The sequence below is a fragment of the Stegodyphus dumicola genome, chromosome 6 (assembly GCF_044657685.1).
Source record: "Stegodyphus dumicola isolate Sdum_Otavi_A_Nest chromosome 6, ASM4465768v1".
Taxonomy (NCBI): domain Eukaryota; kingdom Metazoa; phylum Arthropoda; class Arachnida; order Araneae; family Eresidae; genus Stegodyphus; species Stegodyphus dumicola.
Window position 1 is genome coordinate 165,767,455 of NC_140773.1, and position 144,179 is coordinate 165,911,633.

General features: G+C 31.7%; 1 protein-coding gene across 1 annotated transcript; it reads right to left on the bottom strand.

The window, feature by feature from the left end:
• Positions 1-19,082: 19,082 nt before the first annotated feature.
• LOC118187113 (uncharacterized) lies at positions 19,083-95,029 on the bottom strand. The gene is made up of 6 exons (XM_035357309.2): positions 94,660-95,029; positions 72,342-72,476; positions 70,010-70,225; positions 64,475-64,695; positions 42,378-42,573; positions 19,083-34,000 (listed from the first exon to the last, which is right to left on the bottom strand). Exons 1-6 carry the CDS (start codon positions 94,961-94,963, stop codon positions 32,994-32,996), a joined length of 2,079 nt encoding a protein of 692 aa, XP_035213200.1. The 5' UTR covers positions 94,964-95,029; the 3' UTR covers positions 19,083-32,993.
• Positions 95,030-144,179: the final 49,150 nt, after the last annotated feature.

Genomic DNA, 144,179 nt, shown 5'->3' on the forward strand with positions numbered 1-144,179 from the left:
GCTGAAGATTTCAAATTTTGATTTAAAATTTCAATATACTTGTACCGATCTATTATACTGTCAATAAAAACAAGATTACCAACTCCAGCGGACGACATACACCCCCATTCCATAACTCCTCCTCCACCATGTTTTACTGTTGGCACCAAGTTCTGTTTACGAAATTCTTCCCTGGGTTTTCTCCACACCAAGATTCTACCGTCAGAACCAAATATATTAAATTTACTCTCATCAGCAAATATAACTTCATTCCAGTAATCAGAATTCTTATTTATGTTGGATTTTGCGAAAGCCAGTCTGAGTTTTCTATTCTTTTCACTTACGAAGAATTTTTTCCTGGCTGCTCTACTGTGATATTCAGCAGTTCGAATTACTCTTCTAATAGTCTCAGGTTTAACAATTACTCCATATAATGCTTGTAAATCAGCAGCAACTTTAGGAGCACTCATTCTTGGGTTTTTTTTAATATTTCGAACGATAATTCGCTTTATTCCATTGGGTAGCTTTGATGGTCGGCCAGGTCTTCTTTTATCCTGAATCATATGATTCTTTTTATATCGTTTAATGATATTGTAAACTGTTGAATGACTCAAGTTAACTGTTTCAGGAGTTTCTCTAATAGATTTTCCACGTTCAATATGCAAATTAATAACTAATTTTCGAATTTCAGGCAAAGTTTCTTTTCGTTTAGCATTCATGGCTGCACAGAGCTAAAAAACACAAAAATTCCAAAACAAACTGGAGAGAAATACTGCAGACGATTTTATAAATTATTGCCAATTGCTTTTGAGTAAAAATAAAAACCCCAAAAAATATTTTTATTGTAGTACGTAGTAGTATCTAATGGTGTCCCATCACTTATGTGAACCATTTTTTGCTCCGTTTTAAACAATTGTATTGTTATTAAATTAATATTTTAATATTTTGAGAAAATGTATGTTATGTAATAATTGTTACTAAATTTAAGTATGAAACACATCCACAAAAAAATTTTACGTGTTTTTTTAATTTATTTTATTATAGTTTTCTTTTTATAAATCACAAGTGTCCCATCACTTTTGTGAGACACTGTATATATAAAATATATAAATTTTTACATTAATTCTCTTAGGAAGAATGTTTTAAGAAATAATTTTCTCTCGTGTTGTAGATTATAAAAAAAATCCTTAATGTAGAAATTATTAGGCTTAAAAACTCTAAATAATATGATTTAGATTGTTTGCACCCGATATAAGAATCGGGGCACTGGGAGGTACAGCTGCTAGAGTGGTTTATTTCTTTTTCATTTAATAAAAATCTTTTAATTCAAATATTTTCTTTGGACTTTGCTTGGAACTTTATTTATAGTTAAAATGTCTAGAAAATGAAAAGCTGTCTTCAGCTGAAACACATTTTGATGCAACTGATATTTTAAAAAATTTGGCAAGAATGCAAAATTTATAGAAGTGCAACAATCGAAAAATCTTAATTTTCTTGTCTCAGCACTGAAAACTAATGTAGAAGGAAATTAGGCGAAAAAACAAAAATTTAAAGGGAAATTTACTTCAAGGTAGGTGTTCAAAGAGAAAACACTTGGATGTGTACACTGCAAATAGCAGCAATGGAGTTTGTGCTAACGGAAAAGACAAAAACGATATCATTGCATATTAAAGTGATGAGCGACTGTCTTTCGACTGAACGGTTGTATAAATTTAAATTACTTTATAGAACACCATATCGTAAGATAAACGGAGCATTCCATGATTTCTCGTGTATACGTGCCAGTTTCCCTTAAAAAGTCCTTCACGAAGGCATCCCTCAGGCAGATAGCCCTCGAGGCTTTGCCGTAATTAAATAACCTAACAATGATTTCTCAGTCGAATTATTTGAAAATTCAGGAATTTATCCAGTAACGTATAAGGATATCATCTAAAGACGTTTTCCCTCTTGATGAAACCAGTCTTTCCTTTCATCTCATGCTTCTTCAAAATGTCTAGCCTCTAAAGACTGATGAAAGCTCTGACCAAATACTGATGAAATTGATTGAATTGGATTATTAAGTTACGGCAAAGCAGGGCTATCTGTCTAAAAGGAAGGATGCCTTCATGAAGAACTTTCTAAGCGAAACCAGCTCGTATACACGTTACACGTGAGAAAACCACGAAAACGCCCATGCAACTAGCCCGTTCACCGGAATTCAAACCCCGGAGCGAACTACCGGTGTTCAGCGACTTTACCGCTCGGTCGTTTATGGGCCCTTTTGAAATGGAAGGCGATAACTTTTTTTTTAAATTGTCAGAAATACCAAGATGTTTCGAAAAGTTGGATGCTTTTTAATATACTTGCAGAATGCCCGAAAAAAAAAGAGCAAGGCATTAATAAGAAAGAATAAATTTTTGCATAAAATTTAGTATTTTTTAAAATTTGATGATATTTGATTCTTGCGATTTCAAAAATAAAATATTGCACTAAAATATGAATAACATTTTAAGAAATTAAATGAAGAATGATAAAATTGTGCAAAGCAATGGGCACAATGTTAAAATTGTCTAAAGCAATGTATGTAACTCATCCTAAATTTAAATGTCGGATATACATCTCTCTTATTTATATATCTTTTCTGAACGGAACACTGAAAGGTGTGTTAACTGTGCTTAACTGTATTTTCTCTTTTAATATATGCAGTTCTCAAACGCATCGTAATCTGAGTCACAAAGTATTCTTCGGAAATAAACGCAATTCAAATAAATAAAATCAAATTCTGGAAAATTTATATTAATAAATATACGAATAGAAAATTTTAAAACAATTATCTGAAGAGACAATGTAACACAAACAATTAAAATAAAAGTAAAAATTTAAAAATTGCCTAAAATAATAACTATGACTAAAAAATATAGTATAAAGAAAACTGTTTGAAAAAAAAAATAAAATAAACGATGCACCTTTTATTTAAACTACGCAGTTCGAATGAGTAAATAGAAAATTTTAAAACAGTTATTAGAAAGAAAAAAATGCAACTTAAACAATTAAAATGAAATTCGAGAAAGAAAAAAAAAATATTTAAAATAATAAGTATAATTTACAATATAATACGAAGAACATTATTTGAAAGAACAATGGAACTGTTTTCCGGTCACGCACAAAGTAAAATAGGGAAAGGAAAATAGGTTGCCATGCATTCAGAAGTTCGCCAAATGAACTATTCTTAGAGCAAACTGAAGAAAAAAAAAAAAAAAAAAAAGCGCCAATATAAATTTTGAACTTCTCCGTAAATTTCGCACCACATATTACAAAATTTAATATTTAAGCATAATTTGAGCCGTAGAATCGAAATATGTAAAAAAATTTGTATGTTATTTCCGAAAAAGTCCGATTTTGTGTCAAAATACCTATGTTAGAATAGTGCTAGTATATAAATCAAATATACATCCTAAGGCGCACTTTCGAGACATGAAAAACGCAATTTGAATTTTGTCAATCGGCCCAGTAGAACGGGAGATATAGAACTGTCTCTCTCTCTTTTTTTTTTCCCCGCAATGTACTTTTTTTAATAAGTTTACATTGCAAAAATATTGACCCTGTTTTTTATTGGGAAGATAAAAAAGGCTAAGAACTTCAGTTGGCTAAAACATATTAGAATAAAAATGTAATGCGTAATATAGTTTTATTATAACACATTTATAAGGTGTTCAACCATACATAATGAATGAAGAGGCAATAAATGTTTAAAAAAAATGTTGTGTTTGAGAAGTTTTTGTTTTGTAGAGTGTAAATATTTCGATAGAATTTGAGCTATGGCAAAGTATACTAGGACTATCTGAAGTCCTCTTAGACTGTCCTTATATGCTTGCATTTCTTAAGTAAACTGATTTGTATCCACATATGTGACTAACATATTTAATAAATTTATATCAATACAGTTACAATTTTTGATTGCTAGTCAACATAGGATAACTCTAGATAATCCATTTATGCTTTATAATATTCCAGGCTACTAACAAGTAAGATATATTTTGTTAATATTTAATTTTACGCAAAAAAAAAAAAAAAAATTAATGTGAAAATTTATCGTTTTATATTTACATATGAAACTGAAAAATTTGGTTCTGAATATTTACCTTCTAAATGGCAGATACTTTGATCCAAAAATGACATTTGGGGCATTAGATGCCATTGCTGCTCTGCAGAATCTGTACTAGCACCACTTTTGCATTTTTTTTTTTTTTTTTTTTTTTTTTTCCCGGCTATATTGCTTACTCAGATTCTGCCACCAGTAAGTACTGTGAGTACGGTAAGTACTTCAAGTGTGAAATAAAGAAAAACATAAGTGAAATTTTAATTTAACCACTGTAATTAATGACTGTTTAATTATTAATATTTTATGCGAACAATTATACTAATATCATATGAGAATAAAAATTTATCCATACGAAAATTAAATATGGATTTTTGTATATTTCAGACTAAACATGAGAAATGAAGAAAATGTATTTTTGAAAATTCAGAATGAAAACTTGAATCAAATTTTTAATACTGTTAATCTTCACACTAACTACTTTTACTTTCTTGTTCTCATAAGCCTTTAGTAACATGTTGCAAAAAAGAAAAGCAAACTAATGTAAAGACAATAACTAAAAATATGTAATAATCTGAATTGCTATAACATGGGGAAATTATCAAATATTATATAATTGAAAAAGATTACTGCATATAATTTTCATAAAACAGTGTACATTTAGATATCATTTAAAGCAGTTAATAAACTTTAATGTTAAAAATCTATGTATTGAGCTTATTTAATTTTTTATAAAATTCAGATTTTCAGAAATGCTCTCAAATGCTATAGTATAAGATATGTCGACAAATGTTTACCGTGTAATTGTTATTAAACATATTCTATACTTAAACAATTGCATTAGTCGAAAGAGAACTAGAATTAAAGAGAGCACATTGCAATTATTCCCAGACATTGCAATCCGAAAGGGGCAAAAAAATTAAATAATAAATGGGATACATATTATTTCGGTGTAGCCTTTCGGCAACCAGCAGCCAAGCAACATCTTGTCCTCTTTTCATTCCGTATTCTTTTCATTACATATTATTCTTTTTATTCTATATTCTATTTCTTCTGTTATCTCATAAAATCGGATATTGTTGCATTTCTGCAATTAATATGCAGTCAGACGTACTCAAATCTTCCGCCATGTTTTTCGCATATAGCATCAACAAAAACCTTGTGGGTCTTTTTGTAAGTCTGTGACTGGCCAAAGCTTTCATCTCATAGGTTTTCAGAGTTAAAATTTTCCATTTTTTATTAGGTTTACGTCAATTCCCTTTCAAGATAAACCGCTCGACTTCAGTTACTTTTCTTGGGACCAAAGTTCCGCTAGTGTAAACGGACCATGGTCCTTTTTTCTTTCTAAATTTGTAAGTTTATGCGCGCATTTATAAATTTATTATTGGATTTTGGTGAACCAGCAGACAAAGGTGTAGATACTTCCTTTTACAAAACGTCACCTGCTATAAGATTCCGAGAGAGTATGTTTACCGTGTGAGACGATTCAAAGACGCCTATTCTATGATCACTGGATCTGTCTACAACTTGAGCGAACAATATTGACTCAAAAGAACCGGTATGGACAGCCATCACAACTTATCGGAGAAAGCCATTCTGTGGTCCTCAGTTGGAGGGCGGGTGGGTCCATTTAACTTTACTGGAAGGGGACAAGGCTTCAAGGAGCTTTAGACCAATCGCAGTACAGACGAGTGACGAAATTTATAGCGCGCGCTGGCTGAAGTTCTAAGAATATTCTCCCATTATTTCACTAACTCACACGCTGCATTTGTAGTTCGACAAAAAAATTGCACAAAACAGTATTATGACCAACACGCAGTAGAATATGCTGCTGTGTTATGTGAAAGAAAATCTCGTTTTTTAATGGGAAATTTAACGCAGGAATTTAGAGGTAAGAAATAAAGAGTGATATGGGATACCATGAAAGCAATGGTAAATAGATAAGAGTAAATGAATTAAGCTTACTTCAAATCCTTTTAGAAATAAACAATTTTAATTATTTAAATTTATAATATGATTAATTTGCATTACAATCTAATAGCAAACTAAGTTTTTTTTTTTTTTTTTTTTTTTCCCCATGTTTACATTAAAACTGTTTTCCCGCAATTTATTTTACAGTTACTATTCGAAAAATATTTCTTTAAATAAGAAATTAGAAAGAAAATATTTCTTTCTTAATATTTCTTCCCTTTTTTTATTTTCTTTTTCTATGAAAATTATTTCTTTCAGGAAAAGAAATAAAATTCATTCGCTATTACAGTATGGCCGATTGCTGCTGCATTCAATTATCACACACGCATCAAAATGCTTTATTTTAAATAATTTATTCTATAATTAACATGAAAGAAAATATTTTTTCAATATAAAATATATAACCAAAATTAAACTAATCTATCCTGTATGTGTGATTAATTCGTTTTGCAATTTTTGTCACACAATTACTAATACCTTTTTTTCAATATTACATTGCTGTTATTTTAATTTTGTATATAAGAACTGCTCAGTTTAAATATTCTTCCTTCTCAAAAGATTTTGTTCTTTGAAAATAATTAAAAGATAGTAATATTTTCACAATGGAAGTACTAAAGTAAAAATAATCAGTGTAGGTCTCCTGCAGTTCAAGTCCTTATCAAACCAGCGTTTCGACACATTTTAAATAGAAAACTAATAATAATCAATATCTCTTTTACAATATAAAAATGAGAATGCTATGAACAGTATTTTTATTTATTATTATTATTATTATTATTTTTTTTTAAGTTTGCAAAGGAACAATGATTTTTTAATACTATAATATGTTACAAAAGTACTAGTCCATGAACAAACCCTCAGTCTTATAGCATTGTTACTTTATAGCATAATACAATAATAATACAGTATAATTCTGCTAACAAGCCCACCAGCCGCCGAGCGGTAGAGTCGCTGAACGCAGGTAGTTTGGTCCACACACACACACCAAAAAAAAAAAAAAAAAAAAAAAAAAAAAAAAAAAAAAAAAAAAAAAACTGAAAGCTTTCAGATTTTATATTACTCCCAAAGGGCCATTTTTTTAACGTTTTGCGTGTTACCTTTATTTATTAAATATCATGTTTTTCGCACTTAAACCATAAAATTCAATTCAACAGCAATATCATATAATTTTAAAAAAGCATATTTTTAGAATTTCCGATACATAGTCTCGCGCGCTAGAGATGAAAGTGTTTTTTGCCATTGCTCGCTTTGAAATCGTTGGGTTTCTTAATCAAAAACTCATAAATGCTTTACAAAATATGATATATGAAATGGATAGTAATACAAATTCCCAGTTCCAAATTTGGGCCTCCAGATGCCTATATTAGGATGGAGGATTACGTTATTCAGAATTTCATGGCTCTAGGTACCGTTGTTTTATCACAGTGCGAGAAACATTCATACATTCTGCAGATTCCTCATTATTTAATTTCTTTAAATATAATAGAGTGCGATAATACTTGGTGGCAACGATTTGAAAAGTGAAACGCCATTTATCGTGAAACGCCACAAAATGGCAAAACGAAATTAATAGCCCCTCTGGGCTAAAACTTATTTTTAAAAGTATCACACTAGTAGTAGTACAACTACTGAAAAAAATATTATAAATCTATTTTATAGTTTTATAATTATTATTATTATTATTATTATTTAAAATTTTTATTTTAGTGTGAATTTCGCGTAATAATGAATGACATTTTTTGTGTTCACAGTATTATTCGTAAGGTATTCAACTGTTAGATTTTAAAGTAAACGTAATTCTTGCTGTACATAAATCGAGTAGAAGCTTATCGGATGTCTATATTTGTATTAAATGAAGAAGGTTTATGTGCTTGATAAACTTATTATCTTCTACATTTTTAAAGCGTACAATTACAATTTATATCTATAATTTCAGGAATAGTATAACCTTTCTTTCAGTAGAAATTGCGTTCTTTTTCTCTGAATGTGGCTCCAAATACTCTCTCAGTTCATCCCAAATTAAAATAACTATAAATTTTGGCAATCTGAAATACGCAATGAAAACATCTTTTGGCAGAGCAAAAGCATCAACATATTTTCTATAAATTCGCCATCGATTCAGAGATCTATGACGGTATTCTTCGTTTAAATATGAAAAAAATCAGCGGCGAAAACACATACAAAGCCATTGTCTACTTAGTACGTCAACTGGACAACCTTGATTGACGACGCGGCAACACTTTTTCACGCGCTTTCGACAACTTCCGTACTCAGAGAATATAGGATGTTGGGCAGACCTGTTTTTTACTAGCAGCGACATCTGGCGGCCCACAACTTGCTGTCGACTCTCGTAGCGTAGAATAACCGTCCTGCTGGGAAGGAAACTCCCGCTAATTTAGTTATTTGTATTCATCATCACTTTTGGAGATGGGACCAAGGAACTCCTGAAAGTGAGCTATGCAAAATTGTTGTAATTCACAGCTATAGGGGGGGGGAGGAAACACGTTTCTTTCTTTCTTTCTTTTTTTTTTTTTTTTTTAATTATTATATTAATATAGTTCTGACATGGTGGCAGAGAAAAGGGATAAAGAATCATCACATTGGGTGACACACATCATATGATGTTAAATTATTTGTCATTAAAGTATAGAGTTATTCTGATAATTTGAAATACTAATAAAGGTTATTTTTGCTTGGGCTTTGGAAATGTGCAAAAATTTTCAAATAATTTATTTAAACGTTATGTGTATTTACAGTTTTGATGCCGCCCAACCGGTATAGTGGCTAGCGTCGCTGACTGTCGTGCCGAAGGTCCGGGCTCGAATCCCGGAGAAGGCATGGATGTTTGTAAATGTATAGTGTCGGTGCGGCATGGTGGCACTCTAAATATGCGGCAAACCGAAAATCCTCTCGTGTGGTTTGGTGGAAGGGGAGAGGTGTGGGAGATCCTCGGATCTGTACCCCCAGGGTGCCCTCCATCAAAATTGGGGGCGGAACTTAGCCAAATAGCACTGCCATTTGTAAAGTGCTCAAAGCTGTTGCCAACGGCAGACGTAAAATCTTGCGCTACTTGCCACAAGGAATTTCGTGTTGTTGTATTTTTTATATGTAACGGATTTTTAAGAATAACTGGTTGCATTGGTGTATTTTTGTTATGGTAATTAACGCTGAGGACATTGTTTCTGTTGCTTTATATGTTACGCTTTTGTATTTCACTATGGCGTATTTAATGAAAGGGAGAAAAGCGATCTTGTACTTCAAACCGATGAATTAAAAGTTGATTTCACAAACGACTTAAAAATGGTTGAGCTTAAAAATATCCTCCTGGGAAGTAAGAACTATGAGGAAGAAGTAGGTAAAGAACTATTAACTTCAATCATAACCGAAAGAAAATTTGGAGTTAACCCAGAGAAGGTTATTGGGCCGAACACGAACGGATAGAATTAGAAAGATTAAAGCTTGAGGCGGAGAACCGAAATTTAAATTTTGAAGGTTAAGTGTATTTAGCAATAAATTCCAAAATTAAAAATTGCGGCGATACTGTTAAAACGATAAAATTGCTAACTCTCAAAGTTCCGACAAAACCAGAAGGTTGGAATTTTTTTTTCAACAGTTTAGAAGGTAACAGATAAAATAAAATCTAAAGTGATAATGTGTTTTATTAGGTGACAAGGCTGCATATCTTTTACCTTAGAGGAAGAACAATATGAGGATTATGAAGCATTGGAAACTATAGTGCTTTGGGAATATGAACCATCATCTTAGATTTATCTGGAAAATTTTAAATGGGCTAAGAGGGAACCGGAAGAAAATTTTACTACTATAAATTGAGGCGAGAGAGTGCTCTGGAAACTATCCACCAGTTAGTAGTTGCTGATAGATTAATGGAAACGCTCGACACGGAAACTGCTACTCATATTGGTATTAAGTAGGGAGAAGGTTGGGTGAAACTGAAGGATTTAGCGAGAGTGCGACATTTTCTTCCGCGACAGAGAAATCTTACACCAAATGTTAGGTAGTAAAAGTGTGAGAGTTGCTTCTTATTACTATTTTCTCATTTTAAAGTTTCAAAGATGTCAATATTCACACCAACAAATCAAATAAGGTTAATAAATGTTGATTGAATAAAAGAGGAAAGTGATTTGAAATTGCTCGTTACAAAAACAATGTCATGGAGAAATAACGATAATAAATAAATAAGATATTGATGAAGTTCTTTAAAACAAATGTGGTCTTCACAAATGTTTCAAAAGGACAGATAGCAAATGAAAAAAGATCTTATAAAATGATTTGACAAAGATATCAGACTGAAATATGTGAAGAGATTCTGTCTAAAGGAGAGTTTCAAATCTCTGAAAAAGAAACGTGTTTTATTCTTTTCAAAGCTGTGAATTACAACAAATTTGCGTAGGTAACTTTCAGGAATTCCTTAGTACCATCTCCAAAAGTGATATTTAATACAAATGACTAAATTAACGGGAATTTCCTTCCCTGGTTTGAATCATCTCACAAGGTAAACATATTCTGTCGTAATCTTATAGCCATGAGGCGTTTTGTAAAAGGAAATATCTGCCCCCTTGGCTTCAGGATCATCAAAACGCTACTCATTCCAAACTGCTGGGGATGGATTTTACTGGTCCTCTTATACTGAAAAATGGAAACAAAGCTTGGATATTAATATTGACACTCGCTGTGTTTAGAGCAGTGCATCTCGAATTTTTGGCATCTATATCCACAGAAATTTTTGTACTTGGACTGAGGCGATTCGTCTGTAAAAGTGGTCGCCCGTCAGTCATTTACTCAGATCACGAAACTAATTTTGTTAAACCGCAAAATCTATCGAAAAGTATTACTTTTGAGAAATTAAAAGCTGAGAGCAATTTATCTTATATTGAATGGAAATTTATTATTCCCTCTGCGTCATGGTTTGGCGATTTTGGGGAATGATTGATTGGAATCTTAAAAAGAATTTTAAGCAAAGTTTTGTGAAGGACATCACTCAGTTATGAGGTTGACAGGACTCTGTGACTATGAAAGTATTATAAACTCGGGTTCTTATGTTACAGATAATATTAAAGATCTTAATCCTATTACTCCTGACATGTTTTTGAAGAAAATTACGGAAACAGAAGTACCCGAAATAGACAGTATAGACCACCTTAAGTTGAATAAACGACACATTTATATTTGGAAAATTCGTCAAGACCTACGAACAGGATTTCGTGCAGAATATCTTTGTCAACTGAGACAATTAACTTTAAACGGTAAAAGTTCTTTGCAAAGTGGTGATGTTATAATCATCTGAACAGAAAACACAAAGCAAACGAACTGGCCTCTTGGAAGAGTTCTAGAAGTTTATCATAGAAAAGATGGAGTATTGCGAGTAGCAAGAATCAAAACTAAGTCTGGTGATTTAATTCGAGCTGTAAAAAAAAATTCGTCCATTAGAATTGACAGATTCCCATTTGGATGCAGCGACTGTTGAGAAGACTAAAGAGTCTAGCGATACCAAAACTTCACGTAGTGGACAATTAACACGCAAACCTTGCAGGTTCCATACTGAAAATGATGTTGAGTTCTGACAGATACCCAAACTCAAGATGGGGTTTGTCGAGAATAATCTCAGTGACTTTCGTTAACTTAAAAACCAGCACGCTGTATCTCAACCCCAGCCGAGGAAAAAATTCGATTCTGGTTCAGACTTTACGAGATTCGAGGAGAGATGGTGAGCTGGTGCCTTCGTACGGGAAGATTGTTTTCGTCTCGTTTGCTGCTCCTGCTACGGATTATCGTCTGCGTCGCTTCCCTCCTTTGGATGAGTCAGCACACACATGCCGTTCTACGTTTGGGTAACAGCTACTGTGCCTGCTTCTCGGCAAGTATTACTCTTTGGATCTCTCTATTGCGTGTTCTCTCCAAGCCGTGGCGTCTACTGCAGTCAGAGGTCTCGCGGGAAATTCAGTTGCAAGGCTATTGAAAAGTTTCGAGTCTTATAGTACAGTAGATTGCAACTTCTTTTACTCTTTATTTTTCCTTGCGTATGGGATCTTGTTCCGATGTCAGGTCGAATTTAGTTAGGGCCTGTGCTTGCGCATACAGCGAACATGGAGTATTTTGCTCTTTGACATGAGACTTCTGATCATTATTACATGCACTCTTTACCAGATCCTCAGTGCATTCACCTCCTCAGTCACAAGATAACTTTATCAAACAATGCTAGCTCAACCAGGAAAGTTGTTCTCGACACTGAAAATGCCATAAATCAAACAAATGTTCGACTCTCACCTGAAACAACCAAAGAACTATATCTGCTACTAGCAAAAGCCATCAACCAATTAAGAGAACAAGAAAACTGTCAAGCTACTGAAACTGTCAATGAACTGTTACAGAAGCAAATAAAGGAAATGAAACAATATTGTGAAGCTCATCAATCAAGAGGTGAATTCTGTAAGCAACGGATACGTCAGCTTAGAAAATCTTTAGATTGAGAGCAAAAATAACGAACCAAATCTTAAAACTAATAACAAATTTTAACTTGTCCAAGCCTATAATGACTCAATGAACTTAGTAAATACTGAAGACGACAAGCCACCCATTTCTAGTCAACCAACTATACGTGCCACCATTCCAAAAATTACAAAGAATAAATTCATTGAAAATAAAACTCAAAGTTCCACCCATAATAGTGGATTATATTGTCAAAGCCGACGAATTTCTTGCAAATTTAAGTAATCAAACTGTGAAACAGATAATAGGCACTCTTAAAGGAGACAGACGACAAACTGAACCCCCTGACGCTGACTTTCATCGCTTTGTTCGCAAAGAAGTAACGCATCTTAAAGGCCATACATTTCTTCTACCTGAAGAAAAAGTCGTAATCAGAGGCCTGCCAGTGATCATGAACCCCAACTATATTGTCCAAGAACTAACAAACCAAGGCTTTACTATTGATCATATCACAATAATGAGAAACAGAACGGAGAATAAACCAATGCCGCTTTTCTTACTTCATCTTCCTAAGACTGAAGAATCTAAAAACATTTATCACATCAGGCACACAAGATATATGAATGTCACTGCTGAAATCTTAAAACGGAGGCCTGGCCTACCGCAATGCTATCGTTGCCAGCACTACTTCCACAGCTAACTTTTATATTCTCGTGACTGAGTTTGCAAGCGTTGTGGTGGAAATCATGAACCTAAAAACTGCCCCAGTTGACAAAGATAAGCCTGATACTTGTTGACATTGCGGTGGCCCACATCCAGCTAACATCTCCCAGTGTCCAACTAGACCACAAAAAAGCAAACAGAAGTTCACCCAGCAATCCACCAAACAATATTCCTTGGAATGTACAAAACAACAACTTTCCACCTCTCAAAAAAGAATGGATTCTCCGAAGCCTGAGAATACTAATAACTCTAATCATAAGCTCCACTTTTCAGAACTATTTAATATTGGTTCATTAACAATATGGACTGTTATTATACAAGGCCTCAAAAGTATGAAGAAGAAAACCCCACCTATAGACAAAGTAAGTGCACTTCCAGACATTCCTGACAAAATTAGTAATTGCCTTTAACACACCACGCACTATTAATCTGAGAAACATTAAAATTCTTTCATGGAATGCTAACGGCCTATTCAGCAATAAAGAGGAATTTCGTGATCTTTTTAAACTCGAACTTGATGTAATTCTTATATAGGAAACACATTTGAAAGTTGCACTGAAACTGCTTTACGTAAACTATGCTACTTAGTGTGCGGATCGAGAAACTAGATGCGGTGGTGAGTCTTCACTTTTGTTAAAAGGAGCATTCAACATTAACTCAAACAAAATCTTTCTACCTCTTTTGAAAGCAATACGAGAAAAATTCAAATTCAGCACAAAAAAATTCATTATTTTTAATACCTATTATACCTCCCAATAATAATACCATCATTTCTGAAACTGAACAACTACTGGATTTTAACTCACCTGCTTTAATTGATAGGCGACTTCAACGCTAAGCATCAATGCTGGAATCAAGGAGCTAGCAATAGAAAAGGACGAGAAATTTTTAACATGATTCAAAATAAAAGTTATACCATTCATGCCGCTGATGAGCCTACGCATTACGGCTATATTAGTTCTATTACTGACTTTTTTTTCTATCGAACATCCTCTACTATAATTTCCAAATTTCCGTTATTCCAGCTCTCTCATCTGAAAATAATCCCATTTTTCTTGAAATCAGCGTAAATAGTTACTTACTCTCACTGGCCAGGAGTATTGGCGTCACATACAGGAAAAAATTCACAAAAGTAATTTCACATGCCATTCCTGGAAATCCCAACATCATCAGTGAAGACGATATTGACTCTGAAATCAAGACTTTTACCACCTGTATTCAACATGCTATCAATTTCTCTACCAACAAATTCATCAGCTCCCTTTTCTTCATCTTCCAGCCAACATAAAACAAAAAATCAAATGCAAAAATCGTATTAGGAAAAACTGGCAAATTACAAGAGATCCAAGACTCAAAACGCAATTGAACGCTCTTCAACGTGACATCATAAAAGACATAGTAACTTCAAGATGCAACGCTGGAAAAACTTCCTCAATTCTTTCGCAACAGATGATAATTTTCTTTTTGGCATTGCAAAGAAATTTAAGAAACCTTTTAAGCAAATTCCGACATTCCATGGCATCAACGGAATGGTTTATTCAGATGAAGACAAAGCCAACACCTTTGCTGATATACTAGAAGAAACTTTTACTCTCAATATTACTTCTTACGACAACAGTCATATCTCCAAAGTTTATTATACTCTTAATACCTTCCTTTGGTCCTTTGAACTTTACATTCCTCGCCACGCCTAAGATGGTTGCAGATTATATCAGCTCCTTAAAACCCAAAAAGCTCCAAGTGTTGATGGTATATCTACCAAAGCGCTGAAATACCTTCCTATTGACGCTATCACATGTCTTACTAGGATAATCAACTCTATCATCAAGTTCTCTTATTTTCCTAATATATGGAAACATGCCATTATCGTAGTCTTCCCAAAACCGCATAAAAATTCCATGTTTCCACAGAACTACTGTCCAAATAGCCTTTTTAGTCACCTGTCTAAAATAACTGAAAAAATTATTCTCATTTAAGTCAAATTATTCTACAGAGCTCCTACATTCCAGAACAGTTTGGCTTCCGTCATCTATATGCTACTAATCACCAGCTGCTTCGTGTCATCAACTATACTACTGACGGTTTCAATTGTAAATTCCCTACTGGAGCCATTCCTGGACATTGCGAAAGCTTTTGATATGCTATGGCACCGGAGACTTATCTACAAACTTATTAAGTGGAACGATATTCCTTATGACCCACAAATTATCATAGCTGTTTTCGCAGATGATACAGCAATTATGACTCAAACTTCAACAGTTACAATTGTCGGGCTCCTTCTTCAACATTACCTCAACCTTCTAGAAAATTGGCTCAATCTTTGGAAGATTGCAGTTAATATTGAAAAATCAAAAGCAATAATTTTTTGTAAAGGACAAAAAAATTTCACACCACCAAGACCTCTTCTGTTTGATGAAGAAATCGACTGGATTGACGAAGCTAAACACCTAAGAGTCATTCTGGATTTTTTTTTAAAAAAAAGTGGCTTTTCAGATACATCTCACGGAAGCTGTGCAAAAAATTAATATTAGGCTTGCAACTATGTGCCCACTTCTTTGCAGAAGAAATCATATGGCGACTTCAAAGAAACTCCTCTTATATATTCTTCGACCAGAATTACTCTATGCTAGTCCTGTCCTGGGCCACGCAGCCAAAACTCACCTTCAACATATCCAAGTTCTTCAAAACAAAGCGCACATTATCAACGCGCTTTAGTTCATTCCAAATTGGTATATCCACCGTATCATCCTAGCAACTGCATCAACTCTTTTAGATGTTCTCCATTTTCAAGAGAAAAACACAAATATCCATCTGACATTCTCCATCCTTAACATTTTTTACTCATACTGGCCTTAACAATTCATTGATTTGGACCTTCCACCAGACACTCACCTTCTTCGTCGACTGATGGCGGCCACTTAATACTTTCGTCCTATTTTGTCCACACTACTCATTGTTTTACTGATGGTCTTCACCAGATGCAAAGTGAAAGGAAGCACTGCTATCTGAAACTCTAATTCACAATATGTTCTTAGTAGTTAGTAGTAGGAGAGGTGAAGGACGCTCCCGTCGGAAGCGGCAAATGACAGATATGCAATCTATAAAAATGAAATCCTGTAAATAACAAATTTTGTAACCAGTTTATTAATGCGATATTTAAATATAATCAAAGAGTATGGACTCTTTATTATGTGGATTACTTATTTTGCTTCCAGTTAAACGTACGTGGCGAACAGTCACGCCCGGGAGAAAAGGTAGGTCCAGTTTATGATATTTCTATTAAATTGAAATAAAAGACCTATCTTTGAAGAATAACAAAAATTAAGAAATTATTGTTTTGTTAATTATATTTATATTCGCGTCATAAAAAAAGATAAAATAGTAGCTGAGTTTTAGATATGTTAAACTTAGAATTTAAATGCATTTTGTCCAAGAATCGCAAGAATTAATTTAGTTCTGTTATATGCTGTTCAAAATACACTGAAGGTAATTTTCCTATACCAAACTGACACATCCGATTTGTTCATTTTATACATATGTGCTAATTTCTCCGAGACCATAATTGTCGGGAGATTTCGTTTTATGTTATTTTATACCTTACTATATGCTCTATATTGTGGTTCATTAAATCTTACATAAAACTTTTTGAGTAATCGTTAGTTTTTTTTTTTTATTTTTCCTTAATTAATGATACCTAGTGTACAAAGGGTCTCTAATGAATTTAATTTGGGAACGCTGATAGAGACAATAGTTGTTGTTACAAAATCTTATCATTATCATTACATTTTATTTTTGGAGCAAGTAATAGTGTACATTTGTAAATGAAGTGTGTAGCAAAGCTACATAATATATTCCTTCCAAAGCACCATTTTTTAATTATTCAAACATTAATAACTTGTTGCAAAATATTATTAAGAATCAAAAATATTTTTAAATGTGTCAATTTGGCAAGGATTATGCTGTTGTATTGGAAAAGATAATTAAAAGATATGTAGAATAACTAGGCATTCTGGATTAGATTTTATCTAATATGAAAATATTAACACTAGAAAGAAATCTTTAATGTTATTCATTGAAGCTAAATTGAAAGAACGGTTAGCTTCGAAGAATCGGGAAATATTTATTTTCTTCCAAAGTGTGGCAAATTTGAAATTGTAATTAATCTCCACCATATAGTAATTATTTAAACTGTATTTAAACTTAAATGTTATCTCATTCGCGAAGGATACTCAAACATTATTTATATAAATGATTAAACTTATGAATTTAACAAATGCGGAACAGCCATAATGATTTCGCCAAAATACTACATATTAACAAAGACTACGCAGACTCCAATCACCTTGCACTGAAGCAGGGGATTCGAATATTGAAGAGAGCAACGTTGTTTAAAATGTTAACAGCCCTACGACAGCAGTATGATTTCTAACAGTCACTGACGACTTTTGCGCAGAGTGCCACCAAACTTAGTTAAAAAACGAGAAATTATCTTTTATTACCTGATGGCTCATCGACAAATGTCAGTAAAAGACTTCAGTGGCTGAGAAAGTGTTCGTTTTCTAGATAAGTAGTGTAATGGGTAGTAAGTAGATGGCCTAAAGTAAGTAGGTGATATATACTAGATAAGTAGGTGGCCTCTACACTTATATATGTCACATGTCAAATACAACGTTTAGAAAACTTTCACAGCAATTTATTCTGTAATAGTATCTGAAAGTGACCAGTATTTCATAGAAAAGGAGGAAATTAAGCATATTAATGGTATCATTTTCCTTATGGCAATCACCACTATGAAAGCGTGAAATTGCTTAAAGTTAAAAGTGCCTCTTTTCAGGAAGTTTCAGTAAGTTATTCCCAAGAACAGAAAAAAAAAAAAAAAAAAAAAAAAGGCAGGTAGGAGAATGTGACAAAATTTAAAGTGTGATTATTTCTTTTGATTTGTTACTTTTAAGTAAAACTGATTCAAGTATATATGATGTTATTGAAGTAACTGGAAAAAATAAATTTCATTACCATTCTTTTAATTTGACTGGGTCTTTTGCGGCTGCTGAAGTCTGCTAGCTGCTTAACCCATTTCCAGTCGCTCATTTTCATAACACAATCGGAAAAAAGAAATTTTGCAAGCAATTAATGTAAAGCTTAAATTCATACTGGTTGTGCATCAAATGTTCCCCCACCCTTCTCTCCAAACAGTCCACATTATTGCCAGATCAAACATTACGCTTCCAGTCTCATTACTTTACTTTGAGGTGGATCACACAAAGACAAGAAATTCACGTTGTGCTGTCCCCCACAGATCGTAGAGTTCAAGCTGTTAGAAGGTGTCAGACAACAGACCCTGACTTTGCAGAAGCATAATTCGTTCGGTTACGCTTTTACTTGACATTTCAAGAATCATAACTTCACCATCAGCTGATAAATTCAATTTTATCTTACAAACTACTATTAAAGTAATGGCATGGATTTGGATTTTAAATTTACATAAATCATTACATTTAAAAGTAGACTACAAATGATTAAAAGAATACAATAATTTTTACGATGGATAGGTGGTATAAAGACAAATCGAAGTTTATGCATCAGCAATTTTTAACAAACTGCAATATATTTAGTCATTCAAGAATCATAACTTCACCATCAGCTGATAAATTCAATTTTATCTTACAAACTACTATTAAAGTAATGGCATGGATTTGGATTTTAAATTTACATAAATCATTACATTTAAAAGTAGACTACAAATGATTAAAAGAATACAATAATTTTTACGATGGATAGGTGGTATAAAGACAAATCGAAGTTTATGCATCAGCAATTTTTAACAAACTGCAATATATTTAGTCATTTTCTGCACATGTGAATGCATAAAAACAATATTACGAAATATTTTTTTAAATATTTATTGTCTTTTTATATACTACACAATAATAAAGATAAATAATTTTATGATTTATTTCATAAATTGAAATTTACATATTTACAATTAGCTGAATATAAATATCTGACAATATACATACATTTTATACAATAAATGTATATAAGCCACTATATTAGCTTCATTCAGTTTTTAAAATCTTCTGGATCATGTCAGGCACCATATATATAAATATATATTAAAACACACACATAACTCTATTTTTCATACCTGTACATCTATCATAAAATTTTTCCACACTTAATCTTTTAAACACATACTTTCATAAAAACTGTTTAACTATACAGATGTTTTTAATGTATTATTTCTAAAAATTTTCATTAATAAATTTTGAAAGAAATATGAAGATGTAAAACAGTTGAATAATTTACTCAACAGATACAATAACAATCACTCGGAATAATGAAGAGATAAATTCTCAGTACAATTACAAAAAGATATTAGTAATTATAAAATTTAACCTTTCTTTCTTTCAAAGATCCTTTGCTTACTGTCAATTTTATTTTAAAGAAAGAAAGATATAATAATAGCACCATTATGAATACATTTCAGAATCATAAATTCCAGTATACAGGTTTCTTCAGATAATTTCTAACACTTGCAATAAAATAAGAAATCACAAAGTGCAAAAAAATTTAATTTTAGCAACAAATTTTTTGAAAAAATTAAAATACAAATTATATTTGTACAATACTTAAAATTAATTTAAATTAATTAATAAAATTTATATCAATTAGAAGTCATTAGATTAATTCCTTTTCAAAATTTTCAGAGAAAGTTTCAAAACACATTCATGCATATCTTACTAAATATAGTAATTTTATTAATTATAAATTTATTTCAAGTTATGTACTTCATATAATATTTAACAGACTTTGATATGATTGTCTACATTCTGAGTCAAGATAATTAAAAAAATTATGCACTCAAGCACCTATACAAAAAGAAACCATCTTCAAATGAAGATATACATCATAGAAATTACCTGAGATTCAAATTATTAACTTTGACTTTCCTTGATTTAAGGAAAAAAAAAAAAAAAAAAAAAAAAAAGTTCTAGCAGAATAAATAATTTGCTCTGATAATAGCACAAATACTTTTTTTTTTTTTTTTTTGCTAGTTACCAGTTGCTTTTGCAATACAATTTAATAGTTGGGGGGAAAAAAAAAATAAAAATAAAAAAAAAAAAAGGGATTCCTGTGCATTATAATTCAAAGAAATATCACACTTCACTTAAGTCGTTTTTGAAACATCAAGATTTTCATCTTAATGTGCAATGTTGCTCTAATTCAAATTATCAGCTAAATTTACAAACAGCTTCATTATTAAAGATTCTATGCAGGTGTATGAAAGGATTGGTTAGACAAAGTGGCACACATTAGAAAGCCAAGTCACAGCCACAACATAACAAGGTATCAACCATTTATGCTTTTTCTAATAGTTTATGAATTCCTAGAATCCTTCTAGGATAGTTTATAGCTACTGTTTTACATCATACCAAGATTTCAGAGGCTAAAAGCAATTTTCAAAAGAATTAACAGTGATAGTTTAGTGTTTCAATTTTATTAGTTCAGTTTTTATTTCTTTGAATATGCACTCCATCAAAAAACAAACTGATGAAACAGCATACACTGAATAATGTTGGAAATATTACTACAATTACTGAATCTGTTATTATGGTCTTCCAAAACATTAATAATTCATTCATTTTACTCAAATACAAATAAAAGCATAACATTTTTAGAAATTATCATGTTTCAAAAATGTTCATAATTTCATTAGTAACTCTGATCTTTCCTATCAGTTCTAAAGATTTCAATTTAATACCAATATTAACTTTAAATAGTGAATCACAGTGATATTCATTTTACAAAAGCTTGGAACTAATAGTTCTTTATTTGTTAAAATAATAAACTAAATCAGCAATTCACAAAATGTTTGAGATTAATTCTGCAAAGCTATCTCATTTTTAAATGGTATAACTATTTTGTCTTTAAGAATTCACATGAAAGATATATTTGAAACAGCTGCTTTGTAATCATGTTTAAGATTTTAATTGTTATCATTATTTTTTATTGGTATTTAGTCATAAACTGCCTAAAAGCTGCTAATGAATTATACAACTTCAAAATTTTCATGATAATGCAATATATTCTTCAAATGGTGTAATTAATTCTGAAAAATATTTATAATAATAATTTTTAATGAGTGGGGATCTCCAAAGAAATCGCATTCAAATAGCCCTAATAAACTACACATAAAGCACATCAATCAAAATAAACAGCTGAATTATGTCTGCTGATTCACTTATTTATTGATAAAAATCTTAAAATATTTCTCTTCTTTTTCTGAAACAACTATTTTGTAACATAAAAATTTTGGCTGTTAATTTTTTTTTACTTACTGTCTACTTCTCAATTATTAAATTATGTCCCCTTTTAAGCAGTACACATATCAGGCTTGGCAAAGACCTTGTTTAATTGAAATTGTTCCTGACATTTTAGTTATTAATCATATGAGCAAAGCAGAAACACATTATTTCAAACAGACTAAAAAGAGTGACTGGCTTTGGTAAAATGCTCTCAAAACTAGAATTATGATTAGAAATATTCATCCTTTTCTTCCTTGCACATTATAAGCATGTTTTAAACAAGATTTAACCATGGTAAAGCATATGAAAGCAATCTTCCTAAAGGATTAAGTTAAGCTATTTGAATATGGCAAAGCACATGAGGACTATCTACATAATGGGAGGAATGCCTTTGTGGAGGACCTTCTAACAGAAACTAAGTAGCATTCAAGCTACGCATAGGAAGAACCATGAAAACCAACCATATAATATAGGTACCTTATTAATTCTTAGACCAAATCCCAGTTAAACTCCTTTTATTCAGCAATATTAACAATTTGGCCAGTGGTTTGAGCCCTACAAGTAAAAGAGAGCTTTGTAGAGGCCAACAATTTAAGGAAAACTAGCTTATATTTATGCTCATCAAGTATGGTGCAGCCTCAGCATGCAGAACCTATTAAAAAGATAATAAATTAACCCACAAAAGTATTACTTAAATTTGAAGAACTACCCTTTACGACTTCTAAAAATAGAATCCACTATGTTAGCCTTTCATATTTTCTTCAGATTTTATGCACTGAGTTCAAAGACAACCTTGTATTATGGCAGATATACCTTTTAACTAAAAACAGCTACTCAATTAGTATAGTAGTTAGTGACACTGACTGCCATATCGATGGGAAGGGTTTGAATCCCTGAGAATGGATGTTTGTGGGCATATGGTATCTGTGTGGCAAAGGGGCATTCATAACCTGGCAAGCTGTACATCTTCTCAAGAGGCTGGCGGTGAGAAGAGAGGGGTGGGAGATCCTTGGACTACCTTAAGGTGTTCTCCTTCAAAACTGGGGCAAAACTGCACAGCTAGTGCCATGGAACTATACTTCATAATCATTTTTCATCATTTCTATCTGTAACTAAAAATATCAGCATTAATTGAAGAATATCTATTTGTTTCATGTTTTAAATTTTGTCTAACATGCTATCATGTCATACTGTTGTTCAGAAGTCTTCTATCAGTCAATGACATTTACTAAATTGCACCAGATGATTGTACACATTCAGCTGTTTAGAATTGATCAGAAAAGTAACTATGCATAAAACAAAACTGATATATTTGTACCTATTTTCATCCCTTAATACTGATTAACATATGAACAAATAAATCGGATTTAACAGCTTTAGTAAGAGATGAAACCAAATCAAATCTGTTCTTGTAAGTAAATACAGTATAGCAAACTTGGCATTCCATATAACTTGACAACGTTTTAGGAACTTTTTTAGGATATCACTAAGCTAAACAGAGCAAACATTGCATACAGTACATATAATTATTATTTATGCATATGTCTTTTCTGTTCTCTTCAAAGATTTGAATGTTCTTTTTCTGTAATTTTTGCCATTTTCGCACTGTGCCATTTATTTTTGGAACTGCCTAAATGTTACATATTTTGGGGAACTTTTGATATTCTGTGAGATGAAAAATGTCATTCAAAAAGAAAACAAACTAATGTGACAATGGAAATGAAACTAGATGCCTTAAAGAGATTAGACAAAGGGGGGAAGTGTAAACAAAATTACCATTGATTTATGTGTTGGACAAACTACTATAATAGGGTGGAAAAAGAAGAAGTCCAAAATTGAGTCTTGGTGTGAGAAAAGAACACATACGGATAGTTTAAAGGAAAGAAAAAGCATTGAATGGAGCAATGTTTAAAGACTGGTTTTATCAGCAGTTTGTTTGATTGATGGAAAAATTTTTTAAATAAAAAAAAAATCTACCAAGGAAGGCAATATTCATTCTAGACAATGCCTCATGCCATCCTGATGCAGAATAGTTATGAGATGGCGATATAAGAGCCTACTTCTCCCTCCTAACATAACTTCAGTGTGTCAGCTGATGAACCATGGCGTTTTTGAAAAATTGAAAAACAATACAGACGCAAACTTTTTTCATTCAAGAAACTAAAGGAAACAGACATGTTGGATGAATAGCTCATTCTTGGAAGGAAACTGAACAGAAAAGCCTCGTTCGTTTCTGGAGAAGGTTGCTGGACTATTCAGGAAACGAATTTCACGAAAGCAGAGATCAGATACAAAATTTTGAAATAGTTGACTTACTGAAGAAAATTCCACACTGCGAAGAAGCTAGTGATAGTGATGTTGAAGAATGGATGGGACAAGATGAAAATTGTGGAATTTTAGGAGATGCAGAAATAGTTGCAATCATGAAAGACAATGTAGATAAAAATGAAGATGAATTAGAAAATGAAGAGCCTGAAGACAACAGAAAAGCCAAAATGATGACCTATAGTAAAGGACTGAAGGAATGCTCTGCTACATGGTGCAAGGAGCATCTGATATGGACATTTTGTTCCTCTGTCGCCTATAGGTTGAAGTTGCACGATGAACAGAATGAGTGTGAGAGATAATCTACCATCAGACAATATTTTTCTACCAAGATAATAATTTTTCTCCAGTTTTGTATGTAAGTTTTTTTTACTCAATTATCTTAGGGTATTTGTTCTTTTTATGGCTCCTATTGTGCTAGAACTTCACATAAAAAAATCAATATTAATGTTATTGTATGCTGTACTTTTCCGTGTCCAATACTGTGCTACAAATGTCTTAATGTAATTTATAATTAAATATTAAGAGTTCTGAAAAACCCACCCCTTATTCCGTAAAACACGACTTTTTGGAAACTAGACAGCATCTCAGTCCACATTGTGTCGAGTTTGTGGGACTCTGCTATATTTGATTTTTCGCTTTTATTTAGTGATTTTTTTAATAACAACTTTCCTTTGGGGAAGATATTATTTTTTTTTCAGTTACTTTTAATGAAATTTCGGACTTAGAATTTTAAAATGTTGTTATTTTTAACAAATATTTGCTAGTTGACTAAAAAAGTAAAGATTAACTGCAATTCTTAACTTTGTAAGTTACTCTGAATTTACTGGCCAAGGCTAAAATATTTTGGAGGGAATTATTTTGTTGCTTTGATTTTTAATTTATGTACTTTTCTCATATGCACACATAACAATGTTCAGTCGGAGCTTTTCTAACCCAACTATACAACCAGATAAATTATACTATGATTCAGAGATGATGACATTGTATTAGCTTTCTATTTTTAAAATCAAAATGCAACAAAGAATTCTTGTACGATATCTATTACTTTTGCTAAAATCTACCGACATGTGCAACATCGACAAATTTAGGAACTGAACTACGCCAAATCCTTTTTTCTATTTCTGAAACAATATTACATTCACCATTTGTTTCCTGCCTATGGCTACAGGAAAAGAGGAGATGAATATTAAAACGGAATTGTTCCAAATTAGAAAAATCAACATATCCTAGCAGAATAAATTTAAAAAAAATTATTATTATTTACATAAATCATTTATTACATTAGAACAAGGGTATCAGTTACAAATATGTATGAGTTGTTATGGATTTTCCTTTTTTTAAAACATATACTAATCAACAAAAGTAAATGTAACTAAATGGTACAGACTAAATCAGGTAATGTACATTTAAAAAATGAAATTTAAAGCAACTGTATGACCTACGATTCTCGATAAAACATATATCATAAAAAGGTAAAAAATGCAATAAAATTTACATTTTATAAAAATTATTATTATTTTCTTCCCAATTTAATTGTCAATTAGAAAGGAAACTATAAAGTATTTTGTAGGAAAATTTTATCTACTAGTTAACAATTTGAGATAAGTACTCTGAGAAAATACAGTACTCCGAGAAAATACATCATGACAACATGTAGAACGTTTGTTTCATGAAAGTTGGAATATCAGAACATATCAGTAGTACGCATCAAAACTTTTCAAATCAGAGGTCAAAGAAATCTATCATAATTTTTAAGTAACTACAGTTACCTCATCCAAATATAATGTACTCCTCATAGAGCTTGGTAAAATAGCTTAATAATTTTATGGAATTTAATTTTTATTATGGATGTGCACTTTATTTTTAACAGATATTTTTTCTTAATAAGCCCTACAAAACTTAAAATGAATACATTATGTTTTTCAAAAATTATATTCAGAACCAAATAAGCACCTGAGATATAAAAATAAGAAAGCAGGAAAAAAATGTTATCTGGTCATAAAAAGTTACAAACAAAAACAGTCTGAAAGGTCCCAATGAACATTATACAGATTACTCCTGCATTTCTTTTCTAGTATCTAAACACATATCTCAAATGAATGACAATAAAAGAGGAATATTTTTTAACAATGCAATAATTATTTGTTAGTAATATTTAACTTGGCATTATTTTACAAATTTATTTGCCATTTAATGCTTTTATTTGTTAAAGCAGTTATATTTACTTAGCCAAAAATAAATAAGCCAGCTAAACATTAATTGATAAATTGGTGCTTAGAAAGTTTCAAGATACTCAAAATTTGTGAAGGTAAAATGTTTGCTCTCACCATAGTATCAGTTTACACTTGTTGTGTATCATTAAATGAGGCTAATGCCTGTCTAAAAGGCTTAAAAAAATTATTGTTAAGGGTCTAGTATACTTGTAGAATTCCACTCACACTTAGTTTAACTACTTGGTCTCTAAAGACTACAAGATCACTTTTTGTCTCATTTATGTAACTTAACCACCAACACAGAAGAACAGTTAAAAATAGTATTTCATCAAAACTTTAAACTTTAATAAATGCACCTCACAACCTGATCTCCACAGCTTACACGATTTCAGATAGCATAACATGATTTAAAATCCAAAAGCAATTTAATGTTGGAAATTTACAAGAGTAAAAGCTTAATGCTGGTTCAATCAAATTTGCACCCTTCAGGAGTTTACTTATTGCGAGTTCAGGGATAGCAAACCAGAGGCATCCTAGCCCTTCAATTGATCACCCTCTTGGTAAGACAGGGGTCATAATCCCAGAGCCCCAGTGTTCTTTCCTCTCTTCTTTCTCCCCTCTTTCTATTGTAGTTGTCCAGCTTTTACCTTACCTTTGTTGTTTTGTTTTATTCACCTACCTTTTTCTTCTACTTCTGTTTTGGTGCTTGTTTGTTACTTGTAAGCTGTGTATATTATTTTTGCTTTTTCTGCTGATATGGTCTACTGTCATGTTGGTGCTCTGAATTTTGCTTGCCGCAAGATTTTCAGTATTTTGGACCTTGCATGAACAAACTACAACCAACCAAATAAAATTTGTGTCAGCTACTCAACAGGTAAAAGACTAACTAATGAAGTAATTTTCAGAGCTGGACAAAGAAATAGCACAATGATCAGCATCACTGACAAAACTCTCGCTTTAGCTTTTAAGTACATACATGTATTTCATTTACATTTTGGTGAGAGCTAACAGAAGTCTGAAGTGATAGTATAGTTCAATTACTAAGATAATGGGTTAACTAACCTAAACCTTACACACGCATGTCTCTGAGAAAGCCATGTCCTGAGTGAGAGTGGTTTTCTTTGTTTAACTTTTTTAAGTTTTCAAATATTTCAATCATACATTCACACTGACGTAAAGATTTCAATAAAATATATACATGAAATATATTTCATACACAAAATGAAATGATGTTATTTGAAAAATAGTTCCAGGCAGTAAATTATTATTAAAAAAAGAAATTTTATCATTCTCCAAACATCATTATCAATATTTCATACAGCAAATATTCTATTTTCTCCACTGCACCATGCAATACTTCTTTCCTACCTTGAGGCTAGGTATAGCATCTACAACATGATTTCTTCTAATTGTCAACATAGAATTCATCGTTTAAAATTTCATTCCACCCTCTGAACAGTATCTTCTTCTACTTTTAACTGCACTTTGTCATAAACATCAACACCTTTAAAATCAACTTGCGATGTGTTTGAAAATCATTTCATTCAATAAATCTCTGATGGCATTCAATGCAGCTGGATTATTTAAGATTTCAATTCCAGATCAGACCAATAACTTTACTACTTGCTATTCTAAAAAATCAAATTTTTCTCAATTCATATGCACAATTTGGGAATGGAAAGTTCCTTACTCTTAGTGTCTATAATGAGGATAATTCCAACTTTCATGGGAAGAAAGCTGATATATAATTTAAAGATAACTGATATTTTCAGGAAAAATACTTTACAAAATTTTAATTCAGAAAATATTGAACCTTTCTCAGTTCATTCAATCAGATTATTTATTCGTTAAATCAAAAATTTTTTATTTTAAATAGGAAAAAAAAAAAAAAAAAAAAAAGGATTACATCAAGAAAACTGTTGCATCCATATTTATTAAATTAGGATTCAATCTTATTTACATGAGGTGATTTATTAAATTAGGATTCAATCTTACTTATATGATGTGATTTATTAAATTAGGATTCAGTCTTACTTATATGATGTGATTTATTAAATTAGGATTCAATCTTACTTATATGATGTGATTTATTAAATTAGGATTCAATCTTACTTATATGATGTGATTTACTAAATTAGGATTCAATCTTACTTATATGATGTGATCACTTCACACATGGGCCTGCAATTTCTTGAAATGTGACACAAGCAAAAGCCATCCACCCATCTTAATTACAGCAGCAATATTACCATTATAAAAATGCTCATGAGTAAAGACCCTATAATATAACCTACTTCCAAAGTGAGAACATTCTAAAGATCAGTTCAGGAAACATCAACTTTATTTTTCACAATTTTCTTGATTTATGAAAGTGATGCATGAGTGGCCAAGTTTTAGACTGCTAAACATCAGTACTTTGAACTGGTTTCAAATCCTAGTGAAGGGGCTCACTGCATTTCTTAATATTTGTTGTTTTTTCACATAATGTGAATATAAGACAGTTTTCCTTACAAAGCTATCCCTCCCCTTCCACAGATAACTCTTGAGTGCTTTGCCTTATTCAAGTAGCCTAACCTAATTTAGGCAGATTGCTCTTATTCTGCAGATGCCTGTAAAGCAATATGCTATAAGTCCAAATCCAATCCATACTAAGGGAATGTACACAGTAAATGCCATATCTGCTTTTTAGTAGAAAAGTATAGTAAAGGAGTAGAACAGAAAAAAAAACCTGAAAAGTATAAGCTAAAAATAAGCTGGGGTGCTTCAGAAACTGTCAAAACATGAATACGGATATTTGGTGCTTACGATCAGTGATAATGAGTTAATTATATGCTGTAGGTGCCTAGTTTAAATTATATGATGTGGTGGTAGCATTATCAAAGTAAGGTTAATATCTTCTACCTCCAAAATATAGAATTCAAAAGCCAAGGTTGAACTGAAAAACTATTATTTGCTAACTTGATGCTTTAAACCAGCAATTCTCAACTGGTGGTATGCAAAGATTTTTAAACATTAAATTCTAAAATTAAATACCCCAGCATCTTGTTAAGTTTTTTTCAACACTCATAAATTTATGCTATGTGAACTTTGTTCAAGGTCAATAGCCGCTCATAGACTTTAGCAAAACAAACCGTTTTTATTTTCACAAATATTCTTTTAGCCATCGACATAAAAAATTTGTCATAGATGAAGTTTTTAAAAGCAGTAATAGAAATGTATGTACCTATAAAAAGATAACAGTATTTCACTAATTCTTTAAGAGTTGATCAATTTATAAGTATGTCCATATTTTATGTCGCCACCATTTCCAGGATCATATCGCTTTATTTTCAATTAGAATAATTTTTTTACGTCAGTTTGCTGTCTTTAACAGCAAGTATTTCATCTTCTTCTTGCTTTGTATTCCTTATTTTTCTACACAATTTGAGAATATCATCATTTGTTTTTAAAGAAGTCATAATATGTAGTTACAAATTTTGTACTTAGATAGGCAATTTTAGTAGAATTATACAGAAAATTGTATTTCTTTTGTAACATGAAAAATCTAAAGAGAAGGTATACAGGAAAAGTAAGAATACAGGCACAACTGTATTTATGGGTATCTGGGCAATTTGGCGAGATATCACCGAGCTGACAACGGTTTCAGCAACTTATTTTGTCACCTTGCCAAAAGCAGACAAATTTGGCGACATTTTGGTCTGGTTCCTGTATCACCGTAATATGTATTGAAATTAAATAAATGTAATTGAGCACTATGTTAGCTGTAACCATAATTCCACCCTTGTATTGCTTTCCAGTAATTTCGATAAGCAGAAAGTATTATAAATATCTTCCCGGCCATTTGAAATGTGTTTAAAGCCGAAAAGAGAGTAACTGCTCTCAGTTGCTTAGTTATTGTTATTGCAAGTTGTAATTCTGCATTAATCCAAGTTAGCTTTCTCTTTACATATGCTTTGCATTGCATAGTGTTTAACATTCTTAGTAGTTTGAAGTGTAACTACTGATTTTACTGTGTGATACTGAACATTTGTAAGATTATTTCTCTGAAAAATTCCAGGGTTCTGAAATATTTCTTTTGATAAAAAATAAATTTTATTAACCTATTATCGGACTTGTGCATTCAATCTATTATGAACTCATAGACACACGACAATATTGTGCATTTAAATATTTGTGAAAAAATAATAAAACAAACCTAGATTTCCAAAATGGAAAAATGGCTAGGATCCACTAACGGGAAATGAGATGATTTACGGATGATGGATTGCATTGCAACTTGCATTAAGAATGTTGAAAAGAAAAGAAAAATTGTTTATTTTTCTCGGTGATTCAAAATTTGAATTGCAGAATTATTTGTTTAGTGAATTATGGTTTGGCACAATTAGCATATTTAGCTGACATTTTTGGAAAGCTACATGAATTAAATTTAGGATTACAAGGACAAAGTGTCATGAGTTGCTCTTTCATTTCATGCATTAATTATAATTTTAAGTTTTATGTAATAAACACTACAAAGCATTAAACCTCAAAATTCATTTAGAAACACACTGTATATATGTATTTTTTATATTTCTATTATGAAATTGAAAAATAATCATAGTAAAATGTAATGGTGGTACTTAAGTTTTTCAGGTTTTGGTTAGAGGTATACGTTAGTCAAAAGGTTGAAAACAGCTGCTTTACACTTCAGACCAAAAATGCGTTCAAGTTAGGGATTTATCTTCGACCTTTATTATGTAGCTATATATTCAAGAACCACTGACAAACAGTAACTCATGCTTTTTCATTTTCCTTATAAAATCTAATGAACAGCCACCCATATAAGGTGAAACAGCAGGGGGTGGAAGCACCTTTTGTTCTTACAAGTGGTCAACATTTTAACTACAACATTTTAACTATGAAGATAAAAACACAAAATACTATTACTGTGGACAGTTTTTTATCTACCTAACAAATGCTTAACAAATATCTTAAAAGATACCTAGATATAGTTTCTCAGGAGATGCATAAATACATACCTACAAGAAGTGTTTCTGCAATTAGACAAAAGTAGCAACTGTACCACACTTACCATCTTCATTTGCTTTGCCATTATTAAAATTTTACATGCCATCCAAATACCATGGTTGTAGAGAAGTCAGATGAAAAAGTCTTAAGCTGGGTTCAAATCCTAGATATTTTGTAAGTGCACAGTGTCTTTATGGCATGAGAGTATGTAAAATACTAAACCATAGTTGGTAGGGAAAATGGGATGACAGATCCTCAGATCAATGACCTGGAAGATTCTCCTTTAAAACTGGGACAGAGTTATACAAATTCATACCATCAACTACAATGTGTCCAAGGTCTAAACCAATAACAGGCACAACCCTTACTCTTGGCCATGATAAAATTCACAGTTGATCTGATGTTACTATCAGACAAGTGGGATAAGTCACATAACAGACTTTCATTACCTTTGGGTGAAGAAGTAGCTGAAAAGTAAAGAATTTTCATCAGAAGAAAATTTAAAGCAGCTTAAATTCTAAAAAGTATCAGACAGGATCAACAGGTAGAACCACAGACAGGACCAATTGTTTTGAAAAACAGTGTCAGTGAATGAAAACTCCATAAAGTATACAGAATAATAAAAGGATTCTGAATGCTATAAATAGTGAATATTATAAATACCAACTTCTTTTAATTAGTGAGCATCTCAAAACTCTAAGAGTACCCTTAATATAGCAAGCTGTAAAAACTTTCAAACATGAATTAACAGTTCTAATATATTACAGCAACTGGTATTAAAGCAAAAATGTTTATGAATAATGATGAATATCAAAGTTACATGTTAAAAATTATAGTACAATATGGTTAAACGGCATTAAAAGAATGTTTTTATAAACATAACAAAAAGCTAAAAACAGTGAAATCTATACCAAGCTCTGCCCTCCCCCTTCCAAAAAAGGAAAAAAATACTGAATCAAATTACTGTTAATTAACTGCATTAAAAACACTGTATATCCATATAAAACAGTAAATATATATATATATATAAATACAGTACAGATCTTTTTTTAATGCATTCATTCAGATAGGGTCGTATGTCATTAAGCTTGGTATTAAATATTTTAACATAATTTTTAATTAAATAATGGACCTGTGATTTGCTATCGAAAAGCAAATGATTTGGTGTTGAGGTATCAATATATGGTATCAAAAGTGTCTTTTATTAATTACAATAATGCAGCAGATGTTTATAATTACCAACCGGACATATTTTGAGAAACATTAATTTAGTAAGAAGTGCATTTAATGCTTTTTTAATAATTTAACTAAGTTTGTTAAGCAATGCAATCATAATTAGATTCCCATTATTTGCCAGGTGAAGTGTAAGACAAAGATGTCAAATCTTATGCAATGGTAACACTTGCAAAGTCATGTGAATTATACATGATATGTTAAGGTAATACAAGAATCACCACCCCCTGCCCCACAAAAAATTGGGAAGATTCTATAACATATATTTTTAACATAAAAAACAAACAACTTAAAAATTTTAATATAAGAAACAACATAAAATTTCTTGTTTTATAACAGCATAAAGTAACATAATCCCCCCGCCCCAAAAGGCTTCTTGTCAATGAGCAAATGGGCAACAAGTTTTTAGAAAAGGGAGTTCAACGGCAAAATATTTGCTTTTATAAAATTTGCTTAATTAATACTCATTTCTTTTTTTCTCTTATTATAAGTTCTTGAAAGCATAAGTTACTCTGGTTACATGATGTAAGTAAATATATTTGGAATCATCTACTTCAAGAAAATTATCTCCCAGATTAAATATTAATAATTATTAGTTGTAGAACTTACAAATTAACAATAAACGCACTTACAATAATGTATGCCTGATGATTTCTAGAACTTTACAGTCAGGAAGATCACAGCTGTTAATATAATTCACAGTACAAACTAGAGTTTTATTTTGCGAAGTTCAACTTGAGCACGAGTTTTGTGACAATGTGTAAGTCTGGTACGTGTTTTGCGAGCAGTTCTGGAAGGATTACTTTTCTCATGCAATCCAGAATGCACGGAAGAAAAGTTTTTTCCTTGTAGTCCTGTGTGTTTTAATGAAGCATTAGGCTTTTGATATACTGAATGATTTCTACGTAAAGAACGTTTCCTTAAATTTTTCATTTTAGATGGAACTGGTTTGCTGTCGTTGGGCAAAACATTTTGTTTAATATCATTTGCTGTTTCAACACAATCTAAAGTCCTATTATTTAACTTAAAGAAGTTATCTACCTCACATAAATGAATCCTGCCATTTTCTTTACAACCTGTGTCAGGTGATGGCAAGCTACTTTCTTTTCCAATTTTTGGTAACACAGAATCTGTTCTATCTAGTGCTTTGTTTAGAAAAGTGCTTTGTTTTCCCTGGTAATTTTCATTTAATGTATTTTTAGGTTCAGAAGATTCTCCACATTCTCTTTCAGCAGGGTCATTTATATTTTCAAATATAGAACCTGGTGGATCATTAATATTTTCATTTGCAGTTTCTGTCTCTTTATTTTGCTTCTCCTTCGGAGGATCATGGCCTTTTTTCTTGGATTTTACATCAGTAATACCGCTAGGCAATAAATTTATATCAGCCGATGATAATTTTGTGAATGTCTGCTTTTTTTCTATACTTGGCACACAAGAAGCAATTACCGGCGACTGAGGTGTGGATGGAATTTTATGTTTTATTACTACTCTCTGAGGTGATAAAATTACAGGCTTTGGAAGATTTTTAGGCACAGTTTCTTCAGTATCAGACAAAAGCTTCCTTTCTTTTGATATTACTTCAGTATATGAATCTGAAGACCGTTTCCGTTCTCTTGATGGTTGCAGTTCAAAACAGTCACCGGTCTTTTTTTTATCTTTAGAATTTAATGTGCAAGATGCATCAAATGTATTTCCACTACTTGAATTTGAATCTTTAAAAAAGAAAAACAAAATATTAAACTCTATTAATACGCACAAAATAAATGAATACATTACAGAAATCTATTTCAACAGATGCAATAAAATACAGGACTTTTTAAAGATAGCATAATATTAGAAAAATATCTTCCCTGAAGTACTTTTGCTACATTTTTGCAAAAATATTTTAAATAAATAACATTTCCTATAGTTTTAAATGCATTCTTTCTTTATTAACCTTCCAGCATGCACGTATGTGCAAAATAATGCACATTTTTCGCATATCGAAGCTGAGCCGTCTGAAGGTCATTTCTATTCCTCCTTTCTACCCTTCCCCACATCATAAAATGTACCAACAGGTAGTCATTTGACCTTTTTTTTTTTTTTTTTTTTTTTTTAAAACTGGGCTTTTGTGCTAAGTGGCGGCTTTTTCATAAAAGTTACGACATGCGTGTGGTCGTGTTTTAAAATTCGGAAAATATTTTTTTTCTCCAATAATTTGTGTATTATTTTAATTCATATTGTAGTGTATTATTTTAATTTGAATACATTTGGCTCTGTAAATACTATATCAGTTTTCATGGTTAAAAAAATATGTGCAACCAGCTGATTTTGCTCGGATTCTTCAAGAATTATCTGATGAAGAAAAGGAAACCTTTGGATGGGAGAACAATAGCGATTTCCATTCCTTATTTTCTTTATTTTGGTTTTTTAGAAATAAATAAAAACATTAAAGTTAGTTTAAAGTGTGTTTTTGTAACCAGTAAATTTCCTTGCAGAAGTAAGCAATGCTAAACTTACTTTTTTTCTTACCAAGGTGTTTTCCTTTTTTATTGTCTATAATTGTCTTTGATGAATATTAAAATTAGCTTCAATTTAAAAATATGATTATTAGATAATAAATTTAAAATTTTCTATAATGAAATACATCATTGCATTTCCATCTCACTAACAAAAGAACTTAAAAATAATTTACTTATATTTTAATACGATATAATTTGTATTTTGCAATAATAAGATTCATATTTTATTTCTTAACAAATTTATAATCAATATTCACTCATTTACATCGTTTTTCACGCCCAAAACAATAAACAAACGGATGTCATAAAAAATATGACCCGCGCCTGCTCACATAAAATTGCCAAGTGCACGTGCTGGAAGGTTAAGCAACTGGGAAAACATGATTTTTTGGGGGGATGGGGCGGGGTGAAGGACTAAGAAACTCTACAGATTTCTTAAAATTGAGTATTCTATCTACTTCTGAAGTAAATTATTTCTAAGCAGAGAAAATGGATCTCTCACCTTGAATACAAAGAATGTAATAAAGTAATGAATGAAATGGAAGCGAAGGAGAAAAAAAAGAATTTATAGAAATAAGATGTATGTACACTCTTCAACAGGGAGCAACAATTAACTTGGAGGGGGAGGGGAAATTTACTGAGTGTAAAGATTTTAAAGGGGAATTTAAGTCCATTAACTGAAGTTTTTCAGGCAATTTTAGCACTTGGTTTCCTTATTTTTTCTCCAACTTATTAAAAAAATAAGTTAAAAGACACTACCGATTCATTACACTTGGAGCAATATATAGAGAATAAGAGCTCCTAAGAGAACTACTCATCCTAATAAAAACTCCAAATAAGAACTACTCATCTGGAGCAGAAATGAATTAAAACTTTTCAAGTTAAATCCTCAATTTTGCCAATTATTAATGCCCAAACTGATGGTTAATTGTCATGATATTTATTTCACTTAAGTACAATTTTCTAAAGTCAAATCTTCGTACAAGTCACGAAATTCACAATCAATGATTTTAAATGACAACTTTATATAAAATAAATCTCATATCAAACAGTTCCTTGTTTCTATTACAGAACAGCAACTTCCTCTCGAATCGTCAAATTAGCTGATGGTATTAAAACATCTTGGCAAGCAAGTATAGTTACTCAATCCATTTGAACCAAATCCTCATTCTGAAGGCTTTCAGCCATTGTAGCATCCCAAAAAGGATCACTATTGTCATCTATGAGCCAACACTGTGGTCTACAGCATCCTTACACAGCCTTATTTGGGAGATGCAGAACCTCATCTATGTATCATTGCGCACTTCGGTATTGTCAACTGAGTACTTTTTCAAAGAACTTAGCAGGGAAAATGGCACTTTTAAAAACTTTTAGTATAAAGTTTATTTGTAATACTTAATTTTTTTCTCAATTACATAGATTTCAATGCAGAGATATATTATTTGGTGAAATATAACTCTTCTCTGTCTTTGCTTTAAATATACCATTGAATGATGTACTTAATTTTCTTCTCTAATCACAATTACTTAATTTTCTTCTCTCCTTCTTTATATTGATAATAAACAGTATGGAAACAACAAAGAATTATAAGAAGAAACTCCAAAAGGAATGGCTTTTATTTTCTTATTCAATGAAAATCAATAATTAAACCTGTAGAAAGTATTAATGAAATCTAAATGCTATAAGCAAACTGTATGAAATATTTTAAGTTTGTCCATTTAAATTTCAATGTTTATTGTATGTTCTGAAATGCTCAGCCACTGTTCACTTTATTTACTTCAGTTAGGAAACATGCAAATTAAAAAAAAAAAAAAAAAAAAAAAAAGAAATTTTCATAAACCAAACTCAGTTATTTATCAAAATAAGCTAAACTTATTATTTTATAAACCACCTTAACCACTTTATTACTAGTTTGCCCTAAATTAATTATGTTTTTTGATAATAAAAATCACATCAAATATAAAATTTTCCTACATACAAAAATTCAAATTAATTTTAAAAATATGAAATAATTATATGTAATTAAGATTAGATTACATGTTTGACAGTTAATCCTATGTTTAATTAATCATAACAGTTAATGATACATTTAATAATAACAAACACTGATGCAATACAGCACTAAGTCTGACATCGGGACTTCAGCAATCCGGGATTTAGTATTTTTCCAGATATTAGAACAGAAGTTTAAATTTAGTAAGATGACATGCAGAAATTATAAAATTAAAAATATGGAATCATGATTTATGAAGTAATGAAGCATTTATGATCTAAAGGGTATCAAAATTAAAACGGGGAAAAAGGATAATATTCATATGTTTATTTTATTAAACATTTCTTTTAATGTAACTTGTAACTAGATGATCACTGCTTAGTAAGTTTTAGTTTATGTTTTACTTTTATTTTTCAATTATTTTTTTTTTCCTTTGAACAAACACTTACACACTACATTAGCATATATCTAAGTCTAGCATAACCTGGCTAGTGAATGTAACTTTTACATTTATTTACAATTTTTATTTTTCCATACAGTTTTACTATTCGACCCATTTAATTATTTTGTTTATAGTCTGCATACTTTAAGCATATAAAGGTCCTCTGCACAAAATGCGATTACTACAGTCGAATCTTGTGGGGGGGGGTAGGCATAAGCTGAATTCTCTTTGCGCACTGTTTAAGAGTACAGTCTTCCTGTGCTTTAATATTATTCATTTAGCATTATTATGACAGATAAATGCATATATTTAACCCTTTCAGTCCTAATGGGCACATACATGCCAAAGATTAGATTTCATTCCCTAATGGGTTAATAAAACCCACTTTTAAACGGGTTTTTATATTTGCGGTGTTTTCAAGGAATTAAGGAACAAATATATATGACTAAAGAAATCTGGCTATGTGCCAAATATGTCAGGTTGCACTTTGCAGACTGCTTTAAGCCATATTATACTTAACTTGTACTGTAAGAATAAAATATTCGATACATTTCATTTAACTTTATTATTTATTCACATGCAGTGTAAGGTTATTATTACAATATCCTAAGACGATTGGGACAAACAGTCTGAGTTGACAATACAACTGTGACATATTGTAACAAGAGATTTCCATGAAATGGGAAAAGTTAAAATCTTTAAACTCATATTACACTTAAATTACTTTTCATAGTTAAATTTTAATCATGCAAACGTCAGATCGAAAGGGTTAAAATGGTTCATTGGGTTCTGAATTAAGAGTTCATATACATTTCCACACACAGAAATTAAGTATTTCTAAGGACTTTTAAGGACCATTTATGATAAAAATTAAGGACCTATAAGCAAATGGGAACTGAATAAATTCAATTAAATTATTATCTATACCCGAACTTCTCTTTTGTAATACCATCCTAAAAATAAATAGATCCGTAAGTAGGATGCATTATTTTTAAACATAATTTAATTAACATAATTATTACATTCCAACCTGTTTTTGTGTAGGGGATAGGGACCGTATAAAGAAAAATCACACAAAACTTCATGAGTAGCTATAAAAAATGGTTTTTGCAACACAATTAAAAAGTACTTTTTTTATGCCATGAATAGGGACTGGATAATCGCACAAAAACAGGTTTGAGTGTAATAAGTCTGAAAATAAAATAAACTTTATGAAATTTACCACGTAACATTAAATATTTTACACTTTAAAAGTTGGATATATTTGAAAGAAGATAGTGACATTTATTTATGTTTCACTAACAGTTTTACATTGATTTATTTTAAATGTCTATTTTGTTACATACTTGCTCAGTCTAGAGGTTTAGAAAATAGCAGGTTATGTCAAGTGACATAGGTTAAAATGAGATGTAAAATCATAAATCTGCATGATTCCATAGCAAAAGACTGGGTGTTTTTACTACTGCTGCTGGCCTAGAGAGTGACCTGCTGATCAGAACAAACCTGAAATGCTTGATGTAGGCATGGTTGGCAAGTGTTGAAAGTTAGGCTCTGTTTGATGCAATTAGTTACATAGCTTTGAGTAAAGTTCCAGGGTTGTAACCCAGTTAATATACTTTAAGCTTCCAATATGCCACTAAATCCCCAGAGGTGATAAGTCGCTTTGTATTATTTTAAATCTCACTAGATGCAAAGAATAATTTTATATGAATTTTTACATTTTCGTGTTTTATCTTGTGACCACGATAAGGCGGCAATAAGTCGCTTTAATATGCTGAGATAATTTTTAAAGGTAAGCAGTTAGTTATAAATAATTAAATTAGGTAGTTAGATAACCTTAGTCATTATGGATTTACATGGCCACTATTAAATTTTATTTATTCTTTAACAAAATTTGTTAAAAAAGTCCTATTAAAATCACAATCTAATAAAATTTCACACTTTAATATAATTTATGACATTGATTTTTAAACAACTGTGTATGATGCATTAAGACATATTAGATGAATCTTTTAAATTGCCAGCTTTCATTTAATTTTTAGAATGCCTGTCCATGTGATAATATTAGAACATTTATGTTTTGTAGCAACAACACTCAACAAAATATTTGTGTGTCTTTTTAATTTGAAGCCTTCCCGAACATTTTGGCTAATTTATAGATTTTCTTCACTTTAAGCATCTTTTCTAACAATTAGAAATTTGTCTCAATGCGCAAACCAATGTTCTCAGTTTCTGTGTGCTTTGCCTCCTAACTTGTCAACCACACCACAATGTACCTATGAGGATTTACTTGATCTAGTAAGAAAGTTAAATAGTTCCCAAACCCCCAACAGATGAGAAGCAAATTATCACTATGTCTGAAAGTAACTACAAAGTCAGACAAAGGTTTAAATAAGCCTCTTATTTAAAAAGGACTTAGAACATAAAGGCATGTTCTTATGTTAAATCAATTACACCTCATGGTGATGTAATTAAATGAGAAGAGTCAAATTCAAACTAAAAATGTGGACTAATGTACTCTCTTACAATCTTAAAAACTGTCTAAGTGATTTGCATTCTGGTGAAAAAATAGAAATGGGAAATCATAGCAAAGGCTTAAATTATAAACATCTGGTAATTTACATAATAATAACTGTACTTTGAAGAATAAATTTCTTTGTCCTTTTGCATTTAGTTTCTTTCTTCAACACGTTTACTTTTCATTTCAGAATTTTTGGATTTAAGATTTCTGTTATTTTACAAAAACTAAATGTATTTAGAATGTACAGAAAAAGCTGCTAATTTTATTTCTTTAAGAATACGCACATTCAGAAGAAATATGAAATATATATATGGTAAGCGCTGGTTACAGAGCTGGTCTGGCAGAATTTTTAGAATTTAGTGACACACCAAGCAACGGAATCTACATATGGCAAAACTTTTAGAATTCAGAGCAGGCATTGGAAGCAGAATTTAGAAAGGCACTAGGCAGCAAAATTTAAGATCCACAGAAGATTGCATCAGGTGGGAAAATGCCTAGGGCCAGCCCTGTGTATGATGCATTACAACATATTAGATGAATCTTTTAAATTGCCAGTTTTCAATTTCTTTAGTAATCAAAGAATTAATTTTTATAATGCCTGTCCATGTGATATGAATAGAAGCATTTTCGATATTTTCCATGTTTGTATGTAGTGAAAAGTAGGAAAAATAAAGAGGAGATAAACATGTAAAGAAAAATATTCTACTATCAGAAGTAAAACATTCAAATATTATGTTTTCATTATTCTTCCAGACATTCTCCAAAAAGTGAGATTTTCATTGCAAACTTTCTGTAAAACACATCCATTATGTATTAATATTATGAAGATAAATTTCATTTTGTCACAATTTTCTAGAATCTTTAGAATCATGGGTCTATAAATCGAATATCTCGAAAATTAAAAATGTCGATATCTTGAAAATTCAAAATATTTTATTTTAATATTATTTTTTAAATATAATATCAATATATTACCATTATTTTAATGAAATTTATCAATGTTACAACGTTTTAGAAAAAACTGTCAAAAATCCCCAGGTGTCTTAATTAAAAATTTTCTATAGAAACTGATCTTAAAATTGAAAAAATGTTGATAAGTTGCCAAATTTAGAACTGCTTAATAAAAGAATTCACATCCCCAAAAGCGAAAATTTGTTTAAGAGCTCTTTGGAAAAACGAAATAATTTCGAAATGCTTATGTTGCACTTCTTTGCCTATGAAACTCGAATATTCCACTAATTATATTAGAAATAGGAACAAATTATAACCTATGAACCCATTAAAAAACATATTTATCAGTTAATCACCAATAGTATCTCCGTTAATCTCAAAAATCTTAATTCACACTCAAAATGGCAGTCATATAAAAACAGACAGAAATTTCAGATGATAAAAATTAAGGACCTTCTGCCAATTTGGCTGAAATTACGGACTTTTAAGGACCAAAAATTGATTCCAAAAAATCTAAGGAATTTTAAGAACTCTTAAGGACTGTAAGAACCATGTGAATTCCTATAATTTCCAAATTATGGATTGACTGTGTAAGAAAAGAAATGAATTAAATTTTGAAATCTGCAAATGCGGATTTTCTCATAATACATTATGTAACATATATGAGCTCCATTTTTCAAAATGGCAAGTTTAAAGAAGAAAACATTTTGAGTTACAGAATATACAGAGCATTCATCCATCACTATGCAATGCGTGTTTTAATTGGCAGTACAATACAGATCCTTATTGACAGCAGTCTGTGATCATATGCTTACAGTTTAAGAATGCTGGTTGTCTGTATAAAGACAAAAGCCCCAGATGGCCAAGTATTAAAAAATAAATCTGAAAGGTTTCAGATTTTAAATTAAGTCCAAATGGGTCTCTTCTTTTTAACGTTTTGTGGGTTACCTTTATTTATTAAATATCCTATTCTTTGCACTTAAACCACAAAACTCAGTTCAATAGCAATGTCACAAAATAATTTTAAAATGGGGATATTTTTAAAATTTCCGATACACAGCTCCTCGCACTGGAGACAAAAAGGTCCCCCCCCCCTAATCCGTAGAGTGTTGCCATTGCTCGCTTTGAAATCCTTGAAATTGTTAATAAAAAATTCGTTAAAGTTTTACAAAATATGAAATCAATAATAAAACAAATACCAAATTTCAAATTTCGTCTTCCACATGCCCATATTTGTAGGAGGCCTTTGGACTAAAAAAATGCAAAAGTTGCAGACCGTTTTACTTATAGTCCACAAAAATTAGGAAATTACACTAGCTGTGGTTTTGTTATTCTACACATAACAATTAGCAAGACTTTCCAACAGCAACTGAAACCATACTGTCTGCAGATACTTCAACAATTAGAAACCAAATGATCATATCATAATCAAGTAATATGAATTTTATAATTACATACAGGAAGCAACACAAGATGAAAATTTTGCCACACATGTTTAATGATTAAGTGGCATTTAATGTCATTTGCATGGAATAGTAAACAACTATTTTTAATATGCATGTATCAGAAATGGTTCATTTCTTTTTAATATTGAATATACCTTTAAAACTTTTCATTAATTTAAGTATATCAACTAAATTATTTTATAGGTATCGATTAAAAATTAAGTATACTAACTAACCTTCATCACCCTGTTCATCTCTTGGCCTTAATCGTTTCATTACTCTTTGTCGTAACAGCACTTCACTTTTAGGAGGACCGGGTGGATCTAGCATCACTGTAACAACACTTGTATTGTCGGCTCTCATTCCCAGTTCAAACCAATGTTTAAGTGCAGCATCTACTAACAGTTTTGATGGGTTATTTGGCTGCTTACCCTAAAAAGATAATTACCAATTATACTGCTAGTAAAATTATTATTACAGTCTATTTCTAACAAATTTTTTAATGCAGGAGGAAAAACCATTATAGTTAGATTAGGCTATACAGAAACCCTGCAAAAATACATTTTATACATTTACACTCATTTCTGTGTAAAAATTTCATTGCTAAATTTTACCTAAAAACACACATTTGTAAATCAAAGCACATTAACACAATAAAGTACCATTACTTCTTAAAACTTTTTATCATACATGTGAGCTTTCAGATTTAATAATAACTGGGATTGCATAAATAAATTACTTCCAGTTGCTGAATGTATAACAGAAAATTCTAGCCATTAAAAACCTTTAAATAGAACTTTTTTATTAAAAAAAGTTTATATATATATATATATATAATTATGATTACTCATTAAAAATTAATTAAAAATAAATATCATACTATTTATTATAAATAAAGCACATTGTATAATTTTGATTAGATGTAGAGTAGAAAGATTCATTTCAATATGTAGATATAGTAAAATTTTTTGAAACTTAAAGGGGGGAGGTTTTTTTATAAAATAAGCTTTTAATTTACATTCATGAAATCATTAATAAAGTAAAAGAAGAAAACAATTTATCATATAGATTAATGGCAAGAAGTCTTTTTACAAAATTCATCTAGAAATTTATATCACTTGAATAAGAGCTTATTTTATAAAAACGTTTTTAAAATTTTCATCTTCTTAGTCTTAATATTTTTCAATCAAATTACTTAATTGAAAAATCAGTTTTCAATCAAATTATTTAATTTAAAAATCATTTTCCAACAAAAAATAATCAGTCTTTTACTTTCAATTGTCCCTTCCTTCAAATAGTCAAAAATATCTTGACTTTCAAAAATTAGCCCCAAAATCAGAAATTGCACATTAATTTTAATTAGGAGAATATTTTATGCTCCATACAATCGTTCAAATGTTAAATTTTCGAGATCTTTTGTCTTTTTTTAATGATTTTAAATGAAAATATGTGCAAAACATTGTTTTAGTAGTAAATTTTAAAAATTCTAAATGGTATTTTGCAAACAGTATTATTGTCCCCAATCAGTGTTATGTACAAAATTTGAACTTGATAGCTTATAAAGAAACAGTTTAAAAATCTTTCAACAACTTTCTGCTCATAGTAATAAATACCATAAGTGAACTAAACATTTGCTATTTCTATACATAAATATTGGTCTGTTTGAGAGAAGTCAGAAGTATTTTTTAATTATTCGAGTTATATATCTACTTATACTCACTTCTGAGAGCTGCTGGAATTTCAGAAAAATTATCTTATTAAAAATAATTTTTTACCTCACCACCACTTAACAATCTTATCAGCATTCTGATGACTAGAAGGTTATGAAAACAAAAGGTTGAGTATGCTATTATAAATTAACCTAATAAATGCTGTAACAACTCATTATGTTTTAGCTCCTTAAGGAAAGGGATTTGTGTTAGATCGCTCTCAAAATCAGTAGAGTTTTAAGTCAATTTAAAGTTGCTTTTTTATCTAGTTTTCAATCATTTGTCAGTGTACTATAAGATTTTGACAGTTAAATATGTTAATTGCTTAAAAATATTTGTAATCGCATGCAATTTGATATTTACATATTTTTAACCTTAAGATTTCTTTAAAAAGAGTTATAATTGTATTCAATACAGACAGATTTAATAGATTTGGATTATTGCAAGCCACGCAAGTGTTATCTGCTCAAGAGGAGGAAGCTAAGAGGCATACAGCACATGTAAAAATGCCAAGAAAACTTCCATGCAACCAACTCGTTTGGCAGGATTTGAGCCTGTATGTCGAACAACCAGTGCTAAAAAATTTTAGCTATCAATCACTGGGGGTCCACAGACTCATTTAAAATCTCGTTTAGAAATCTATCTTAATTTAGGGTGATAGGTATCATAGTATAGGGTTATGTGAATATAGCAAGGCACACGAGGGCTATCAGCTTAAGGAGAGGAATGCCTTCATGGAGGTCTTTCTAAGGGAAACTCGGTTATATTTATGATACACATAGTGAAAACAATGCATTAAGCCCATTTCTTCATGTGGTCTAACTAGCAGTTTTCAGTGATCTTAATCTCCTAGCCATTGGTAAGGCCATTATAAAAGAGGGGGAAATGCCAGAATGTTCTGTATGACATCTAATTACTAAATAACTAATTGTATCTAATTAATAAATAAAAAGATAAAAGATATTTCACTTCAAAATAATCTTGAACTTAAATAATTTTTTTTTGGGTAATAATAGTGATTAATATAATTATAGATCAATCTTAGCACTTCACTTCTTTTAAACATTTTGAATTCAAACAAGCAAATGACCTTAAAATAAATTTATATTGTATTCAAGACAAAAACTAAAAAATATCATTAAAATTAAAATGACAACTAAATTTAGGTTTCTTAAAAATGATTTTTTTGCTTTTCAAAACTATAAAATATATTAAAATTTATTGCTTACATTTACATTATTACATTTATATTATAACATTTATTGCTTTAATTTTAAGAAGTTTTGTATTATTTTAGGTGTGTCCCATCTGCATGCTTGATTATTAATCTCTAAACTTGTTGATGCACCTACATTTTAAAATACAAAAATTCCTATGTTTAGCATGAATGTAATCCCATTTCCTTAGAAACTCCTCTAAGAAAATATACCTTTCATTAGGGACACAGATTTCATGTGCTATAAGATAATTCCAAGCATAAATTTTTAGGACTTTATACATTAATAACCTGAAAAGAATTCAGACAATGATATTATTCATAACAGGGAAATGCTAGACAAGATTTGCAGCATTCACAGCAGCATAGCCTTATAATTCTTTCAGATATCGCAAGAATACTTCCAAGAACATGAACTAAAAAATACCATTAAAAGTTAAATTAAAGCAGGCATTGGAAAATTTTTCTTACAGCCAACAGCCAATAGTTAACAAAATACCTAAGGTGGCTATGGAAAATGATGAAAGCTATCCATGGCTTTCTGGCGCAGAGGCTATAGGACCTGAGAACATATGATTCCCATGAAAATCCAATGGCATTTGAAAGTGGGTGTTCTTAAAAATGTAAAATGATATTTCTTTTGAATACTGGTAAAAATTTACTTGAGAATGTCATGAAATTATTAAGGGTCCTAGGCATTCTAATGCAATGATGGCACAGTAATGATTATATGATTTCAGATAAATTTTAACATGAAATTCAATAATATTTAATCAAGCTTTACATTTTAAATAACACCAATTTTAGAAAGAAAAAAGTTTGATTTCTTTTTACAAGAATTACTTTTCGCTTTACTGATTTACTTTCTTTTTTCTTGTATAATATAAGACAGACCATGCATCATGCACATTTTTTATAGTTATATTTGTATTGTAAATATGCATAACTGTTCCATGAGCAGGACATTTAAAGTATATAACCTGTTTGTATGCATAAAAAGCTTTATTAAAAACATATATGTTCGATTTCAAAATATGGTCTCACAAACTAATAACATTTTAAAAGCACAATAAATTTTTAAATTGAATTAAAAAAGGGAAAAAATGAAAGAAAAAGAAAAAGATGTAAAGTTTTCAGATTTTACATTACACCCAAAGGGGTGCTTTCAAACATTTTGTGTGTTACCTTTACTTATTAAATATGTTTTTCGCACTTAAACCATAAAATTCAATTCAACAGCAATATCACAAAATATTTAAAAGAGCATATCTTTAGAATTTCTGATACACAATCTCGCATGCTGGAGATAATTTCTTTTTCGGGGGGGGGGGGTTCAGTGTTGCCATTGCTCGCTTTGAAATCGTTGAGTTTGTCAATCAAAAATTATTTAATGTTTGACAAAATATGAAACAGATAATAAAATTAATTCCAAATTTCAAAGTTGGGCTTCTAGATGAATTTCTTTAAATATAATGCATGAATATCCATCTTCTAAAAAACAGTCTCATAAAAAACAGTGTCCAAAAATACAATATTTTAACTTTCTATGTCTAGTCAATTATCACCAAAGAGATGGTGCTCATTTCCACGCCTATCGAATTAATTTCCACCTTTACATTGCCCTGCGTTGGCAACACGCTTTTGAGATTTGTCGTTCGTAGAATTTGGTCGCTAAAAGCGTAGCTGCCTGTAACAGTTGTAATTATTATTTTAAAGCTTATCTGTACTCCTGAATTATTACTAAATGTTTACGTGTGAATGTTATACAGTCAAAAGTCGTTAATTCGGACACCCGTAATCCGGAATGATCTATAATCCGGACCTCAAAGCTAAAATCTTTCTGCGCATGCGCCGCATTGACGCATGCGCATAGGCGTTTTACTCGTGCGCACAAGACATTTACGACTGCGCATATGCGTCTGCGCAAGTGCAGAATACGTTTTCGAGTGCGCGTTTAATGTATAACGAACGGTATAAGCTAAAATTATCTAATTATCTATTTCAGTTAATGTTGATAATTGCGTTGTTCCTTAATCTTCGAATTGGATCCGGCTTTTTATTTTTTGCAGACTGTAAGAGCAATTTTCTAAAAGTAAGCTTGAACTTTCGATTATGTCAAATAGAATTTCCGATGCTGGAGCTCCCAAAGGATCTAGAAAACGAAAGTATGTTTCAATGTCCATCAAACAAAAACGAATTGCTACAAAAAATGGATAAAAGCATATCCTTTGTTTATCTAACCGTTCCGAAATCTGTTTATCAATTTCACGCTGCTCTGCGCGCGGGGGGGGGGGGACGTCGCGGCGCGCAATGAACTGGAAGTTGATCTGTCAACACTATCGTTATCTTCAGGGCAGATGTTTTTATTTTATTTGGCTTATAATTCCTTACTAAATGTAGTATTTAATTTCGATGTACTCCGTCTTTATACGATTTAAATCAAATTCCTCGTCATTATAAATATCACGAATACAAATCAAATAGTTTTCTGGTTGCAATTTTCTAATTTCGGCTATGCGTAAGGTATGCTTTACGCATCCGCGCGTTGAAAGAAATGTTTAATAAAGTAAACAAATAAATATTAGGCTTCTTTTTTGGTAAATTTTGATACCCTTTAGATCATAATTGCTCCTTATTTTATAAATTACGGTTTCATATTTCTAATTTTATAATTTCTGCATGCCATCTTACCAGATTTAAACTGATGATCTATAATCCGGAATCGCCGAAGTCCCGACGAGTCCGGATTAAAGACTTTTGACTGTATTATTAAATGTCTTCAGTTTGATTTAAATACACCAAGAGTCTTGAATTTATTAAGGATATTTAAAACCCAAACTGCATCATCCATATCGGCGCCATCCTAATACGAGGAACGTAAACAAATTTTTGGAGGCACGGCGGCGAGATCGAGAATTCGTCAGCAGTTCAAGTACAGATAAGTGCTTTTTATTTAGATTTATATCTGAATTTAATTCTTGAGGTTTTATATCTATTTTGTATTGATTTTCATTTTGAACTTGAATACTTTGATTACTTATTATAGATCAAGCTACTGTCATTAGATTGCGTGGTAGGGCAAAAGCGGCCTTCAGAAGGCTTCAGAATACTATTTCTTCTGATTTATCTAAAAATGAAGTAATTTTGCATCTGGAGCGCTTAGAAAGGATTTTTTCAGATTTTGATAAATTTGAAGCCCAATTACCAGAAGAACAGTCAGAAATTAAAGATTTTGAATCGAAGTATTTTAGTTTGAAACTTCAGTATCAAAATTTATTAGATGTATTGAATGTGTCTAATGTGCCAAATGTTCCACGGAATTCTAATATTAGTAACTTTAAGTTACCTAAGTTAAATATTCCTATTTTTTCGGGTAACTTTAATGACTAGATGAATTTTAAAGATTTGTTTGTTGCAACAGTGCATAATACTTATACAGAAATTTCAGTATTTAATCGGATCACTTGCTGATGAACCAGCTTCTATAATTAAACATATTCCGTTATCAAATAATTCTTATGAAGAAGCATGGGCAAAATTGCTCGCTAGGTACGATAAAAAGAAAATAATTGTATAATCGTTAATTAAAACATTTCTGGATCAAAAATGTATTTCACAGGTTGATAATGTTAATTTACGACAATTAGCTGATACTTCCGATGAAGTTATCAGAGGTTTAAAAGCTCTTGGTGACGAAGCAACTTCTAGGGAGCCATGGTTAATATTTATGTTGCTTCAAAAGGTAGATTCAGAAACTCAAAAGTTATGGGCACAGAAAACAGCGGAAGATGATTTTCCTACATAGGAATCATTTTTTGAATTTTTAAATTCAAGGTGTTCTTCTCTCGAAATTATCAAAAATAAAGAAGCAGAAGCTAAAGTCGTTGATAAAAATAGTAATGTTAGTTCTAAAACGTTACAGAATTCTAAATTTAGTAATACTAAATGTTCTATATGTAACGGACTTCATGCGTTATATAAATGCATTAAATTTAAGAATTTGGATGTTACTGCTAGAAAGAACTTTGTATGAAAACGAGGATTGTGTTTTTTATGTTTAAATTCACATCTAATGAAAAACTGTAATTCACAGTTAAAGTGTAATTTGTGTAATTCAAAAACGCATAATAGTTTGTTGCATGAAGATATTAAAGCTAACAACAGCTTTTAACAGCGCCAAATGAAAACGAAAGCACTCCAGAGAGAATTTCGAAAGAATCATGCGAGGGTCAAGGTCAGGTAGTCGGTAATACGATTCAAAATTGCAACTTGGCGATTTTGGCTACAGTTCTCGCACTCACATTTTCGTACAATTGGTTTAAATTTCAAAAGACATTCAGTCAAATCAATAATTGTGAAATTCCGAGATGTGTCATACTTACAATGGACAGTGTTATCCAACTACATGGATTTTCTGATGCATCTTCGCAGGCATATGCAGCAGCAATTTACTGTCACCAAAAATGCAATGCTACAGTTAAGGTTAATCTCTTTGTATCAAAGACTAAATTCGCGCCTATAAAGCAAGTATCCATTCCTCGATTAGAACTCTGTGCTGCGTATTTGTTGACCAGATTAATGCAATCTCTATTGAACATTTTAAAGAAGTTTGATTTTGAAATCTTTGCGTGGACGGATTCCAAGGTAGTTTTGTCTTGGCTATCCGCTCATCCACGTAAGTGGAAAATTTTTGCGGCAAACAGAACATCTCAAATCATAGAAGTGATACCTATTAAACATTGGAATCATGTTCCCTCTAAACAGAATCCTGCAGACATTGCTTCTCGTGGTATTGAAGCTCAACTCCTACCAAATTGTACTTTGCGGTGGAATGGTCCACCATGGTTACGTCAGGAAGAGGAAAAATGGCCTAAATATGAATTAAAATCTGAAGATGTTACTGAAGTAAAGGTTGAACAAAGATCTGATCCTATTTTTATTTCTCATATACATGAATCGAATGATTTATTAGCTAATTTGTTCGAGCATTATTCTTCTCATTGTAAAATTGTTCGTATTCTGGCTTAGTGTCAAAGATTTATTACTAATTGCAAGAAGCATCATGTTACTCAGAACATTTCACGTAGCGGCATTAACTCCAGCTGCCTTATGCCGCTAACATTTCTAGAGATGATTCGAGTAGCAGAAAATTTCATTATTCGTTGGATTCAGAATCATTATTTCAAAGATGATTTACAATGTATTAAAGAAGAGAAACCTTTACCCAAGAAGAGCCAACTACGTTCTTTGTATCCATTCGTAGATAAAGATGGTCTCTTACGGGTGGGAGGACGTCTTCGAAATTCATCTTTAGCATTTAACATCAAACATCCTGTCATACTTCCTTCTCGACATAAATTTAGCGAATTACTAGTGAGAGAACTGCATATTTCTTACCTTCATGCTGATCCTTCTTTATTATCACACCTCATCAGGCAATCTTACTGGATAATTGGAGGGAAGAAATTGATATGCAGTTGTGTCAACCATTGCTTAATCTGTCATTGATTTAAAGCTGCTTCAAATCCGCAATTGATGGGTGACCTGAATATCATGTGACTTTGAAACGACCTTCTTACGCATCTGGTGTGGATTGCGCTGGTCCTATTACCATGAAATTTAATAAGGGTCGTGGTTCTAACACAACGAAAGGATATATAGCTCTGTTTGTTTGCTTGTCGACTAAAGCTGTGCATATAGAAACAGTCAGTGACCTGACGGCAGACTCGTTTATCACAGAACTTAGACATTTCATTTCACGTCACGGTGCACCACGGCATATTTACAGTGACAACGGTACCAATTTTGTGGGAGCATGCCGAAAATTACAAGAACTAAATCAGATTTGGTCTTCCTTGTATGCAACAGAATCGGTTTCCCGAGAACTAACCAAGTCATCTATTGAATGGTATTTTATACCGCTTGCTTCGCCCCACTTCGGAGGAATATGGGTAGCCGGCATTCGCTCAGCGAAATTTCATCTAAGAGGAGTATTGCAAGACACTCTTTTACCTACAAAGAATTGTCAACGCTACTTACCCAGATCGAGGCTATTTTGAATTCACGTCCACTTACTTACATGAACGATACTAATATTGACTATTAATGTTTTAACCCCTTCTCATTTTATTACAGGTGATATGTTGACTTCCTTTCCAGACACACATCAGTCTGTTCGCACAAGGAGTTCTAGGTGGGAACTTGTACAGAATCTACGTTTAGGATTCTGCAATCGATGGAAAAGGGAATATTTGATTTCTCTTCAGCAGAGATCCAAGTGGCAGCACAACAGACCCAATCTAAAGATCGACACGGTGGTTCTTGTCATCGAAGATGGATCTCCACCTCTAGCTTGGCCTATAGGACGGATCATCGATGTCCATCCGGGCAAGGACGGCTTAGTTCGCGTAGCTACAGTCAAAACTAAAACTGGTGTCTTAAAAAGACAAATTAATAAACTTTCACCTTTGCCTGTGTATCAGGACTAAACCTGATAGGGTGGGAGTATGTTCACTTCCACGCCTATCGAATTAATTTCCACCTTTTCATTGCCCTGCATTGGCAACACACTTTTGAGATTTGTCGTTCATAGAATTTGGTCGCTAAAAGCTTAGCTGGCCTGTAACGGTTGTAATTATTATTTTAAAGCTTATCTGTACTCCTGAATTATTACTAAATGTTTATGTGTGAACGTTATATTATTAAATGTCTTCAGTTTGATTTAAATACACCAAGAGTCTTGAATTTATTAAGGATATTTAAAACCGAAACTGTGTCATCCATGCCGGCGCCATTCTAATACGAGGAACATAAACAGATGGAAAATCTTAAAATTTTTAAACTCCTCCTTATAGCCATTATCCTGCACTGCTGATGTTTCAAAGGACCAAACATGTGCAACTTGATGAGTTTGTTGGCAATATTTTACTCACTCTATGAAAACATTTTTCAAGATATGAGTTATTGCTACTATTCTTCACTATATATCAAACTGCAACAATACAGTGAGGAATTAGGGATTATTTTAATACTTAAATGCTGACTGATTTTTTTTTTCCTTTTAGTGGAGGATCTGCTCACTTTTGGGTGTTTTCACTGCATAACATTCAGACTTTATAAACTAAATGATAAATTTATTTCATTCCATTATAATTTCTTTTATAACAATGAAAATGATGCAGTCAAAACTTACCTGTTCATTACTATGTAACAGTCAACTATGTAACAGTGAAAATGTAATACCATTAATGTTTGCCCAGAAAATGATGAAAATCAGAAAAAGGAGAAACACCATGAAAACAAAGATCACCGTTGGTGGAGACACAGGCAGCAGCATGATTATTATAAAAAGATATGTTATGATATAAAAAGCATGATTATTATAAAAAGATATGTTTAAGTACAGACACAAAGGGCATATGGATTATCTTTTGAGGGATAGATGTCCATTCGATATTAACCATTTGCTACAGTTTGTCTTCTGAATGTGATGGTGGGAATGCACACAAGCAATATCCAATCAATACGGACTAGACGTGATATGCTGTTGCAGGTAATAACATCCCAAACCATAATGGTATGTTATCATGAAATGTAGCGCTCCAGTCGCGGTCGGAATAGTCTTGTCAAGATGTCACCGCCAGACTCATACACAGTAACTGACACTGCTTATAAAAAAGCGGGAATTGCCAAAAAACTCCACATTACTCACTCCTAAATCTATGTGACTCTACCCCAATACAATCACAAACGGAGGCACCTGTGCTGTCTGTCGGCTCAATGGCAGCCTTCTTAATGGATGCCATGCTACCAATTGCTAATCAGCTAATAATGGTCTTGGTCAATATAGAAGAATCAAGAGTTTTCTGCATCTGCCGCAAAATGTTGATGGAAGTGGCCTGCTGTATTCTCACTACAAGAAGGCAGATATGTCAGTCCATGAATGCCAAAGTCACTCTGGCAGCACTGTCACTCCTGGAACATGCCATATTTTTTTCTTCCAATCATCATTAGCACAAGCAGTGCACTACAGACACAGGTGCCTGTCTGCTGCAATTTACCGCAGTGACCAATCTGATCATCATACCCCATGTGTACTTGTCTGTCTGCTGGAAGTGCCTTGGCTGTCAGCATCCTAGAATTTTCCATAATTCTTCTTCTGCGATAGAAAAACAAATTGTGAAACGATTGCTTTGCTAAGCAGAGTAGTGCAATTAATGTTGATTCTCCAGATTTCTACCCTTATTCCTTGCTTTACCTACGTGAGAGAGCAAAGTATTTCACATCATTTGCATTCTTGTCTATCCTGCAATCGTCATATTTTTCAGAGCTTGCCCTTATGGTGTTACATTATCACTGTCACTTAGTGTGTTATTTCAGAGTATTTGAAATTCCAGTACATCTTTAAATATTAGAACATTGGCAAATGAAATTACAAAATAGATTCCTTGGCAAAAGTAACACATATTAACAATTAATACCTTACTGATTACTTAAAACGATAGCATATGGAACTTGAGAGCAATCAATGAATTATTTTGCAAAACAATTAGAGAAGATTCGTAGAAATTTACTCCTTGTAATATTATAATGTTATAGCCAAGATAACAGTTGGCCAGAACAAAGAAAAACAGTTGAAAAAACACTTAAAGAAAATTAAAAAAGTGTTTTTTTAATTTCATTCTGATACTAAGATGACACACACACACACACACACACACACACACACCAAAAAAAAAAAAAAAAAAAAAAAAAAAAAAAAAAAAAAAAAACCGGCAATTTATACCACAGAAATTAAGTGTCAGTTTCTGGCTCATCAGATATGTCATTTGTAATTATCTAGTTCTGCACAAGTTGGTAAACATGCGCTTGAGCCCAAGAAAAAAGTACATAAAACACCTTAATTTAAAATAACAAATATTATTACCTAAAATAAAACTGCTCTAATGATCAGATGATGATGTAAAATGAAAATAAAAATGCTTGCATGATCTTAAATAATCTGTAGAGAATATGTTTATAAATTCATATTTACTGAGCTCACAAATTTCTAAATTTATTCCCAGTTCTGAGATAATGTTATATATATCATTTGGGTTCCAATATTTCAAAAATTAAAATTAATGTTATATGACAATGTATTATTTTTAACTTCATCAACTTCACATTGCTCTCAGTGATTTACTATTGAATAACACCAGTTTTTCCTCAGCATCAGATAGTATTGCATATGTGCACATATGCAATGTGTTTTTTGATATTAGTCTAAAGTTCCAAAAATATGATTTAATATCAATTTAAAGACCCACCAGCGGGAGAGCGGTAATGTCGCTGAACACTGGTAGTTCGGTCCGAGGTTCGAATCCCACAAACGGGCTGGTTGCATGGACGTTTTCATGGTTTTCCCCATGTGTAACGTGTATGCGAGCCAGTTTCCCTTAGAAAGTCCTCCACGAAGGCATCCCTCCCTTAAGGAAGATAGCCCTCGAGTGCTTTGCCATAATCTAATAAAACCAAACCAATATCAATGGAAATAAACCAAAGGACTCATGTTATTAATTAAAAAAAGTAGGTTTAGTTAATACAAATTAACTGCATCACAAATATGTTGGTTCATGAGAAAAAAATAACATCATGAAGTGTATCTTTGTATTTATTTCACAGCTGGATCACACACTTGGGGAGGGGGAATCTTTTAACCAACGTTTACTGTTCAGCAAATGTAATATGAAAAAAAGTATCTGCAATGAATGAAATTATACACTCACTGATACTACTCTGAAAGTTTAAGGTTCTGTGTACATTATTTATTAACTGTATACTTTTGGTGGTTACTGAATGTTTTAATGATGAATTGAATCAACTCGGAAACCACTTTAACTTTTGTGTTGATACTGAAAACCTACACCCTAAATATAAATTCAAAGATCCCATTGGGCATTTTAAAATTCTAATCATTGAAATAAACCAATACAAAGAATTCAATCAATAAATGTCCAACTAGCAAGTACAAAAGTGTCACTTGCTACTAATGACATCAATATTCCTTAATGCTCAGCTTATTGCTAGCATTTTCAGCATTATTAAGGTATGCTATTTTCTATTATTATTCCCTTAATAACAGAATTTAGTTTATTTAGAACTTAGCAAACTACATGATTATTACTAAATACATTTATTTATCTGCTATATAAAAAGCAATTTGGTATTTACAGGCACTGTGACAATACATATAAGCCAGTGGTCCACAACTAAGTCAATAATCACTCTTCTAACAAACATCTCAAAAATAACAACTACTTCAAAAATATCATATATATTTAGTCATTTACATGATTTGAGAGTAATGTTTTAAGCTTTTATTAGAGATGTATCAGCTTAATACAATCTATAAATTTAAACACAAATTTATATTTCCTAACTCAGATTACATCCATAAATAAAATTATGAAACAGTACAGCCATGAAATTAAATAAAATTATCAATGAGTAAAGTGTGTTGTTAAGGGGGTGGGAAAACTACAATTGAAAGAAAATTTCTGACGATGAGATGAGAAAATCTGCACAAAACTCAGTTTGGCAATAAATCATTTATGAAGGAAAATATTTCAGTTCTGTTTAGGTATATATATATATATATGTATATATACCTAGGTATATACCAACCTATGGCTAACAACAGCATCACTTTAACTTGTTGGTGAATTACCGTCCTAAACATAAACACATTTAAAAAGAAAGTAAATATTTATACTCTGGTTTCACAAACTAAAATGCTAACATGATTTACTGTTACACAAAACTATGAGAAGAGGGTATTTGCCTTAGTTGCTAAGATTCAAATTATTTATAGCATGATCCTAAATTAAAAACAATACCTGATCGACTACATTACTGCTCAATTTAAAAACTATCACAGCACAATAACTGTTATTCTTCGGCCACTCATTATCACCAAAGGAATTAATGCTCAGTCACACACAACAGTGAAAGCTCTGACAGTCTTTACTTCTTACTTTTACACTATGCCACTTGCATTAAACAGGGTTCGTAGCCACATTTTAGTTAAAAAAATAAGCACCTATAAGCACTTTTCAAGCACATTTTAAGCAAAAAAATAAGCACCTGTCTAATTACATTATACACAACTGCATAACCTTAAAAGAAAAATTAGACTTGCAATTTAAAATATGAGCAATGCAATATTTATTAAGAGAATGAGCATTGCCTCAACCATGGAAAACAATTAACTTTTTTTTTTTTAATTTTAAATGACAGTTCAATTTACAGAATTAGTATACAATGAGAGAAAAAAAAAACTATGCAGAACTAAACTATATTACAAGATTTAATGATGAAATTTCAGTTCAAAATATAGAAAATAAATAATAATAAGCCATATTAATTGTATTCGCTTGGCACCTAATAATAAATACATTTTTCCACTCATATTAATATTTAAATAATTTAACTTAAATCAAAATTCTGAACATTTTCTAAATTTTCATTGCATAACAGTTTTCTCTTAACATATATTTCAAGCAAAGTAATTTAAGTAAAAAAGAGGAACATTTCTGAAATCAGGAGAAGGGAAATTGCTTCATGCAGTCATTTTTTAACAGTAAAAGCTTAACTAACCTGCATACTCGGAAATTGCCGAATATCCCGTATAGTCAAGCGTAACTGGAAAAAGAGGAAGGGGGGGGAGAGATTGTAGCCGTTCTTTAGATTTCTCAGCTAAATAAATGATTTTGACATTTCGATATGTGCATCATATAAAAATAGACCAACGGAACTGAGAAATATTCTGCTTAGAAAGCACAGTAAAACTCTTTTAAGTGTTCATAAATAAATCTCAGACTGAACATCAAAATTAATTATCTCTGCAAAATACCGCAAACAATATTGCGCAATATGTGCGGCGTAATTCTTCCATACGTGATATTACGCAATCGGAATCAACAGCTGCAGGTATTTGGAGAATACAGAACTAAATAAAGGAAAAGAAAGAGACTTACTAATCTGGGGTGTTTTTGATTCTAATTTTGAACAGACCGCCTTAAATTTCCGGAATAGAATCATTCTTCACTTGGGATGGGTAGACCGCAAAAACTTTTAGTCCTATTCAATCCAGATTGGACAGTGACCAAAAAAAAAAAAAAAGTGAAAGGGGAGAACCTCTCAGCCTCCCTCTGTACTTAATGTATTGGCGAAAAAAAAATTGACTATTCGATTACTTTTTTTTTATTTAAGCCATTTTGAATATTATTCCTTAGAAAGCTAATCTGTGTACAAATACACCCATTTTTGGAAGTTTATCTACACTTCAGCAGCTACTGCAACTATATTATTATAAATGTTCATACATATGCTCATAATATAAGCATAACGATCATAATAAACATGAATATGAACTGACCATGCGGAACGAGAATGCAAATTATTAAAATCTTGATAGAAATTCAAACAGGTGTAGTATTTGGGTGGGAGGAAGAGAATACCGAATGTACCAGAATTTTTTACGGTTTTCGCAATTCTTTGGCCAATAGTGCACCTGTCTGTATTCTCGCGCGCAACCTAGGTTACGTTAATGCAGAGAAAGGGGGAAAAGCTATTTCCGGGAGTATGATTCACCATCTGACGTTCCATATAAGGAAGAAAAGTTGTTTATTTAGTTTCGGTTTGGTACGGGGGAAAAATGCGCGTTCATTAAAAAAAGCACTAAAAACAAAAAAATAAGGGCTTTAAAGAAAAAGTAAGCACCTATAAGGGCCTTTATATTTTATTTTCAAATATAAGGACTTATAAGCACTTGTAAGGACCGCTACGAACCCTGTTAAATTGCATAACTTCTTTGTCTGAGTGAATCTCGATATAATAGCCAAAAAGAATACAATAGAGTTCACCTCAAATCTAACATTTTGTTACTTTATAATAATAATTAATAATAATTGTCACATTTTTGCTATGCTGTTTCTAAAATAATAATTGTCCCATTTTCGCTATGCTGTTTCTAAAATAATTATGATGATGAAAGTTACCAGTTACCATATTATATCATTAAATTAAATGACTATCAAAATAAAAATATTCACCACGGATTTATTTTCTATTTAGTTGCACGAAATAATTTTTCAAAATCAGCACTTCCTAAATTATTAAAATATTCAGCAGAACTAAAGGATTTGACATCATTTTCAGGAATTTATATTTAATAAAAAAAATGATAAATACCATGAAATATAACTGCAAAGTTGGGGTCTTTTTTAACACGATATATTGTATTTATTGTTTGTTCTCTCTCTTTCACAAAACAAATTTTAAGAAATCTAATACTTAAAAAACAAGTTCATTGCTCCATTTTTTAGACAGCCTAACTTTCTAAACAATCTTTGAATGTCTGCTTTATGTAATTTCTAGCACCCTCCTTCAGCTCCCCCCCCCCAAAAAAAGCTCCAAATTACAGATTCAGAAATTGCCTCTAAGATTCCATGAAATTTAAAGATAGTAAGTCACTATTTCAATTTTGCGATCAAATTATCCCACATACATACAAACAATTTCATCATATGAAATTCTAATAGCTGTATGAAATTCTATAATGTTTTCATGAAAGAATAACTACAACATAGCCGATTAGATGTAGGTCAATGACAGTCTACCATTGCAAGATAGCTAAATTTCAACCATTCCATGGTAAGACGGTTGTGGAACCAATTTCTAATTACTGTTCCAGCCTCTTGAAGACTTACTACTGAAGGAAAGCCAAGAGTTGTCCTGCAGGTGATTAATATCTGCAACTTAGTACATGTGGTAAAAGAAATGCAAATCCATCTCAGCTCAGAGCTGTGCCTTCTTCTCTTATAAGAAGGACATTATTAGCAACAGCACTATGCAGAAGGCTGCCTGAAAGAGCTCTGTATGCTAAGTGACCAGCACTGTACACTCTGCTTACATTCCACTACTAGACGGAAATATTGAATTAGGAATGTACTGTTGTAAAGTGGACTGAAAATACATGAAGGTCTGTCCTGTTCACTGATGGATACCGCTTTGCTTTGCAGATTCTCACATGTTTACACACGGAGAGAAGCAAACACTTGATACTTCTGTTTAACATATTGGAAAAGCTTACGTATGCAGTGTGCTGCCCCATGAAATCTTAATCTTCAGACAACATATACTTGATCCTATTGTTTATCTGCATGTTGTTAGAATTAGTAATATCTACATTCTGGCAGCACACTAATCCCATAGTGCATCAATTTTTTGAAGAAGATGCAATACAGTCAAAAGTCTTTAATCCGGACTCGTCGGGACTTCGGCGATTCCGGATTATAGATCATCAGTTTAAATCTGGTAAGATGGCATGCAGAAATTATAAAATTAAAACTATGAAACTGTAATTTATAAAATAATGAGCAATTATGATCTAAAGGGTATCAAAATTTACAAAAATAAAGCTTAATATTTATTTCTTTACTTTATTAAACATTTCTTTGAACGCACACATGCGTAAAGCATACATTATGCATAGCCGAAATTAGAAAATTGCAACCAGAAAACTATTTGATTTGTATTCGTGATATTTATAATGACGAGGAATTTGATTTAAATCATATCAAAGACGGAGTACATCGAGATGAAATACTACATTTAGTAAGGAATTATAAGCCGAATAAAATAAAAACATCTGCCCTGAAGATAACGATAGTGATCCAATAAAACAAAGTTAAAAAAACTTTAAAATAAAACAAAAGTCCACATAAGAAGCCAGCACAGATATTTAAAGTCAGTAGTCATGCAATGTCAAAACATTCTTTGTTTTCCCTCTTCATATGGAAATTAAAATCTGATTCAGAATTTTAAGACATAATTTAAACACATACAATATGACATTACAGTTTGGTGAACGTTTTCATACACAAGATTCTTACCCAAACCAGAAAAAACATTTTATGTTATTTAAAATTAATGTCTTTTGCTTACAATGTATTTCTGATAAGCTCCTGAAAAATGCAGGCAAAGTCATCTTTTGATAATGTATGAAGAACCCTTGATACAAAGCTTTGAATGTCTGGCATATACAAAAACTGTTCTTTTTTAATGCTCATTTTCAGGTGTAGTAATACAGAGAAATCTGCTGGAGCAAGATCAGGCAAGCATGACAGATGATCAAGGACTGCAACTCCTCTACAGGCCATAAGCTATTATCTGACAACGGTTGAATATTATCATGGAGAACAAACCACATGCTCACCTCACTGTATTCTGGATGTAAATGACAGGCCTTCTGCAATAAAATCGCCAGCACATCCTTGTGCATGTAAGCATTCATTGTTGCTCTTTCTGACTAACATTATCTTCATTTCTTCAATGTTTTTGTCCCTAGGAGACTTCTTACTCCAACCATTTCGAGCAATGTCTTCTACGAAATCCGACCTATCCCCAAAACATTTCAATAATCATTAAGTGCTCTTTAAGAATACAGCTTCATCTTTATAAACATGCTTCAGCATGTAATGGCTTTGATTTGGAGCTTTTCCAAACTTGAAATACAACTTTTAATTCATCTGATGCTCCATTTAACAGCCACCTTTGAATGTTAAAAATGGCTTTAACAAAATCCATATTACTCATTCCTAAGTTACATTTATACATTTTCAAACACTTTATGAAGTACCTTTTCAATGCTTCATGATTTGCTTTTTATAGTGCATGCACATACAATGATGTCATTTACTAAACTTTATTGTCATACCTTGAATTAAGTATTTTTGGAGTGGCTATAACAGCAATTCAACAGTATTTAAAAAGAAAAAGAAGGGGGAAGATGAACAAACTTTTCCACAATTATAAATGCTTATGTAAATGAAATGAGCCCATTTCAAGCATGGCATTCTAACAATTTCAATTTACGCTCCACAATTTCTTTGATGGGAAACGCAATTAAAAGTTTTCCATTTTGCACAGTATTTGCAAGAAGTTACATTTGAGGTTCAATAAGTGTCCAATGAAAATCAAATACACACATGAATAACGCAACTCAAGAAGCTTTCATTATTCTTTTCCATGAAAGCAGGAATTCTGAAAGTGACTGACTCATACTACTTTTTTTTTAATTCAGCAAAGATCACATGGTACAGTTATTAAGTCATACTTGCAGAGTAGCATTCAATAGCTTCAAAAAATTAAATATATCTTGAATAACTTGCTTGACAAATATGGTTCTAGTTAAGAAATGAATCAAATAAGGAAGGCCTTAAAATTCCCACAGTTCTGGACTTAAGGCTCTTTTAAGAAAAATACACTAAACTTAAATGGCCTCCTCCAGAATAACTATCATTAAGAAAATTATTCACCACTGCTAAATAAGTTAAAAAAATAAAATAGCGTCCTTTTAAGCAAAATTTCATTTATTAAAACTTCTTGGGACTGTTATAAATACTATTCAAAATCACTATGCATACTAAGTTTACGAATGTGAATTTTTAAAAATGTATCTTATACGTTAGGAAAACATTAATTTACAGAAGCACTGATTTCAAGTTTCCATTTATAAAAAAGTTGAAATTCAGAATTTTGTATTAAAGAAATTTTATTTTACTTTATCCATAAAACTGCCATTCTTTCATTTGGTCATCCAAACCAATAATATTTTATTATTGGTTTTCATATAATTCTTACAATTTCTTCTTTCCAAGAATAATTTTGTACATTACAACAGCCTTCCCAATATTATCTTTAGAATAATAAGAAACAAGCTACTCACTGAAAGTAAAAATTTTAATAACAAGTTATATAAAAATTTTTGCACACTTTTACTAAAAGGGGCCAGATGATCAAAATTGTCAGAGTTTGAAGAAATTTATTATTATTATTGATGTCTTCAAATGGAGTCACAGGTTAACAATCAATTATTAACCTATATATAACGTGACTATTAAAGGAAGCAACCTACATCAAATTTGCATAATACTGATCTTTCAAAAAATCTCACAACATTATATAATGAACTTAAAAAGAACATGAGAATTCCTGAATTCACTTATTTACAAGATACTGGCCAATTAAGGAATATCTATGCACCATTTCTGGTCTCTTTTTGGATAGCATGTAACAAAATTAGCCTGCAAAAGCTTCCTGTAAATATCATATTAAATTTTATTACAACTAAAAATACCAACACGGAAAATTTACAATACACATAACAAATAACTTGGCAATATACAAACATGTAAATCTAGACACATTTTAAGAGTACATATATGATATCTGATGAAATAAAAATCATTATTCTATTAAAGTATCTCTCCGCTATCACAAATTCAAGATCAGCATTCAAATTTGGTGTAAAATGGTTTAAAACTGATTTTCCCTAGACTCAGCCAACTTTTAAGATATTGCTGATGCCACCGAAAAAATATCAAATGATTTTTTCACGTTCTCACAAAGCTCAGTCATTTTGAGCAATAATTCATACTAGAATATTTATTAATAATATTTACTGATAGTATTTACTATTCAAATACTTTGTTATTAGAATTATATTTAACAGGAAGCCAAACTTTGCACTTGAGAAATTTCCATTCATTGGATACACTAATTATTAGCTCAAGGACCTTGGATGCAAGGTTTGAAAACAGTCATATTTTAAAGGGAACGTTTTTCTTAGCCATTGATTTATTCATAAAGTCAAATGCCATTGACCTAATAAACCTTCAAAATATTTTATATTAAAGAAGATAATATGCATATAGATACTGTAATACCACAGAGTGCAGAGGGAAAATATTAAACATCAAATGTTACTGAAAAATATCTTATGAAATTTATGTTTATGGCACCCCCCCAGATAACAATGAAGTTATAAAATTCTGTGTAGTGTCTACAAGAGACACTGATTCAAATTGCAAAATGAAATTTTAAAAAGTATATTTTTTGTTGCTATTTTGTTAATTTATCATATATACATGCAAAAGGTCTCAAAAGTTCAGAGACTTGTTTTACAACTAATTATTATGAACAGCTTAAAATGACAGCATGCAACCACTTTTAAAATCATCTTTTGTATGATTACATATTTTTGTCAGCAGTTACCCAGCTTCTGAATAAACTTGCTGTAAACCATTCTTTGCAATCATGTACAACCTCTCCTTTGAAGATGCACATATAGCTCATTTATGAATCTCTGAAAATTGCTTTATCATCAATAAAAAAAGCTAAAATTACTGAGAATTGGCACATATTATTTCTGGCAAGGCACTCTATCATTAACAATAAAAGTGGACTTAGTGCCACAAAGAAGGCGCTATAGTCTACTTCACCATATCTTAGGTCATTTTAAAACAAATACCACCACATCTTAAATTATTGTAAACAAATAAAGCTAGATGTATTTCTAACTGCATAATGTCAGACTGCTTGTGTTGCCACAGGCAGGCATATCTACAAATGTATGGATCATAATTACGGACATAACTTCAAATATTTCTAACATCTGAAATTTAAGTCAAATCTAATTGAAGCCATAAATAATTGCATTTCATACATAAACAATTCTGATCACAGATATAAAAAGTAGGTAAATTTTTTAAATGGTACTTTGGTGTTATTGTAACCACCTTGGTGTTTGCCAACCATGCACAAAACAATTCTTCATGTAACCATATCGATAACTGTAAGTTTGAATAAGCAACATCACCCGTTTTTGTACATGCTGATTTAGTTGTATTAAAAGCATTAAAGGTGAATTGCGATATTTCTGGTGTTCAGCTGAATTTCGAAATATGTGCTTGTGAGATTTGCCTGCAAATGAAGAGAGTTCTGTAAAATTTTTGCAGGAATATAATATTTAGCCACAAAGGCGGTTTGAATTCACAATTGATTCTGGAATACAACCTTTTTGGAAATGTAACATGAAAAAGATGTAATGAACGTGAATGAATTGAAGTGGTAACTGGTTCAAGAATAGTCATCTCTATTTACTATAGCAGTCAGATTTATATACTGTTGGAGTATAGAATTAAGAAGTTTTGTTTGGAAGAGTTAGAAATGTCCATTAAGAGCAAAGAATAATAACATGCAGGAGATAACATTTGTAAATAGTTTTACAAAATTTTCGAGATAAATATGTACCTAATAGCATGTATAATATTAAATAAAAAACGTTTTCCAATTTGAAATAACCATTCTTTTTCTTCTTCAAAAAACTGCCAAACTGCCAAGGTGGTTGCGAAAATACCAAAGTACCTTCTAAATACTGCATGTTACGTAAAAATTTATTGCAGAAAAATTATAAATGAACAACAGAAAGCTTATATTAAATATACAAAATAACATTTTAAAAATAACTATAAAAATTTTTTTTGAAGATCAAAAGAAAAACCTCAATCAAATATTTCAATACCATTCCATTTGCTTTGCCCCCTTCCAAAATTAATTTTTCATTTTCTTCTTCAGCTGTCTGGACAATTTTTACAGCACACTGCGTTGTCAGCATATTCCACAAACCATCTGATGCAAAAATTACACATCGATGCATTCGAGGATTAATATTGATTACATCAACATCTGGATCTGGGCTTACTACAAATTCATGCCGTAGGTAGTTATAACTCCATAAATCACCTACATAAAATATTTCTAATATGACTACTGCAGAGAAAATAATTTTAAAAAATTCATTAATGCAAACAATTATTTTAAAAAAAGAAACCTAACATGTAAAAATAAATAATACTGAGATTTTACTACATAAAAGAATTAATGGTCCAAAAACTAAAATAAACCAACATGCAAAAAATAAATATATATTGAAAGCTCAATGTATTTTAAATCCTTTACCTTCCACAAATTTCACATTGAAAGTAATTAAATATGACTTTGAAATTCCTAAAATCAGGAATGTGTTAAAATTTTGGACTTTTAAGTCCTATCACATTAAACAACCAAGTATTTATTAACCAAGCAAATATTGCCACTCCAAGTGATATAAGATCTTTAAAGTTTACCTTTTAGGCAGTCTCAGAAATAATCAATTCTCAGAGTAGCATTTGGCACTCCAATAAAGCCATTAACTTCCAAGCATCTAATGTGGTAACATGCTTAATAATATGTGATTTAAAAGCAATAAACTTATGAGTGAAGATCATTAAGTAAGTCACAAACTGACAAGCATAACTTACTAGTTATTACTTTCTAGAGAGACATCCAAGTTCATGATATTCTTTTCCTTAGTAACTAAGTACCAGTTACACATGCATAGTTCAGTTTGAAATGGATATGGAACTCGATGAATTTATATTACGCTGTTTTTTAGGGGGCTGGAGGGAGGGGCACAAAAGGACTTCATGTGAAAGCTAATCATAAAGGAATGTTTCCAGTGTTTGTCACATAAAGCCATGCACAAGTGAATCTAGAAATTTTCTTAATGTCGCTCCAAAATTTCTGATAAAAACCGAAGTGAATGTTCCATTCAAGCTAAAGCAAACTCAACAGAAGGCAGGATGGCAAATCTTTGCAGATAAAGAGCTAATGTTACTGAAACAGCAACCCAATGAATTTTATGCAGTTGAGTTACTGAAGCACTGATAAAATGATTAGACAAATGTATAAATAATGAGGAAGATCATGTTGAGAAACAAAAAAGTTTTCAGGTGAGTATCTTGTTAGGAAAAAATAAACAGAACCATAATCTCTTTGATTAGGTTCTTTTCAAACAAAGTTTATTTGCAGCAGCAACAGAATCCAAAATTTTCAGAATATTTCCCACATTACTTCAGGTTAGCTGCCTGGAACTGATTGGGGGGGGGGAAGAAAGAAACAGCATATGGCTAAAGAAATTCTGAGCTATTTTTCTCCCTTGTATTGTAGATAAGATATGTGGGATATGAACTATGTGGAACCGTGATACAGTACAGAGCAGACAGTCTTCACAGTGAAATGTTATTACAGTAACAGAAACTCCATTGTTCATGTAGTTTAATGAGCAAGATGGATCGTGCAAAAATGCAGAGGAAAATTAGGCATAAGTTTGAATCTACTGGTAGTTTTTGTGAGGGAAGAAAAGGCGGATGATGATGAAAAACAATCAGAACTCCAGGGAGAACACTAGTACAGTCAAAAGTCGTTAATCCGGACTCGTCGGGACTTCGGCGATTCCGGATTATAGATCATCAGTTTAAATCTCGTAAGATGGCATGCAGAAATTCTAAAATTAAAAATATGAAACCGTAATTTATGAAATAAAGAACAATTATGATCTAAAGGGTATCAAAATTTGCAAAAAGAAAAAGCTTAATATTTATTTGTTTACTTTATTAAACATTTCTTTCAATGTAAGTTGTTTTAAGTTTTGCTTCGTTTCATGTGATAATACTTTCTCTTTAATTCTATTAAACAGACATAATTTCTTGTTCAGTTACAAAGTTCCGCTGTTCAAGTCCTATAATTGCTGTGTCAAGAACACCGACTAATTTGTCAATCGAAATTTTTTCGTTTTCAACAACCTCTGTTACTTTTCTTCGCTATCGGAAGCGAATTATAATGATGAGGAACTTCAAAATCGTAAAAAACAACCTTATATTTAGCGTAGGTATAATGAAACACTCAATCGATTTCGAGGGCAGTTAAAGGTCCCTCCTCATCAGGAGAAAGAAATACATAGAAAGAAGAAAATAGGAATCACAGAAACACGTGGTGCTTATCAGCACTGCACGTGGATATAACTAGATTTTTAATCAGAGTTGCACTGGCCGCCTACTTTTACTGAGCCAGGCTGTCTGATCAAGCATAAAGAAATATTAGCGAAGTTAAAATAGGGAGCGAGGGGCAAATGCACATTACGCTCAATCAAAATCTGAACTTCAAATAATGGAAAGCAACCACTGAACGGATTTTTATACCCTCTGGTAGTACCAAGTGCGAGGAGGTAACGCCATCTATCGGCAAAAATAATTGAATTAAGACAGTAGAATTTTAAAGGCATTAGGAAGGACTGGATTGGACTTCAAATCATTAACTAAACTTTCTAAATCTTTGTGAATGTGAAAAGCCTCAAGGAACTTGTTTTAAATCATATCAAAGACGGAGCATATCGAGATGAAATACTACATTTGGTAAGGAATTATAAGCCAAATAAAAACATCTGCGCAAGATAAGGATAGTGCTGACAAATCAACTTCCAATTCATTACGCGCGGCGTTCCCCCCGCCGAGCAGCGTGAAATTGATAAACAGATTTCGGATTTCAAAACATACTTTTGCTTTAGATCCTTTACATGTTAACAAATATATATCGGAAATTCTATTTGATATAATCGAAAGTTTAAGCTTACTTTTATAAAATTGCTCTTACAGTCTGCAAAAAATAATAAGCCGGATCCAATTCGAAAATTAAGGAACAACGCAATCATCAACATTAACTGAAATAGATAATTTTAGCTTATACGTCCATTATACATAAAACGCGCACGCGAAAACGTATTCTGCACTTGCGCACACTCATATGCGCAGTCGTAAAAGGTCTTACGCGCACACGTAAACGCCTATGCGCATGTGTCAACGCGGCGCATGCGCAGAAAGTTTTTAGTTTTGAGGTCCGGATTATAGATCATTCCGAATTATGGGTGTCCGAATTAACGACTTTTGACTGTACTGTTATGAAGTCCCCAAAATAGTTTACAAATACTTTCACAATAGATGGTCATATTTTACAATAGAAAAATCTACTGTAGTGATCTATCAATATATCCAGGCAAAATACAGCTCTAAACCTTTGCTACCTAACATTAAAAACCAATGCTACCTGACATTAAAAACCAAACAGCTGGAATTTGCAACTGCTTTTAGACAATTTTTGAAAAACGACCCTGATGTGTTGGACAAACTATGGTTTTCAGATGAAGCTTACTTCTATTTAAACGGATATATTAATAAACAAAATTTGCACTTTTTGTTATAGCAAAATCTACATGATAGTAGTTTAACCTTAATATTACAAAGAGGTTATCATGAGGCATGGAATGTCTTCTGTTGGCATTTTTGGTCCAATGTTCCTAGGTGAAAACATCTCAAGTGAAGTGCATCTGAGGATTCACTGAGAAGAATTTGTTTTGTTATTGTTTAGAATCATTGATGATCTTTCCACTTGCAAGTTTTTATAAGATGATGCAGAACCTCAATTATCTTCATGAGATATTTGATAAATGTATGTTTTCTAATAATTATCTCCTACTGCACGGGAAGGCATTTGAATAGTCACCAACGCCACCAATACGACTCCATGTGACTATTATCTTTGTGTTTCCTTGAAAAAGAGTGTTCAAGACGAAACCTACAACAATTCATGAAATGAAATAGGCCAGACAGGCAGAAATTTTCAACAATTCTGGTGACCCATTATTCATAGTGATGCACTTTTTCACTCAAGTTACACCATGTGCATGCCAAGCAAGAATACATTGTGCTTTCAACTTCAATGTCTAGAGATCATTCCTCAGTAGTAAGAATGTCTTGCGACCAGTCATTTGTAAATCATTTATAATTCTAGTGGTTCTATGTATTTAAAATTACCCTGTACATAGTAGTAACAGAATGCTGCTAAACTATTCTTAAATTCCCTCTCTATTAAAACAGTTGGCGCATCGCGCAGCAGCACCACAGGTCCGGGGTTCAATTATCGGGCTGGGCAAGGTCGACTCAGCCATTCGTCCCTTGATTCCCATCACTTGGGTCGATAAAATGAGTACCAAGTTCACTTGATTACTAAACACTGGCAGTCCTGCAACAAGATGACCACTTGTTCAAGGCATATGCTTACGTACCCCGGAGCCCACGGTCAAGAAAGCACATTTTCGGGCACTGCAGGCCATGGCCCATTAGGGCTGTTATGCCACTGAGTTTAGTTTTTATTAAAACAGTACAAAATACAACTAAATTCTTTAAATAGAAGCAAATTCAGGGTATCGATTAATATTCAACTTGTAGTTTATCTAATTTTCTGTCAAGTTAAACAACTTCATGTTAAACTAATTAACAAATTTAGTACCTGAATAATCTTACAAATTTGCAATTAAAGGTATCTTCGGTACTCTCCTGTTATTGGGACCAGATTCAGAAGTATGTGTGCTTATATGTGTGTGTATACATACACATAAATTCATATGTACAATATATATATATATAATTTATTTCCTAAACAGTATTGATTAATTGATTATATTTGATTATATATATATATATATATATATATATATATATGCCTACATGAGCACATCCATACATGCATACGCACATTTCTGAATCCAGTCCCGATAACAGAACCATATTTTCATTATTAATAAAAAATTAATTCACCTTATCAAACCTTACTGTAAAACAAATGAAAGAAACAAATATAAAATATGCATATAAACTATTAAAAATACAAAAGGTTTTAAAAAATTGTTCATTCTGTAAAAGAAGAAATTTATAACAGTACATCATTCATAATCAAAATCATTTATATGGTGTTTCTAAATATGGCTAAGCAGCTAAGAATTGCACTCAAGTCAAAAAGATAAATAAATAGCATATTTATTTATTTTAAATTAGCAGACAATACGATTACATCTAAACTGCTCTATTTGTTTTTAAGAAGAAATTTATAACAGTACATCATTCATAATCAAAATCATTTATATGGTGTTTCTAAATATGGCTAAGCAGCTAAGAATTGCACTCAAGTCAAAAAGATAAATAAATAGCATATTTATTTATTTTAAATTAGCAGACAATACGATTACATCTAAACTGCTCTATTTGTTTTTAAAGTACAATTATACTTCTAAGGAAAGGAGAAATAGAACAGTTAGTTACACTTAAAAAAAGAATAAAAAGAAAGATTAAGAATATACTTGGACATGAATAATCAGTAATATCAAAGATGTTATTTGATACCATACCTAAAGATCGTGCAACAGCCAAAAAAGGAATCTGATCAAAAGGTGTACTTCTTCGAATTGGACCTTTATGACCAGGACGAGGACGATTCCAAACAACTCTTTCTACACCAGCTTTATTCATTACTAATCCACCAACACTTTTGATTCGCTGCTTCTCTTCTGGCGTTTCAGGTTTATGATCTTTTGTCACAGCATATGCACACCAATCACTTGAACCTGAAATATTAAAAAAAGTCAATATTTTACAACAGGCAAATATAAAGGACAATTCATCTAAGTGCGTACAAATTTATTTGAAAGAAAGCTACTCAAAGCCAAATCAAAATTACTGTAATATAGGCCTGGAAACTGTCTTCATATGTTAATGTACAGAGATGATGAAAAATAAAAGAGCAACATATAAGAGAAAAATGCGTTTTACTGCACAACACTGTTATGAAATGCACTTGACATTAAAAGTTATTCAAAGCTGTAACCATACGCTGTAACGGAAGGTTCACATGATGGCTTTTCAAATCTGTTGCTAGACAAACCAGCCTTTGCTATGTCACAATAAGTATAAAGATTTTGCCTAAAGATCCTACTTTTCAACTTTAAGCTAAGGTGGCATAAGAAATAATCAATCGTAGCAAAGCAAAGATGCTAACCACATTCAAAGATATGCAAATTACCTTCCCTGATTGATAGCAAATTAGAACTTTTAATCTGTAATCAATCAAGGCCAAGTTAAATACTTATAATTTCTAATTCAGAAATCAAACAACAAAAATCAGCGTTATATTTTCAAAATTTTCACAGTACTAGTTTCGATGGTTTTACCGAACTACCATCCTCAGCTGCAAAACCGCAAATGAACAAGATAGGAAATAATGATTAGATAAGGTAAGAAAGCCCGGACAGGAATTAGCAAGTGGCGCCATCTGTTGATGAAACCAGGACTAAAACATAATTTCTTTAAAGGCTGAAGGCAAAGATGGATTGGAATTAGGATCGTTAACTAGAACAGAATTTTTTTAATGTGAAATGCTTCTAGAAAATCCAATTCTCCAATGGAAGATGTTTTTTGAATAATTTTGGCAGCAGAAAAATTGAAAGTGTGATTTTCGGACCAACAATGTTGAGCAACAGAAGACTTCTGTGTTTCCTTTTTTCTAACATATGCCTCATGTTCCTTGACGCGAAATTTTAAGGCTCTCTTAGTTTGGCCAATGTAAATTAAACCACACTGGCAAGGAATCCTATAAATACCCCAGGAATTCATATCCGGAATGGGGTCCTTGAGTATGGAACTCAGAATTTTATTGATGGAAGAATATACAACCTGAAAGTTAAATTTCTGCAAAATATGTGCAACTTTATAGCTAATTGATGGAAAGAAGGAAATGACAACAGAATTTTTATAATCTCCTAAAACAAGAGTGTGCCTTTTAGTGTGTTGAGATGAGAATTTTGTAACTGCTTGATTAGCCCAACATTATTAATTTAATTTTAGAATAATAATGAAAATGTCGTAGAAATACTGCAATACTGATGGCGATGAACATTACCGATCCATAATGAAGAGGAAACTCAGCAGTCGAGGCACATTAAATGTTCATCTTTATTTCAGCTGATATTTGCAACCACTTTTCACTTGGTACTCTAATCCTGCTTATTCACGAACATTTATGTTTTTTATACTATTGTGACAGGAAGAAAACCAGCACACTAGCATTTAATGGCAAGAGTTAGTTAGAAGCAAAAATGGGCAGTTGTACAATATGGAAGCTCAGCAAAAGAAAGTTTCGGTTCTCGAAATTTTGAGTTCAAGTTCCGAATGAACTACGTCATCAGCATTATACAAGTCATATGACATGGATTCATCTAGAAATAATGCAGTTCAAAAGAAGTAACTACTATTTTTAGAATACAGAGAGGAAATACCAAGAGGCTGTTGCTAATTTAAATTGTAATTTTGATTTACACATTTATTAATCTTACATATACATGTATCCATATGTATATGTTAAACTTACTGCTGAAAATTAAAACATTAATTTTAAATGGCATAATTAATTTTTCTTTAATTTTATGCAATTAAATGCAGCATAGCTGGATTAAAAATAAGAATATTCAATTTTAATATTTTTTCTACTACAGATGTTTAAAAAAAACCTACTGTTTTATTACTTTTAAATTAAAATTTTTATAAACCTTATTCCATTTCACCAACACAAATAAAATCATAAATTTTCATTTTTAAAACACAGCAGACATAAAAATAAACAAGCTAAAATGTTGATTAAAAAAAAAACAGAGCTGAACAGCAAATATATTAAATAAATAACTATACCTGGTAACTGAAATCCAAGAACTATTTTAGAATCTCCCACATGACCAATGTAAAGCTTTCTCCTACGTATGAATGCTATACTTGAAGTTGTTCCAGACGTACTTGGTAGTCCACTAACAGTTTTTGGCCAGTTACCTATAAAAAGAAAAATAAATAATATTTAAAATTATGATAATTTTAAGACACGAAATTGCACAAATAATGTATCAAAGCTAATAAGATTTCAGTTCCATACAATTATAAATAATGATTTCATTTAGAATAAATAATAAAAGTATTTTCTGATTACCCAAACTTCCCGTTTCAACATTCAACAGAACTGCCATGTTTTGGCACATTTTTGAGTTTATAGAAAGTCTACTCACACAATGCACGCATTAGAATGTACTTGAATTTATAGGCTTTACATTTAACAGTCATTTATCTGAATATCATTCATCGGCTGTAAAAGAATAAATATCGGCCAAAAAATGTTTCTTTTTAACTTTAAATTTTTGGTTTTTCATAAAAAGCTTCTTTTAACTGTTATTCACAAAGAGACTTATCAGCATTAAAATAAGCAAAAATTTTCAAGTCACAAAGTTGCCAATGAGTTAGCAACTTTTTGCAGGAATGCAGGTAATCAAAAAGTATTAGAATAAATAATATTAAAAAAAATTTCTAAGTTTCACAAAATATGAAATTAAAAAAAAAAAAAAAAAAAAAAAAAAAAAAAAAAAAAAAATTACATTATGTTCAAAGGGGCACATTTTTCATGTTTTGTGTGTTATTTATTTATTAAATATCAAGTTCTTTGCATTTAAACCATAAAATACAGTTCAATAGCAATGTCACAAAATAATTTTAAAACGGGCATATCTTTAGAATTTCCGATACACAGCTCCTCGCGCTGCAGATAAAAAAGCTGCCCCCCGCAATAGAGTGTTGCCATTGCTTGCTTTGAAATCCTTGAGTTTGTTAATCAAAAATTCGTTAAAGTTTTACAAAATATGAAATCGATAATAAAACAAATTTCAAATTTACTCTTTCACATACCCATAATCATAGGAGGATTACGTCATTCAAAATTCGATGGCTCTATGTACCATCGTTTTACCACAATGCGAGAAATACACATACATTTTTGCAGATTTTTCATTACTTAATTTCTTTAAATATAATGCAGGACTCTAACATTTGGTGGCAACAGTTTGAAAAGTGAAATGGACATTTATAGTGATTCAACGCAAAATGAAAACAATAGTCCTTCAGGGACAAAGCCCCTTTGGACTAAAAAGGAAAAGTACAAATGATGGCTTAAAATCTATAAAGTATTAAAGATATATAATTTAAAATGCTACATTCACTTTAATTCATACATAACAATGCTATACAGTCAAAAGTCATTAATCCGGACACCCATAATCCGAAATGATCTATAATCCGGACCTCAAAGCTACAAACTTTCTGCACATGCGTCAACGCATAATATGTTCACGTATACGTATAGACGTTTACGCATCCACGTAATACTTTTACGCATATGCATATGCGCAATACGTTTACGCATGCATGTTTAATGTATAACGGACGGTATAAGCTAAGCTAAAATTATCTAATTATCTATTTCAGTTAATGTTGCAGATTGCGTTGTTCCTTAATTTTCGAATTGGATCCAGCTTATTATTTTTTGCAGACTGTTAGAGCAATTTTATAAAAGTAAGTTTGAACTTTCGATTATGTCAAATAGAATTTCCGATGCTGGAGCTGCAAAAGGATCTACAAAGCGAAAGTATGTTTCGATGTCCATCAAACAAAAAGTGGAATTGCTGCAAAAAATGGATAAAGGCATATCCTTTGTTTCTTTAACCCTTCCGAAATCTGTTTATCAATTTCACGCAGCTCTGCAAGGGGGGGAAAGGGGAACGTCACGGCGCGCAATGAACTGGAAGTTGATCTGTCAGCACTATCCTTATCTTCAGAGTAGATGTTTTTATTTTATTTGTCTTATAATTCCTTACTAAATGTAGTATTTCATCTCGATGTACTCCGTCTTTGATATGATTTAAATAAAATTCCTCGTCATTATAAATATCACGAATACACATCAAATAGTTTTTTGGTTGCAATTTTCTAATTTCGACTGCGTAATGTATGCTTTATGCATGCGCGCGTTGAAAGAAATGTTTAATAAAGTAAACAAATAAATATTAAGCTTTTTCTTTGTAAATTTTGATACCCTTTAGATCATAATTACTCTTTATTTCATAAATTACGGTTTCATATTTTTAATTTTATAATTTCTGCATGCCATCTTACCAGATTTAATCTGATGATCCGGAATTGGCGAAGTCCCGACGAGTTCGGATTCAAGACTTTTGACTGTATATATATACTAAGAATAAAGAATTTTTAAACCTTTAAGCACAGTGGGTTTTTTTCTTATAAACTTACTGATGAACAGTTGTATTTTACTAATATTTATTAGCCAAATTTGTGACCTTAATGTTTGCTTTTTTAACTTCCCACTTCTTAAGATAATATTTATCACATTAAAGAAAAATAAAAAACAAACTATTTTAAATAACAAACTGATATATACTAAGCCATCAAAAATTTCACAACTAGATAAAAGCAGTCCTGTCACTCAGAAGAATTAAGTATCTGCATCAAATGAATTTCTTGGATTTCCTTAAAATAGCTATTTCAATTTTATATTATAACTTACTTAAAATTGTTATTTAAGGATTTCTTTTAATTCAATTAGTTTTTATAGTACTAACTTTCTCAGTCGAGAAGATAAAATATTAAAAAGTTAATTACCAGAATGGTTAAATAAAATTCGGCAATTTCATCACATAACTTTCTTTAAACACAATCCAAATATTATGTAACTGCATCCGAACTATTTTAGCTTGGCATTTTAAAAATACGATTTTTATTACCTGCATCAAATGTCATTTAATCTTCTACGGATTCCGCAAGAAATTTCATTTCTAAATAAATATGTAAAAATCAATAAAAAAAATTTAAAAAAAAAAAGAACCAGGAAATAAAAAAAAAGTTTGTATAAAAAATATGCATTGTTAAATATAATGTTGACACACAGGCAATAAAGGAAACAAAGAGATTTTATAGTGCTATTATTTAGTCTTTAATATAATTTCAATCTGTAAACTTTCATTCAAAATACCCCTTTACTTTATTTAAATTATTTTTATACCAATCATTTATAAGGCATTTCAATACATCAACATAACCAAACCTGAAAATATTTATATGTATAATTAACAAAAAAATGCACTCGTACTAAATTTGGACCCATAAACACTACTGGTGTAATAAAATTATTTAAATAATATTTTATTAAGCATTTAAATAAAATGGTAGATAATTAGCATTTAAAAAACTGCAAGAACATCAAATTTTTTTCCCATTTAAAATTAAAGTATTTATCAGAGCAACAAAGAAAAAAACTGCAATATCTAATTGGTACTTTCTGATTATGTGCATTTCCATAAAAGTTACCAGTTCCCCAATACATGGTGACATTATGAATAGGTAGAAAACATTTTTGGCTATCTTTATGATTTACAGATACTGTTCTGTACAAAACGAAATAAAAATGCTCTAGATCAGTAATGCTTTATTGGTAGTATGCAAGAGAAAAATAGGTAATACACACACAAAAAAAAAAAAAAAAAAAAAGTATTTTTAACTAAATTCAAAAATTAATTACTAATGAACTTAATAATATTCCGTTATCAAATGATACAGTATGTCGATGAATTACCTTAAGATGTGCATATGTTTTTACACATGTGCATAATACGTTTACGAATGTGTGTTTAATGTATAACGGATGGTATAAACTAGGCTAAAATTATCTAATTATCTATTTCAGTTAATGTTGCAGATTGCATTGTTCCTTAATCTTCTAATTGGATCCGGCTTATTATGTTTTGCAGACTGTTAGAGCAATTTTATAAAAAGTAAGCTTGAACTTTCAATTATGTCAAAAAGAGTTTCCGATACTGGAGCTGCCAAAAAATCACAAAGCGAAAGCATGTTTCGATGTACCACTTCTGATAGTGAAGAAAGTTACAGAGAGGTTATTGAAAATGAAAAAATTTCGATTGACAAGTTAATCGGTATTCTCGACACACCAATTACAGGACTTGAACAGTGGAACTGAACAAGAAATTATGTCTGTTTATAGAATTAAAGAGAAAGTATTAGCACAAAAAATGAAGCAACTTAAACAACTTACATTGAAAGAAATGTTTAATAAAGTAAACAAATAAATATTAAGGTTTATTTATTTTTTTTTTAAATTTTGATACCCTTTAGATCATAATTGCTCTTTATTTCATAAATTACGGTTTCATATTTTTAATTTTATAATTTCTGCATGCCATCTTACCAGATTTAAATTGATGATCTATAATGCAAAAAAACCCCTAATCCGGAATCACTGAAGTCCCGACGAGTCCGGATTAAAGACTTTGTACTGTACTGATATAATGAATTTGGGTTCAATTATTAGTTTACATACATTTTGAAGAGGAAAACTAATTGCTGAGCATTCATTTTGTGAATTTCTTCATGATAGAGCAACTACAAATGAAATTTTCAAAGTAACTGACAATTTTATGTCTGAGAATGATATTCCTTGAAATAAGTGCATTGCCGTTTGCAGTCACAGACATCAGGTTTTAACACAAAAACATTCTGATGTTATTTCTCAAATAAAGAAAGTCGTGCTTGAAACTAAATTTACTCACTGCTCCATTCATTGTGAAGCTTTAGTAACTAAAACAATCCCCGAAAAACTTGAAAATCATTTTGAATCAAGCTGTAAAAATTGCTCATTTTATTGAAAGTCAAGCTTTCAATTCAAGAATATTTACGGTTTTATGCCAAGAGATGGACAGTGAACATGGAATGATTTTGTTACATTCCAAAGTAAGATGGTTATCCAGAGGCAAAGTTTTAAACCGGCTTTTTGAATTTCAATCAGAACTCTCTGTGATTTAAAATTTGAATTGCAAAAATGTTTATTTAGTGAATTATGGTTGGCGCTGATATTTTAAGTAAGTAATGAAGTAAAATGAATTAAAATTAGGATTAAAAGGACAAAGTATTAATCTGTTTACCATTAGAGATAAAATATATGCAATGATAAAAAAAAAACTAGAGCTAATAATCAAAGAATTTGTTAATAATATTTTACGGTTTTTAGCACTTTTAGAAAGTGTTCTAACTGAAAATAATTTGAAAATCTATTTTCATGAAGATTACAAAAAAGAAAATTATATTAAAAATCCACTTTGTTCAAATGTGCCTGAAATTTTATCTCATGAAGAAAAAGAAAAAATGATAAAAATTTCCTGTGGTCAAACTCTAAGTGAAGATTTCAAAAATGAAACACTTTTCAATTTTTGGCTGAACTGAAGAAAACTAATTTAATGAAGACCGAAACAGCCGAGACGGCCTTTCATTAAGATAATTACAACTGCCACATACGGACGAAATTCCGATGTTGTTTTCTTCCCTCTCCTATGGTATGCAGTAACAGGTGCAGTCCAGTCAATTTGTATTGACTGGAACTGTTTAACAAATCTGTAGTTTTGCACAATTTAGAATTGTATTGAAAAATTTAAGAATTAGTTTTCTTTTTTTATCATCTGGGAGCCAAGTCATTATTTACAAAACATTTGCTTCTGTGGATAATAGTAAAATAGTGTACAAATTACAATGAACTTCCCAATTGCAATTTCGTGATTGCCTTATGGATAATTGCGACACAGTGTGCAAATTGCTATGGACGCACATAATGAGGTGTGCAAACTTTTAAGGACACGAAGTTATGATGTATGGAAGTGAACAAGTAGTATTTACTTGAACGATGAACTTAAGTGAACATAGAATAGCCTACACAACATCATATACTTTGGGTTATGGAACTATCAACTGCTTGAACTGATGTGACTGGCTTAAGGCTCGTTTCCACTACTGCGTACGAACGCGTTGCGTCAATTGAAGACACGCCTACGGCATCCGTACAAGCGTTTCCACTGCTGCGTATGCGTAAAATATTTTCATTTTCCGCCGCTAGGTGTCACTGTAATATTTTGGCGCAAGCAGTTCGCGAGTTACGACGCTGAACATCTGAATTTTTCCCGCTTAAGCGAGTATTGTTTGTTTTGTATTTGATATGGAATTTTAGATAAGTAAGGTTATAATGCATATTATGAACATCACGAATTCCATAGAAGCTGAAATAAATTTAAGAAAAAAAATTTTGTGTTTCTAGAAGCCTTAAATATTATGAAATAATATATATATTATTAAAACTAAAATGTACTGTTAGTGAAAAAGTAAACAAATAAATAACATAAAATAAAAAAGTTAAAGGGATTAAAAAATAGTTGGTACTTTAAAAGTACAGAGCAACTGTAAGGAAAGGTTCACAATATTTAAGCAAAATTTGCTATGCTTGTATACCGCTGACTTCAGGGTCATAGCTGGATAATTTATTAGAAATCTCGTTTGTTTTAAAATGCACTATGGGCAGTTATATTTTATACATAATCCATAAAATATTATTTTTTATTTAAACATTTTTAATTCATATGTCTTTTTATACAAGAAGTTATAAAAATAAGATTTTTCTCTTTATATATACACACATTAGGTAAAGAAAATGGAAATATTTAATTAATTAATTCCTGCGCTTCTGCAGGAGAGGACTGAATTTAAAGCAATTATTATAGTAATTTTTTGAAAAAAAAATGTTTAGGGCATTAATACTGTCTCATGTTAATTGGAATGAAAGTTTAGAGTCGTAAACATCCCAAAGTCTGAGCACATGTATATACATTCACATAAAAGTGAAACGAAAATATATATATATATCTGCAGGGTTTCAAAATAAATTAAATTTAAATAATTCTCTTGCGCCATTGCTGCAAGGAATGAAATTTGAATTTAACAAACATTTTCTATTCGTAAAAATTAAAAGTTAATTAAATTTAAGTGAAATTTAATGCAAACAAATAAAGGATTAATTATTGCTGCGAACTAATATACAATATCATTTAAATTCTGAGAGCATATGTAAATCAAGTGCAAGTGTCAAAATCCATGAATAAATATATAATTCCAAAAATTTATTTATCCCATTATTCACTTATGCATTTTTATAAGTTTTTTAGGATTAAATCTATCCTATTATTCATTTATGCATTTTTATAAATTTTTTAGGATTAATAAGCTATCCTATTATTCACTTATGCATTTTTATAATTTTTTTAGGATTAATAATCTATCCCATTATTCACTTATGCATTTTTATAAATTTTTTAAGGATTAATAAATTTTTGAAATTATATATTTATTCATGGATTTTGATACTTGCACAGCAATAATTAATCATTTCTTTGTTTGCATTAAATTTCATTTAAATTTAATTAACTTTAAATTTGCTTTTTACGAATAGAGAATGTTTGTTAAATTCAAATATTTATGTACAGGATATGCTTTAAATTAGTATTATATAATTTTCAAACTTTTTTGCGGGAAAAATTTAAATAAATAAGAGCATAAATAAAACAATATATTAATGCATATAATAATAGAAATAAATTATAAAACACGAATATAGATCAAATTGGAATAAAAAGGTAAGAAAGTTGCAGACATGGTGCAAAAAGCGTATGGGATTCGAACTCACGACTTCAAAAAGTGGACATCATTACCATCAGCTTTACCACTAAGCTAGGATTACACGTAAGTTGCATGCATATTTTGGATTATATACATCATCAAGTAAATCAATTCTTAAAACTTAGGTTTTTTGGTCCTATTTCACTTTGCTATTGTCTGAAAAATTCACCAGAGTTTGTTCTTCAGCTTCTAGTACATTTTTTGGAAAAATCATTATCTTTTAAAGTGGCGTTCCGATTGAAGTTAAACGGGCTGCTAAAAATATATTTCATGTGCTTACAAATATATGTTATCCAAAAAGATATATTTATAAAGGGAAATACAAATTTAACATACTCTTCAATGAACTGGAGTATTTAAAAGGCTATCAAATTTAATTTATAATTAACGTTTTTAGTTTTTACCTGTTTCAAAAGAAAAAAATAGCAAATCTTTTAATCATATCTAATTTGCTATAGCAGTTTGATATAGTCAGACATTCATTTTCATTAAAGCTAAATGAGTATTCAGAACTAAAAAATGATTATCAGAACAAATTTTGCTATTTCATGGACTTGGAATGATAATTTTTGCCGCTGATTTTCTTGAACGAACAAGTACTGTAGTTGCAGTTATCTTGTTTTTCTTATCATTTTAAACTAAATTCAGCTGATTGCTGTCATTTTCAGCATGCAGATTTCTCGCTATAATGTTAATTCAGAAATAAGTATTTTTTAGCAAAACATTCTTTCCCTATTAGCGAGCGTTCATCGCTACTTCTGCCGCCATTAATTTTTAGTCACTGCACCTGATTGCTCCTTTTTCACCACGTGACCCCAACGCAACCGCAGACATACGGATAGAAGTTGAACATTGTTGAACTCCATCCGTATGTCATCCGTCACCGCACACCAACCGGATTGCAGATGTCAATCAAAGTGAATTCGCTCGCTGATTCGAGAAACGCATACGCGGCAGTGGAAACGGGCCTTTACTCTGTGGATAACTGCAAAAATAATACGGACACACATCATTAACCCCTTAAGGCACACATTAATTTCTAATTTTTGGTCAAAAAATCACCTATTTTATTTCTTGCATAATCATATTCTCTAGTCCATTTTAAGACTAATTTTCGATCAAAAAATTTTTTTTAAATTACAAAAACACTTAGTAATATAATTTGCAGTTAACTGCTTACTTTTATTATATTTACGTAATAAAAATGGATATATTACCTTTTCCACACCAAACGACTACTTTATAGCAAAGAATTCCTAGCAAACTTATAGCTAATCATCAAAATGCGCCACGTGGTTTACACAAGAAAAATGCTGAATAGTGGTGCCATCTATGTCAAATAAGTTTAATTATAATCTAGCCTATTTATTTTTACTGGAACGGATCTCAGACAAGCATTAGAAATAAAATAACGCAAGATACAAGGGCGCCCGTGTGAGACACGGGCATGTGCAAATTTGCCGGAAACTTTCGCCCGTGTGAGACACGGGCAAATGCGTTAAGGGGTTAAGTGTGTAACTGATAAGAACATGAAGTTATGACGTATTGAAGAAGACATAGGTTTAAAAACTGGTTAATATATAAGTTTCACTCTCCATAACATAGATCCTATCTATGACAATGTAATTATTAATTGATCGTATATTTATTTTTCATACATATTATTATGTAACAATTATTGTATAGATGACATTGTCAATTTAGCATTGTAATATTACTATCATTGATTCAGTGAATGCCGCTGGCGGTGGATGGTAGATTCTTTTCCGTCACATGGACATATAACTCTGATTGGTGTAGAACCTTAGGTCGGAGGTCCACACGACTGCGTATCGGTAACAGGTGCACTTTTCCCAAATGCATTGTATCAGTTTATTGCAGAGAGCTTGCCCTAAAAGGATTTATTTTTTGTCATTTCTTATCTTTATTTGTTAGAAATAGAAAGGATGTCATTTGAAATTTTCACTCTTCTTTGTACGCTAATAGATGAGGTGGGTATGAAATTTCTGTGACTTTCGAAAACCATTTCGGGCAGTTCGGTATTTTAACCTACAAGGTTAACCTTAAGATTAAGTTAAGCCTTAATATTTTTAAAGAGTTAAAAGCATTTCAAATAATGCTATTAAATTTTTATTGCCTTTTTGCATGACCTATTTGTGTGAACAAGGATTTTCTTCCACGTTATATTTTTAAAATACAATGACCTCCTCAAATGGTCTGTCTAATCCTACTGATTTGAAATATTTGAATTATTTATAACTAAATGCAGATTTTTATCTGAATCTGGATTCTATCAAAGAAGTACATAATACAACAGAGGATTTCCTGTTTAATATAACTGCATTGTTTAAAATACAGTATAAAGTTTGAAATCTGGACTCATTGGGACTTTGACGATTCTGGATTTACGATTTTTCCAGATATTAGATCATCAGTTTAAATCTAGTAAGATGGCATGTAGAAATTATAAAATTAAGAAATTGTGATTTATGAAATAATGGAGTATTTATGATCTAAAGGGTATCAAAATGTACAAAAAAAAAAAAAAAAAGCTTCATATTTATTTGTTTACCTTATTAAACACTTCTTTCAATGTGTTTAAGTTGTTTCATTTTTTGTGTTAATATTTGCTGTTTAATTCTGTAGACAGACATAATCTCTTGTTCAGTTACATTGTTGAAGTCCTGTAACTGCTGTTTCGAGAATTCTGACTAACTTGTCAATTGAAATTTTCACGTTTTCAGTAACTTCTCTGTCACTTTCTTCACTATCGGTAGCGGTATTTTCTGGATCTACAATCATATTACAGATTTTGCCATTCGTTAATTGATAGATGATTGAGAAGCATTATCATCATAATGAAAAACTTGTTTTATATCATCTTCATTTATTACCGCTTCTCCACATTTCTTTACAAAATTCGTTAACTGGAAAATTTCACCTTTGTGTTTTGTGATATCCGAAAACCTTTAAAATTAGCGGCTATCATCATCAAATTTAGCTATCCTTCTCTATACATATTTGGCTATGCATCATGATCTTGGCGACTAACGACAAGTTGTTCTATCAAATTTTATCTTGCTTCTATTGCACACTGAGACAATTAAGCGTGAATTATATTAGTTATTTATTATACTTATGTTCATTTCTTGCACATGCTTAAGACTTATCAGAGTTCTGAATAAATAAATTCCCACATATACTTAAGCATTATTGAAGGCCAGCACTAGATATCTTACCGCCTCTGTGGGTCCTTAATTCTGCAATTCAGTGCAGCCATACAAGCCCTGGCACTGGTTCTGGGTTTATGTGAATAACAAATCAGTTATTCCTACTTCAAACAGCAATAAATATAATCTTGGGTCTATGAGTATTATCAAGAAATCCATTATTAGCATATCGAAAGAAATTTTTGGTAAAATTTTCCTCGTCAACATTTTTTAGCACATTTAACCTAAATTTGTAAACAACACCAAGCATAATGTCAACATAAAAGGTTGCCATACTCCTTTATTATTCAATTACTAACATAAAAAATAAAAAATAAAATAAAAAAAAATATTTAGGCATTGCTACATGAGTCATTACTCAAGTTGTCATGTTTTGATAAACATGCGGTGATGAAAGAAAAGTATAATAAATAATGATTCGCCAGGTTGGTGTCAGATAAATGTTTTATAAATGTGGAATGTGCGGTTTGAAATGTATGCCAAGCAGATACGCAGCAACAGAGGCAAATTACTTATTGTACAAATTTATGCTAAAATGATTGTTTCTTCAATAAAAAGGTATTTTATTTAGTGTCGAAGTGAAATTAAGAATCGGGACTCTCCAGATGTTTTATTATGCGTGGAGGGGGGAATCAAATGCGCATGCATAAAGCCTATAAGAAAACATTGTTGGTGGTTTTGAGGTCCGAATTTTAGATTATTCCGGATAATGGAAGTCCAGATTTCGGACTTTGTACTGTAAAGTTGTTCATAAAAATTAGGACAAATAAAAATTAAAATATCGCTAACTGCAGCTGCATCTGAATTAACCCAACATCATCAAAGTGTTATCACTATGATAAATGCACTCTATCACAAAAAAAATATATGCACCCATTAAGGAAACAAATTATTATCATGAAACTTAACACGTACATAGTGTATGAGGAGATAAATAAAAGATTACAAATTGTTCGTTTTATTAAGAAGTTAAGGCATCAAAAGGGTTAAAAATCAGTAAGTGGTACAGCAAGCTCTGGCATCTATACAAGGTGAAACACGATGTAACATTGAATCAAGTAGGTCAACTATGACCCCCTGCAGAAGATCATGCCATAATCTTTAAGCCTGGGCAGTTAATTCACCAATATTCCAGGATGGCTGCAGTTGCCTCCCAAGCATGTCCCAAACATGCTCTATTGGCAAGATATCTGGTGACCTGGCAAGCCACAGGAGTACGTCATATCCTTCAAGATAATGTTGGGAGAGTTGCACAGTATGTGGACGAGCACTGTCTTGCTTTATAGATGGCATCTGGGTGACTTGTTAGCTTAGGCAGTATAACTGGCATTAAAATGCCATTCATATAACTGCAAGCCGCCATAATGGCTTGAAGGACGAATAGAGATGATCATGTGTCCCAACACATCGCTCCCCACACTGTCACACCTTGTGTAATTGCCATATGTCACTCGACAACAAATCCCAGATCGGACCGCTGGCCTGGCTGCCTCCACATGCATGTGCGTTGGTGATCAAACACCAAGACTGAATTGGAATTCATCGCTGAAGATCACGTCTCCAGTTGGTCACACTTCAGCTTGCCTGAGTTCAGCAAAAATCAAAACTAACACTGTCTATCACGTGGGGTTAGGTGTCTTAATGGATGTTTTCAGCATATACAGTCAAATACCGAAAATCCGCCGATCTGAAATCTGCGTTGTCTCTCAAAATATAAACATTCCGTTTATAGGTTCCGGAAAACACGACACTGAGTACGAAATATCGAAGAAAAAATACTTACTGAATAATGACATCATAATTATTGAATAATAACGAGTCATAATGGAAATACCAAATTATTGACATATAAAAAAGTTATAAGATAAAAATTTTTTCCCTCTAATCTCTGCATCAAGGTAAAAAAGCAGCCGATTCACTCAACTCTTCGTTCAAGTTCACGATTCACATTGTTGTATTTTCTAAGCTTTGTTATTTCACGAGATTGTTTAGTGCTGCCTTTTTCTTTATCCTGATATTTTGTAGATAAAATAAAAATATTTTAAATTTCAGCCCTTTTTAATACAATGACAGATAAGAAACGCACTCATGATTTTACTGCTTGCAACCTTGAAAAACGTAAACACGTTGCATTGACAGTAACGCAAAAAGTGCAAATTCTGCAAAAGATGGAGGCAGGTGCTACTCCTCTTTATGATTATTGGGCAATATGACAGGCATTTTTAAAATTTTCAACATCACCTTTTTTAAATAATAATAATTTTTTTATTTGTATTCTTAGAAGTTCTTCATTATGTTCAAATCAGATAAAGGTTTAAATTTCTCAAAGCCATTAGAGTAAAATAATTTCTTTTAAATCATTTTTATTAATTTTCTTTCAGCACTTTATGACTCTTCAACAATTAAATTTGTGTTATATTTGGTATTTTTTCTTGAGTTATTAACAAATTGGAGAATACAGTCAAAAGTCGTTAATTCGGACACCCATAATCCAGAATGATCTATAATCCGGACCTCAAAGCTAAAAACTTTCTACGCATGCGTCGCGTTGAAGCATGCGCATAAGACCTTTACGGCTGCGAATACGCGTTTAACGTATAACGGACAGTATAAGCTAAGCTAAAATCAAAGAATCATAGACTTTCTTTGGCTAAAATTATCTAATTCAGTTAATGTTGCAGATTGCGTTGTTCCTTAATCTTCGAATTGGATCCCCGGCTTATTATTTTTTGCAGACTGTTAGAGCAATTTTATAAAAGTAAGCTTGAACTTTCGATTATGTCAAATAGAATTTCTGATATATATTTACTAATATGTAAAGGATCTACAAAGCGAAAGTATGTTTCAAAGTCCAATAAACAAAAGTGGAATTGCTGCAAAAAAATGACGTAACCATTCTGAAATCTGTTTACCAATTTCACGCTGCTCTGCGGCAGGGGGCAATGAATTGGAAGTTGATCTGTCAGCACTATCCGTATCTTCAGGGCAGATGTTTTCATTTTATTTGGCTTATAATTCCTTACGAAATGTAGTATTTCATCTTTGATATGATTTAAATCAAATTCCTCGTCATCACAGAGGTTATTGAAAACGAAAAAATTTCGATTGACAAATTAGTCGGTATTCTCGACACAGCAATTATAGGACTTGAACAGCGGAACTTTGTAACTGAACAAGAAATTATGTCTGTTTATAGAATTAAAGAGAATGTATTATCACATAAAAAACGAAGCAACTTAAACATTGAAAGAAATGTTTAATAAAGTAAACAAATAAATATTAAGCTTTCTTTTGTAAATTTTGATACCCTTTAGATCATAATTGTTCTTTATTTCATAAATTACGGTTTCATATTTTTAATTTTAGAATTTCTGCATGCTATCTTACGCGATTTAAACTGATGATCTATAATCCGGAAAAATCGATAATTCGGAATCGCCGAAGTCCCGACGAGTCTGGATTAACGACTTTTGACTGTAGTAATATTGGTGAAGTTCACAGGTCAGTTTTTGTCTCAAAAAAAAAAAAAAAAAAGTTTCATCGTATTCTTTTACCCCAGTGGGCGTGCGGCGGGACTTCCTGCGAAACAAAAGAATGTTTTTTAGTTGCTGTATCTAACCACTCTGCTAGAGCTCTGCTTAATGTTATTGATGGCACTATTATATACTCAGATTGCTGGAAAGTATATAACATTGAAGAATAATAAAAAGTCAGATTTGAACATTTTTGCATTAACTATATATAAAATTGGTACTGTTCTGTTATGGGGACCAGATTCAAATATCACCGAAAGCTGACGATCCAATGAAAAATACGAATCATAAAAACCTCCAGAATATTTATGATAAGTTGAAGTAAAATTTAAGTGTAAAATAACATAACAGATATTTATAAAATTAGAAACTTTTAACGTAAGGTAAATAATTTGCTGAAGAAATCAGGGGAAAAAATGTCTGTTAGCTAATTAAAATTAATTACCGAATTAAGCTTTTATCAGGATCAATAAAACAGTATGGTTATCTTCTGTCATTGGGGGGAGTGGATTCAGAAACACGTGTACGCGCATGTCATGTATGTGTACGTACCTATAACACGGTAACATGAATGCACATAAGTACATGTATGCACACATGAACATATTTACATACAGGCATATTACATGCATAAATATTCTGAAACTGGTACCAATAACATAGAAATACTGAATTTTTAGATAGAATATTTAATTAGATGCTTTTTTTGCCAATAGTTGTAGCCCTACATTAGTAAAAGCGGTTGATCTTTACAATATGGTAACTGGTAGTTTGGCGACATCGATAGGCGAGGTAGAGGCGATAAAGGTTACTACCTGGGACTTTGGTAATAATGTGAGCAGTACTCAGTTCCGATTACGCATTATTTTGTGTGAGGGAAATGAGAGATCATGGGATATGTCATGTGATATTAATGGACGAATTACGGTTCTTTAATCGGAAAAGGGGGGAAATCGGGAAAAAATCTGGAAATTTTGTATTTGGCTTTATTCTGTGTTGAGTGAAACAGTGTTCGTGAATTTTTGGATCCCATGGCCGTAACTAAAGTGAATTCGAAATGGGTATTTATGTATGTATTAATTTAATGTATGTGCTCATTTATATTTTAAGTAGTGTTTTTGAATTTAATTATATTTTAATTAAATGATAGTTATTTTGTGAATTTTATGTTTGTAGGAATTTGGTATACGTTTTAGTTGAAGTAAACGTGCATGGAAATAATTTAAATATCTGACACTAAGTATTTGTAATGGTTGCGGTATGAATTCGTTGGTGACGTGTATAATGTAATAGATGATTTAGAGGTAAAAGTTTTTGGATATTTTATTTATTTTATATGTGGAAATGTTCATATTTGGAAAGGGTAAATACTTTTTCGCGATCTGGTAATTTCATATATGTTCTTTTTACCGGGTTTAAAGATTGAGAAAATTGTCATGTATTTTCGTGAAATTTTTCTAATTTATGAGAAAAAAGCAGTGTACATGGATATAGTGAAGAGTGTGCGCAATGCCGTTTTTGTGCAATTCTGGGATGTTTTTTTAAGTAAAAGTAAGTCGGCTGTACATGGTTTAGTGATATTTTAATTAAATGATAGTTATTTTGTGAATTTTATGTTTGTAGGAATTTGGTATACGTTTAAGTTGAAGTAAACGTGCATGGAAATAATTTAAATATTTTTGATACTAAGTATTTGTAATGCTTGCGATATGAATTCGTTGGTGACGTGTATAATGTAATAGATGATTTAGAGGTAAAAGTTTTTGGATATTTTGTTTATTTTATATGTGGAAATGTTCATATTTGGAAAGGGTAAATACTTTTTCGCGATCAGGTAATTTCATATATGTTCTTTTTACTGGGTTTAAAGATTGAGAAAATTGTCATGTATTTTCGTGAAATTTTTCTAATTGATGAGAAAAAAGCAGTGTACATGGATATAGTGAAGAGTGTGCGCAATGCCATTTTTGTGCAATTCTGGGATGTTTTTTTAAGTAAAAATAAGTCGGCGTGTACATGGTTTATGTGTATGTGTTATTTTGAAAAACGCGTAAGGAGTATGGTATTGTGTACTTTTTCTGGATTTTGCAGTGAATATTTGTCATGATTAAGCAGTTTTGTTAGATAAAATTTCTAGCATAAGTGTAATTCGGCTAGTAGATTGTTTTAAGAAGTGTTCAGTAGATAAAAAGAAAAGAAACATGTCTTTACTTCGTGAAGACAAAATGGCGGCGGGAAAAAAAATAGAGGGTTGCTGTAGGAGAGTTGGTCGCCAAATTTTCGCCAAAAAAACGCCAAGTTACCATAATGTAAAGATCAACCGTAAAAGCTAAGCAAAAGTTAATAATTAAAAGCTACTTATAAAAATTTTACACAAATTAAAAATTTTTATTCCTATATGAAACATGAAAATGATTTTTTAAAATTTTATTACTTTTTTAACCCCAAAGGATCATTTGTATATATATATGGGTACTATTCTGTTTTGAGGGCCGTAAAAAAATTGCAGCGAAAATGTATGCGCAAAAGCGCCCCCATTTAACAGAGCGCCAAATCTAGCGTACGCGCTGATTTCAGACTGCGTAAGTTTATATAGTTCTGTATTTCTTAAGACGCCATTGAAATACTAGTTTAATTTTTAAATCCTTTATATATATATATATATATATAATAATTTATTTCCTAAACCGTCTCCAGTCCCCGTTAAAACATTATTAACATTTTGCTTTCAAATTACTTCAAAACATCTTTCAAAATATAACTTACCAGTATGGATGCACACTTTTAAAATAATTCTACTTTAATTAAACTTAGGAGATAATATAATCAATTAATCAATAAATACCTAATGTACCCACTATATATATATATATATATATATATATATATATCCTATGGATTTAACAATTTGGGAATTGCCCATGACGAAAAGTCGGCAATAGAATTCTGGGTAAAGTGCACAATCATCCACTGCTTGACACGCTTTTAAGAACTGCACATACTTGGTATCCATGTGCACATCGACCTATTTTCACTTAAAAAAAAAAATCCTAGAATTGCACAAAAATGGCACTGCGCACACCCTTGACCTTATCAATGTACACATCGAGATTCTGCACTTTAACGAGAATATTTTCAAAGAAAATGCATCATTCATTATAGAAAATTACGTTTGAACAACCAACGAGATGAAATTATGCTTTAGCGATAAGTTGGTAGCGAAATAGTGATGCAGGCATCCATTCAGTTATGTTTAGCAATTTTTATATAAATTATAATAATGATCTGAAATAGTTATTTACTCTTATGCTTCCATTCAGTCATGTTTAGCCTTTTTCATATAAATTATAATAATAAAAAGTATTATATGAAGTTAACCTTTCATCTAAATTAAAACATCAATCTTAGATAGTTATTTACTATTGTACTTTCTTTCTTGCCGCAATTATTTTTGGCAGCATTGGCATCAACAATAGTTTGGCGATTTTTTACGGCCCTCAAAACCGAATAGTACCTATATATGAAAGTAAAACTCAAATGCTGACTGACGGAAAGCGAATTTCATGTTAGACAAACGGATTCGAATTTCATGTTTGACAAACAGATTCAGATTTTTATTTATCAAAATAACCTTTCATAATGCTTCATTCTTCCTTATTGATAACATCAAATTCTTTTTATGACGAATTTCAAATTAATCAAGCAATTTCCAATAGTTTAAATTATACAGGGACTACTGATGGCATTTCCATAAGAAACCAAATACACAAATCCATCACCTGAATGATTTCCTGGCAGCTATAATAAATACAGATGCCTTCGATCTATACTTATGATGGGTCAACGTAAAATTCAGTATACGCCCACCTAGCTGAAACTGGGAATTGATTACAAGGTACACTTAATTCAAACCACAAATGAGGAAACCCATTAACCTACGCCTGCCCCCATATGACCCAATTAGAGTTTGAACTCATTCAAAGTAACTGGGAAATGAAAAATACAAGAGCACATACCATGGTTACATTCCATACCTCAAACAAACATGTCATATAAAGCAAATGAACACAACTTTTCGGTTAGAGTACAGGTAAGGGTACCCCTCTTGTATTATTGCGAAGTTGTTTCATTTATTGCTGAATAAGGTAAGATTAATTTGAAGTTTCCGTACAATTTGCAAAGAAAGAGGGAAAGAGCATTATTTGACTGGTGTGTAAATGAAGATTTACTTAGTAAGCCTTTATTAATTGTCCTGCTTGTAGGAAGGAAATGCGTATAGTTGGACTATACAGCACTACAGAGGATATTTTTTACTCTTATTTTGTGAATTCATTGGCGAGGCCAGTAAATGAATATAATTCGATGTGTACATGGACAAAGTCAAGGAGGTGCGCAATGCCTAGTTTGTGCGATTCTCTGATGTTTTTTAAAGTGAAAATAGTTTGATGTGTACACGGATAAAGTCAAGGGAGTGCACAACGCCAAGTTTGTGCAATTCTGGGACTTTTTTTAAATGAAAATAGGTTGATGTCTATATGGATACCAAGTTTGCATAATTCCTTTGTCTTGTCATTTTGGTTCTGTGTAGCGGCAATTTTCCGCTACACAAGTCAAATTGCACAAACTCAATATCCATGTACCGCCAAAAATTACCAATTTTCGCCAAGGGTTACCCGTAAATATACTTTTACAAACTTTTTCACCAGCTTTAACTTCTGTTTTGCAATACCAGTTTCCATACATAATTTCTTCAATTCTATAACATTAATTTAGCAAAGGAGAAGTGCACTTAACGTTTTTTAAAAAGTTCAAATTTCATAATTCGTTTCAGTGTAACTTTAGTTCCTGGGTTTAATTTTGAAAATAATTAATACTTTTAAACAATTACTTATTTTTTTAAAAATTTACATTCCACCATCGTCACATAACAGTAAACAAAATATGAGGAATAAAGGTCTGCAAAATCAATATAATAAATATTCCCTATATAACACTACTTCAGCGTTTCTACATCACTTAGAACACACCACTTTAAATTTAACAAATTATTTTGGAATACAGAGGAAGAAAACAATACGATTTCTAATCGTATTGAACTGAATAACAGAACATATTTTTACAATTAATATTTGTAAAATACATGTTTCACTTACGCATAATCAACTGTGTCAATTTAAATCATCTCTTATACACTGATGTCATAAAAATTTCTGATTTCATCATTTGCAGTCCCAAAGCATATATTGTCACATTTAAATAGACCTCAGGGAAGAAAAAAAAAGGGGGGGAACTAAGTTACCCTGCTATTTTGTTTATATATATAATACATATATTGTTTATATATTATATATATAGTACATTCCCTTTTCTTATTATACATATTTTAAATTTAAATTTTTATTTTTTAATTTTTGATTTGTTTTTGCAAAGAATGCATTATATTTCTTATATTTTGGGTACAACTCTAATATACGCCCTAATTTCACCAAATGTGGCGATATGAGTTCTATGCTGGTTTTTGGCGCGATTGCGTGTTCTATGGCAACCCTGTTGACGTTGAAAAATCTTTTGCTGGAGCTCGTTGGTTCGCCTCTGTGCCTGAGAAGATGTGAAAGAAAGATAAAATGGTAGTTGTTGAATTGAAGTTCGGCAAAAGGAAATATGATTGTAGCTATCCTGTTGAGGGGTAGTGGGTATTTGGAAGTGTGGAAAGAGGGTCTGGGAGATTATTTTTAATGGCAGTGCATGATAGAAGTAGGGATTTTATTTATTTGTGAACTATAGTATAAATTTTCTGGATAGTGTGTCTGGCTGTCATGTAAATACGATAGTGATTACGTGGCGGCATGTTAAAGGCGGTATGAAATTTATATTTCTGCTATTCGAAAACGCATTAATTCATGGTAAGTGCATTTTATTTTATCCTTGTTCTTACTTTGTAGAATGTTATGTTCATTGGTTCTTTAGTATGAATTTCTGTCGTTCTTGTTGTTTTTTTAAATTGTTTGAAATTTATTTTAGTTTATTTTGTTGTTTAGTGTCTAGACTGTACAATTCGTAGATGTTTTTTAAAGTTGAAACAGAACGCTGTGTACATGGTATTATTTGAAATTTATTGTTGTTATGTTATTTTATTAAAGCGGGGAGTGTGTAGATCATAGATTCCTTCCTTGCCTAAATTGTGCAATTCGTAGAATTTTTTTTAAGTTTAAACAGGATGTTGTGTACATGGTATTCTTTGAAATTTATTGTTATGTTAATTTATTAAAGCGAGGTGTGCGTAGTTTGTAGATTCGTTCGTTGCCTACATTGTGCAATTCGTAGATGCTTTTTTTAAGTTAAAACATGTCGCTGTGTACATGGATTCTTGTCAAATATTTTTGGTTAGAAACTTTACATTTTTGCTATCTAAATTTTTTGTTTTTGTTTCGGATTTTTAGCTGAATTGTGTGTTCAAAACGTAGTTTTTGCATGTGCGAAAACCGCGTTTTTGAAGACATTTTAGGCTAAAAGTTCAAAATGTAGACAAAAAATTTAGATAGTAATATGGCAGCGTGAAGTTTCTCGCCAAAAATATTTGGTGAGAAATTTGGTGACTTGAAGGCGCATATCAGAGTAGTTCCATATTTTGTAATTTTCTAATGTTTATTTCAATTACTTTGAGTTCTATTTCATAATGCCAATTTCCAATGTTTAATTTTTACAAATAGTTTTGAATTAAAATGCATAAACACAAGGAGGTCGGGGGACAATTACTCGAGTAATATCAATTTTACTGCAGAAATTGCTTTTCACTCAAAATTGAATTAGCAAAAATACTTAATCGGAATGAGTGCTTTGGTGCTCTGCATTGGTTCTCGATCCCTTCTATTCACGGAAATATTTGGCCTAGCTTGAATTGCCGGTTTGGCATCACCTTATTACTTGAGTAAAGGACAATACACCTTTGTATTTATTTTTAATTTTTGTTCATTGAACGGGAGTTGGTTTGTTCCCCTTGAAAAGTCAACGAATTTCCAATCAATGGCAATGATTACTTACTTTTAATTTAATTATTTGCTTTTAATTTATTTCTTTTTACAATTATTCATGACTTAATTCAAGTCCCCGTTTAACATTTTTAACAATTTTTGAAATTGAACTTACTAACTATGGATTCATTCTTTTAAAATAATTCTACTAAAATTAATCTTAGAAGATAATATAATCAATATTTCTTTAGTAAATAAATTATTATTAACTTACTTTGCAGCAATTGCGCAAGTAGTAGAATAACTCGATTTCGCTCTAACTGAATTTAAGATCATACAACATTATATACATAATACATATATTGTTTATATAATATTAGGTAAAAGTTTACAATCGGGTGCCCCTTTTTTATATATAATACATGTTTATATAATATTATATATATGTATTGTTTATATTATATATATTGTTTATTTATTACGTATATATGTGTGTGTGTATCAAAAACATGACATAAGAATTACGAAAATGCGATTACTGAAAGGATGTAGAAAACAAACAATATTGTTTTAAAGGTCCAAGACACAGAGCACGGGTATGACGTAAGTGCATCACACTCTTGCGCGATTGCAGACGTTTGAAAACAAACATGGCGTTCAAAAACGTTAAGCATGTCGGATATACATAGTCAAAATAATCACACACGAGTAATATGTTTAAAAACATATAAATTCGTTTATAGCCTACATATTTTTATTTCCAAAACCTCCCATATACACTAATATGATGAAAAAATTAATTCCACTATAGTTACCGTTATTTCAAAATCGTTATCACTTTAGAAATAATATACATATATTTATAACTATAACTCACCCACTTCTCTCCACATAGCCCGATGAGTTGCTAAAAAACCATCTCGAATAGCTTTAAGTACCTGATTATCATCATCACTCCAAAATGACTTTTGACTAACAATATTATTCATTAAATGTTCTTTAGCAAACAAGGCAGCTTCCCTACCACCATGACCATCAAAAATTCCAAAATATGCATACTCCAGATCCTTTTGATCTTCACTTTGTTGATAAGCTACAACAAAAGCATCTTCCATATATTTCCTTCCACCTTGATTACAATGTCCTGTCACGCGTAAATTAAGTCCAATACTCGGCGTCATTACACAGACCACCTTATTAACTTTACTAAACAAAACTTGTGGTTTAGCGTCCAGCGTTACTGGAGACGTCAGCATCTGCCGTAACAGTTGAACGCTATTGGCTTATAATCCAATGACGTAAACAGAGATATACCTTTGGCGTATTTTTAGTCACTCGATCTCAGCCCCAGCAGTGCTGGCAGCGATTCAATAGATATATAGATGGCGCTCTGGAACTTTAATAGGCAGGGAGGTTGTTTTATATTTTCGGTGTGTTCATTCAGTGTTTTATATTTCAGTGATTATGAGTAAATTTACCAAGAAAAAAAGTGTTTATTAACTAAAGGATGAAATACTTCGACGTAAAGAATAAAGAAACAGCCAACGTTCCTTGTTTTAACAGGAAAACACATTACGTACCGATTTAAAAATCGGGACCATCATTCAAAAGTTCGTTTCCAAGAAATGCTCAGAATTTTTGAAATATTAAGCATTATCAGAGCCGTATAGTTTCAGTTCGAATTATCAGAGCCGTATAGTTTATCATATTATCAGAGCCGTATTATCGAACCGTTTATCATCATTATCAGAGCAGTATAGTTTCAGTTCGAGTCCTATTCCTGCTTTGTCAGGAGCAAAGTCCATATCTTTGCAAGTTATATGAAAGTTGATAGATGAAAATGCAAAATGATTATAAAAAATTCAAAACAAAGTCCTATAATGCTTTGCCAGTTGAATCAAAGTCTTTAGTCTGATACCTGTTGCTTTGATGAGATTTAGTAGCTATGAGCAGAGAGGGAAAGGAGAAAAACGAGGTACTAATTGTATCATTTTTATATGTTGGATAAGTGCTTAGTGATGATTAGACAGACACACACCACTAGAACTTAGACCCCCATCCAAGGATCTAAGAGGGACTGCCAAACGGTGTTTGAGAAATCCAAGGTTCAGAGACCTCGATCAAGGCGGCGCAGCGTATTTCCAAACCCTACCCCACTTTTCGAATTTTGACGTCACGGAAATATCGACTAGTTTCACCTGGCAAGACGGCGTACCCCGCTTTTGAAACTAGCGGCTCAAAACAGGGATGGCTGTGAGCGGCTCCTTACGGAAGGCCTGTTATGCGCATGCTCACGGACATAGTGAAATGTATTTATTTCCATATGATCATTGGGCTACTACATTTGGCTATTATGCGCCACTTGGCGTTGTTTCTATCAATTATCGGAAAATTCGAATGTGAGAGTGGTTCCTTTTTCACTTTATATATAAATAATATTTTTCACACATATGCTAACTGTTTTAAATGCTGAAAATGAAAGATATGCTATTTATACAGAGTTCATTGCGAACAATGAAAACTGAACAGTTAAGTATTAAAATTCTTTCCGTGAAAACAATCACGTTCAGCTTCCGAGCCATCACTAGGCAGAAGAGACATTTTTCGAATATTTTGATAGTGCTTCTGAGAACAAAATAAGAGAAATTCCTGTCATAAAAATAAATATTTTGGGTGCTAGTTTCCCTAAGAAAGGTCCTCCATGGAAGCATCCCTTTCCTTAGGCAGATAGTCCATATGAAGTTAACCTAACCTGAAAGTAATAATTTTATTATGGATTGATTTGAAGACATCTTTAACAAAAAAAAAAAAAAAAAAAAAAAAAAAAAAAACCCTACAAATTTCAGAATTTTTTCTCTAATAACCATAATCATATTTATTTAGTTTTGGAATAATTATTTGAGTATTTTCCATTTATATATAACTTTAATGCTCATGTAGATTACAAAAAAATATTTTGCTAAATTTTAAAATGTTCTATGGGAATCAAAGCTATTACGTTTAAAGAGATTTGCTAGTTTAATTGAGAATGATGAAATTTGTGCTAGCTACCTAACAGAAGGAATATCTTCACTGAGAACTAAGGGATTAGGATTATTTGGATTATGTAAAAGTATTTTACAGATATCTGCCTTAAGGAGGAATGCCTCACGACCAACAATAGAAACTTCCACAGAAGCTCTAGGGTTATATCAGAATCTCCTTCTAAACAAACCTTCCAACTTCATGATTGAAATTCATCGTTGCATAATATAGTAAAATTAACTTTCTTACATCAGATTTCAACCGATTTATATACCTATTATGCAGTCATTTTATTTCTATCGTTATATTATTTATGCCCCATTTTAGAGAATTTTAAAAATGCAAATTAAAAAAAAATAATAATGAAATAGTGGCAATACATGTTTACTGACTTTCGTAAATGTTTCTCTTATGTAGTGTGATTAATTGAGTAAGACGTACTTCTTCATTTATGCTTTCATCACCTATAAATTTAGATTTTAGAAGTATTAAATGTTTAAACATTATTTGTAATAAGATGTTCTTAAACGAGTTTTGTAGTTCTTAAACAAGTTTTGTGATTTCATAAAGTAAGAAAATTGCACAAATCAAAAATAAATTTTTATTTTACTAAAAAATCATATAGTATATCATATAGTAATCATCTATAAAAATTTCATATACTATTTTAACACTTGAAAAATAAGGAAATGTAAGAACTCAATAACAAGTTTTAAAGTACATAATAAATTACAAAAAGGAAAAAAAGAAAATTATCTTGCAGTTTCGGATGCAAAAATTTTATCATAAAATGTTTTTACTTGATTTTCAGCTACACCGCATACTAATAATAGTAGCAAGTAATAAATTTCTTCAGTTTCATTTTCAAATAAACTGACTTAAATCAAACATCTGAATGTTAGACACATAATTTGAAAAGATTCTCTTTTTTTTTTTTTTTTTTTTTTTTTTTGCATATAACCATAACTTGATTTTTAATGCTGAGAACAAGCATAAAATATCTAAATTATATATCCTAACTTGTTATACGATTACACTTAGATAAAGCAAACTTTGTAATAAAGACATAGTTTTTAAGGTTTGAAATAATTTTCAAAGCAAAAACTTCAAACATCCAACTTCTAACACAAATGCAAAACACTTTATATTAGCTCTACATACAATAGTAATAAATAATTACCTAGGTTTGAAATATTTTTTCATGAATATAAATAAACAGGTATTTAATGTTCTGATGTCATTTTCAGGAACAACATGCATGAATAGATTCACATAAACTCTACATTAAATAATAGCTACATTATTTGAAAGAGTATTAATGCTATTAGTCAATATCCAAAACACTTTCTTCAAAATTAGAAAAACTCCATATATTAGAATCAAACTTGTGATTAAATTCACATCAATTATGCATTTGGACATGGCAGATACAATCTGAAAAAGGCCTAATTGATTTAAGTGAATAACCGCAGCCTTGTGTCAAATGATATAAAAACCCTTTACATTCAAATTTTGTCAGAATCATACAACATTTTTTATAATAATTCTATTTAGATCAGAGTTCCATTATTACCTACATTTGAAATTACCAACATATTTATAAATAAGGAGGATAACGGTTTTCTGATTTTATTCTCAGAAACATAATGTGCATGAATAGATTCATATATGCCGAATCTTGAACACACTAATTTAAAGAACCTTAATGCCATTAACTAATTTCCAAAAAATTTTCTTCAATACAGCAAAAAATCATGAAACACTCAGATCAAAGCAGAATCAAATTTGTGATTGAATTCACATAAATCATGCATTTGAACATGGCACATACAATTTGACAAGAAACGACATTGTTTCGACTGCTATAAAGGCCCTTATATCCAGATTTTACTCGAATCATGAAACATTTTTCAAAAGTTATTATTACTTGTATTAGAAATATACCTTCATGAATATAAATAAGCAAGTAATCATTTTTTTTTTACTTCACTCTAAGAAACATCATGTAAATAAATAAATTTTTATTAACCTTTTAAACTATAAATATACTACTTTGAGGGATTTTTAATTCTATAAAGTTATAACAAAAACACTCTTTTTCAGTAGCGAAAAGCATTTTAAACACCACGATTTTACAATAATTATATATATGATTAAGTTGACATTAACTAATTATTTTAAATTAGACATAAACTTTTGAAAAGGGCCTTATGACTTAAGTAAATAATTGCAGTATGTATTTTTATAGATAAAAAGGACTTAAATAACTAGATTTTCATTTAAAAATACGGTACAATTCCGTTATAGGGACCGCAAAAAATCACCAAAACTATTGTTGATGCCAAAATAATTATGGCAACCTTAACTCAAGAAAAGCATAATAATAAAAAATAACTATCTAAGAGTATTATTTTAATTTAGATGAAAGTTTACTTTCATATAATACACTTTATTATTATAATTTAATATAAACAAACGGCTAATTGTAACTGTAAGAAAGCATTATTGTAACTATCTAAGATTATTAATTTAAGTTGATGGAAGGTTAACTTCATATATTACACTTTTTTGTTAATTTAATTTATCAAAAAAAAAAAAAAAAAAGGTTAAAAATAAGTGAAATTAAACGGGAGGCATAAAATTTTTAAGATCCTGCAACATTGCAGAAAAAATTTCAGGTTTTTTTTTTTTTTTTTTTTGAAAATGTCTATACATAAACTCGGACAAATAAGAATTGAAATGTGCCCCGATGGTGTTTATTACGCCATTTAGCACTGCCCCACAGTCGCTGTATCGTTTGCGTATGGTCCCCGTTTCGGGGTCCACAAAATTCTAGTTGTGGTTGACAGTAAAGTGTTCAATGCCGACATATCGCAGTTCATCCAACTTATATGATTTCTAGCAGTCAGTATAAATAATGCTTCCTTCTGTGACATTTTCCTTTATGATGTTCGAACATCAGTGGCCGAGCGATAAAGTCGCTGAACACTGATAGTTCGGTCTGAGGTTTGAATCCCGCAAACGGGCTGGCTGTATGGACAATTTAATGGTTTTTTCTATGTGTAACGTGTATACAAGCCAGTTTCCCTTAGAAAGTCCTCCACGTAGGCCTCTCTTCCCTTAGATAGCCCTCGAGGCTTTGCTCTAATCACATAAACCAAACCAAACCTTTATGATGTTCCATAAGGTTTTCACCGATCGATCTGGAATAGCAACTAAAACATTCTTTTGATTCTCTGCACAATCCACCGAAAAACTATTGTGGCAGAAGAAGACGTCCAATGTTATTCTTGCTTCTACTGAAAAGGCTTTTGTCTGCTTCATAATTTTTTCCACATCCGCCGAATTTCAACTTAGGCTGAGATATTAAAGCTATGGCACACACCTCTCGCATATCTTCCAGTCTACAGTTGTATTGTGGTTCATCTTCAGTTGGAGTTCACAAAATTCAATAGATGTCATCTCTTGATACCAAAAATAGGTGAGCCTGCCTATCAGTTATAAGGAAGGGGATTTTTGTTCCTTCGATCCAATATCTGACTTCTTAATCCTTTCTTCAGAATACAGGTTCATTCCTGCATCTCCATTTCGCTATTGAGTTACCGATAAAGCATAATTTCATCTCGTGGTTTTTCGATCATAATATTCTATAATGAATGATGTCTTTTCTTTGGAAAAATTATATTGCAGACATTTTGTCATTGGGCAATTCCCAAATTGTTAGATCCATATCATTATCAAAAAAGAATAAAAAAAAAATAAACCAGTATTCCAATGGCGACTTACAAATATTTCCCCCCCCCAATGGCGGGCCTTCGGCTTGGCCACAACTAAGGCCAGGTGGTGGTCACTTTATTATGGAGGCACCTAATAAACCAATAGGGGTGTGCGGAAAAATCTATGAAGGAACCAGCAGTTATAACCATGCCTTCTCCGGAATTCGAGCCTAGGCCTTGTAGTATCGCAGTCAGCTTCCCTAATCAATATATCGTGTGGGCGATGACTTACAAATATAGAACTATTTAAATTTACGTGGTGTGAAATCGCCGCTTTCGTTAGATTTTGCGCATATATTTTTGCTGCAATTTGCTACGGCCCCTATAATGGAATTATACCACAAAATAGTACTTTTATTTGAATCGTGATGTTTTATACGATAAATAACACCAAGATTGAAAAATTCTTAAGCATACAAGTCTTGCACAATGAAAATATTTAAATTACCTTTGCAAACCTAACTTAACATACTATGTCACTTTATGTTTCTTTTTATATAAGTAATGTACAATTTTCATTATTTATAATATAATAAATTATGTTGATTTAGGGCCACTTTAACCCTGCAAGAAGTATAAATGTATACTTAAAACAAACAGTTTAAGAAATTGTGATTTTAAACATAGCATTAAGAAAATATCATCCAAATATAAAAAAAAGTTGCTTTTTACTGATTCTTGAATTTTTTCAGTTTCGTTTCCTCATTTCTATCAAGTGAATTTGAAGGAATATTTCGTACATAATCGTTCAAACATATATTTAGAAATCCTGATGACACTCATGTTTATTATCTTGTACAGCAAATTATATTCACAGCATCTTTTATTAATACGTACATACTATATTACAAAAATAACTGAGATAAGCCTCAGTTAGTTTTGTAAGAAGCTGATGGTGTAGATGAAATGCTTTTCGTACTTTTCAGATATAATAGTCTGGAAAAGTAAATATGCAACTGATATCAATGCCACCATACTTTCTGCTGGGTCTTTGAAACCTCCCAAGTTTTACAGTATCAATATATACATAATTTGTTTCCACTAATGTTCCATTTTTTCTGCCAAGATGTAGAAATCTATGCAAGCACTTTAGTTAGTTTCAATATTACTTGCACAATAAACAGCAATTGTATGTGAAAACTTCTGCAACAGTGTCTGAAACTGCAACCAATTTCACCGACCATTGGAAATAATTTCATTGATTAATACTTTTATGAACTTCTTTTACATCTGAAACTTCTGTAATAAACTGTTTTAGAGAGATGTATCGATAGGAATTAGAATGAAGCTGAAGAATAGACTTAAATTAATTTTTTTTTTCTTTTATATTCCAGGATTTGCTGTACTGAAATATAGTAACTGCCTTCAGACATCTGATGAAAATCTGTACTCAAATTTGTGAGTTTGAAATTTACACGTTAAAATTAATTTTGACCTAATTACTAAAAGTTCTTAATTCTATCGATGATAGCATATATAGTGTGAAAAAGAGCAAAAAATATTTCCTTGCGTAAACATTTGAAATGACTTTTTTTTTATTATCGTTGTTATTAATCTCACTGACAACACCTACGCTAATTCAAATAAAACGCGAAACGCTGGCGAGAAATTACAATAGGTTTACCATCATTTGTTGGCGATAAAAAGAAACGGCGCATGCGCAGTTCGTTCAAAAGATTTTCTCATAGGGAGCCGTTCACAGCCATCCCTGTTTTGAGCCGCTAGTGCTTTTGAATACTACGGCGCGCTTTCGAAAGAATTGTGGTTCTGAATAGTGTGTTTAGGTGCTAATTGTGAGATTTTCGCAATTTAAATTATTATGAGTGGAAATTTACGCAATATCTTTAGTGAATGGTTATTGTTTATCACCGTAGGGTATATGAGGAAAGAGGAGAATAATTCACTGCTGACTTAACAGTATGAAAAATCTGGAAGGTGATACTCGGCAATAAATGTGATGCATTCATCGCAAAATTCAGCGACGCCAGTACATCAAACGATGGTGTTCGAGAAAATTATCCACATCTGAAGTCGCTATACAAAAATTGTATGTGTGCCAACACAGATATTTTAATAAAAAAAAATAATAAATAAATAAAAAAAACACTTGCAGAAAACTTCATATCAAGGAATAAGAAAGAATTGCAGTGCCTCTGTGTGCTTAACAACTACTAAGCATTCTGCAGAATTTTATGCCAAAATCAAGGTTGACAAATAGATTAATAAATGTTTCTTTTAGTGTATATATTTCAAAAGTATTAAAATAACTTGGACAGTTGTTTAATTGCTTAAAACAGCAATAAAGTTCATTTATAAAGATATACAAGGAACTTCATAATTATCAAAATATTTCATTGCTTTGGTGAAAAACTGAAATTTACTAAATTACCTAACTTTTATAACATTAAATATCTTTGTAACTGCAGTATTATGCTCTGTTTTATAAAAGCTTAACTACTTTATTCATTTGTTATACATTAAAATATTTTCTGATTTATTTACTAAATGTGTAATCAATTACCAGGATTACTAAATGTGTTAAGAATTTCCATACATGCTTGTGCAGTGTGATTGCATGTTTGTGTAATGAACTTTGATTTTCATGAATGAAAAAGAAATACAATCTCTGAATAAGTACTTTTTCGTTTTCCAGTTCCTGTGTTTAGCTGTAAAAGTCACTTCAAGTATGTGTCTGTGCAATTTTGACGATGTAAATACTGAAATGATTGTACAGTAAAAACTCAACTAAAAAAATATCCGGAAAGCTCTTGAAATTTTGGATAGTCGAGCATATAAAAAAGGAAATACTGTAATAAGTGAATGGAAGAATAAACTACTAGTCTAAAATCATAAAAACAGTTCATCTTATTTGCATCAACTTGACAATCAAAAGCCAATATTTAATATTATGCACGATTTTGAAAAAAATGTATGCTGCTGATCTTTGGATTATGATAACGGGTGATTTATGCAATTTATGTTATCTGGATTAAGACTGCAAATTGAGACTTTAAATATGAGCAACAGTAATCTGAAAATTTTAAGTAGTAATTTTATATCCAACAATCTCTGCCAAATAACTTCCATGTTTTAAGTAATTAAAATATATATTTTAACCATTTTTATTAATTTTATAAAGTACATTCTATAATTTAAATTTTACTTTCATCTATTTTAATGTTTGCCATTATAAATTGTATACTACTTTTTTAAGATTTCATAGTTGCTAATTAAACTTCCTTTACAATTTATTTAGTTACTTTATGCATACATTCATATTTTATGTAAGAAAGGGATTTATGTGCAGTAGATATACAGTGAAAATCATTTAACACAAAACTGAGGGGACTGAACTATTTTTTTGTGTTAAAGAATATTAAAAAACAAAACATATATTTAACAAAATTAAGCTTACTAGAGTACATTTTATGTACATAGATATGTATATATATGCATGCATCGATGAAACAAAAACATCCATAAGAACTTGATGAAATTTAATACAAAATTTTCAAGTTTTTTGAAAAACATTTTTGTGTTTTGGGAAAATAATCTGATATTTTTCTTTGCAGTGTCTTTATCAGCATCAAATTGTTCAATGTCGAACATTTGGTTATTGATTTCACCATTGGAATGTGCGTCTAAATAACTGTCCATACTTTTTATGATGTTCCTCATTTCGGATGATGTGGGAACAGGAACTGCATTATTCATTTTATTTTCGTCATCAGAATCTGCACCAATGATATTTTTTTAGCTTTGAACAAACTCCAAAATAACTTTGTCCGCCATAATTGGGGCTGTACACACATTATCATAAACTACTGCAACAAATTCTTCCAATAGTACAGTAGGACAGTTTATTAATACAGAAACTTTCTCAAACATTTTATTAAGTGTCAGTTCAATTTCAATATCCTACTTCTCTATTTCTTTTGGCACCAAAGAATCTTATACTTTTGAGAATTGTGTGTAATGAAAATAATTTCCATGCAGTGCAACATGAGCCAAACTCACTAATTTTTACTTGCACTGCCATGAACTCGTCACCGAATTCCAAAGCTAACTGATGAGAGATGAGATGTTTGTAGAGGTGAAAAGCGAAAGTAGCGTAGATAAACAAAACTGGCTCGTGTCACAGAGTATTTCAAAGCCAAATTAGCATCTTTTCTACGAAATATGTGAAACCACCTCTCTTTCATTTCACATCCCGCTTAAATCTCGTCTGTGATGCCAGTGTTTCTATATTTTGTTCATTTCCAGAAAGGATATCTTTTCATGTTAAGCGATTTTTATTTCGTGTTAAAAGAAACAAAATTCATGAAAATACATAGTAGTTTGTGGGGACTTGCATTATTTCGTGTTAACCGATATTTCGTCTTAAGTGTTTTCGCGTTAAACATATTCCACTGTATACAGATGCGTTTGGACTATGTATATACAAATAATTTTTTAATTGGAAAATTTATAAACCTTCCAAAAATTTTCGTGCATTATGCTGCTAAAAATTGATCAGTAAATAAAGAAAAAAATTTAGAACCAATTTTTCAGAAAGAATAAAAATTCAAATTCAAATTGATAAAATTCTGTAAATGTAGAATATCAAATATTCTTTTTAGACTAGTAAAATCTTTTTAAATTGGAAGATATTTTTAATGATTTTACTTCCCCCCCCCCAATTTCTCTTTGCTACGGCTGTTTGATAAGAGGTTCTAGTAAAGTTTTGTGTTAAGATTATTTTGAACTTTCAAAGATTTTCCACTGCAGAATTTTTTCTACATTTTTAAATGCATGTTTTCATTTTTTTTTTTTTTTTTTTTTTAAGATTCTTTTTAGATTAGAAAAATATTTTTAAATTGGAAGATATTTTTAATGATTTTCCTTCGCTTTGAGGAGGACTAGAATTTTCGGGTGAACTATTAGATAAAAAATATATTGAAATGGTTCATCAACTGATTCTGGATACAGAAAAGCAAGGATTTTGTTTTAGAAGGGGAAATGTAATTAAATTTGACATACCTCCTCTTGAGGATATTATGTTGAAGTTGGTTGGATTCCTCGCCTTTCTTGTTCTTTTATACTATTTTTTGGTTTTTCTCGTGATGGCTTATTTTAACATGTTGACTGGCGTGGGGGTCACCGGTGACCAGCATGACTTGGCTACAGCACTGTGGGTGCCACCGGCAATGCGACCAATAGTAAACTACATAATTAGAATAAATATCGATACTGATAAATTTTTAAATAGTACCATCGATTTGAAGAATAATAAATCGTAAAAATTTAAATTATAAATCGCAAAAATGGTATACAGATGTTTGGGGGTCGTCGGTGACCCCCAGCATGAAGAATGCATTAAGCATGATTATATATAACATTATGTTCTGCAGATAATATTTCAACACAATATATATCGCATAATAAAAATTTCAAGTTGGTGTCATGGGCAAATCACATAAAATGCGCGCGGCAGGCAACATGTTAGTTTTTACATTTTAAAGTATTCGTATTCTACATTTATAGGATTTAATGAAGATCATTTGAACTTCAATTTTTTAGTCTTTCTGAAAAGTTGGTTCTAAATTTCTTTATATATATATATATATACTCCTAGAAACTCCTACACTCCTAGAAAAAAGTAATTTATACATTTATTTATCCCACTTTTTCATTTTGAGATATTTTAGTACATGCTTTTCAATATTTAAAAAAAAAAAAAATTCAACTCAGAATTGAAACAGGAGAAAAATAGAGATAATAATAATGTGGGGCATTTGATCCTCTTCCCCTAATAGGCATTTGAAACATGTTAGCGTGTTTTTCCATTCAGCTGAAACGGGGCCCACCAGCGGCCGAGCGGTAAAGTCGCTGAACACTGGTAGTTCGGTCCGAGATTCGAATCCTGTGAACGGGCTGGCTGCATGGGCGTTTTTCCCATGTGTAACGTGTATACGAGCCAGTTCCCTTAGAAACTCCTCCACGAAGGCATCCCTCCCCCTAGGCAGATAGCCCTCGTGTGCTTTGCCATAATTAAATACCCGCTATCCAGCTGAAACAGTAAACATATAGAAAAATGTCCACAGAAACATAATTCGGCTGAGAAACAAAACAGGCAAAAAATGGGTTGGCATCAGGAAACTAATTGGTCTAAAACAGGGCTTCTTAAACTTTTTTTCAGTCGTGATCCTTTTTTATCATAGATTTTTCCACGACCCCAAAATATTTATGAAAATTTTGTGGGACCCCATAAGCATTGCGAAAATCCGACACGCGTGAGTGAAACTATCAATTTTTTCACTTGTACTGTAAGATAATATTGCAGTTTTAGGTCATTATCTTTAATTTCTCATTTTAAGACATAGAACAATGTGAAAATTTTAATTAAGTAACAGATGAAATGACAGCATCACGTGCAAAGCAAGTAAAATGAACATTTATATTATAAAAATGCGCTGAAATATTTTTATTTTTCTCTTTGTCTGTATTGTCTTATCTTTATCTATTTTCAGATACATTGTGTAAAAATATTTGGTAATTGTAAAATTATTATATTAAGTTTAAGAAATATCAAAACTACTAAAAATGTTTTGCGACTCCCTGCTGTAGATAGGGGTTGCGATATACAGTTTAAGAAAGTCATCTAAAATAACGTTACAATATTTGATTTTGCTAAAACATTGGATAACTGAGGACACAGCCAGTGCAGTTATGGCAGATGTACAAAATTTTGGAATTTACAGAAATATCAAGTAGCAAAATTTTTGAAATTTAGGACCCACAGAGATTGCATAGCACAACAAAATGTACCTGCTGAAGCTAGGACTCCAGTGCATGGTTATATTCTTGTAAGGAGTGTATGTCTGAATGCAAAGATGCATTTTGAATCATCATCGCTAAGTCACCAGCCTACACAGCATTGTGGTATACGTCATTCATGCAAATAGGAATAAAATTGATTGCACTTTAGTTAAATAACCTAACTTATTCTTTGTAGGTATTAATACTGTAATTAGAGAGAGAGTACTGTAATTGTTGAATAAGAATAAAACACTTGCTTTCTGTTCATCTAAAATGGCATAGATTTTCTAGCAGTTATTCCAGCAGAAGTTTGAAGGAATGGATCATTCTGTGATTAGTTAGATAATCAAAATACACAAGCTATGAACATAACATATTAAACCATAATTCACTTTTCACATTGGACAGCCAATGTTTATCAATTTTCACATAAGTCGTACTTTCTTGTAATTTTGAAAATACACCATTGCATGCTGTTCTGTTGAAGACAAACCCGAATTTTTTTTTTTTTTTTTAAATGTAATTGATAACTTGTATTGTTTTTTTACAAAATTTAAACCTGGGTGTCATGAACAAATTTGTGGGGGGTCACCAAATTCAAAGAAATTTATTTGACAATAAAGGGTATACATAATTTGAAGAGAATTTTGGATGTTTTTTAACATTTCCATATTTTAATTTTGATTTTATTGCTTTCCACTTGATTTGTGTGTTATGCTTGATGATTTCCAAACAGCTCATCGAATTTCAAAGCAATTGCATTCGCGCAGCTAAGATGTAGTTTTTTTCGTCTATCTTAGTAGTGTCTTGCATGTAATTGTAATATGCATCATTTATAAACTATGTTTCTTATTTCTAATCAAATTTGTTGTCAAGTAAGCACATAACATTTCCATATAACACATAACATAACATATTGGAAAATTCAGTAGTGTCTCGAAGGATAATAAAAACAATTTTGTTTTAGTTGGTTTTAGTTGCAGTTTTGTTCATGATGGTTAAATGGCCCAAAATAGATACCCAATGTTCACAAGAGAAACGGGATGGATGGACCAATATCAAATAAACTTTAATGAGAAACTTTAAGAGAAAAACTGGTTGATCTTTACATTATGGTAACTTGGCGAAAATTTGGCAACCAACTCTCCTACAGCAACCCTCTATTTTTTTCCCTGCCGCCATTTTGTCTTCACGAAGTAAAGACATGTTTCTTTTCTTTTTATCTACTGAACACTTCTTCCAACAATCTACTAGCCGAATTACACTTATGCTGGAAATTTTATCAAACAAAACTGCTTAATCATGACAAATATTCACTGCAAAATTCGGAAAAAGTGCACAATACCATACTCCTTACGCGTTTTTCAAAATAACACATACACATAAACCATGTACACGCCGTACAACTAAAATGTATACCAAATTCCTACAAATATAAAATTCACAAAATAACTATCATTTCATTAAAATATAATTAAATTCAAAAACACTACTTAAAATATAAATGAGCACATACATTAAATTAATAAAAATTACCTTACAATCCTAATTACATTAAACTAAATCATTGCTAATAACAATTTTCCCAATAATACAAAATTCCTTTCCACCTTACATTTAGAACAATGCATAAAAATAATATCCTCAAATAATTAAAAATACTAACTTACCTAATCTTCTTCAGAATCTTGATTACGTGTCCGATAAACTTTTCTTTAGTTACGGCCATGGGATCCAAAAATTCACGAACGCTGTTTCACATAACACAGAATAAACCAAATACAAAATTTCCAGATTTTTTCCCGATTTCCCCCCTTTTCCGATTCAAGAACTGTAATTCGTCCATTAATATCACATGACATATCCCATGATCTCTCATTTCCCTCACACAAAATAATGCGTAATCGGAACTGAGTTCTGCTCACATTATTACCAAAGTCCCAGGTAGTAATCTTTATCGCCTCCAAAATGTCGCCAAACTACCAGTTACCATATTGTAAAGATCAACCGAAAAACTATTAATGAAAATGCAAATAATAATGAATCCATTGGCTCTCTTTCTACTTCTAAAAAAAAATTGAGTAAATATCAAGAAGAGTTTATTTTATACTGTTTTACATGTTGTATTATTAATGGAAAATAAAGGTACTATTCCGTTTTGAGGACCGTAAAAAATTTGCAGGAAAAATGTATGCGCAAAAGCGCCTGTGGATTTACCAATTTGAGAAATGCCCATGGCAAAAAGTCTGCAATAGAATTTTTTCAAAGAAAAGGCATCATTCATTATAGAAAATTATGTTTGAACAACCAGCGAGATGAAATTATGCTTTAGCGCTAACTCGGTAGCGAAATAGCGATGCAAGAATCCATTCAGTTATGTTTAGCCTTTTTTATAAAAATTATAGTAATGATCTGAAACAGTTATTTACTTTTATGCTTCCATTTAGTTATGTTTAGCCTTTTTTATATAAATTATAATAATAAAAACGTATTATATGAAATTAACCTTTCATCTAAATTAAAACAATTATCTTAGATAGCTATTTCCTATTATACTTCCTTTCTTGCGTTAGGGTTGCTGCAATTATTTTTGGCAGCACTGGCATCAACAATAGTTTGTCGATTTTTTACGGTCCTCAAAACGGAATAGTACCAAAATAAATATCCATTGTGTGTTAAATGCAGTGAAAACTTGGCACATGGAAAGCATGAAACCTGCGAAATTAAAAACACATTTAGACGGTACTTTTCCGTTTTGACGGCACAAACGATAAAGTCGCCAACAATGGTACAACTGATGCCAAATGGAATATCTCTGCTGGCAACTTTTTACGCCTCATTTACAAAACAAGTTGCAGCCATTTCTTATCAAATTGATTGTACTGGTATAAAATTACATCGAATTTTACAAGATAGTTAAATTTTATGCTCTAAGACCATTCGCGGTAACTAAGTCAATTAGAATGCAATCACACCACTCACCCCAAAATATAGAAAAGGCAAAATCAAGGGTTAAATTCATCAATTCTAATGAGAATGCACTAGCGAAGTAAAGCACTGCAGTTTTACATAATTTCTGAGTAAACGATTCGTACAAATTGAAATAATTCTTGCATTTAAACTTGTATTCCAAATTAAGATTTAACTTGTCATTAATGTATAATTAATGAGAGAATTAGATTTTTGTAGCGTAGTTTACATGAGATGAGATCAGGTGGGGTCACGTGATACAAAACGACAAATCAGGATGTTGAACCATGAAAACAGTAAATTCTTAATGTCTTTTTATAAATTTATTGCCTTTATTTATTGGCTTTTTACAAAATTTTAAAAGATATTAAAATGTTTATGCCTTCAAAATAAAAAATTCTTAGAACTAACGTTTGTTAACATTTTTTATGTGTATATTGTATGTTGTTGGCAACAAGTCTGCTTGGCGAGATTTGCGCCAGTGAAACAGAAAAGTACCTCAGAAACTAAACATAAAGATTACATAAATAAATCTGAAGAATTTTTTTTAAGGAATGAGCTAAGAGCATGAAAAATTAAAATGTATTTTTGAAAAAATATACAACAGTTCCTTCTCAGGATTTACAGGCACCATAAAAGTTTCATATTTAATTGCAAAAAATTTAAAAACCTCATACAATTGGAGAATCGCTCATTCTTCCTTCAGCAATTAAAATGACATCATTTATGCATACAGAAAAATATATTAATGATTTAAAAACAATAGCATTAAAAAAAAGATACCGTTTCTTACCAAATTTCTGTCATATCAGACACTATAGAATACAAAATCCAGTCTTTACTATAAAACTTGATGACACTACCGACATTATAAAAATGTCTCAATTCATCATTTATCTGAGATACGATTTTGAAGATGATGCAGTAGAATATTTTTTATGTTGTAATATTTGGGAAGAAAGAGCAACTGGAGAGAAAATATTAGAAATTATTAAGACATTTTGAAACGAATAATCTTACCTAAAGACACTGTGTCGCAGTTTGTACTAATGATGCTGCAGCATTAACAGGAAATTATAAAGGACTAAGAGGATTAATAATGAAAATTGCTCCTCATATAATATTCCATCACTGTATGACACATAGAAAAGCTCTTGTTGCAAATTGATAAAAAATTGCACAAGATGCAATGTTATTACTGCAATTAATTACATTAAAGGGCAAGATTCTAAACAGTTGTCTCTTTTTAATACCATGTAATGAGATAAGTTCTGTATATGAGACATTCTTACCAAAGTCAGTTGGTTTTCACACAGAAAAATACTGAGACATATTTTTGACTTGAGAAATATAGTTTACATATTTTTGGAAGAAAAGAAACATACATCAGCAAGTTCATTCATTAATAATGATTAATTAGGAAAACTCAGATACATAGTAGACATTTTCTAAAAACCTAAGCATTTTAATACTGAGCACAAATTTTGAAGCTTTTAAAACTAAGCTAATACTTTGGCAAGGAGAATTGAACAAAAACAACAGAAACATGTTTTTCAGAATTTACTAAAGAAAATAATACAGATTTCTTGTTTAAAACAACATATGATAAAACTGACAGAAAATTTTTTGAAAAATTCCCAAATAAGGAATTAGGTTGGATCTGTGACCCATTTTGCCTTTGGTATTTTCAATTCCAATGTATTTCTAAATGAAAAAGCACAATTAATTGATATTTTAAGTGACAGAATACTCTGTGTTCAAGTGAAGTCTCTAACTTGCCAAAAATTTTAGTTATCTATTGAAAAGGAATATGCCAATTTAAAATGAATGAAAGTAAATTATTACGTTTCTTACATAAAATTGTACAGTAAACCTTTAGCTTATATTTAAAACTTCTAAAATGCTTATGTTACATTTTTCTGTTATATAAGCATTGAAAGTGGATTTCTCACTGAAATAAAAATAATTTTGCTATTGAATTAACATGGGGAACTTTTATTGAAATATTTTTTTTTTCTGTGACATTAGTTTCATCTACTACAAACTAAAGATTAAAGAAATGTTTTTAAAACATTTTTGAATTCGTTGTTATATTGATCTATGAAGCAGTAGATTAGTGAGTTTTTATTACATTACTGACAAATATAGTTTTATAACAACCAAAAAATTTTCAGCGGAGATAATTATTTGTCAAATATGAATGCGTTTTCAAAGCGGAAATAAATAATGACTAATAAAAAAAGAAAAATCAGTTAGAACATTCACATTTCTAACAAAGTAATTTGCTTTGCTTTAATCTTTATAATACAATACATTTTACAATGATAAGGCAAAATACAATGTGGAATGGTTATGCGAAGTACCTAGAGTATTCAGCATTTCGTATAATCCTATACCAAGATAATAATAATATTAATGTAAATTTTATCTGAATAAAGTTTTCTTATTACAGAAACAGTAAAATTATGCAATTGCACAAACGAATGCACTTTCAGACAATATACTTAATACTGTTTACAAGTTGAAGGCAAAGTTCTGTTTATGTTACTTCTCGCCCTTCAGCGCATGATCATGAATTACCATCCAGACGAAACTAGTCGATTTGTCCATGACGTCAAAAATTCGAAAAGTGGGGTAGGGTTTGGAAATACGCGGCGGCGCAGCCCCCACAGTCCCTATCCGGCTTTATACAAAGCATGAGACATAGCAAGAACCCCGTGACAAATGAAATAGAACAAAACTGAAACGCTAAGACACCTCTGCTTCGGTGCGCCACTCCCTCGGCTTCAGCTGGAATGCTTGGTACTCTGTAACTGCTGTGTCAATCCCCGTCACTGAGACTATGGGCCTTTTGAACTCGTACAAGATGTACGAAGTTCCTTTTTACTCTCATCAAATACGAAATTGCCCCTCTTTCTATATACCTTTCCTTCGCACCTATGCTTGATTTTTCGCCCATCGGTGCAGAAAGACTTAGCGAGTGCAAAACAAGACATCTGTCTACTTTGTCTGTCTGTCTGTCTAGAACCAAACCACCAAGGACTTAGCCTTGAAAAACTAAATCTAGCTTCGCAAAGCCGAAGGAACGAAGACTACAGTACCAGTACGGTCCCTGACAAGCCATTGCGTCTAGGAGGCAATTGCCAAGCCCGAACGTGCTTTAGAATTAACTAGGGGCTGTATCCTCCTAGTCTCCTAGCGTGCGACCAGATCTCGATACGAGAGTGACGTAGCAAGCGACTCCTTCTCGTTCGACAGCTACTAACGATTGAGCGAAAACTGGTATCCTCAAGCGCCTCTACCCGTGCGAAAATTAAAGGCTTTGAAATTGATCAGAGAAACAGAAATTACGACCTATGTAGAATATATAAACATAAATTATAGAATAATTGATTAAGTTATTTACAATTTCAGACTGAAATTTCAACAATTCAAATAAGTACTAAATATAATACTCTTAGCTCAGGCGGCAATCCAGTAAAAGGTAAGAGTCTTCGAACATTAGCTGTTAGTTCAGAACAGAATACAACTGTTTCTCGACCCTAAATAACTTTATAAACTGCTTAACAGATAATGCAAACGCATCCAGATTGCTTCGAAACACTCATCTTTGAATTAAATTACAATGATGTATTCAGTTTAAAAGATATTTCCGACGCCATTAATTTTCGATCGCAAGGTTTTTTAAACAGTTGCACATAAGCAGCCGAAAACCAGACGATCGCTACGTCGCACGAAATAGTTTCGATTGGTGCTCGAGGATTACAAATTGTGGCTCCGCACGACAATTGACTTCTTCATCTCAAATAACATTACTAACAGATGCAATATCTCTGTAATTTCAGCCATGTCTTCCGACCACAACCCCATTGTATTTGAAATCCCCATTAATAAATACCTCCTCTCACTTGACAGAAGTATAGGAGTTACAAATTGGATCAAATACTCTGAAATTCTGAATAACTCCATACAGGATAACCCATGCATCAACAATACAGAAGATTTAGAACACGAAGTCTCAAAATTTACCAACAGAATCAATTCTGCTTTAAAGGAAGCCACCAATACTTTTTATGTGAACAAGCCTTTCCTTCCCCTGCCTGCCGATATAAGAAATAGGATTAAAGAGAAAAACCGGATCCGTAAAAGATGGCAAACCACCAGGGATCCACAACTCAAACACGAACTAAACTCTATGCAAAAAGAAATCAACAGAAGAATCAAGAACTTCAAAAACCAAAAATGGACCAATTTCCTAAATAACCTAGCTATAGAGGACAATTCCCTATTTGAAATTTCCCGCAAATTCAAGAAACCTTATAAACCTATTCCACCTATCCATGAACCTAGTGGAACTTCATATACAGAAGAAGATAAAGCTAAATCTTTTGCGGACTATATGGAAGATACATTCACTCTTAATCCCACTCCGTACGACAATAACCATATTGAACGGGTCAACCAGGTGGTCAATAACTTCCTTAATACCCCTGCTCCGTACAACTTCACTTTGCTGACTACCCCAACAATCGTTGCCAATACCATCAGCGCCTTACAAACGAAGAAAGCCCCAGGGCACGATGGCATCTCGACCAAAGCACTGAAGCATCTTCCGATCAATGCTCTTATCTGCCTAACTAAGATAATCAACAACATTATCAAATTCGCTCATTTTCCTAACTCATGGAAGCAAGCTATAATAATTGTTTTTGCTAAACCGCAACAAAATCCAACTCTCCCACAGAACTATCGCCCTATCAGTTTACTTAGCCACCTGTCTAAAGTTACTGAGAAAATCCTACTTCTCCATATCCAAAAAATTCACCCTTCCATGAATTTTCTCCCAGAAGAACAATTCGGTTTTCGTAATCATCATAGCACTTGCCACCAACTTCTTAGAGTTATCAACATTATCACTGAAGGCTACAACTGCAAGCTTCCGACCTGTGCTATATTTCTCGATATCGCGAAAGCTTTGACAGGGTATGGCATCCAGGCCTTATTTACAAACTAATCACTCTCAATTTTCCAGATCATTTTATTCGCTTAATAGCCTCTTTTCTCAGCAACAGAACATTCAGAATCAAAATCGGTACTGCTTACTCTACCACCAGAGTAATCAATGCTAGTGTCCCACAGGGGTTGGCACTTTCGCCGTAGCTTTTTAATATTTATACACAAGACATCCCTAAAGATCCTTCTGTTGATCTTGCACTCTTTACCGATGACACCGCCATACTTACTAAAGCCTGCACAGTTATCGCCGTAAGAAACCAACTCCAAAGCTATCTCATAAAACTGGGAAAATGGCTTACCCTTTGGAGGATTAAAATTAACACTGATAAAACTAAAGCAATAATTTTCCGTAAAGGAAATATGAAATACTATCCTTCACCCCCTGAAATATTTGATGAAGAAATAGACTGGATTAATAAACCAAATACCCTGGAGAACCCATTTCCGATCCGTAGTACAAAAATTTAAAATCACCACAGCTACTATGCGACCTCTTCTTGGTAGAAAAAGCAACTTATCTACTACAAACAAATTAATTCTATATCGCTCCATACTGCGCCCAGCTCTTCTTTATGTAGCACCGATCTGGGGACATGCAGCTAAAACCAATATTAAACAATTACAAATTCTACAAAATAAAATTCTACGAGAAATTATCAATGCTCCTTGGTATATTCTCAACACCTATATTCACAAAGACCTTCGAATCGAACTTATTCAAGAGTATATTAAACGACTAGCGGTCAACTTCTTTTATTCAGTACAAACCAACAGTAATAGCCTTATTAGCACTCTCAGACACTCCCCGCGTCCCAGAGAAAAACATCGTTACCCTTGTGACGTTCTTCCCACATATGAATCACAACCTTAATTGACTCATTCACGCAAAACTGACTCTGCGGTTTTACCACCCGCGGCTACATCTTATAACGACATTGAACTTGACACCCCCCTTCTTTCAACGCCGCTAGAGCGGACCTTACTCTCTTTCATCCGCCTCCCACACTCCTTTCACCCTTCTCTTTCTCCCCCCACCCGATCTTTATCAGAAGTCGAGTAAAAAGATGTTTCTACATCTTGACACTCGAGAATAAAATACGATCTGTATGTAAAAACGCGTCATATGTGACGTCACTCTCGTATCGAGATCTAGTCGCACTCTAGAAGGATACGGCCCTAGGGCTGTAGTCCCGTGAAGCCAACTTATGTACCCCTGTGGTTGAGACTGCCTAAGTACAGATCCTAACCAATACTTCCCAGGAATTCTCCTGAATCAATCCCCCAGAGGGATTAGACAGATAAATAGACAAAGCAGACAGATGTTGTTTTGCACAGGCACTACACTATAATTTAATAAACTCAGGAACAATGGACTGAATGATATATCTCACTTTTATTCTCATTAATTTACATCGTTCATGGCCACTCGAAGCCACGAATTCTCTCACACGCTCTTCGCTCACAATCTCATGTCACAAACTCCAAAAGTTCAAGGCGCATGCGCCGACGCTAGTAATGAAATGCGCGCGCAGGCGTAACATACCGCCCGCCTTGACATGATGTAATCATTCAAAATTAGATCTTACAATAAAAAATTACACAGAGTGACAATATGATATACGGGTAAATAATTATAAACATCAAATAATAACATCAACAAAATCAAACTACTATAATAAAAAATACAATAATTAATTACAAACATACTTTTTGTTTAATTTGACATAGGTAAAAGACAAATTTTATTAATTATCTCTTAAAAATACCTCCTTTCGTTTTCACCGAAACTGCTCTAACCTTATTGTCTTTACCTAAGAATATCTCTACGATTCTGCCAAGAGGCCAGTTACATACAGGAACATTATCAGTCTTTAAAATTACCATAGTTCCAACCTTGACATTGTCTTTTTCAAAGAACCATTTAGTTCTTCCTTGCATTGCACTCAAATAGTTATTTCTCAATACTTCCAAATTGTTTGCACTATTTTAGTCAATTTTTGCCAGCTCTTTAATCTATTATCGTTAACGTTTAAAATATTAGGTTCTGCAATAGCCGTGATAGGTCTGCCTATCAGGAAGTGGCCTGGTGTCAAGATATCAAAATCCTCTGGTTCAAATGATAAAGGATGCAAGGGCCTAGAATTCAAAATGCCTTCAATTTGAGCAATTACTGTAAGAAACTCCTCATAGGTTAGTTTCAAATTGCCTACTACGCGTTTCAAATGAAACTTAACAGATTTGACACCTGCCTCCCAAAGACCTCCGTGAATGCGAGCTCTAGGGGGAATGAACGACCAATCAATACTCTCACTCGATAAATAATTACCTAATTCATCATCTGGTTTGCTGACTAGCCCACTCAATTTCTTTAATTCTGCGTTACTACCAACAAAATTGGTTACGTTATCTGAAAATATGCGTGCACACTTGCCTCTCCTAGAGCTACCAGAGATAGCCCTTTACAGTAGCCTTAGCCTCTCCTGCTGAAAAAACGCTTTAAGGTTGCAATAAATGCTTGACTAGACAGGTCCGTTACCAACTCAAGATGGAAAGCTTTGATAACAAAACAAACGAAAATGCGCACATACACCTTGTTAAGGCGACCTTTTCTCTGATGTGGGTATTTTATAAAATAAGGACCAAAAAAATCAACTCCAACACAATTGAATGGAAAATTCGGGCTGACTCTTTCTTGAGGGAGTTGACCCATAAGTTGTTGACAGGGCACTGGTTTTGCTTTGAAACACACGACACACTCATGTACTATTTTTCTACAAGTGTTGCGCCCGTTTAAGGGCCAAAACCCTTGTCTAACAATAGACAGTAAGCCTTGTGGACCAATATGCATGTATTTCTTATGAAACATCACAATAATTAGATTAGTCAACTTATGATTCTTTGGTAAGACTATAGAAAATTTTCTATCAAATTTCATCTTACAATTAGCTAATCTGCCTCCAACTCGTAAAATTCCATATTGATCTAAAAATGGAAAAACACTTCTTACCTTGTAATCTGGAGGTACCTTACCCTCCTTTTCAAGGCTTGAGATTTCTTTTGTAAATTCACTATCTTGAATTAGCTTAATCAGTTTAAGTTCAGCTAATTTTAATTCTGAGCTCTGAAGAGAACATGAAACATTGTCCTTCCCCTTGCAGTTGTTTACAAACCTAAAAATAAAACTTAAAACACGAATAATTTTAGTGTAATTGTTACTTAAATTTAAGAAATCCTCAATGAAAGGGTTAGCTTTCACATTAAGAAAAATATTAGAGTCACTAAGGATTTTAAGTTCGTCTGGAAAGTCCTTCACAATGACTTCCACCGGAATCTCTCTATTTGGGTAGTCGTCGTATCTCACGAACAGAGGGCCTTTCCACCACATATCATTTTGTAGAAGTTTACTGGGATCCAAACCTCGGGATATAAGATCACTCGGATTCTCCTTTGATGACACATGACGCCATTGATGACCATTAGTCAACTTTTGAATTGTCGCCACTCGATTTGCAACAAATGTCTTCAACTGGTAAGGCTCCTTTTGTATCCATGAAAGCACGATCATGGAGTGACTCCACGGATAAACTTTGTTTACAGGAATCTCTAATGCAGATATTACTCTAACCATCAACCTTGCAAGTAGGACTGCCGCACAAAGCTCCAGTCTCGGAATAGTAACTCGTTTAATAGGCGAGACTCTGGATTTACTCGTCACTAGTCTTGTCTTCACTTCTCCATCTCTCGAACGGTACTTGCAATATATGCTTACTCCGTATGCTACCTCAGAGGCATCTGCAAATCCATGAAGTTCCACATAATCTACTTCTGCAATAAGAATAAACCTTTCAATTTCTATTTTACTTAAAACTTCCAATTCAGTAGAGAACTTCTTCCATTCATCAGCTTCCTTTTTTGGTAGTGGTTCATCCCAATTCAGCTTTAACAACCACAACCGTTGAAAGAATATTTTGGCTTTATTTATGATTCGTCCTAGTAAACCAATCGGTTCAAACAATCTTGCAATTGTGGACAATATTTGTCGTTTGGTAACAACTATGTCATTATCGAGTTTCACTCTAAAACAGAAACAGTCTCTTCTAGACCTCCAAGACACTCCAAGTGTTGTAGATTCTGCTTCATTAGGAAAGGAATAGGAGTGATGTTCCGCAAGTTCAGCATGACTGCTGCACCACTTGTGCAGTGTCATTCCTGCACTCTTCAGTATTGCAGTTAACTGAGATTTAAGCTCTTTAGCTGTACTGAAAGATTCCGCTCCACTAAGCACATCATCCATATAAAATTTTTAAGTAAGACTGGCGCGGCTAATGGAAATTTTGGACCTTCATCAATCGACAATTGTTTAAGAGTTCTCATAGCTAAGTATGGCGCACTAACTGTACCGTAAGTCACAGTATTAAGCTCGTAGATTTTCACAGGTGCATCACTTTCCTTTTTCCACAGGATTCGCTGCAAGCATCTCTGTTCAGGGTTAATTTCAATCATTCTATACATTCTTCTAATATCCACCATAAATGAGAATGGGTACTTTCTGAATCTAAGCATGATTGAAAAGAGATCATCTTGAATAACCCCTCCATTACGTTGTAAAGAATTTAGCGAAATTCCATTTGATGTTAAACACGATGCATTAAACACTGTTCTCAATTTAGTTGTTGTTTTTTGAGGTCGGTATATCCCATGATGTGGCATATAGTACTAATGTACTAGGCTCATTTTTTTCTTTAACCTCAGTCATATGCCCTAGCTCTTCATACTCCTTTAAAAAATCCTGATACTGACTCAAATATTCAGGGTCTTTAACTAATCTTTTCCATAGGGAATTTAATCTCTCAAAGGCAAAATCTTTTGAATTTCCTAAGTAAATAAGATCTTCTTTTAGTGGCATTGTTACAATGCATCTCCCTTCTTCATTCCGCTTATGAGTTTGCACATAATGTTCTTCACATATTGCTGTTTCTTTATTTTTTGGATTGGCTATTTCAACATTCTCTATTTCCCAAAACTTTCTCATTGTTTGTTCTAAGTCATTAGATGTTTTCATTAACCCACAATGTGCGCGGCTCTGTTCTTCTGATGTAACGCTTCCCGACACTATAAACCCGAACACGCTGTTTTGTAAAATAAGACTCGTGTTTTCATGGCGAATTTGTTCAGATTTTAATATCTCAAAGAAAACCTCAGCTCCTAAAAGCATCTCTATACGTTCTGGAACATTAAAATTCTCATCAGCTAATTTTATGTTACAAAAATCCTGCATTTTAATATCAATTTTCCTTGAAGGAATCAAGTCTTGCGTGATTTTTGGTACTACTAATAAGTCTAAATGTCTCATGTAACTTTTATCTTTATTGCTAATGCATCCCGAAACTCTTTTCCGAATTGTAAACAAGGTATCATTTAATCCGGAAATCGCAATGTTTACCTTCTCAGAATCAAAGTTGAATTTATTCGCGCAGTCTCTGCTTATAAACGATGAAGTACTGCCGCCATCAAGTAATGTTTTGACTGGATGTAGCTTACCCATACCATCACTAATAAAGCAAATAGCCGTGCTCAGAAGAAAACTTTTTTGGATCTGTTTACACTAGTCGCTGTAAGTAGAGTATTACCGCTGTTAGGCAGAAAGTCTTGCGATAGGGGGGAAAGCACACTGAAACTACTCTCTGTTTCGTTTTTATTTTTTTTTCCTTCTCTTTCGATGATTTATTTTCTACTGGAAAATGCAATGTCACGTGGTGTCTTTTCCCACAAACGGAACACGAAAACTTTGATTTGCAGTTTTTGACGGAATGGTTTAATGCTAGGCAATTAAAGTATAATTTATGACTTTTGATGATTTCAACCCGATCATTCACCGGTTGTTTCTAGAAATTTGGGCATTTTGCCAAAAAATGATTCTCTTCACAAAGAACACACTTTAAACCTTTTACATCGTCAAGGAATACCTTTGAAACATTTTTCGACGTTTTGTAATTGTTGCGAGATTTTTGAAAACTGTCCACACTCGCGGCAAGGGACTTTCCACGAGATGTGAAAAATAAATCTGCTTCCTTAGCCATTTGTTGAGGCGAAAACCAACTTTCAGCTTACCTTACAGAAATATGGGCTGACGTTTCTCGATCTAATGTCTCAAACAATTTGTCTGATATTATTAACTGCTTCAGAGTTTCAAATTCAGACACTTTCCTCAATTTTAAGTAATATTCAAAATTTGTGGTTAATCGCGACACGAACTGCACATGGGACTTATTTAGGCGTTGAGCCTTTTTAAAATTTTCAAAACAATTTGTGGTGTAGGTTCGAATTCTTTTAAAATAATAGCTTTTACTTTTTCATAGTCACTTAGCTCCTCATCTCTAATATACACGATAATGTTCAAAGCCCGTTTCCCTAACAAGTTTAACAATATTTCCGCTTTAGATTTCTCAGGCACATTTTTTTGCCGCGAAAGCTCTTTCTAAAGACGAGAAAAAATAACTCCAGTTTTCAGGTTTACTCGGAACCTTTTCGATGTTAGTGTTCTTATACTTTTAATAAGGGAATGTAAGGAATCGGAACTTTCTCCTTTAGTTTCGTTTTGATCATTATTAACACTTTTGGTTTCAGCTCGCAATCGAACAATTTCCAGTTCTGTTTTACATCTCTCTAATTTAATTTGTTTTAACTGTAATACTTTAGCTTCTTCAGATTTAAGATGCTCTACTATGGAATTACCCAACTCTATTACCGAATTTGGATCGGATTTAAAAGCTTCACTACTTTTAATCGCTAAATTTAAATCTGTAACAGATATCTTTTCACTTAATTCTATATTCAGTTCTAAAGCCAATAGCTTTAAATCCTCTTTAAGTGCACCTTTATCAACATTGTACTCTTAATGAAATAACACAAGATAATAAGTAATTCTTCTCAATTACTTAAACACAGTAACACAGTATATAAATTTTCTCAAAACTCTTACACAGTATCTCAAAATAACAAAATGGCACTTTATTCTTAAATCGAAACTGCTGACTTACTTGTTACTTGTAAATAACTCATAATCCATAGATCTCCGGCTCGACGGACCACGATGTTTTGCACACGCACTACACTATAATTTAATAAACTCAAGAACAATGGACTGTATTATATCTCACTTTTATTCTCATTAATTTACATCGTTCATGGCCACTCGAAGCCACGAATTCTCTCACACGCTCTTCGTTCACAATCTCATGTCACAAACTCCAAGAGCTCAAGGCGCATGCGCCGACGCTAGTTATGAAATGCGCACGCAGGCGCAACAGATGTCTTGTTTTGCACCCGCTTAGTCTTTCTGCACCGATGAGCGAAAAATCCAGCTTAGGTGCAAAGGAAAGGTATACAGAAAGGCGGCAATTTCGTATTTCAGAGAAGAGTAAAAAAGAACTTTGTACATTTTATACGAGTTCGAAAGGCCAGGAAAAGAAAGATGGGGGGGGTGCAAAATAAAATTAAAATAAATGGCCCAAATATAATAGAAAAAATGACATATAGAAATGAAAAGAAGCAGAAAATTTCCTAAAATATGACTGTGTCCATGCGTGTAGTCAAAAGGGCAGGAAGGTGTGTTCATTTACAAAAAATAGTCTCTTCCAGGTGTGTGTGGTGAGTGTGTTTGGTAGAGCTGACTAGATGAGATGATGGAAAAGGAAGCAAAAAAGACTTGGGGGTCCAGTTACATAACAGTTTAAAATATAGTTAAGAAGCAAACTTTAGCTAAGTAAGTAAAAATTAAAAAAATTAATAATTAAGAAGAAAGAAAAGTAAGTCCTAACATGGGAAACAAAGCAATATGTTTACCTTTACCTTGAGCCCCAACTACATAAGATACATAATATCACACAAAAGTACATACAAGTAACATTAACTATTACTGTTCCCAACAAATACATACATTTTCCAGAAAATAGCATTAGACAAAATCATAAATCCGTACACAGTGCAAAAGCACATCAGCAAAAATAAATGAATTATAGAATTTATTTTTATTTCAATATTTATTAATTTTTTATTAATTTAACATATTTATGTATCAATTTAGCCATCATAATTTATTATAGTACTAGTTTAACAAATTCAGGCAAACTATATTCATATTTGCTCATAACTGTGAGTTTGAGAACTAAAAAAGTTGGAGATCGTTGTTACAAATATCGCAATTTAATGCATTCATCGATGCCCAAGATCTCCATTTTCCCTCCAAGAAATTCCTGAGCAAGAAACCCGGTCCTCCGAAGGGTAGCTGTTGATTGACTGCTGATGAGGAATGTAGCGTCTCTACGGAATAGTTACGAGAAAAGAACCACATGACTCACTATTGTATAATGCTAGGAGCGTATGAAAATAATAAATAAAGGAATTTGAAAACACTTTAGTGATAGAAAATTAGATTCAGTTTAGAGAAAACAAAGATACTTATCTGAATATTCCGTTTTAGGTTTTGTTTAGGTTTATTCTTGTTGAAAATGAGCAGTGAAGAATAAAATAATGAGGTTTTTAACATTACCAGATCGAGTTATGCCCACTCCTGCTATTCTCAGGTACCTCGGGGTTTATACATAATTTCATCCTCATGACTTTCATTTTCATAGTTGTTTTGAATTGTAAACTCTTTCTGATTAGTTCCTTTAAGAATGTCTCTTTGGTTTCTTTCTACAATTCTTCCATCTGTTCTTATAATCCTGCATGAACGTGGTCTTTCTGATTCTATAATTTTCCCACTTTCATTCAGTTTTTCCCCTTTCTCTTTTATGTAGACATGATCTCCTACCTTGAGTGGTTTTAATGGTCTTGTTTTTCTATCATAATAGAGTTTTTGTAAGGTTTGCCTCTTCAGTGAATGCTGTTCATGGTCTTCATATCGTTTAGTTTGGATGAAATTCTCTTTTATAGGCATAAATCTATTTACTTTTCTTTCAAACATCAGTTCTGAAGGTGACTTAATTTCATCTGAAACAGGAGAGTTACGATATTCCAGCAATACTAAATATGGATCCTTGTTGTCAATTACAGCTTTTTCTGACATTCACTTGACAGTTTGAATATGCCTTCCAACCAATCCATTAGATTGTGGGTAATTTGGACATGAAGTTCTAGTTTCAAAATTCCATCTCCTTGTAAATTCTTTAAAATTTCTTGCAACTATATTGTGGACCATTATCCGAATATGCTACTTTCGGAATACCATGTCTTGCAAAAAATTATTTCAAATGCTTTATCAATGCTACCCTTGACAGATCTTCCAAATGTCCAATTTCAATATATTTGCTAAAATAATCTATAACTATTAGATAATCCCTTCCTTGAAAGTAAAAGAGATCTTTGTCCAATACTTAAATTTTTATTTAGATATCATTGGTATCATTAGTTACCATTAGTTATTGGTTATTCAATTCTTAGATATCACTGGCATTTCTTTAGATATCATTGGCATTCTTAAGATATCATTCGGTATTTCTTTAGATATCATTGTTTTTTTTAGCATCAGCTCTTTGTGAGCTTAAACATGTTGGACAATTTAGTACCAAATTCTCATTTTCTTTAGACATTCCCGGCCAATACAATATTTCTCTTGCTTTGTTCTTCTATTTTACTACTCTTAAATGACTATAATGCATTCACTTTTTGTAAACTTCTTGGTACACCAACACAGGAATTTTTAAATATTAATCGACTTGCTTCTGATAGTTCTTCTCTGAAGCTAAAATATTTTTTGCCAGTTCTGGAACCACACATTTTTCATCTGACCATCCAGTTTTAATTTATTTTCTTAAAACTTGCAGTTCTTCGTCTTTTCCTGTTTCCAGTTGAAAATTTTCCATTTTGTCTCTACACATTGGTCTCTACACATTCTAAAACCAATCCAACATGGACTTCTATGTCTCCATCAAAGAAATCAGATCCTTTATCAGTAAATGATCTTGATAATGCATCCACTATAAAACGTTCTTTTCCCGGTTCATATTTTATCTCAAACTGCTATGGCCGTAATCTTATACGCATTCTTTATAATCTTACAGTGCATTTATTTAATGGTTTTTTTAATTGATTCCAACGGTTTATGGTCATTTTCTACTGTAATATATTTTCCAAATATATACTGGAAAAATTTCTCACACACAAATACAATGGCTGAAGTTTCCTTCTCAATTTTAGCATAATTCTTTTGTTTATCTGTTAATACATATGGCCATATGTTAGATACATATGGCTACTGGTAAATTATTCTGTAGTAAGATTGCTCCTATTCCTTCTTAAGATGCATCTACAGATAAAACTATGGGCTTGTTTATATCAAAATACTGTAAAATTGGTTTATTTATAAGGTATTTCTCCCACCTTCTTACATGCCTTCGTGGAGTAGTAGTCAGTACGCTCGACGCGTATTCGAGTCCAGGTGAGGGCATTGCTCATTTTTCATGTCTCCTGCTTCTAAATAACCTAATGTCTCTACATAATTACTATTAAGATATCTAGAGAGCTATATAATCATTCCTAGGAAAGTTTCTCATTCTATGACATTTTTGTTGTTGTTTTATATCTAGAATAGCCTTAATTTTGTCTTTATCTGGTTTTAAACCATCTTTAGGAAATAGATGTCCTATATACAGGGTTTTTTTTTAACTGACGGTACTCAGAGACTTCTGTAGCTTGAACTATCAGCCGAAAAGCTACGAAATTTCGTAGGGGGACTATTGACGACATGGGAAAAAAGGAATCCGCGAAAAAAATTAGTTAAAAAATTTGCCGATGGGGGATATGGCACTTTTGATCTAAATTTTAAGTTTAACTGCACGATAAAATTTCTGACCACTTTAAAAAGTTACAGTAAGCAGATAAATGAATAACAAAGAATTAATTTTCCACAAATGTGCTTTATTCCAAAAAATAACTTCTGCAAATGGTTACAAATTTTAAAAAACTGTTATCGTATCCTCCGATACTAGAGCTAATAGAGATATTTCTAGTAGCCTTATCCGATACCGGTTTCCGTCCTCTACCAGGCCAAGTTGCGAGAGAATCTGTTTTTTTTTTTAATTTTTAAATTATTGCTTTAACTGCTTTAATTGATAGAAGTCCTTTACGTAAATTGTTTCGACTTGTAAATTCGCGAAGAGCGCCCCCTGCGTTGGATTGATTAAGATAAAACATCTTCCCAAGTAATGCACGCTGTACTAAAGTAATTGATACTTGAAATGATTTTCAGTGCCCCACTTCTTTTTTATAAGTCAAAATACTGTCGCTGGTGTCGAATACGTAATCGGGATTTCGCATTTTGCAATTTTTTACCGTGTTTTGTGCAAAATTTTAGCTGTCTTAAAGTGTAAAGCGCCACATTTTCAACTATCGGCAACGTTTGGAACTAATTTTTTTTCACGGATTCCTTTTTGTTGGTTTTTAAGATTGGCATATATATAACATTCTCAAAAGAATCATCCACTTCTAACAAAAATACATTATGGCAATATACAAAAAGAAAACTTTATTTAAGAAAATCAGACATAAGAAATCTTACCACATTCTACCAAACCATAATAATGAAAACTCTCTCTTTTCCAGATACATTTTTAACTCATTCTTTTTACAATTTAATATCAATGTTGCCAAAATATTAAAACTTAAAATTATGCTTTATAAACAAATACTATCAATTCCCCCTTATTTGTATTTAAAGATATAATTTTAATCAGTCAGTCATGTCCATACTTTAATTGTTCATCTTTTAATTTCACCCTAGGTAGATACTTTGTTAAAATATTCGCTTCTTGATTTTGTGAACACACAAACTGAGGAATGATTTGATTCATTTCATATTCATCCTTAACAAAAAAAATATGTTCTATTAATGTGCCTTGAACTGCTACTTTGTTTTGGTTTCTTTAATCCAATCTAATAATGCTTGACAGTCTGTTTTAATTTCTGTTGGTTTGTCAATTAGATCATCTTGACCCAATTCTTCAAGTAAAAAGATGTACTATTTAACTTCACACGCACATTCACAGAATGCTAAAAGTTCAGCTACCATTGTAGATAGAGCAACTATTCTTTGTTTGTTGCACTTCCAATTTATGACATTTTTACCTAATTTAATGAAATAACTTCCAAATGAGTTTCCATCTTCAGTGGTACACCAACTTGCATCTGATGTAGCATTTAAGAACTTTACATAATTCATCTTATTCATCATTTTCCTGATTGTGGTAATCCATATATATTTTTGTTTACAAGATATACTTTGTTCGGATCTGATATAAAGCCAGGTGGTTGTTCCATGTAAATTGGTTTATCCAAGTATCCATTTAAATATGCAGTTTTTACATCGAAAAATCATATTTTGTTGTTTTTGTAAACTGCAATCGATAGTAATGTTCTAAAGGTTGCAAGTCTCATTACTGGGCTAAATCTGTTATATATGTAACTGTAACTGTATCTATTATTATCTTTAACTATAACTGTAGTATAGTATAGCAGATGAGTAATGTAGAATAAACGATGTTTGTGTACATCTTGTAATCATCACTGAGCACGTACCCAACACATATAAAATACAACACACGGCGCAGCCCGTCGTTGATTAAAAAAGAAAATCTTTTTTGAAGAACCATGCAGCCTCGGTAAAGATGTTCGAGACAAAAACATCATGGGAAGTTGTTTACTGTGAAATCGAAACTTATATCGCTGGTAAGTGATTTGTTTATTTTTATTGGAAGTGGCTAAAAATACGTATATATAAACTATTTAAAGTCCTGCAGCGGCAGCGAAAAACAGGCGATACGGACTTAAAAACTGTACAGAAAAGCGCCAATTGGCGAAACAGTAAACCCGTTTGGCAAACCTACAGGCTGACGGGGAGAGAAGAATTTTCCCCGGCAGTCAAGTGGAACTACTTCAACAAATGTGTGCGTCTCTGCTTCGCCGAGATATGTGAACTTGTGTACTCGCATCTGTACTGTGCTCTGAATTTCTTAAGCCGTTATAATGTACCCGGCAACTGTTACTTTTCCTTATTAAATTTGATTATTAATTGTAACGTGTCTATCTTAACTAAGATTTCGGCTTTCCTAGTTAATGTTAGGGATATTTTCGTATGCACGTGTTACTCACACGTACATCAGTCCTAAATTAAATATGGATGGATTAAAGCCACCAAGTAATCTAAGTTTCGAAGGAAATTTAAGCGAAAATTGGAAGAAATGGAAACAAAAATTCCAAATTTATATGTTAGCGTCTGGTGGTATTACTAAATCACCTGAAATTAAAGTAGCTATTTTATTGCATATTATTGTGAAGAAGCACTTGAAAAATTTAATACTTTTAATTCAAGTGAAGAAGATAATAAGGATGTTGACAAAGTAATTGAAGCTTTCGAAAATTTTTGCATACCGAAAGCAAACGAAAGTGTTGATAGACATATATTTTTCTGTCGAACACAACATGTAGGTGAATCGTTTGATGATTTCTTAACCGATTTAAAGAAATTAAGTAACAACTGTGGATTTGCAGAATTAAAAGATAGTTTAATAAGGGATAGAATAGTAAGTGGAATTCTAAATAAAAATCTCAAAGATAGATTATTAAGGGAAGATCAGTTAACATTGGAGAAATGTATTAAAATGTGTAAAGGTTCTGAATTAGCAGAACTTCAGCTGAAAACTTTAACTGAAGAAAATAAAATAGAAGCTATCAAACGTAATAAATTTCGATCTTCAGAGGAAAAAAGTCAGCCTTGTAAGAAAGACTTTCATGTAAAACAAAAGCAACAAAGTACTAAATCTTCTTCAAACTATCAAAGAAATAAGTACAATAATCCAAAACCATGTAGAAAATGTGGAAATTTTCATAAGTTATACAACTGTCCTGCTTATAATAAGATTTGCTTGTACTGTAAAAAGAAAAATCCCTTTTCTAAAATGTGCACTTTTAAAAATGTTAATGTTGTACAGAATAATTTAGAGCATGAGTTACATAATAATGGTAATGAATATATTTTAGGGTCAGTAGAAGATACAAATCCATTTTCTAAAAATAAAACCGAATGGTTTGAAAAACTAAAAGTAAACATATCTAAATATTTATTTGTTAAGTTGGATACTGGAGCTCAGTGTAATGTGCTACCATTGCCTAAATTTAAACAATTAAATTTAAGAGAGAAATGTTTGACTAAATCAAAAGTCACTTTAAATAATTACAATGGTACTACAATTGATGTAGTTGGAAAATGTAAATTATTATGTGAAACATCGAAAGGGTACAAGGATGAAATAGAATTTCAAGTTGTAGCATGTGATAAAACTGTTCCAGCTATTTTAGGTTTACCTACATTGCAAAAATTAAACCTAATACAAAGGATTTGTACAGTAAATCCTGATTCTAATGAAAGGTTACCAGAACTTTTAAAAGGATATCAAGATTTGTTTAAAGGAACTGGGAATTTAACTGGATATACATATCATATTAAATTAAAACCAGGAGCTGTTGGTAAAATAGAACCCTGTAGGAAAATTCCACTTAGCTTATTAAATCCATTAAAAAAGGAATTAGCAAGAATGGAAAAAGATGGTATTATAAAGAAAGTTAACCAACCAACAGAATTCGTGAATTCATTAGTGGTAGTAAGGAAAAAGGATGGAAATTTAAGAGTGTGTTTAGATCCTCAGCACCTTAACCAAAATATACTGAGAGAACATTATTACATACCAACCTTTGAAGAAATTTCATCTCAAATGACAAATGCAAAGGTCTTTAGTATTTTAGATGCAAACAAAGCATTTTGGCAAATTAAACTGTCAGATTCAAGTTGTGAATTTACTACATTTACACTCCGTTTGGCAGATATTGTTTTTTGAGGTTGCCAAATGGACTGAGTTCATCACCAGAAGTTTTCCACAGAAGTTTTTCTGAAAATTTTAGTGATTTAGAAGGAGTTCAAATATATATAGATGACTTATTAGTTTGGGGTAAAGATAAAAAAGAACATGATTTAAGATTAAAGAAGTTCTTGGACAGAGCCAGAGAAAAGAATGTTAAATTTAATTTAAATAAATGTAAATTTGGGCTGAATGAAGTGAAATATATGGGACATATATTTTCTAAAGATGGTTTAAAACCAGATGAAGACAAAATTAAGGCTATTCTAGATATAAAACCACCAAAAAATGTGAAAGAATTAGAAACTTTCCTAGGAATGATTACATATGTTTCTAGATTTATACCTAATGTATCAGAATTGACATCATGCTTAAGAGATTTGTTGAAAAAACAAGTTATCTGGAACTGGAATGCAACACATGAAAAAGCATTTAGAAGACTAAAAGATGTCTTGGTAAATAAACCAATTTTACAGTATTATGATATAAACATGCCAGTAGTTTTATCTGTAGATGCATCTCAAGAAGGACTAGGAGCAGTCTTACTGCAGAATAATTTACCAGTGGCATATGCATCTAAGGCATTAACAGATACACAGAAGAATTATGCTCAAATTGAAAAGGAAACTTTAGCTATTGTATTTGCGTGTGAGAAATTTCACCAGTATATATTTGGAAAAAATATTACTGTGGAAAGTGCTCATAAACCATTGGAATCAATTTTTAAAAAGCCATTAAATAAATGCCCTGTAAGACTACAAAGAATGCGTATAAGATTACAGACATATCAGTTTGAGATAAAATATAAACCAGGAAAAGAACTTTTTATAGAGGATGCATTATCAAGATCATTCACTGATAAAGGATCTGATTTCTTTGAAGGAGAAATAGAAGCTCATGTTGGATTAGTTGTAGAATGTATACCAATGTCTAATGGTAAAATGGAAGTTTTTCAACTGGAAACAGAAAAAGATGAAGAACTACAAGTTTTAAGAAAATTAATTAAAACTGGATGGCCAGATGAAAAATGTATGGTTCCAGAACTGGCAAAACCATATTTTAACTTCAGAGAAGAACTATCAGAAGCAAATGGATTAATATTTAAAAACTCCTGTGTTGTTGTACCAAGAAGTTTACGAAAAGATATGTTAAGCAGAATTCATTATGGTCATTTAGGAGTAGTAAAATGCAAGATCAAAGCAAGAGAAATATTATATTGGCCAAGAATGTCCAAAGAAATTGAAGATTTGGTACTGAATTGTCAAACATGTTTAAGTTTACAAAAAGCTAATACTAAAGCACCAATGATATCTAAAGAAATACCTAATGGTCCATGGGAAGTATTGGGAACAGACCTCTTTTACTTTCAAGGAAGGGATTATCTAATAGTTATAGATTATTTTAGCAAATATGTTGAAATTGGACATTTGGAAGATTTGTCAAGTGTAGCAGTGATAAAGCAATTGAAATCAATTTTTGCAAGACATGGTATTCCGAAAATAGTATATTCGGATAATGGTCCACAATATAATTGCAGGAAATATAAAGATTTTGCAAGAAGATGGAATTTTGAAACCAGAACTTCAAGTCCAAAATACCCACAGTCTAATGGAATGGTTGAAAGACATATTCAAACTGTCAAGCGAATGTTAGAAAAAGCTGTAGTTGACAACAAGGATCCATATTTAGTTTTACTGGAATATCGTAACTCTCCTATTTCAGATGAAATTAAGTCACCTTCAGAATTGATGTTTGGAAGAAAAGTAAATGGATTGATGCCTATAAAAGAGAATTTTGTCCAAGCTAAACGATATGAAGACCATAAACAACATTTACTGAAGAGACAAACCTTACAAAAAAGTTATTATGATAGGAATGCATGACCATTAAAACCACTGAAAACAGGAGATCATGTTTACATAAAAGAGAAAGGGAAAAAACTAAATGAAAGAGGGAAAATTATAGAAGAAGCAGAAAGACCACGTTCATATAGGATTATAAGAACAGATGGAAGAACTGTAGAAAGGAACAGAAGAGACCTTCTTAAAGGAACTAATCAGGAAGAGTTTGCAATACAAAACAACTATGAGAATGAAGTTATAGATGAACCCGAGATACATGAAAATAGTAGGAGCACTACAAATTTAGATGTGCCTGTAAGTCCTTCAAAATCTAACAGAAGTGTTGTGTCACCAAATAGTGAAAGAGGTATAGTATCATCAAATTTTTCAAATGGACATAACTACGTCACTCGATCTGGTAGGACTGTTAAGAAACCTTATTATTTAAAAGAATATGTTTAATTTTACTACTATTATTATTTTTTATAAAAAAGGGAGATGTTATATATGTAACTGTAACTGTATCTATTATTATCTTTAACTATAACTGTAATATAGTATAGTGAATTTAACGAGAGTCTGCGATCACCGAGGCAAGCGGCAGCACGATCGCTGCGCTCCGTAAAAAAGTGCAAAAATTTCCTTTCCTCTTGGTGATTATCAATTAAATTTTTTTTTTCCTACAACACCTATATCATTCCAATGAATTTCGACTCCGATGTTGACGAGAATAAAACAGCGGGCAATGTAAGGATATACTCCAAAAGCCTGGAATTTTAAGATAAGTACTTTTCTTTCATCTAAACTAAATCAAATTTCTATAAATAAGTGCCTTTAAATCAATAAATCTTAATTTTTCATCAGCTTTAAGCATTAAAAAATACTTGAAATTGCCATTGCTTGTGGCTTCCTTTGTGTATCAACTCCAAACAGACGCCAACGTTATCAGTTCACGTCTGTCAACACTTACAAAGCCCTTAAGGAATCTCGAGAGAGGGAAAATTTGGGGATGAGAGGGAAAATTTGGGCATCGCGCTATTTCCCTCTCGGATCTTCTGGATTCTCTTTTCTTTTTAGATCGCTTGAATATAGTTTCGCCTTTAAATAATATTATACCTCACCGATTTTTTCTCATACTGTTCTTTGCTATCTGTTAAATGTCCATATGTAAGGGATGGTTTATTCTTCACCGCCTTAAATTAATTCTTAGAACTATGAGCTTATATAAATAACAGTGTGCCTCATTGTGTTATACTAACATTAATTAACTAGTAATAACTTATGATAGTAAAATAATTAATCTTGTAATAAATTATGATAGTTAAATTAATAAATACTGTTTAATTTGTGTTTTTAATACACATACTAAGTAATTTACACACATAAATATATATATTTTTTTGTTGTGTGTGTGTGTGCGGTTGTGGTCTTGCATTGTATATGGTTCTATGTTGTTAGTCTGCTGCTGTTTTTTGAAAAATGTATGAAAATGTTGAGAATGAAAGTAGCATAAGTTACTTTGATTAAATTAATATATACTTTTGTTTGATGACCTTTGTTGATATCTCAAGATGCAAGCGTACATATTACTTTATATTCCATGCTAAATACCTTAATACGAAGCATTTTAACACCGTCAATATTTTTTTTTTCCCCAGTAACACATCTATTCACCATTACCAAACACACTCACTACACACACACACACCTGTGAGACACTATTTACTGTAAATGAAGACAGTTTCTTCTCCTTTTAACTACACTCATGGACACAATCGTATTTTAGGATATTTTCTACTTCTTTTCCTTTTCTTTCTAAAGGCCCTTTCCCCCCCCTCTATTATTTTTGGGCCATTTATTTTAAATTTTATTTTGTCCCATCTTTTCTTTCTGGCATTTTGAACTCGTACAAGATGTACGAAGTTCCTTTTTACTCTCCTCAAATAACGAAATTGCCCCTCTTTCTATATACCTTTCCTTCGCACCTATGCTTGATTTTTCTCCCATCGGTGCAGAAAGACTTAGCGGGTGCAAAACAAGACATCTGTCTACTTTGTCTGTCTGTCTGTCTAATATAGTATAGTAGATGAGTAATGTAGAATAAACGATGTTTGTGTACATCTTGTAATCATCACTGAGCACGTACCCAACGCATATAAAATACAACACAAAATCCATCTTCATAATCAATTCCTTTTCTTTGATTAAATCCGGTTGCTACTAGACTTGCTTTGTAAATTGTTTCTAAATTACCCTTTTCAACCCTATTTGAGAATATCCAGCGGTTTTTAATAACTTTCTTATCGATGGGTCTTTCAACTAATTCCCAGACTTCGTTAGCCTCCACTGAACTCAATTTTGTCATTGCATGTAGCCAGAATTCACTTTCAGCAGATTCTATAGCTTCATCATACGTCTTAGGTAATCCTTCATTTGTATTGTATACTACATAATCTTTTAATTTTTTATGGGGGCTTCGTAGTTCGCGCTGGTCTTTTCTGTACAGAATTTCCATGACTATCATTTCCAGGTTCTTCATTTATTTGTGGATACTCGGTTGGCTTTTCCAATGAATTGTTATCATCGTGTTCATGATCACTGTTGGATGGCAAAATTTTCTCAGCTTCTTCATCTGTTGTATTATCTTCTCTATAGTATCTGTCAGTTATTTCGGAATTATTTACATTTGCATCAGTTTGTTCCTTATAAAAAATAATAAGTTCTTCTAATATTTGATTTTTATTGAATTTTAAATAATTTTCTTTTAGTAAAGGTTATCCAAGTTTCTGTTCATTCAAATTTTACATCTCTCACTTCTTGAATTTTATTTAGTTCAGGGATATAAATTTTGTATGCTTTTCTCTTCATGCTATAGCCTATCTTTCTTTGGTTAAAGTAAGGACAGGTCTGATCCTTCCTGTTAAATAAACAGATGATTATATTTCCGGCAATAAACATGGCGGAAGGTTTTGCGTCAGTTTTAGCTGAAGCGTATTTGGATGAAATTAGTCGAATTTCTCTGCGTCGGCAGCGAATTTTCCGTGATCGAAGCAATGCGTTCGATTTACATACAATATAGACAATGGATAATTATTTATCGTCAAGATTAATGAATTCCGGGCCCAGGAGAGTGTCGTTGGTGAGGTAAGTTCAGTTCGTATTTTTCCATAGAATGTTAGAAAAATTACTCTTCGTATTTCTTCAGAATGTGTATTTTTATTTCACTGTCACTTATTGACGATCAACTGATTGTTAAATACAAAATGAATTGCGGAATGTGCATGTGTTTGTGCAGTAAAATTATAGCCAATACTGTTTGTGATGTTTCTTTTATTATCGCAAATAGTTTATGCTGTTTGTAAAATTGTATCCTACATTTCATGTAAACTTTGTGCAGAGTTATCACAAAGATTAAAAATGTGATGTGCCTTATTTTTATTTAATTTTACTGTACGACTGATAATTTAAAGTAGCATTCCAACCAATCTAAATGCCGGACGCTGATCACGCGTTTCTGCTCTTCTTGACTCACGCAGAAGCTTAGACTTTCATTTCGCTACTCGCCACCATTTACGTATATAATCACCCATGCTATGCAATTGAGCAAAACTTATTTTATGAGTTCTCTCATTTAATGATCTCGCCTTCGGGCGCGCTGTATTTTAAATACACCTCTTAAATTTTTAACTTTATGGCCTCTGGTAAAATGATAATATACTGGTAAGAGCTCCTAGTAGCTAAAGCCAGCAGTAAAGATATGATCCAAGATCCAAAGCTACTAGAGACACAGGTTGACTCATCAGCCATGTTCAAGCGTGGGCCTCGTATTGTAGCCACGCTTTAGGGTTGTATTTCAGGTTTGGGGTGCCATTTTTGGCTCTTTAGCGGTGTTCGCTAAAACGTTATTATTTAACATTCTACGGTATCCAAATTTCCGATTTTTTGCATTCATATAAAGATGTCCCCCCTTCTTTTCTCTTTTCTGGCTTTTGTCCCCCCTTCTTTTCTCTTTTCTGGCTTTTGTCCCCCCTTCTTTTCTCTGCAGTTCATCTTCTTTCTTGTATTTTTTTTTAAACTGCCAAATTTCTCATATGATTTAAGTTATTTTGAAAGTTTCTAAAACATTTTCATATAGTATATTTCACATTTGTATATCAGTTAAAAATACTTTATTGAATTTTCAATTTTTACTTCTAAATACATGCATAATGTTAAGCATCTCAAAATCTATTTTTTGAGTAATATGATTGGCTTATTTTAACGAAGTTTCCCAACTCTCGAACGAAGGTTGCTTACCGTAAGGATTCCTCCGACGGTCGTTGTCACGAATATCAATTTAACCAACAGTCCTTACGGTTACTGGAGCCGTAAAATTGAGCGGTCGTCCGTTCAGAGAAGATCGTTATTTACGCTCCTTGTCGTGAATAGGGTCCATAATTCCTTTTTTAGCTTTTAGATCCATCTTTCTACATTTTTCTCGTCTTATATGAACATATGCTTTAACATCCAAATCTTTTAAGATAAGTAATGTTAGGTTTGCGTCCTTTATATAATTCATATGGTGTAAACCTTTTATCATTTTTGTGACTCCTGTTATTCACATGTACAGCTACTTTAACTCTTTCAGACTAAAATTTTATCGGTAATTCTGCATCAATTAACATAGTTCTAGCAGATTCAATTATAGTACGATTAAAACGTTCAGCTTTTCCATTACTTTCCGGAGTATAAGGGGTAGTAAGTTCATGTTTAACTCCCATTTTTTCAAAAAACTCTTTTATATTTTTAGCTAAAAAACTCACTACCATTATCACTACGAATTCTTTTTAGTTTCTTTCCTGTTTGTCTTTCTTCTTGAATGATAAGTTTGATTAGAGCTTCTGAAGTTTCACTCTTCTTCTCAATTTGTATCACAAATATGAAATTACTGTAATCATCTACCACTGTTAAAAAATAACAACTTCCATCTATTGATTTCTCAATTGGTCCAACTAAATCTATGTGCCATAATTCTAAAATATCTTCAGATTGCTTAAATTTCACACTTTTATAAGATGTTCGTGTTATTTCACCTAATGTACAAGGTTCACAATTGTTTTCAGAAATTTTTACATTTTCTAATCCAATGACTGATGAATGTTTTTTTATTTCTATCAGCCTTTGATAATTTATATGACATAGTCTCTGATGTCATAGTACATCATTAACATAACTAATTTTAGCTTCTTCAACAATATTTCCTTCAACTTCAAATTTATTTCCATTTCTGTTAGCTATATATAGAATGTTTCCCTGTTTATTTATTGATCACTTCTGCTTTATTCTTGGTAAAAATTACTTTTAAATCATGATCTACAATTTTTGATACTGACAGCAGATTTTCACTTAAATTCGGTACTTGCAGAACATTTTCTACTCTCAAGATGTTCTTATTTCTATCAGTTTGCCTTTTAATGTTACCAATACCAACTGATTTGATCGTGGCCCCTTTTTCAGCCGTCATTATTTGTCGTTCTTTCTCTTTAAAATTAGTAAATATTTCTTTATTAGTTGCCATGTGAGATGTGGCTCCTGAATCAATAATCCATTTAATTTTTCTATTCTCTTGTTCATTTATTTTATTCTTTCCATCATTTCTATCTTGATTAAGATATGAGCTTTCTATTTTCTTAGATACTTTAAATAAGCATGTAGCTGATTCATATTCTCTTTCCTTGCTTGACATTCTATAAGTTTTATTTGTTACATTTCTCTGCTGTCGGTGTTCTTGTTTAGTTTTCATTTTACATTCAGTTGATTTGTGGCCGAAATTTCCACAGCAAAAGCACTTTATACTATTATTATTTTGACATTCTTTTATTAAATGTCCTAATTTTCCACAATTAAAGCATCTTCTTTCATATTTCGATTTTATCCAGTTTTCTTTTGCCTTAGAACTTACTTCTATTTCTTTTCCTCTTTGTTTATTTTTTCCTTCTGTTTCTTTTAAAGCTTGTCTAATTGAAGCTAGATCTTTCTCTTTATTGCTTTTAATAATTTTAACATCAAATTCAAATTCCTTTCTAAGTCCTTCTAGTATGAAGTAAATTAATTCTTTATCTCTTATTTCATCTCCAACTTGAATACTTTTACTTTTCAGAATTACAGCTCTATTCATATAATCATCTACTGATTCATTTTGACTCATTTTCAGTTGAGCTAATTCTATTCTACATTTGATTTGAATATCTTCTGTTCTTGCCGCCATTTCTTTTTTGATTTTCTCCCATGACTTCTTTGCGTTCTTTTCATTCGCATATTTTAACATTTGTGGAGCTGTCATAGTTTGATACATTATTTCTTGCTATCGCGTTATTATCATCCCATGTTTCCCAAGTTTTTATTTCATTTTCGAAATTAACATCATACTTTTTATATGGTTTTGGTGGTTCATTAGCTTCTATTACACTTCTCCATATTTTTAAACTTCTTAATTCACTTTAAATTCTGTTGGCCCAAATAAGATAATTATCGTCAATTAATTTTTCTATATGACTCAAATTTATCATATTATATGCCATATTTTCTAATTTATATTCACTAATTTTAATACAAGTCTAATTTGTCTCTTAGAGAAAATGGCGATTTTGTTAAGCCTATAACATCAATGTTCTACTGAAAGTTTATTAACAGAGGGGGCAACCACGCTCTGCTACCAAATATTGGTTTTTAAGATTGGTAAATAACATTCTCAAAAGAATCATCCACTTCTAACAAAAATACATTATGGCAATATACAAAAAGAAAACTTTATTAAAGAAAATCAGACATAAGAAATCTTACCACATTCTACCAAACCATAATAATAAAAACTCTCTCTCTTCCAGATACATTTTTAACTCATTCTTTTTACAATTTAATATCAATGTTGCCAAAATATTAAAACTTAAAATTATGCTTTATAAACAAATACTATCACTTTTTCCTGTGTCGTCAATAGTTCCTGTACAAAATTTCGTGGTTTTCTGGCTGATAGTTCAAGCTACAGAGATCTCTCAGTACCGTCCGTTAAAAAAAAAAAAAAAGACCCTGTATTTGACCTCATTCAGCCCAAATTTACAAGTCATCTATATATATTTGAACTCCTTCTAAATCACTAAAAATTTCAGAAAAACTTCTGGTTATGAACTCAGTCTATATGGCAACCTCAAAAAACTATACCGACCAAACGGAGAATTAAATGTAGCAAATTCACAACTTAATCTGACAGTTTAATTTGCCAAAATGCTTTGTTTGCATCTAAAATACTAAAGACCTTCACATTTGTCATTTGAGATGAAATTTCTTCAAAAGTTGGTATGTAATAATGTTCTCTCAGTATATTTTGGTTAAGGTGCTGAGGATCTAAATACACTCTTAAATTACGATTCTTTTTTCTTACTACAACTAATGAATTCCACAAATCCTGTAGGTTGATTAACTTTCTTTACAATACCATCTTTTGCCATTCTTGCCAATTCCTTTTTTAAGAGATTTAATAAGTTAAATGGAATTTTCCTACAGGGCTCTATTTTACCAACAGCTACTGGTTTTAATTTAATGTGATAGGTATATCGAGTTAAATTCCCAGTTCGGCTGATCTTTGGAATATGGTAACTGGTAGTTTGGCGACATTTTGGAGGCGATAAAGGTTACTACCTGGGACTTTGGTAATAAAGTGAGAAGTACTTAGTTTCGATTACGCATTATTTTGTGTGAGGGAAATGAGAGATCATGAGATATGTCATGTGACATTAATGGACGAATTACAGTTCTTTAATCGGAAAAGGGGGGGATTTGGAAAACTGTAGTACTATATTATTTTGTATTAAGCTTCATTGCGTGTTGTGTGAAATAATGGAAGTGTGCGTGCCACGTAATGAAGATTCTGAAGATTAGGTTAGTATTTTTAATCATTTGAGGATATAATTTTTATGCATTGTTCTAAATGTAAGGAGTAAATAAATTAATATGATATTATTCGAAAATTGTTATTAGCAATGATTTAGTTTAAAGTAATTAGGATTGTAATCTAATTTTTATTAATTTAATGTATGTGCTTATTTATATTTTAAGTAGTGTTTTTTAATTTAATTATATTTTAATTTAATGATTGTGATTTTGTGAGTTATATGTTTGTAGTATTTTGGAATACGTTTAGTATTTTCATGCATTTTCGTGAAATTTTTCTAATTTATGTGAAAAAGGCAGTACATGGATATAGTGAAGTGTGTGCGCAATGCCATTTTTGTGGAATTCTGAGATGTTTTTTTAAGTAAAAATAAGTCGACGTGTACATGGTTTAGTGATATTTTAATTAAATGATAGTTATTTTGTGAATTTTATGTTTGTAGGAATTTGATATACGTTTCAGTTGAAGTAAACGTGTATGAAAATAATTTAAATATTTGACACTAAGTATTTGTAACCATTTGTAATGTTTGCGGTATGAATTCGTTGGTGACGTTTATAATATAATAGATAATTTAGAGTTAAAAGTTTTTGGATATTTTATTTATTTTATACGTGGAAATGTTTATCCTTGAAAAGGGTATATACTTTTTCGCGATCAGGTAATTTCATAGATGTGCTTTTTACCGAGTTTAAAGATTCACAGAATTTTTTTGCATTTTCGTGCACATTTTTGTAATTTATGAGAAAATAGCAGTGTAGATGGATAAAGTTAAGAGTGCGTGCAATGCCATTTTTGTGCAATTCTGGAATGTTTTTTTAAGTAAAAATAAGTCGACGTGTAAATGGTTTATGTGTATGTACTATTCTGAAAAACGCGCAAGGAGTTTGCGATTGTGCACTTTTTCCCAATTTTGCAGTTAATATTTGTCATGATTAAGCAGTTTTGTTACATAAAATTTCTAGCATAAGTGTAATTCGGCTACTAGATTGTTGGAAAAAGTGTTCAGTAAATAAAAAGAAAAGAAACACGTCTTTCCTTCGTGAAGACAAAATGGCGGCGAAAAAAAAAAAAAAAATAGAGGGTTGCTGTAGCAGAGTTGGTCGCCAAAAAATCGCCAAGTTACCATAATCCAAAGATCAACCCCCAGTTCCTTTAAATAAATCTTGATATCTTTTTAAAGATTCTGGTAACTTTTCATTAGAATCAGGATTTACTGTGCTAGTCCTTTGAACTAGGTTTAATTTTTGCAATGTAGGTAAACTTAAAATAGCTGGAACAGCTTTATCACATGCTGCTACTTTATCCTTGTCCCCTTTTGATGTCTCACATATTAAGTTGAATTTTCTGATTACATATTATTTAATTCATCTATATTTAATTGAAGACTTTATATATACGTATTTTTAGCCACTTCAGATAAAAACAAACAACGCACTTATCAGCGATGAAAGTTTCGATTTCTCTGTAAACAGATTCCTATCATGTTTAAAAGTTTAGAATACCTTTAGGGTTATCCACAAGTGACGCTGCATGGTTTTTTTAGAAAAGATTTTCTTTTTTAACCTATTGCCGACTACGCCATGTATCATTTTTATACGTTGGATAAGTGCTCAGTAATGATTACGAGATGTACATATGTAGAGACTTTTAGGTATTTTTCTGGAGCAAGAAAGATGACAAATTAGCAGCCGCCTTCGCCAGAAATCGAACCACGAACCTCTGGAATACCGGCCCAGCGTGCAGGACCACTACACCACGAAGACACGCTAGGAAAGTGGGAGAAATACCTGACAGCATCAAGAATTCAATGAAAATAAATGATAGGCAGCACGCCCAAGGAGAAATGCGCAAATGTAAAAATCTCTTAAAAATGCCAATGCTGTTAAATTAGCAATCTTAAAAAGCATTGTCCGCCAGTATCAATCATTCCAATTAGCGGTCATGTTCTTAATTCATTAATCTTCGCTCGATTCTGTTTATACTTCGTGTTTGATACTAGCTTTTTTATTATGGATTTAGACTGGACTAATTTTCAGTATAATAAAAAAAGAATTAATTTCCACTAATTGGGTAGAATTAGTTTATTTAAGGAAGCAAATAATTATTGCGACTGAAATGTATATTCTCGTAGTATGTTTACATGTACCAAACTATGAAACACAATTAATACTTCTACCCAGTCTATCATATTGAACCTGCAGTATTTAAACGCTAAACTATTCACATGTGAGATAAAGAAAGGACTCTAGTCGAAAAGTCAACCAAAATTTTATCTACAGTAATAGTCTAAACTTGCATTTAATTCCATTTTAACTCTATTCCTACTTGCCGAATGGCATATAGCGCTCCGATTATGGCGGCCATGCAAGTAACGGGGGCAAATTTTTCTTCTTTATGTAGTTCTTCCTTTATTTGGTGAATTTTCCAGAACTCTTCTAGTTTTTACAATTCAGGTTTTATTTAATTATTTCGTTAATTTTATATATTAACTGATATTTCATTACCGTCTCAGTTTATTTATTTACTATATTTAATTATATTTCTTTACCATTTTATTGTAACATTTAGTATTGTTTTTTGTTATTCATTTTGATGTTATTCTATTTAGTATTGTATTATTCATATATTATTCTTTATTTAATTGTAATTCATTAAACTTTATTTTACTTATGTTTTGCTATTATAAGAATTTACATTACTACTTACATATTTATTTTTATTTTATATTCTTTTACTTATTGTACTTTTCATACATTATTATTCTAACTGCAATTTTATATTAAAAATTTAAAGTAATTTATATTGCTAAAAGTGTAGAATTGGGTGCCCCTTGTTTTTTTGGCGATTTTTTTGACGCCAATATCGGCGCCAAGAAGGTACAGTCAAAAGTTGTTAATTCGGACACCCATAATCCGGACCTCAAAGCTACAAACTTTCTGATGCATGCGCATAGGCATTTACGCATGCGCGTAAGACCTTTACGGCTGCGCATATGCGTGTGCGCATTCGCATAATATGTTTACGCATGCGCGTTTAATGTATAACGGACGGTATAAGCTAAAATTATCTAATTATATATTTCAGTTAATGTTGCAGATTGCGTTGTTCCTTAATTTTCGAATTGGATCCGGCTTATTATTTTTTGCAGACTGTTAGAGCAATTTTTATAAAAGTAAGCTTGAACTTTCGATTATGTCAATTAAAATTTCCGATGCTGGAGTTCCCAAAGGATCTACAAAGCGAAAGTATGTTTCGATGTCCATCAAACAAAAAGTGGAATTGCTGCTAAAAATGGATAAAGGCATATCCTTTGTTTCTCTAACCATTCCGAAATCTGTTTATAAATTTCACGCTGCTCTGCAGCGGGGGGGGGACGCCGCGCAATGAATTGGAAGTTGATCTGTCAGCACTATCCTTATCTTCAGGGCAGATGTTTTTATTTTATTTGGCTTATAATCTTTAGTAAATGTGGTATTTTATCTCGATGTACTCCATCTTTGATATGATTTAAATCAAATTCCTCGTCATTATAATTCGCTTCCGATAGTGAAGAAAGTGACACAGATGTTATTGAAAGAAAAAATTTCGATTGAGAAATTAGTCGATATTTTTGACACAGCATTTATAGGACTTGAACAGCGGAACTTTGTAACTGAACAAGAATTACGTCTGTTTATAGAATTAAAGAGAAAGTATTATCACATAAAACGAAGCAACTTAAATATTTTATATTGAAAGAAATGTTTAATAAAGTAAACAAATAAATATTAAGCTTTTTTTTTTTGTAAATTTTGATACCCTTTAGATCATAATTGTTCTTTACTTGATAAATTACGGTTTCATATTTTTAATTTTATAATTTCTGCATGCCATCTTACCAGATTTAAACTGATGATCTATAATCCGGAAAATCGATAATCCGGAATCGCCGAAGTCCCGACGAGTCCGGATTAACGACTTTTGACTGTATAATTTTAAGATGGCCGCTATGCAAAACCAAAATAAGAACAGAAGACACCAACAGTTTTGAAATTATTCTTAATGATATTTCACATTTTATAAGAATGTTAATATTTTTAAGAATAATAACATGCAACACTTGCTTGAATATATTAAAACAAGTTTTT

Bases quoted from the DNA above. Each gene is read 5' to 3' on its own strand.
- LOC118187113 (XM_035357309.2), bottom strand. From the start codon at position 94,963: ATGACGCCGAGTATTGGACTTAATTTACGCGTGACAGGACATTGTAAT. The intron at 72,477-94,659 runs GTGAGTTATAGT...TTCTTTTTATAG, and splicing joins GGCTATGTGGAGAGAAGTGG to GTAACTGGCCAAAAACTGTT. The intron at 34,001-42,377 runs GTTAGTTAGTAT...TCTTTTTTAAAG, and splicing joins AGATGAACAGGGTGATGAAG to ATTCAAATTCAAGTAGTGGA.